General features: G+C 42.3%; 6 protein-coding genes and 2 non-coding genes across 15 annotated transcripts; 5 read left to right on the plus strand and 3 right to left on the minus strand.

Annotated features, from left to right (window-relative positions):
* Positions 1 to 5,893: 5,893 nt before the first annotated feature.
* Positions 5,894 to 7,884, plus strand: LOC120045560 (retinal cone rhodopsin-sensitive cGMP 3',5'-cyclic phosphodiesterase subunit gamma-like). Its single transcript, XM_038990464.1, has 3 exons — positions 5,894 to 6,039; positions 6,207 to 6,247; positions 7,808 to 7,884. The coding sequence occupies exons 1-3, from the start codon at positions 5,894 to 5,896 to the stop codon at positions 7,882 to 7,884; spliced, it is 264 nt and encodes an 87-aa protein (XP_038846392.1).
* A 9,637-nt stretch (positions 7,885 to 17,521) lies between these two features.
* Positions 17,522 to 18,706, plus strand: LOC120045814 (G-protein coupled receptor family C group 5 member D-like). The gene has a single exon (XM_038990749.1). It carries the CDS (start codon positions 17,522 to 17,524, stop codon positions 18,704 to 18,706), a length of 1,185 nt encoding a protein of 394 aa, XP_038846677.1.
* Positions 18,707 to 21,436: 2,730 nt separating this feature from the next.
* Positions 21,437 to 61,193, minus strand: LOC120046405 (RNA binding protein fox-1 homolog 2-like). Of its 6 annotated transcripts, none has more exons than XM_038991611.1 (13): positions 60,386 to 61,185; positions 55,103 to 55,153; positions 42,039 to 42,236; positions 41,733 to 41,906; positions 41,264 to 41,317; positions 40,628 to 40,720; positions 28,122 to 28,209; positions 27,935 to 27,988; positions 27,658 to 27,802; positions 26,740 to 26,785; positions 25,080 to 25,171; positions 24,655 to 24,793; positions 21,437 to 24,531 (listed from the first exon to the last, which is right to left on the minus strand). In XM_038991611.1, the coding sequence occupies exons 1-13, from the start codon at positions 60,629 to 60,631 to the stop codon at positions 24,487 to 24,489; spliced, it is 1,425 nt and encodes a 474-aa protein (XP_038847539.1). In that variant the 5' UTR covers positions 60,632 to 61,185; the 3' UTR covers positions 21,437 to 24,486. The 6 variants fall into 6 exon arrangements, 4 of the variants coding, with proteins under 4 accessions (XP_038847539.1, XP_038847538.1, XP_038847540.1 ...); XM_038991610.1 differs by having other exon boundaries at positions 27,935 to 27,991; positions 60,386 to 61,182; XM_038991612.1 differs by having other exon boundaries at positions 24,718 to 24,793; positions 27,935 to 27,991; positions 60,386 to 61,180.
* Positions 51,317 to 51,396, plus strand: trnal-uag. Its single transcript has one exon. It is a non-coding gene; the product is annotated as a tRNA-Leu (tRNA).
* A 9,881-nt stretch (positions 61,194 to 71,074) lies between the features above and the next one.
* Positions 71,075 to 82,931, plus strand: LOC120046406 (CD9 antigen-like). Its single transcript, XM_038991615.1, has 9 exons — positions 71,075 to 71,198; positions 73,042 to 73,163; positions 76,198 to 76,300; positions 76,514 to 76,611; positions 77,905 to 77,979; positions 78,148 to 78,249; positions 78,429 to 78,518; positions 80,425 to 80,508; positions 80,770 to 82,931. The coding sequence occupies exons 2-9, from the start codon at positions 73,098 to 73,100 to the stop codon at positions 80,935 to 80,937; spliced, it is 786 nt and encodes a 261-aa protein (XP_038847543.1). The 5' UTR covers positions 71,075 to 71,198; positions 73,042 to 73,097; the 3' UTR covers positions 80,938 to 82,931.
* A 7,078-nt stretch (positions 82,932 to 90,009) lies between these two features.
* On the minus strand, positions 90,010 to 90,065 carry LOC120046890. Its single transcript, XR_005476872.1, has one exon. It is a non-coding gene; the product is annotated as a U7 small nuclear RNA (small nuclear RNA).
* A 5,667-nt stretch (positions 90,066 to 95,732) lies between these two features.
* On the plus strand, positions 95,733 to 101,785 carry LOC120045562 (epithelial membrane protein 2-like). Of its 2 annotated transcripts, none has more exons than XM_038990466.1 (5): positions 95,733 to 95,836; positions 98,535 to 98,617; positions 99,146 to 99,248; positions 100,074 to 100,214; positions 100,303 to 101,785. In XM_038990466.1, the coding sequence occupies exons 2-5, from the start codon at positions 98,540 to 98,542 to the stop codon at positions 100,464 to 100,466; spliced, it is 486 nt and encodes a 161-aa protein (XP_038846394.1). In that variant the 5' UTR covers positions 95,733 to 95,836; positions 98,535 to 98,539; the 3' UTR covers positions 100,467 to 101,785. The 2 variants fall into 2 exon arrangements, with proteins under 2 accessions (XP_038846394.1, XP_038846393.1); XM_038990465.1 differs by lacking the exon at positions 95,733 to 95,836 and adding an exon at positions 95,974 to 96,167.
* Positions 101,786 to 112,720: 10,935 nt separating this feature from the next.
* Positions 112,721 to 120,716, minus strand: tcf20 (transcription factor 20). Of its 2 annotated transcripts, none has more exons than XM_038991616.1 (5): positions 115,636 to 120,716; positions 115,361 to 115,454; positions 115,120 to 115,183; positions 114,585 to 114,685; positions 112,721 to 114,199 (listed from the first exon to the last, which is right to left on the minus strand). In XM_038991616.1, exons 1-5 carry the CDS (start codon positions 120,652 to 120,654, stop codon positions 114,183 to 114,185), a joined length of 5,295 nt encoding a protein of 1,764 aa, XP_038847544.1. In that variant the 5' UTR covers positions 120,655 to 120,716; the 3' UTR covers positions 112,721 to 114,182. The 2 variants fall into 2 exon arrangements, with proteins under 2 accessions (XP_038847544.1, XP_038847545.1); XM_038991617.1 differs by having other exon boundaries at positions 115,134 to 115,183; positions 115,636 to 120,705.
* Between the last annotated feature and the right edge of the window lie 23,463 nt (positions 120,717 to 144,179).

Below are 144,179 nucleotides of genomic sequence, written 5' to 3' on the forward strand. Positions count from 1 at the left end.
CGCGTTCTGTCTCCTAGAGATGAATGTACTTTGGTGCGAAAAGTGCAAATCAATCCCAGAACAACAGCAAAGGACCTTGTGAAGATGCTGGAGGAAACGGGTACAAAAGTATCTATATCCACAGTAAAATGAGTCCTATATCGACATAACCTGAACGGCCGCTCAGCAAGGAAGAAGCCACTGCTCCAAAACCCCCAAAAATAAGACAGACTACGGTTTGCAACTGCACATGGGGACAAAGATCATACTTTTTGGACAAATGTCCTCTGGTCTGATGAAACAAAAATAGAACTGTTTGGCCATAATGACCATTGTTATGTTTGGAGGAAAAAGGGGTATGCTTGCAAGCCGAAGAACATCATCCCAACCGTGAAGCACGAGGGTGGCAGCATCATGTTGTGGGGGTGCTTTGCTGCAGGAGGGACTGGTGCACTTCACAAAATAGATAGCATCATGAGGAAGGAAAATTATATGGATATATTGAAGCAACATCTCAAGACATCAGTCAGGAAGTTAAAGCTTGGTCGCAAATGGGTCTTCCAAATGGACAATGACCACAAACATACTTCCAAAGATGTGGCAAATGGCTTAAGGACAACAAAGTCAAGGTATTGGAGTGGCCATCACAAAGCCCTGACCTCAATCCCATAGAAAATTTGTGGGCAGAACTGAAAAAGCGTGTGTGAGCAAGGAGGCCTACAAACCTGACTCAGTTACACCAGCTCTGTCAGGAGGAATGGGCCAAAATTCACCCAACTTATTGTGGGAAGCTTGTGGAAGGCTACCCGAAGTGTTTGACCCAAGTTAAGCAATTTAAAGGCAATGTTACCAAATACTAATTGAGTGTATGTAAACTTCTGACCCACTGGGAATGTGATGAAAGAAATAAAAACTGAAATAAATCAATCTCTCTACTATTATTCTGACATTTCACATTCTTAAAATAAAGTGGTGATCCTAACTGACCTAAGACAGGGAATTTTTACTGGGATTAAATGTCAGGAATTGTGAAAAACTGAGTTTAAATGTATTTGGCTAAGGTGCATGTAAACTTCCGACTGTACACACCAAGACAGTTCATGTAGAATGCATACTGTGTATTTGTCTTTCTATGTACTGCCTATAGTAAAGTCAAACCCCATCCAGGTAAGTCAGTGCTAATTTCTTAACCCCTGTAATCCAATTATCCAAGTATTACTGTTAGCGCACATAAAGAAAAGGCTGGGCCTGTGTTCTTAAAATATTTACATATTGACCTACTAATACTAACACCATGTTTTGACTTTCTGTTGCTTTTAAAGTTAAATGTCAGTGTTGTTTATGGAAAAATGGTTGTCAACAGTTAATTGTCTTTTAACTGTCTGTCAGACGGGTCATCACTAAGAGATCCCTAATCACATCAACTGTACTTAAATAACCTCTTGAGCTATATCTTCCTGACGTAGACTAATGCTATTGCTATTCTAGATGTTTCATCGACATTGATTTCATCTGTGCACAGACAACAAAGTGAAAGACCAAGTGGTGTCTTCACAATGTATCAACAGAAAACGCAATATTCTGTTTATCCAATGTTCTGTATGTAGTTACAGGATATTAGCTGTTTTTGTCACAGGTCAATAATTGAACATAGAATCAAGATCTCTCTAAAGGGGTCAAGAAATGATCTAGTCCTAGCCTCATCAACCCAGGTACTGTCTGAGAGGCTGATCCATATCTATGCTTCTGAGTCATTCAGATAAGGGTTTCTATAACTGGCCTGCCCTCAAAACCAGGGGTCTGGGTCAACATATCCAAGAGTCATTCATAACAAAAAAAGATCCAAATTATATTAAATATCTCTTATGAGACACAGGACCGATAAGGGCATGTTGTCAACTTTGCTACCAATTCACCAATTAATTAAATACTGGTCCCCAGACCTCCATTATCAGGTACGTGATGAAGTACTGTATATGAAATAGCGTCAGCTTCCTTTAAGGGCCCTTGGTCTGCACTGCTTGGTCTGTCCTGTACCAACGGGTCCTAAATCTCTAATCCAGAATGTCCCCATTAACTGTAGGTCCATATTTGGCCACTTCACCATGCCAGACCTCAAGGTCAACGTAATTGCACGTCAGAGCTCTGTGGTTAGACTGTTGCCTCCTGTGACGATGTGGATTTTGCCAACACCGTCACGGTTAATTTACATTGACATTTTAGTCCTTTAGCAGATGCTCTTATCCAAAGCGACTTACAGTTAGTACATTCATCTTATTAAGATAGCTAGTTGAGAACCACATATCACAGTCGTAGTAAGTACATTTCCCCATTAAATGGGCACCTTCCCATCTAATTATTCCCCATGGACATTAACATTTTTACCACATATTCAACAAGGAAAAGTAAAATACAACACTACACCCTCTCCCCATACAGAGGTTTTGATTCATGCTGCACTTTATTACTAATACAAATAGCACTGAAGAAAGGAATGGGGTGAAAAGAGTTTGATGGTGTGTAATGATCACAAGTAGTGCTACACTTAAATTGTACTGTCTAGAGTATAAACTGTAGTGATTTGGGAATTATCTACTGTTACAGTTTGTTGTATTTGCTCTAAAACAAATTTCAGAACTATGTGCTTACAGTTAGCTCTGAAACATTCATAAAAATCACTTATTGTTTGAATGTCCTTGATACAGTAAGATGCTGCGTGGTGATTGGATATATAGCTAAAAGTATTGGACTCACAGTATGTAGTCACATACTAGAAAAGGATGATCTTACGCAATGCAGATTCTCAGTACTTCCTCAATGCTCTGACGTATATACCGAATACTGCAAGACGGACATGACGACTAACTTGGTTTTCAGTTAACTTGGAAAAGATTGTCTAGCCAATTATGAGTAACGGGATTGATACATTATTCATTTTATCCACAAAAAAAATCCATTCTGAAAAATGTTGCTATTTTTTGCTATTGGCTTCAATGTTGGTTTAATAATCAGAAATGTTTTGATGTTATTTCTGATGGTAAATTACAGGTAGGCCTATATACCAGCTGTAACAGGACTGTTAAAGAATGCCACCTGCAAAAATATACTAAATACAGACACACTGATTATCACCAAGTAAAATAACTTTAGTAAATTGACCCCTAACCTACATGACAAGTCAGGAAATGTTCTTTATTTTTCAGGTGTGTTTGTGTGTGCTATTTTTTATTTTACTAGAGCTATCGATGTATCTTAGGTAAAATATCCCACTCAAGCAACAAAATAGTTGTCAGGAGAAGATAGTGGTCTAACCGTACCACCTGATCACAAGGATCAAGGAACATCATGAGTGACAACACAGTCTTTAAAGACCAATCACAGTGACAACGCAGACTCTTTAAAGACCCATCACATGGACCAGGAACGCAACCACATACAGACAATGTCGACTCCTTTGACAAGCTTGACACAGGCGTGCCAAGGCTTAATTGGATAAGTTAGTTAAAAACGACCATATTGACCTGCCTCACTGATGTCCCCACCCCCTCTGATGTCCAGGAATGGAGGTGGGGTGAGGGTGGTGAAGGAGCTGGCTAACCTTTTTGGAGACCATGTGACTGGAAACCAGGAGACTCCAGGATTAAGAATCAGGTATTTAAATGAAGGCCGGTTCCTTGTGTTCATTTTGCTCTTGGACTGACATGCAGCAGTAGCTCTCATTTCGAGACAGAAGCTCCTTGGAACATTTGTGAAATTAGGTGAGGCAGAGACTTTTTATGTATTTATTTATTTTTATTTAACCCTTATTTTCTAGGTAAGTTGACTGAGAACACATTCTCATTTACAGCAACGACCTTGGGAGTAGTTACAGGGAGCCTCCTTATTGCTACTTTTTTTTTTTATTCCTTAGAAATAATACATTACTACTTAATTACTTATTGCTAATATAGATGAATACATTAGTGCTACAGTATAAGTACACATAACTTGTAAAGGAAGTATAAAGTAAAAGTTCTAAGAGTATCAAGCAGGAACATCTAAGATTGTGATTGATTGACTCATGCAAATATAACACCTGTAGCCATGATGCAGAATGTACATGCATTTGTAATTGTAGCTCAACTGCTCAATTGAGAATTCTAGTATGATAGCAATGAGTGTGCATTCAGATTGGGAAGTGAAACAATGGATTATGGACACAGTGCATGGAGGAATCAATTTGTGTGGTAGACAGAAGTCCACATAGCTACAAACGTGTGCATCTTAACTCTAAAATCATTGGCAGCAAGTTCCAATGTCCGTACTAGAATACCATTAAGAAGGCATGCCCAATGCATTGCTTCACACTCAGTGGTATGTTAGTGTTGATATTGGAACATTGAGATTTTTTTTATAATAGCGCAGTGGGAACTAGGTGGGAAAACATTTGTGCCAATCAATTGATAAATGATGTGACAGTAGAAACAGTTGACCTGCAGAAACACTGTAGAAACAGTTGATCTGTTAATTCTGCTCATTAGGGGGCATTTTCAAAACCGCAGTGCAACATCTAAAAAGCTGTAAAACAATGACAGGATTTTCAATGTGCATCCAAAACTTCCAGTGGCAGGCAGATATCTGAGAGAGAGCAGACACCATATTCCTAGAGAGAGAGGCTAAACTCACCTGTTAGAAGCAGAGACGGAAATCACAACAACAGATGCTTTTGCACAGCTTTACAGATCTCTATCCACTCTGGATGGGCATTAGGCAGCAGCATAGGGAGAGCCAGATCTGTAAACTCATGCAGGTGCAGCATCTGTTGAGTTACATACCGTGTCCTGGTAAAGTGAGCTCCATCCACGTCATTATGTTAACAGGATTATGGAGCTCCCAGGTTCGGGGAAAGGGGTACTCAGGAGACAGATTAGGAGGATACTGCTTAAACGGATGAAGAAGAACAGGAACAAGGACAGAGTGTGGCCAGTATAGTGTCTGAGCCACTAAAGAGATTGGCAGGCCAGCCACTGCCGGTCTCAATACCATCATTAATTGACGTCCGTCCCGACATCCTTACTAAGTCATAAGGATCAACCTTTTTTTCACTGACGACATCAAAGGCCAATGTGATCTTAAATCAGATGCACAGTAGTGAAGATATAATTTACAATACTGTTACAATGCTATATGCATGTATATAAATTCTAGTCAATTCAATACTTTAGTCAGGTCAAAATAATTGATAATGTAAAATCAGACATCCAAAAAGAAGAAGATGTACATGCTAAGAAAGGAGAGTGGCCAGTGTCAAGACAATGTACCAACCCAAATGGGAAAGATGTTTTGAAAAACATATTATGGGGACTGAGAAATTAAGGAGGTGATTTTCCCCCTCCCTTTGTGATCTAAGCAATTGCGTGTGACACAGAGGACATTCCTGGGATTTAAGAAGGCAATTCATCAAATTGGGTTTTATATGGAATCAGAGATAATCTGGCTGTTTAGCCAAATCCCCCTAATCTTTTCTGATTACCAGTAAGGTGGCTGGAGGGAGCCTGGCAGAGAGATAGAGATTAGCAGAAAGACAGCAGTAGAGAAGAAGAGGGGGGGTGGACAGACCTGAAGTGAAGTAAAACTAGCCAAGATAGACGTAGAAAATGGGAGTGAGGATAATACATGATAGAGGGAAATTATAGACTTTCTGGCCAACGCTATAACAGCTCACCATCTCTCTTTCTAATGGGATTCATTGGCTTGGGAAGCATGTTTATATTACCAAAGCAAGTGAAATAAACAAAAATTAAATAAACAATCACAAATTAAGAGTAATCATTACACTCACAAAAATGTAAAAACAATACAGACATTTCAAATGTTATATTATGTACAGTCTTGTAACAATCTCTGTCTCTCTCTGTGTCAGACCTCAGCAGAAATGAACACAGCTCCCCCTGCAGGAAGTGCCTTGGCAACGCCCGCTGGAACAGCTGGCCCCACCACCCCCAAGAAGGGACCCCCCAAGTTCAAGCAGAGGCAAACCCGTACATTCAAGAGCAAGGCCCCCAAGCCTGGCCAGAAAGGGTGAGAATCTCTCTGTCATCACAGATACACACAAAAACCACTCACAACCGTTCCACATATTCACACTAACAAGCACTTAGTTTTCTCACATTCTCAAACCTGTATAAATGCAGACAGACAAATTCTAGAATCTGTAAGATACAAACATGTTTCCTTGTCAATTGCAGATTTGGTGATGACATCCCCGGCATGGAGGGTCTTGGCACAGGTAATTTTGATATTCCATCTGCAATCATCAGTAGTCATGTTTGTTCATCTATATATTTGTATTTCTACTTTCAGTATACAGCACCTTCAGAAAGTATCATACCCCTTGAATTATCCCACATTTAGTTATGTTACAGCCTGAATTCAAAATGGATTAAATATTTTTTTTTTCTCACACATCTACACACAATACCCCACAAAGACAAAGAGAAACATCTTTCTAGACATTTTTGCAAATGTAATGAAAATAAGTATACGTGCATAAGTTTTCACTCCCTTGAGTCAATACATGTTCAAATCACCTTTGGCAGCGATAACAGCTGTGAGTTTTTCTTGGTAAGTCTCAGAGTTTTGCACAATCTTTTCCCATTATTATTTAAACATTTTAGCTCTGATCATTCAAGCAGATTTAAGTCAAAACTATAACTGGACACTTAGGAACATACACTGTCTTCTTGGTAAGTAACTCCCGCGTAGATTTGGCCTTGTGTTTTAAGTTATTGTCCTGCTGAAATGTGAATTCATCTCCCAGTGTCTGGTGGAAGCAGGCTGAACCAGGTTTTCCTCTAGGATTTTTCCTGTGGTTAGCTCCATTACGTTTCCTTTTTACCCTGTAAACTCCCCAGTCCTTAAAGATTACAAGCATACCCATAACATGATGCAGCCACCACTGTACTTGAAAATATGGAGAGTGGTACTCAGTAATGTGGTGTATTGGACATAACACTTTGTAATCAGGACAAAAAGTGAACTGCTTTGCCACATTTTTACTTTAGTGCCTTGTTGCAGACAGGATGCATGTTTTGTAATATTATTATTCTGTACAGAGGTCCTTCTTTTCACTCTGTCAATTAGGTTAGTATTGTGGAGTAACTACAATGTTGTTGATCCATCCTCAGTTTTTTCCTATCACAACCATTAAACTCTATAACCGTTTTAAAGTCACAATTGGCCTCATGGTGAAATCCCTGAGCGGTTTCCTTCCTCTCTGGCAACTGAGTTAGGAAGGACGCCTGTTTATTTGTAAAGACTGGGTGTATTGATACACCATCCAAAGTGAAATTAATAACTTCACCATGCTCAAAGGGATACTCAATGTCTGCTTTTATTATTTTATAGGTGCCCTTTGTGATGAGGAATCGGAAAACCTCCCTGGTCTTTGAAGTTGAATCTGAGTTTGAAATTCACTGTTCGACTGAGGGACCATACAGATAATTTTATGTGTGGGGTACAGAGATGAAGTAGTCATTTAAAAATTATGTTAAACACTATTATTGCACACAGAGTGAGTCCATCCAAGAAAATGTATTGACTCAAGACAGTTCAGATTTGAATTCAATTAATTTGTAAAAAAAAATTGAAAAACATAATTCCACTTTGACATTATGCGGTATTGTGTGTTTTAATCCATGTTCAATTCAGGCTGTAACACAACAAAATGTGGAATACCTTCTGAAGGCACTGTATATCGACAACCAAGACAACCAACAAGTGTTCCTTGCCCTTTTTCATCAACTGGACAATCAATACTAATTATTTCTCCCTCTCTCATTCTCTCTAGACATAGCAGTGGTCTGCCCATGGGAGGCCTACGGCGACATGGAGCTCAGTGATCTGGCCAAATATGGAATCATCTAAGACTACTGCCTCCTGCCTTCCCTTAACCTCTCCGCTCTTGACCCTTCCCTCTGTGTTAGTCTGGCGCGCCACCATAAGGCGACTGGCCATCCCCCTAAAGTCGTCTCGTCACTCCACGCTGTTCTTAAGTCTGTTGTGGTCAGGCACTGCGGCCTGAAAGACCACATACGGTGGGGAGACGGAACACTGAACTGTTTATTTGTATTATTATCATATAATAGTATTATACTGTATTTTATACAGGACATAAGAGATACTTGATGTGATACGACAAGACCACCCCCACCCCTCTCTACAATAGCCTACCTCGGCTCCCCATTCCCTCTTTCCTTTTGTAATCCCTCAGATCCCTTTAGTCCCGCAATTCCTCTGGGAACCATCAACCACAGAAATGGACGCAAGCAAAGACTAGCTATGACTAGCTTGTACTTGCTTATAGTCTACTACAGAACTGTAAATATGTCTCTGTTTCCAATGCAACCTCTACCTTCGTTACCCTCCCTTTTTACCCCAATCTCTTTTTTTTTGCATTGTGTTTTTTACTTGTTGTTGATAAGGCGTGCTACTGTGAACACACAGGAAACGAAAGGGATGAGACCAGGGAGGAGGGTGTGTGATGCTTTGTCATAGATCATTATGGTGAAGGCATTCCCTGTTATCCCTGTGGTGCCACACTGCCCCCTTCTTAGTGTACGGTACGCCACCAAACAAAATATAAATACATCGATGTGTTATGCACACAAACACATTTATATGACGGAATGTGTATGTGTGATTGTATGTCCTGATAGATCCATTAAAGTTTTTATTTTCAATACTCATGTTGTCCTTTGCTCTTCTGTCATCTCTGAGAAAATATGAGAAAATACAACCCCTTCCATGATGGGGTGTAAAATGAAAATCTGAGTATGTTATACTTTTCACGAACAACTGACATTCTTTTAATGAACATTCATAAGCATACAATTCAACCATATTTTTTCTACATTGCTCCACCATAGCAGACTGTAGTTTGAAACTTTAACAAATGTACAGTAACAATCAAATGTTTGGACACACCTACTCGTTCAAGGATTTTCTTTTATTTTTACTATGTTCTACATTGTAGAAAAATAGTGAAGACATCAATACGATGAAATAACACATATGGAATCATGTAGTAACTAAAAAAGTGTTAAACAAATCTAAATCTATTTTATATTTGAGATTCTCAAAGTAACCTCCCTTTGCCTTGATGACAGCTTTGCACACTCTTGGCATTCTCTCAACCAACTTCATGAGGTAGTCACCTGGAATGCATTTCAATTAACTGGTGTGCCTAATTTGTGGAATTTCTTTCTTTCTTAATGCGTTTGAGCCAATCAGTTTTGTTGTGACAAGGTAGGGTGGTATACAGAAGATAGCCCTATTTGGTAAAAGACCAAGTCCATATTATGGCAAGAACAGCTCAAATAAGCAAAGAGAAATGACAGTCCATCATTACTTTAAGACATGAAGGTCAGTCAATACGGAAAATGTCAAGAACTTGAAAGTTTCTTCAAGTGCAGTCGCAAAAAACATCAAGCGCTATGGTGAAACTGGCTCTCATGAGGACGGCCACAGGAAAGGAAGACCCAGAGTTACCTCTGCTGCAGAGGATAAATTCATTACAGTTAACTGCACCTCAGATTGCAGCCCAATGTCACGGCCGTCGTAGGGAGGAGACCAAGGCGCAGCGTTGTAAGCGTACATTCTTATTTATTTAAAGAACGAACACTGAACAAAATGAACAAAATAACAAAACGTACCGTGAAGCTAATATGGATAGTGCAGACAGGCAACTAAACATAGATCAGAACCCACAAACACAAAAGGGAAAATGGCTACCTAAATATGATCCCCAATCAGCGACAACGATAAACAGCTGCCTCTGATTGGGAACCATATCAGGCCACCATAAACCTACACATCACCTAGACCTACATACCCTAGACTTACAAAAAAAACTAGACAATACAAAACTAGGATACCCACCCTAGTCACACCCTGACCTAACCAAAATAATAAAGAAAACATACAGTGGGGCAAAAAAGTATTTAGTCAGCCACCAATTGTGCAAGTTCTCCCACTTAAAAAGATGAGAGAGGCCTGTAATTTTCATCATAGGTACACTTCAACTATGACAGACAAAATGAGAAAAAAAAATCCAGAAAATCACATTGTAGGATTCTTAATGAATTTATTTGCAAATTATGGTGGAAAATAAGTATTTGGTCACCTACAAACAAGCAAGATTTCTGGCTCTCACAGACCTGTAACTTCTTCTTTAAGAGGCTCCTCTGTCCTCCACTCGTTACCTGTATTAATGGCACCTGTTTGAACTTGTTATCAGTATAAAAGACACCTGTCCACAACCTCAAACAGTCACACTCCAAACTCCACTATGGCCAAGACCAAAGAGCTGTCAAAGGACACCAGAAACAAAATTGTAGACCTGCACCAGGCTGGGAAGACTGAATCTGCAATAGGTAAGCAGCTTGGTTTGAAGAAATCAACTGTGGGAGCAATTATTAGGAAATGGAAGACATACAAGACCACTGATAATCTCCCTCGATCTGGGGCTCCACGCAAGATCTCACCCCGTGGGGTCAAAATGATCACAAGAACGGTGAGCAAAAATCCCAGAACCACACGGGGGGACCTAGTGAATGACCTGCAGAGAGCTGGGACCAAAGTAACAAAGCCTACCATCAGTAACACACTATGCCGCCAGGGACTCAAATCCTGCAGTGCCAGACGTGTCCCCCTGCTTAAGCCAGTACATGTCCAGGCCCGTCTGAAATTTGCTAGAGAGCATTTGGATGATCCAGAAGAAGATTGGGAGAATGTCATATGGTCAGATGAAACCAAAATAGAACTTTTTGGTAAAAACTCAACTCGTCGTGTTTGGAGGACAAAGAATGCTGAGTTGCATCCAAAGAACACCATACCTACTGTGAAGCATGGGGGTGGAAACATCATGCTTTGGGGCTGTTTTTCTGCAAAGGGACCAGGACGACTGATCCGTGTAAAGGAAAGAATGAATGGGGCCATGTATCGTGAGATTTTGAGTGAAAACCTCCTTCCATCAGCAAGGGCATTGAAGATGAAACGTGGCTGGGTCTTTTAGCATGACAATGATTCCAAACACACCGCCCGGGTAACGAAGGAGTGGCTTCGTAAGAAGCATTTCAAGGTCCTGGAGTGGCCTAGCCAGTCTCCAGATCTCAACCCCATAGAAACTCTTTGGAGGGAGTTGAAAGTCCGTGTTGCCCAGCAACAGCCCCAAAACATCACTGCTCTAGAGGAGATCTGCATGGAGGAATGGGCCAAAATACCAGCAACAGTGTGTGAAAACCTTGTGAAGACTTACAGAAAACGTTTGACCTCTGTCATTGCCAACAAAGGGTATATAACAAAGTATTGAGATAAACTTTTGTTATTGACCAAATACTTATTTTCCACCATAATTTGCAAATAAATTCATTAAAAATCCTACAATGTGATTTTCTGGATTTTTTTTCTCATTTTGTCTGTCATAGTTGAAGTGTACCTATGATGAAAATTACAGGCCTCTCTCATCTTTTTAAGTGGGAGAACTTGCACAATTGGTGGCTGACTAAATACTTTTTTGCCCCACTGTAGATAACTAAGGTCAGGGAGTGACACCCAAATAAATGCTTCACAGAGTTCAAGTAACAGACACATCTCAACTAGAGGTCAACCAACTATGATTTTTCAACGCCGATACCGATACCGATTATTGGAGGACCAAAAAAGGCCGATACCGATTAATCGGACGATTTTTTTAAATGTATTTGTAATAATGACAATTACAACAATACTGAATGAATACTTATTTTAACTTAATATGATACATCAATAAAAATCAATTTAGCCACAAATAAATAATGAAACATGTTCAATTTGGTTTAAATAATGCAAAAACAAAGTGTTGGAGAAGAAAGTAAAAGTGCAATATGTGCCATGTAAGAAAGCTAACGTTTAAGTTCCATGCTCAGAACATGAGAACATATGAAAGCTGGTGGTTCCTTTTAACATGAGACTTCAATATTCCAAGGTAAGAGGTTTTAGGTTGTAGTTAATATAGTATTTATAGGACTATTTCTCTCTATACCATTTGTATTCCATATACCTTTGACTATTGGATGTTCTTATAGGGACTTTGGTATTGCCAGTGTAACAGTATAGCTTCCGTCCCTCTCCTCGCTCCTACGTGGGCTCGAACCAGGAACACATCGACAACAGCCACCCTCGAAGCAGCGTTACCCATGCAGAGCAAGGGGAACAACTACTCCAAGTCTCAGAGCGAGTGACGTTTGAAACGCTATTAGCGCGCACCCCGCTAACTAGCTAGCCATTTCACATCGGTTACACCAGCCTAATCTCGGGAGTTGATAGGCTTGAAGTCATAAACAGCGCAATGCTTGAAGCACAGTGAAGAGCTGCTGGCAAAACACACGAAAGTGGTGTTTGAATGAATGCTTACGAGCCTGCTGGTGCCTACCACCGCTCAGTCAGACTGCTCTATCAAATCATAGACTTAATTATAACATAACACACAGAAATACGAACCGTAGGTCATTAATATGGTCGAATCCGGAAACTATCATCTCGAAAACAAGACGTTTATTCTTTCAGTGAAATACGGAACCGTTCCGTATTTTATCTAACGGGTGGCATCCATAAGTCTAACTATTCCTGTTACATTGCACAACCTTCAATGTTATGTCATAATTACGTAAAAATTCTGGCAAATTAGGCGGCCCAAACTGTTGCATATACACTGACTCTGCGTGCAATGAACGCAAGAGAAGTGACACAATTTCACCCATTTAATATTGCCTGCTAACCTGGATTTCTTTTAGCTAAATATGCAGGTTTAAAAATATATACTTCTGTGTATTGATTTTAAGAAAGGCATTGATGTTTATGGTTAGGTACATGTTGGAGCAACGACAGTCCTTTTTCCGCGAATGCGCACCGCATCGATTATATGCAACGCAGGACACGCTAGATAAACTAGTAATATCATCAACCATGTGTAGTTAACTAGTGATTATGATTGATTGATTGATTGATTGTTTTTCATAAGATAAGTTTAATGCTAGCTAGCAACTTACCTTGGCTTCTTACTGCATTTGTGTAACAGGCAGGCTCCTCGTGGAGTGCAATGAGAGGCAGGTGGTTAGAGCATTGGACTAGTTAAATGTAAGGTTGCAAGATTGAATCGTCGAGATGACAAGGTAAAAATCTGTCGTTCTGCCCCTGAACAAGGCAGTTAAACCCACCGTTCCTAGGCCGTCATTGAAAATAAGAACGTGTTCTTAACTGACTTGCCTAGTTAAATAAAAAATACAACAAAAAAAATCCGCCAAATCGGTGTCCAAAAATACTGATTTCCGATTGTTATGAAAACTTGAAATCAGCCCTAATTAATCGGCCATTCCGATTAATCGGTCAACCTATAATCTCAACATCAACTGTTCAGAGGAGACTGCATGAATCAGGCCTTCATGGTCAAATTGCTGCAAAGAAACCACTACGAAAGGACACCAATAGCAAGAAGAGACTTGCTTGGGCCAAGAAACACGAGCAATGGATATTAGACCTGTGGAAATCTGTCCTTTGGTCTGATGAGTCCAAATTTGAGATTTTTGGTTCTAACCGCCGTGTCTTTGTGAGACGCAGAGTAGATGAACGGATGATTTCCATGTATGTGGTTCCCACCCTGAAGCATGGAGGAGGAGGTGTGGTGGTGCTTTGCTGGTGACACTGTCTGTGATTTATTTAGAATTCAAGGCACACTTAACCAGCATGGCTACCACAGTATTCTGCAGCGAAACGCCATCCCATCTGGTTTGCGCTTAGTGGGACTATCATTTGTTTTTCAACAGGACAATGACCCCAAACACACCTCCAGGCTATGTAAGGGCTATTTGACCAAGGAGAGGGATAGAGTGCTGCATCAGATGACCTGGCCTCCACAATCACACGACCTCAACCCCAATTGAGATGGCTTTGGATGAGTTGGACCGCAGAGTGAAGGAAAAGCAGCCAACAAGTGCTCAGTATATGTGGGAACTCCTTCAAGACTGTTGGAAAAGCATTTCTCATGAAGCTGGTTAAGAGAATGCCAAGAGTGTGCAAAGCTGTCATCAAGGCAAAGAGTGGTTACTTTGAAGAATCTAAAATAGATTTTGATTTGTTTAACACTTTTTTGTTACTACATGATATGTAGTAACATACTACATATGTGTTATTTCATAGTTTTGATGTCTTCACTATTATTCTACAATGTAGAAAATAGTAAAAAAATAAAGAAAAACCCTTGAATGAGTAGGTGTGTCCAAACTTTTGACTGGTACTGTATATATTTCTCACAACCGGTTACTATGTTAGGTTTTTCCCAAACATACTGTACATGTCCTTATCTCAGAAACACATCCAACTGTCACCAGTGTCTTACACAACAATGTCTCATTTCCATGACATACCAACCACAAATATTGAGTAAGAATAATACAGTATGCCACTCTTGGAATATTCCAGACAATATCCTAGGTGTTACAATCCCTTAGCACACGAAAGGATGGCGAAATCAACTCCTTTATTTCACAGTCCCCCAAATATCTTTCTCAAAACGTCTTTGCCATTTGTGTTGCTACAATGTTTTGGTTGATGCCCTGTGGTCATAGGTCAGTCTGTGTCTGTGCTTTAATATTTATTTAGTAACTCTTGATAGTCTGCTGATACTGTATATTCTTCGCCTAGGTCCCTGAAGCTTATGGAAATCCTATACTGTGAACAGACAAACTATCCCGGCCTTTGTGTCTGTCTCTATGAAAGCTTCAGTGTTTATCCCCTCTGCTCCATTTACACACACCTTACAGAACGTCCTTGCCTGTACAGACTTGAACCCAGGAGCTCAGCACGGGCTTGTTCATACAGAGACCCATTGGAAGGCATTCTCCCTCCCTGACATACACCACCTGAGGGGTATCAATGTTGTGAGCTTATGTCTAAGTGGTTACTGTTAGTCTCAGGGACAGTTAGATGAGTCAGTTGTGTTATTCAGCCTCCTCCTTCCTCCTCCTTGGTCATCACTAGTTACTACAGCCACAAAGTAATAAACCATGTCCATTTCTACAAAAATGAGATTTTAAACCTAACCTTAATCATAACCACACTTATGTCTAAACCTAACCTTAAATTAAAAGCAAAAAGCACATTTTTGTTTGAATGAATAACCCATTTTGAGTTTGTGGTTGTAGTAACTAGTGGAAACCCTCCCCCTCACCTCTAACCTCTCTCTGTAACATAGCAACCAGCAGTGTGATTATTTATGATGACCTGGCATTCAGATCTTTGCCTATGGATATCATTTCCAATCATGTGGTCAACTCTCATAGCTAGATGTTCAACTTTAGCATTTCCTTGATACTATATATATAGTGTGTGTGTGTGTGTGTGTGTGTGTGTGTGTGTGTGTGTGTGTGTGTGTGTGTGTGTGTGTGTGTGTGTGTGTGTGTGTGTGTGTGTGTGTGTGTGTGTGTGTGTGTGTGTGTGTGTGTGTGTGTGTGTGTGTGTGTGTGTGTGTGTATCAGTGCCTGTTCCATAGCCTCCAGGGATTCGAGCCCCACCTATACTTTGCTGTTTTGTGAGACAGACTAAGAAAAAGACAGTGAGAGGAGGGGAAGTCAGGGGTGGGTCAGTCCAAACTTCTCTCCTATCGCTTCACCACTAGATGTAAATGTGGGTGAGGTGAAAAAAATCCTGATCTTTCGTTTCCAAAATAATTTCCTCCCTCTCTCATTCCTCTCTTCCTGCTTTCCCTCCCTCCCTCCCTCTTTCACTGCCTGTAAAAGATATGGGAACATCCTTGAGTTAGGAGGCACGTTCATACATAGATGACTGTCTACTGATGCATCAGCTGAGAGTTTATTGCAAATCTCAAGTGGAACTACAAGTAGGAGAGAAATAACCACCAACCACAGAGGTGGATGCACTGCAGCCTCCGGATAAAGGGTAAATCAATCAATGTTACTCGTCTTTGTTAGTTCGAAAGTTGTAGCTTGAATGGAGGTATATCCTACCAATTTTTTTGCCACCTGTTTTGCCACAGGAAGAGTTTGTTGTTTTAAAGTAAAAATGTTGCTCACAAGATTAAAAGTAAGCAGTTGAAGCAGCGATGCCTTCATGTCTCCTGTTGTTGGATGACAATTAATCATTATTGTTTAGACTGTTGTTACTGTCAACCAATTCAACAACCCAATCAATGGAAAAACATTCAAAACAACTGTTTTATTCAATATTTGTTTATGTTATGTAACAAATTACCAGTCACATAAACATGTTCCTGAAATAATCAATGAAGATAGACTTGATAGAGATGTTTTAGTGACTTTTAGAGGTTTTATCTCCTGCCCTCTGTGCAAAACAGAGTTATCCTTAAAGGTTAAATAAAGTGGCCAGGGCCATATTTACCCAGCGATAAGCATATTCAATGTCATATTTGAATCTCTGACACTGAAACAAGGGCTCTGTTATGAACTAGAGGAAGTGACAATCAACTATCAGGAGAGTATATCTCTGGCTTCTTTATCTCACTCCCTCTCACTTCCAATCTCAGTGTGTCAACCCCCCATTTCATTTGTATTTCACTGTCACGCTCACTCCCTATTGCCCTCTTTCCTGGTTTCACACGACTTTATGAGTTAATGTAGTCTATATTTGTCCTCTGTGGGAGAGCAGGGATGGGCAACAGGACGTCCCAATTTATTTATTATAAAATCAGTTGGGGTTTCAACTTACTGCTGCGAGTTAAAATAGTGGAATATACAAGGTGCAATTTGGAAATGTGGTTGTGCATCAGCAGTTATTCTCTTGTCATGTAAAGCACTGATAGTCACTCAATTAGCCCATGTCAGCTAACATTTTTTAGATCCCTAAGTTAGTTTTGCGGCCAGCTATCTAAACTGTCCCGTATAAAAAACAGTATAATGCTATGATATGATTATGTTAGTCAGTCACTCAGATATAATATTAAAAACTGAAAACATTTCTCTCCACCCTATGGAAAAATGTGTAGAATTTCAGGAAATGATCTGTAAAACAATGTGGGTACGCAGACCCGCGAGCAACTGCAGCCCCTCATGATGAGTTCAGATCTTCTGTGGCCCTGACTCCCTCCAAGTTGTACATCCCTGATGTAGAGTATCTAGAACCTGTTCCTAATGAAATCACTCCTAATTCCTCTATTCTTACCGTGTACACAAAGTTATTTCCCTGTCCTGGCATGTCTGTGGTCTGGCTGCTCCCTTCCCTCTGGCTGCTCTCTCTCTCTCTCTCGCATCTTTATTCAAAAGCACCTTAATTGATTTGATTGTCCTAAATACCGCTATGCTCTATAAATAAAGATATTCAGAGTTAAAAATACATGCTCTCATGTATGCTACTTTTTCCAGGTAGCAAAGGCCCATCTGAGCAGGGAGTATACCATCAAAACAGAAAACCAGAGAGGAAGGACAACAACATGCAGACAAAACAAAACACAAGGATGGTCTTTTCATTCCAGATACACAAATCTATTTTTCTCATGCTACTACTCAATGTCCCACTTCCCAGCACATGTCAGACCACACTGAATGCCAGCACCCTCAACCAAACCATCCCTCCCACTGCTGCCACTAGCTCTAATGCTATCCCCAATACCACCACTAACAATCCCACTGTAAAATCCACTATCAACCGAGGCACCAATTCCTTCCTCCAGCGCAACTCTTCCTCAAACTCCACTTCCCAGGATGCAATCCTGGGGTGTGGGGCGGATCTGGACCCCGTGTACTCCTACCTGTGTGACCGTCAGGCGGCATGGGGTATCGTGGTGGAGAGCCTGGCCTCACTGGGTTTTGTGGTCAGTTCAGGACTGCTGGTGGGGCTGCTGTTCTGGACCCTGTGGATGTGTGTGTCGTCCCGCCAGCGCAGGGGCATCGGGGGGAGCGTAGCCTCCATGGCTCTGTTCCTGCTCAGCACGGCGGGGGTCTTTGCCCTGACCTTTGCCTTCGTCATCCGCCTCACCACCCAGACATGCCCCACGCGCCTCTTCCTGTTCGGGGTGCTGTTCTCCCTGGCTTTCTCCTGCCTGCTGGCTCGCTGCCTGGCCCTGCTGGGCTTCTCTGTGGCCCGGGGCTGGGGGGAGGCTGGGGTGGCCCTGGCCCTCTTCACCCTCCAGGTGGTAATCGCTACAGAGTGGCTGATCATCGTGCTGCTGCGGGACGGCCAGCCCTGCCAGTACTCCCAGGGGGAGTTTGTCATGTTGCTCATCTACGTCCTGGTTCTGCTGGCCGCCGGCCTGGTCCTATCCCTATACTGCCTCTGCCGCTCCTGTCTCACCTACAGCTACAGCGGGGGCAGCCACCGACAGAGCCAGGTCCAGGCCACGCTGCTCTGCCTCACCCTGCTGGTGTCTGCTGCCATCTGGGTGGTGTGGATCTCCCTGCTGACCCGGGGTAACATGGAGATAGGTCGGCGGCCGCAGTGGGATGACCCGGTGCTGAGTATAGCCCTAGTGGCCAACGGCTGGGTCCTGCTGCTGGGCCACGGACTAGCCCAAGTGGTTCTCCTCTGCAGGTGGGAGGCCAGCTCCAAGGAGGGCCCCCTAGACTTTGGCGGATGGACCAGTCCCAACGCCAACCTGCCAGGGCTGGGGAGCCCGAAAGAAGGGAGGGAGAACAGAAGCTTTGAGAACGACGGTGAGGAACGGAGAAGTGAGAAACAGTAGCACTGGAATGGAGTAAAGCAGGGAAATATACTGTACTGCATGTCTACGTTTAGTTAATCAGCAACATAACATTAGAAACACAGAAAATTGACTGGTGGTACAGTACTCATAAGTTAGCATGGAAGCTACATTATATATGGACTAGCTCCAATGGATAAAATATGACATATGAGGTTAACTACACAATCTGTCACTTTAAGACTCACTGTATGGAATCTGCAGATAATTGAGTCATTGTATCGTGTTCTCTTCCCCAGGCAGAAAACAAGACCCCGTTTTCCAATCACCATATGAGTCTGGATTCTCAATGACAGTGAGTAGGCCTCAAAATGGCTCTGGGCTTACTGGGTGATTAATAGGAATGAGAATCAGCATGTTGTAATAAAGAATAACTAACAAAAATATATGCTTAATCCAGTATAAGATAATGTATAGAATTGTATTTTACAAGAGACAAAATTCACAAATTCTACAGCACAAGTGTAGAGTCATGTCTTAAGTGTAAAACTAACAGACTCAATAATCGATGCCTTCTGGGAATGCTATTAAGTCCAGAAGTTGTGGGCGGAGCTAGAAAGTTGGCTGTCAGAAGTATTACAATGTAAATGTACTTTTAATCAGTCTTTCTGCATATTTCAAGACATGGCACATGGGGGTATAGTGAGATACCCGGTGGTTTGGATGATTCTCTAACAAAAACTGAAAACCATACGCACATCCAGGTACTTTACATGGACGCCTGATGAAAACTTAAGTGTTGAAATAAATATCACCTGGGAGCATGAGCAGCAGCGTGCAGCGTTGTCCTTTCTGTTTTCCATGGACAATTCTCTTCTCATCTTGAAAAAACGTATACTAAAAACGTGAAAATCAATCAATTCGCCATTATTAACACAATGGAAAAATCAAATGATTTATTATTTCAATATAGAAAGAGCGTGGGCTACGGAGAGAAAGAAAATGGTGCAGATTCAGGCCATGTGGAGGAAAGTAATGGGGGTTGTGTGCTAGTGGATCTGGGCAGGTGTGATGTAGTTGATGTTTGTATGATGTTGTCATTTGAATGTTTATGTCTTGTATTGTTCATAAAAGATAAATAACATCTTACAAAATAATATGACCCTTGCCATTACAAGCAATGTATATGTAATGCTGAACAACTAATTGCCATTATTTACTGCACTAATGTTTTAATGTTTCACTATGTTTGTGTTTCAGGAAATAGATCCTGACAAAGATTACTCCATCCCTCGTCCTCAGACCACCAACATCAGCGAGCCCTATGATGTATACTATGGACACAGCCTGTCTGATTAAGATCACTTTGCTTTTCATGTACATACACCCACAGACAAAGACAACCTAACAGCTTAACATATAAAAAAAACATTACACCCGCAATAGCATCTGCTATATATGTGAATGTGACTAATACAATTTGATTTGATTTATACATGCACTCTCACATGACCCAGAAATGTTTTGGAAGTTCAGCTACAAATGTATATTTCTTGAATAGAACCTGCATTGCAACATGATTTCCATAATTACGTGACTAAGGCTCAATTGATTAATTACATTTTTCTTTACTCAGGCTGGATCCAGATAGAATGAGCTTACTGAATCTGAGCTAATGTGACAAGAGTGTTTTTGCAACATGCTGCTTGAAAACACCAGACAGTGTCTAATAGTCTCAGGCAGGAGGAGGCGTGAATCTGTCTGTATCAGGGTGCCAAACTGCAGGGATGGGCAGGGGCAGTGCCAGGCATGCGTGAAACTGCAGGGATGGGCAGGGGCAGCGCCAGGCATGTATGAAGGAGACAGGACCTGGCAGCGATAAAATAGACCCTTGTCATCATGTCTTAACATCTTACGTAAAGGTGGATGCCATTTCTTTTTACATCCCACTTTATAAATACATGTTTAAATCAATGTTATGCTATGCATATTGTGATGTTTGAAAAAGTGTTATTAAAATGGAATGTTAAAAGGTACATTTGTTAGTCATATCTAACAGCAGAGGGCTGATTCATTCTCACACAAAAAGAAGCATAAGCTAGACTGAGTGGTAGTACTGTTTTAACCACTAGGTGACACTGTACAAGATGTGAATTATTGTTGGTGGGATTCAATTTACCTCAATGTTCATACCATTATTGAGCCACCAAATGTAAACAAATGCATTCCATCATGTAATTTCCCCATGCAAATAGCAGTTTACTGATATGATAGATCTGTAGCGCTCTAGGAATGACATGAGAGCAATATAACTTTCTACTCTGCCTGCCTATAGCCATCAGGGTCATCTCATAGTGGGCGAGTCAGTCGGGTCAATACCTCAATAATTCAGTGGATTCATGTGCTTTATTGTTTCACTGATCAAACTGCCCTCAATGTAATCCTTTCAATTAGTCCTACTTCAATAATCTGGAAGTGCATGTCATCAAATTGGCAATTAGCCTCTTGTGCATTAGAGCAATTAACAGGGATATGAGATTTCCTCCAAGCTCAACCCAGACATTCACATTCATTAACTTTAGACACAATGAGAGATTGGTTAGAGAAAATTGGCTACTTTAGAGTTCAAGTTGGCATAGTTGCCACCAGCTCTACTACTAGTGAACAATAGGTATGACCTGTGTGGCCAAACCATACCCTATGATTACATAAAAATAATCAATGGCAACAAAATCTACCAAACATTTTACCCAAATAAGGAGTTGAGAAAAGAAGAGTATAAAAACCAAACCGTTTATTATGTACATTCAATAACAATGACAGGAAATAGAAGGCAAACATGAAGATGGCTGAAATGAAGAGAAATACACAAGTCACTTGAAGAAAATAAAAACAATATCACTTGGATCAATGAGCTTAGCAATGCACATGTGAAAACAAAAAAGTCACATGCAATTCCAACTCATATGAAATCCCTGTCCAACAACTCCCACTAGGTTGACTTCAGCACAGTGCAGGGGTAAGTCAGACACACAGCTGGGTCTAAGGTGATCTCAGCAGCCGTGAGAGGGCACATGGGAGTCTCCACTGCTGGGTAACAAGTGGAAGGTTATGGAGGGATGGTCAGTTGCTGTGCCATAGAGCAGTCTTGTGCTACAATGCAAGGCATTGGAAACAACATTAGTTCAGTCTGTGCTGAACTGCTGTGCATGGTGGGACAACATCATTGGTTTACTTAACATACTTCAAAATAAAAACTGCAGGGGTTCAACATTCCAAATTAAAATAAGAGATATAACTGGTAATTCAAATGATACCATGACCACAGAAGAACATAGATAACCCAGGCATACATTTAAAACAAGCAGTATTTTACATATCATTATTCCCCCCAACTAGAAACAAACTCAAGGGGACTATGTTGAAGCCCCTCTCTATCCTGTCTTCATATTTCACATAACCTCCTTTCCATAGAAATTGTTTTGATTCATGCAACAAATGAAATGACTTTTGACCCCGTCCTTCTCACAGAAACATGCATACTGATACTTTTAATACTTTTTAAGAGAAGTTCAAAATTCTTATTCTCATGATATCATGGCATAAATACTCAACAGAATAACTAATGCAGCTGTATGCATCCCTCCGGGCCTGATAAAACAGCTAGTAACATGGTAATCATCATGTCAACAGGTGGTTTATGGCTCAGCTCTCTACCTGGGTCCTCCACCCTACAACTGTCCCTGAACTACACACTCACCTGGAAAAAGGAGGCATGTGGGGGCTCTTTAAAATGGTGTGGAATAGAACGCTTTGTTTCACCATCACACTCACTCTAGTCTGACATTTATTCTGTATCAAAATGGCAAATTCCCCTCTCAAGTCTACTGTGGACTCCTAAATGTTATATTTAACCCAACATTTTACACTGACTTATCTGCCTGGGACCACTTCATCCAAACCCCTCGGCACATTCAGCAGCCCCGTTTTAAAAGACCAACTGTGACAGTTCCCAAATGTATTTTGGGGATTTTAAGTCCATTAATCTGTTGCTATAAAATTATGTAAATAAATTCATGTTTGGCCCAATCTTCCCTCTCCACTTCTCAGATGACATTTCCCAGGACACGGTGCTTTTAAAACACCACCATCAGCAAACTGAAAGGGAGCACTTTGAACCCACCATAAAATAGAATAAGAGCTAAAATAACAGCAAGAACAATCATAAAAAGTATAATAAATGTCTACACTTGACCAACAAATGTGCTTTTAGAGAATCTTTGGAACCAAAAGACAAACAATAGCAATAAGATATTCAGAGTATATGGAGATACATAGGTCAAAGACTATTTATATATTTTTGTTGGCCACTTCCTGTACCTTAAAGTAGCATCGAGGCAGTGACTTTAATACATACTGGACTAGAACATTCCCAGACTTAGGAGGGAGGAAGATTGCATTGGGTGAACATTACGGTGTTTCACTTCTCACATGTCTGTATGTGTCAATTTGACAAAAAATATATATTAAAAATGGTGAAAACAAAAGTAACATCAACTTGCAGTGTTTGTAACTCTCATATGTTTCCTACCATCTGGTTTGTTCCCTCAAACCCCTAAGAATTCCATTCTTATCTGTGAATAGCTGGGTCCAGCTTGCATGACTGGTTTCTACAGCATGTTAACTATGCCTAGACACTTTCAATGTTTTTACCCCTTTCAGTCACAATTTTGATGCTACACCTGGAATGTCATATAGTCTAGTAAAGAGAAAATGTATAAGGAGTTGTGTTGAGCAGGCATGAGTTGTACAATATTCTCAAAAGGAAAAATGAAAACAATGTAGGTATATAATAGTAAGGATACAGGTCAAAACACGTGTCATTATAGTTTCAACTACAGTAAGAATCATAATACTTAGACCAGCAATAACAGTATTAATCAACTGGAAAATGGGAAAATTATGATAGTGGATGTAATTTCATTGCATCCACATTATATAATAATTTTAAGCAACGCTTTTTCATAGACAATTATAGAAAAGAAAAACTGAGGTAAAGCAGAACAAAAACAAGTCATTTTGTTTATTTTTCCTTGTCATTTTCACACCATTTATCGTTTTTTGTCTTTTACAGTTGGGTTGGTGGTGTAACGGTAGACTGTTTGGATTTCTCTAATCATTTTCCGTGTGTCGTCGCTCAGCTTTTGTAGTTCAGATTATGGACTTTTTGCTACTTTTGCATTTCTTCATGCCATTCACTTTTTTGTTGAACAGGTTCTAAAAAATAAAATAAAACTTGGATGTGTTCATTGTTTAACTGATGGGAGTCCACCACTGGGCAGGTTTTTGTCAATGTAGTGTTTCATATAAAGGACCTAAGATTTCAGGCTAGTGATGGCCTACTTTTAGGTCGTACTAACACATTGAGCTGTGTACATATGTGTGCATTTTACATTTGAGTATTATTACCACAGACTATTAGGAGCAAAGGTTTGTAGTGATGTAGTGTAAAAAGTTACTGGTGGGCAGCAATTTCTCCATCCATGTCCAATAGTGTTTTTTTATGTAACCATTCTTGTTCTTCCCACAGTTGTCTTCAATTATTGTTGCCAGTCTTGAAATTCACAGGCAGTTTTCATTCGTCCATTACTATGTCACTGAGTGTGACAGTTGAAGCAAGCCGAGTTACAGTTGAGTTTATCTTGAGTGGATGACCTTTTTCCAAAACACATGGGTTAATACTACCACCCGTAGAAAATGGAGGGGAGCTCTTTCCAAATGAAGAGATTCAGAAATGTGGAATTCCATGGTGCGAGTGCTGTTTAGTACGGAGCAAACCTACTGTATCCAGCCCGATATAAACTAGCCTGGAGGAGAGAGAAAGGGAGAGAGATAAAGAGAAATTAGAAATAAGGAAAGGAAGATGTAGCTGTTTTTAAACGACAGACAGCAGTGAAAAAGATGTGCGAGAAGTAAATAACTACATTTACATAAAGTGAAGATAACTCAGTTTCCAGCCTGTTGTTGTAGTGTTGCGGCTGGGGGGCTCTTACCATGGCACCGACTCCATAGGCAGCGGCAGCAGGACCTAGAGCGTGGTAGGGATCTGTAGTGTACACTCGCCCATAACTGTCCCAGAGGAATACCAACACATGTATTTCAGCTGCACATAGTTACAGTGAGAATATAACACACACCTTGCACTGACTCATAAATAGGCTGAGATATTACAAATCACATAAAAGATTTGTAAGATCACGTGTATCATAAATACCCACCAAAAAAACACAACTAAAATAAATTCTACTATGAGTCATAGCCTAGCATGTTATTGTGTAAAAGTCTGGCCACATTATTGCATTTCGAGGCTGCTGTTTTTGGACGCGAGTCCTCAGACGATCCTCCTTATTCTTACCTGTCACTGTAAGCAGCAGCTGCGGCGGCAGCAGTTGCCCCGGTTACAGCAGTAGGCTGAGCAAAGCGATAGGCAGCGGCAGGATAGCCTCCCTGGGAGACAGAGGGACAAATGGAGGTTATTACCATGGTACAGCTGAGGTAGACAGGATCATTACTGAGGCAGAGTTGTGTAAGTGCAGAGTGAGTTAAAGAATCACACAGTACAACAACCAAGTTTAGAACATTTGCGGTTAAATATTGAAGTATTAACAAATGTTTAAAAAAAGTATAATAATTACACTGGAGGTTGTTGACAATCGTCAATAATGCAGCATATCAAAGATTCAGAATTATAGAGAAAGATAAGTAACATTTACACGAACCATCCATATTATCGTTGTGTTCTCTCATATGCATATAAGACAAAGCGAGAGGGGGAAAATAGAGATGCTACACTCAAACACACTCACAGTGTCACCTCCTGGCATTGAGACAGCATGCATGCCCCAATTCAATGCAAATCTATTTGAACACACCACTGCATTTGGACCTAATCATACAGAACACAACCCAGAGCATTCCCCTGGAAACCTGCAGTACAACTAGTGACAGGACAGAGGGAGGGGGGCTGTGAGAGAAGTTAAGGGGGAGAGAGAAAAGGTAGGCCTATGACTGTAGTGCATGCAGACGTGGATCAGCATGCTTCAGTAATTGTAGCTCCAGAGTCGAGACCGGGAAGGGGTTGGGGACAGGCTTTAGTAATAAGAAACCGTGTTCTCCTCGTCTTTCATTTCAGCCCCACAGGGCACTGCTGCTACACAGATAGAGCATCTTCCAGCTCATCTCTGTACCTGTTCCAGCTATGGATGTTACTCAGCATAATGGATGTGGTAACTTCCAATCATAAGAAATGGTGCTGGGAACATTGGTGTTTGCATGAAATAAAGAGGCTCTCTGCCAGTGACTTCAAGACAAATACAACTGCCGCCTTTCATGTTATCACTGCCAGCAGTCTACCTTTCAGAGACCAGGTTCTCTTTGAACAAACTGGCAAAAAACACATTTAGTAGCTTAGTAACAAACCCCTTCCCCACAATCCACCTGTGCAGATGTCAGTGAGTTAGTAGGAAAATGAAAAGCAAGTTACCGTTTCAAAACAAAACAACATCAAAAGATCATAATCACCAGAGGGATAATAAAAATACACACTGTGTTTGGTAATGACCCTACCTGAGGCAATCTGCTACTAATGACAGAGTCCTGAAACACTATTCTATAGAGAGAACAGAAACAGCCATTGTCAACCTGGACACACGAACGCACACTGACAGACACGCACACTGACAGACACGCGCCCTGACACAAGCGCACACAGAGCGGCCTGGCTACCCATGTTGGAACCCCGTGTTACAACACCAGACTACAACACCCTCTGTTACAGTCTGTCTTCTGGGAAAACTCAGACCCACAGGTGTGATCCCAGGCAGCGGTGGAATGGTAAAGTACAGAGTGTAACCATTAGCATAATTCAACATAGTGTGCATGTGCATGAAACAGTCGTTTTTTTCAGTCACATTTGGGCAGCTCTGTGCAGCGCAATTAATTATGCACATGCAGAAACGCACAGAGAGAAAGGAGAGAGAGTCGTGAGGGAGTGTGAGGAGTAGGAATTTACTTACGTATAAGTCTGCAGCTCCATAAAACCCACCATCCTGATACACCACGCTACGAGAGAAAGGCAGACAGAGGAGATGGCAGACAGAAGAGATGGCAGATGAAGAGAGGGGTGAAGAGAGGAGATAGGGAGGGACAAAGGATGGAGAAACAGGAGCAGTGGAGATGGCAGACAGTGGAGATGGCAGACAGTGGAGATGGCAGGGTCGGTGTGTACAGTGAGATGGTCCAAGACCAGTGGCAGGAATGAAAGCCAGTGTGGAAGAAAGTAAACAGGGAGATGATTGAGGGGAAAAGTGAACGCACAAGGAGAGAGATAGAACAGTTATTTCACACACATGCAGCATGCAGAGGAAATACACTACCATTTATTTGTTCCATTACTGCTGAACCAAGTGGTATTATCAACATGACTGTATTATAGGGTACCATCCTCTATCAGCATCCCCCAGGGAGAGGGAACGGAGGCCCATTTACATTGACAAGGTCCTGGACAGGCTGAGAGGACAAGTCAGCCAGTCGTTTGAAGTCAGGCAGTAGTGGATTAAATATGGAAGAGGAATTTCCTGCAACACTAGTTTAAAAAAAATATATCCAGAATATCACAGCAGTTGCATCCCCATTAACCAACTGGCACAGCCCAGCAACATGCAACACAGTACAGTTTCTCTGTGAGTCAATCTAGTGGAATTACTGCAACATAGAAAAATAGGAAGAAAGTGTGTCTGGTCTTTGTGTGCAGTGTGACGCAGAGGATCAAATTATTGTTCTGCTCAGAGAGAGTTTGTGTCTATACTACCAAACTAATGACATTACACTTATTGGTATTTATAGTAAACTACTGAATTTACTGAAGGAACGTATATAAATGTCATGTTAAGTGTGTCCGTTCAGAGGATGGGTTCTGTAGTTGAATCCCTTACCCAGGGTAGGCAGGGAGGGCAGGCTGTGGCATCGCTGCACGCACCGCGCTGTACACTGGCCTTCCCCGGCCCCTAAGGTGGGCACCACGGAACGCTGCTGCTGTGGAGGCTGCCGCTGCCGCAGACGGGTAGGGGAACCCTGGAACTGAGGGAGAGGGAAGGAGTGAGAGGATATGAACGTCCAATGCCTGGGGGCACTATGAATTAGGGATATTTAAATTAAGACAGATTTGGGTGAAATGAAGGGCATGCAATCTAAGAGGAAGACAAGGTTTACCTGCATAGAGCTCTGGTCCGTACATGGCCTGCACCATTGGGCTTAGCTTCCACCCTGCTGAGAAGCAGAGAGAAGGCAGAAACAGGAGGGTTTCATATAGATAGGGGATACACAGGGAGATGGGCAGCTGACTAACAGTTAGTTAGGGATCATAATGAGGCTAATGGAGTGGTTTGCATCTGGTTACCATATGGCAGGGTGCTAAGGGCCTCTCCGTTGGGGTAGGGGCTGACCATCTTCTTATTGGTCATCACCCTGGCCGTTGCATTGTTAACCTGGGGAGTGGGAGGAGGGACAGTGAGCACAACGTTTGGCCTGTTCTATTCAATTGAGGAAACACACACAAACACTCTGACACAAAGGACAATCACACAAGTGTACCAATTTTAGACATTTACACGTGATAGCAATTCATAAAATAAAGCATATCTAACTATGAATGTGTGAATAATACAATGGTAATAACACTCCTGCTGTCTAAGATCATCAGACCATTTGCCAAGAAGATGGTGATTGTGTGTACACATACAGGGAGGCCACAGTTACAGTCTGCTCCCATTCACCATCGCTGGATCATTCACATCAATATGGTGGTGGGTTTGATGCATCACATCGTTAACTCATCCCTGCCAGGCTGCCTCCTCCCTAGCCAGTTATACGACAGCTGACAACATCGGTTATGATGAAGTAGTCTCTGCTCTCCCTTACGGTGTTTGTGTGCGCGTGTGTACATGAGTGGGTGGAGGATTGTTAGGGGGAATCTTAGTCATGCAATTAAAGTGTTCTGCCCAAGAGGAATGTAATCGATGATTCATTGTGGAGACAACTAGCTACACTGAGGGCCAGTGGTTGAGCCCAGCGATGAGAAGAAGAGAGATTTATAGGTAAGAGAAGAAAGGAAGACGGAGAGATAAGGTGAAGGAGAAGAGCTGGGGTACATGGCACTGCAGGATAATAATAATATGTGTTTGCAGTATGCAGGTGTGTGAACAAAGACGGGTATTTCTGTCTAGTGCTGCGCCCGGCTGTTGAATCAAGATGGCTGCTAGCTAGGCTAATCCCCTCACTGAACTTCAAAGGGCCATATTAGGCTCCCTTAATCTTTATCCATCTCCTTTGATGGGGTTTATGAGAATGACTGTTGTGTCGTGCAATTGCACAGTTTGAGTGTGCCGTCGCGCCATGTCAAACTTTGTTGTGAGCTACTAATGACAAAGCCAATTGTAGAGCTTTGAGAGTTCTATGTGACGAAGTTCCACTTAGAAGGCCATTATGGGTTCAGCCACCTTCAACACCCCACTAGTCATACTCTATCACGGCAGCCCTCATTCAAATGGAAATGAGAATTACCTCATTTTCCTTCATTGCAAATGAGATGGTCAGCCTTGAGTGATTCAATTAGCTGACATAATTGTCCCTGTGAGTGAAGACACTAAAATAAAATGAATAAATCAGCCTAATGAATCAGATTAATGCTGATAATCTTTTTATATCACAGCATTCATATCCGGGTCATTTATAAACCCCTATTTTGGGTGTGATAACTGGGCAATGATGCATTTCCTTATGTATAGTTAGTGGTGTGTCAATGATCCATTTCCTTATGTATAGTTAGTGGTGTGTCAATGCCAGGGGAGGTAATGCAATCTGATCAATCTCACAGAGAGGTAGACATGCAAATCAAACAGAGACCAGTGAGAAACACATCTGCATGGGTTAATAATAAACATTCAACCCCATCCATCCCATCCCACCCCTCAATTTAGGACATAAGCCCACAGCAGTACCAATAGAACTGGACCAAAGTAACCCAAATCGACCTCAAATTAAACCAAACTTGTCGGGGTTAACCTAAAAAGAAATCAACAGCAATACATAAAAAGGGGGGGAGAGAAAGAGGAGTGCAAAAAACATTTGTTGGACAAAATTAATAATTTTATAAGACAGAAATTATACGCAGCCAAATATGGGCGCATCACATGACCAAGAGTGAGAATAAAGAACCAAAAAATGTAATTCAGCCAATCAGCAAGCGTCGGATGCAGCATAGAGACCAATCAAAACAATCGCAGCACTCCCATATCAAACACATACAGAGACAGATGGGACAGGTAAGGAGTTCAGGAGAGGGATGCAGGTGAGAAAGAGAGAGAGATAGATACAGAGCCAGTCCACATACAGAAACAGGGAAACACAAAGATGGTGTAAGGAAGAGAGAGACATCGTCTACATAAGCAACAACAAAAATCAACAATTATTTTTCAAAAACTAAAATAACAAATACCAAGGTGCGTCATTCAAAAAAAGCAATTAGATTCTGTGACCATTCTCCCAGAAATCTCACTAAGTTATATGTGGAGGGAGAGAGACAGAGCACCAAAGGATGGAGAGAAGAGAGAGAAAAGCAATCCTCATACCCCAAAAAAGAGAGAAATAAAATAATACAAGACACTGCCAGGCATTATTACTGTGTGTCACAAACTAAGACCAGTACACAAACTAATACACACACACACCATTCAATAAAGGAAAACCAAACCAAAGAGAAGTTAAAAGGACAGCAAAAGACAGACCAAAGGATCACCCAGTTAAACCCAATGTGTTTATATACAGTTGGTTAAACCCCAAATCTTTTCAGAAATTAGGCTACTCTATAAAGGAATTCACAGAACAGAATGTATCTGTGTGCTTTAACTCCTGGTTGTTAATCCCATTACTGCACTCACTACAGAGAGATAAGTTATTGCTGTTATAAACTTTATTGACTGAGTATTCTCAAAGTGCATTCCATAATATTCCCTCCTACTGCTCGCTACTTGAACTTCAAAAACCCTCAAACTTTAAGAGCAACACGATTAACGCCGCTTATCATTGTGAAGAGAAAATATGGACAGATGGATGAGCCATCTTTTCTAAACAATTACCATTTCACCTACTCCTGTAACAGATATACTTACAATGACTGCTGAATGGACATAAATCTTATACCTTTTGTTAATGCATGGGCGTAGACAGAAATTGGTGGGTGGGCCTGCAGAAATTCAGAATGGCCAACAGGACCAATCCAATCTGATTGGGTGGGTCTGGCAGGGCCTGGCTCCCCAGTGGGTGGGCCTGTGTCCACCCCACAAATGCCTGTGCCCCTGTGTTAATCTATCGGTTTCCATGAGTGATTCTCCCTGAAGTTTCAAAATGTGAAATACATAAAGCATACACACTTTAGCGCAGTATACTTTCACATTTAGAACACAGAAAAACACATAGAATTAGGAATTAGAACACTAGAATTGACATTAATATTTTTATGATTGGATAAAGGTCAGCCATTTTGGTCAGGGAGTTGGTCAATTATGGTTTGCCAATGCTGTGATAAGATGTAAAACAGGGCTGGGAAACTGGTGGACGCAGCCCCCCTTTTTGAAGGCCCTCGGATATCATATATATATTTTTTAATTGGGGGGGGGGGGGGGGCGACTCAGTCGGGGTCACAACTTGCTTTTGCGAAGCAGAATACACAAGGTGCAATTTACATTTTTTGTTGTGCATCAACTGTTTTCATCTTATGTGAGTCAAATTAGCCCATGTCAGCTAACATGTTTTAGATTGGTAAATTAGTCTAGCAGTCAGTCATCCAAACATATAGTAATCAAGGTCGAATTAGAGCCCGGGGGCCCCCATTGATTTTGTTAGTCAGTCTCACAGACATTATATTAAAAACTGGAAACATCACTCTCCACCTTATGGCAAAATGTGTAGAATTGCACGTAATTAACTCTAAAACTAAAAAAGAGTGCATGAAATTTGTTCTAAAATTGGAAAATCTTCTCCCGCCCCATTGCAGATAAAAACATTTTTTTGCAGTAAACTAGCTCTAAAAGAGCAACATTTTATCTACACCCATGGTGCCCATCCCTGATATAAAATAATGAATTTGAAGAATTTATCTGCCCTGTATGTTTGTTAGCTAGCAAGCCAGCCAGTTTTAGAGGAATGTTTCCATAGATTTTTTTTAAATAACTGCCAATATGCCAACATTCCATTCGATCAATACAGTCAATCCACAGCCATACATTGGCTGAAATCAGTTGATAGGACTTAGACAAGTTGGAAATACAACAAGTACTGATATTATATCATAAAATAGCACCCAACTTCCCATGAAAACAAACATTTTTAACATGGTTAAACAGGTTGATTAATTATTGTACTATCTAATCAGCATAACTGATGGGACGTGTTTGAAAATGGTAACTGTAATTTCTTTACTACTTTCTGTGTGTCTGAAAGCAGACGAGCCACATTTTGTGCATTAGGATTTAAAACTGCAATATGTCACTTTTTGGGCGACCCGACCACATTCAAATAGAAATGCGAGTTACAGATGTGTCATTCTCAATGAAAGCAAGTCTAAGAAACGGAAGATCTGGTCCATGTGCGCTATTTCTATGCTTCCCGTTCTTAAGCTTAGTTTGAGAGTCTTTACTTTCATTTTTCTACACCAGCTTCAAACCAGAGGTCGACCGATTAATCGGCATGGCCGATCAATTAGGGCCGATTTCAAGTTTTCATAACAATCGGTAATCGGCCTTTTGGACGCCGATTACATTACAATCCACGAGGAGACTGTGTGGCAGGCTGACCACCTGTTACGCGAGTGCAGCGCCAAAAGGACCTTGTGGCTGCAAGGAGCCAAGGTAAGTTGCTAGCTAGCATTAAACTTATCTTATAAAAAAACAAATCAATCTTCACACAATCACTAGTTAACTACACATGGTTGATGATATTACTAGGTTAACTAGCTTAGTTAACCTGCGTTGCAATCAATGTGGTGCTTGTTAATTTATCATCGAATCACAGCCTACTTCAACTTCGCCAAATGGGTGATGATTTAACAAAAGCGCATTCGCGGAAAAAAAGCACAATCGTTTCACAAATGCACCTAACCATAAACATAAATGTCTTTCTTAAAATCAATACACAGAAGTATATTTAGCTAAAAGAAATTCATGTTCGGCAGGCAATATTAACTAGAGAAATTGTGTCACTTCTCTTGCGTTCAGTGCAAGCAGAGTCAGGGTATATGCAACAGTTTGGGCCGCCTGGCTCGTTGCGAACTGTGTGAAGACGGTAATTAATTTGCCAGACTTTTACATAATTATGACATAACATTGAAGGTTGTGCAATGTAACAGCAATATTTAGACTTAGGGTTGCCACCCGTTCAATGAAATACGGAACTGTTCCGTATTTCACTGAAAGAATAAACATTTGTTTTCGAAATGATAGTTGCCGCATTTGACCATATTAACTTCTCTAGGGTAGGGGGCAGCATTCGGAATTTTTGGATTGAAATGCATGCCCAAATTAAACTGCCTGCTTCTTGGGCCCAGAAGATATGATATGCATATAACTGGTAGATTTGGACAGAAAACACTAAAGTTTCCAAAACTGTTAAAATAGTGTGTGAGTATAACAGAACTGATTTGGCAGGTGAAAACCTGAGAAAAATCGATTCAGGAAGTATTTTTTTTGTTGGTTTTGTAGTTTTCTATTCAATGCCATTACAGTATCCATTGACTTAGGACTCAAATTGCAGTTTCTATGCCTTCCACTAGATGTCAACAGTCTTTAGAAATTGTTTCAGGCTTGTATTCTGAAAAATTAGGAAGTAAGAGCAGTCTGAATGAGTAGACCCTAAAGTGTCACAGAGCTTTTTCATGCGCGAGACCGAGAGAGTGCGTTTCTTGTTTACCTTTTAAATTGACGACGTTATTGTCCTGTTGAAATATTATCAATTATTTAGGCTAAAAACAACCTGGGGATTGAATATAAACATCGTTTGACATGTTTCTATGAACTTTACGGATACAATTTAGATTTTTTTGTCATCCTGTTTTGACTGCGTTTGAGCCTGTGGACTACTGAAGAAAACACGAACAAAACTGAGGTTTTTGGATATATAGAGACTTTATCGAACAAAAGGAACATTTATTGAGTAAATGAATGTCTGCTGAGTGCAACCATATGAAGATCATCAAAGGTAAGGGATTAATTTTATCTCTATTTCTGACTTGTGTAACTGTTCTACTTGGCTGGTTACTGTTTGTAATGATTTGTCTAGTGGGCTATGTTCTCAAATAATCGTAAGGTATGCTTTCGCCGTAAAGCATTTTTAAAATCTTGGATTCACAAGAAGTTAATCTTTAAACCTATGTAAAATATGTTTTGTTTTCTGAATTTTTATAATGAGTATTTCTGTATTTGAATTTGGCACCCAGCAGTTTCACTGGCTGTTGAAGAGGTGGGACGCTAACGTCGCACGTACCCAAGAGAGGTTAATGACCAAAAGCTCGTATTTCTGTGTTTATTATAATTAAGTCTATGATTTGATATAGCAGTCTGACTGAGCGGTGGTAGGCAGCAGCAGGCTCGTAAGCATTCATTCAAACAGCACTTTACTGAGTTTTGCCGGCAGCTCTTAGCAATGCTTGAAGCACAGCGCTGTTAATGACTTCAAGCCTATCAACTCCCGAGACTAGGCTGGCAATACTAAAGTTCCTATAAGAACATCCAATAGTCAAAGATATATGAAATACAAATGGTATAGAGAGAAATAGTCAACGTGTCATAATTCCTATAATAACTACAACCTAAAAGTTTTTAACTGGGAATATTGAACCACCAGCTTTCATATGCTCTCATGTACTGGGCAAGGAACTTAAACGTTAGCTTTTTTACATGGCACATATTGCACTTTTACTTTCTTCTCCAACACTTTGTTTTTGCATTATTTAAACCAAATTGAACATGTTTCATTACTTATGAGACTAAATAGATTTTATTTATGTATTATATTAAGTTAAAATAAAAGTGTTCATTCAGTATTGTTGTAATTGTCACTATATATATATATATATATATATATATATATATATATATATATTTCTTTTTTAATAATGTATATATTTTTTTAAATCACAAAATTATAATAAAATCAGTTGATTAATCGGTATTTTTTGGTCCTCCAATCAGTATCGGCGTTGAAAAATCATAAATCGGTTGACCTCTACTTTAAACAGCTGAAAGAAAACTATATTTTTTCCATTATTGAAAATATATTTCACAGCGGTTTAAATGGTACAATGACTCTCTACACTATAGGTCACTTGTTTGTCAAATAAACAGAAATTAGGCTAACTATTAGAATTTTAGCAACCAGGAAATGGCAAACGCGATTTCTGCATATTGCACCTTTACACAGGCCCTTCCATGAATCTGAAACCCACCCAACACTAGAGACAAAGAAAAGTTATAATGACAGATTTATTTTCGCCTTAACTAACACTGACTGAAGCAGCTGAAGGGATGATAACAATTGAACAGGAGCTTCCCAGAGAGCCATGGGTTATTATCATTACTGGTGATAACAATTCATTAGGAAAAATATACATACAATGAAGTATTAATCAAATGGGTTCTGGTAAGCCATGTCATTGCAAAGAGGAGGATGATTAAACTTGGACATTCCGGGGAGGTGTTAATGAGAGGAGGGGAGGGGGGTGGATCCATTATTATTACTAGTTGGACCAGGCTGTCAATGGGCTGTGTGTCTGTGTCTGTCTATGTGTGTGCCTCGTCACTGCTACCTTCCCTGTCAATGCAGGCCCCATCATAACAGGGACTTCTACTCTGGATAGCTGGAAGATCAGAACAATGCTAGGCTACCATACTTCAAATTGATTTGTAATATACAAAACAAAGATGCTGTGGACATAACTAAAGCATGCAACTACTGTACATCTTGCTCCCAGCATCTACTGCCACTGAGCTAATTGACAGATTGGAACTACCAAATTAACGGTTCCTTTAGAAATATTCAAAACAATGTGTGATTTTGCATCTACTGCCTTTTTCAAGGGAGGGGTGGGGGTCAGATCAGCGAATATGTCATTTATACACAACTTACCGTTGCCGAAGAAACAGCGTGAGGACACGCGAGTGGTTACCGTGGAGACTGACAACACACATAGAAGTCATCAGGGAAACAGAAAAAATATAATAACAAATAAATAAACCAACAAACAACCCAATAAATTAAATCCCCCCAATGTGAAATAAAATGGGTATAATAGTTGAAAGCAGTGATACAGTTTTTGAGAGAGAAAAATCATCCAAAATGAGTTTCTGCTCAATGCATGAGCGTCTTTCCATTTCTAGAGAGACACACAGACTGGAGGGGTGCTTCTTTCAACGTATACAAATGATAGTGGTCATAGAAGTAAGGGACACAAAAACCAGGTCGACCACTTTTGTATTAAGAGATTGGCTTAATTGCGTCTGAAAATATGTCTCCCACAGTCAAGAGTGGCAGTAAAAATACTTAAGTGAAATGTAGCATAAAATGATTCTTAGTAAAAGGCGACGTGGGCAGGATTCATATTTTGATCTGCAGAGGGGGGTAATTGTATAAAGAAATGACTTTGGAACATTTAGTTCTGCCATGAATCACAAAAAAATTACATTAGAATAAAAATAAAAAAGATAAAGAGAGAAGGATGGGGTAAGGGACTAAAGACGAAAATATAACATGTGAAAGGACATACAATGAGAGGTATTACACACAAGGTGCACATATACAAGACAAGAGGGTGAGGACTGGGGAGTGTCACACAGGGAAAGACATAACAGTGGAGAAACAAAGGAAGACAAACTTGACTGGCTTGGAGAGAATGGGAGAGTGAAGGAGAGAGAGAGGGAGAGTGAAGGAGAGAGAGAGTGTGAAGGAGAGAGAGAGTGTGAAGGAGAGAGAGAGTGTGAAGGAGAGAGAGAGTGTGAAGGAGAGAGAGAAGGAGAGAGTGAAGGAGAGAGAGAGGGAGAGTGAAGGAGAGAGAGAGTGAAGGAGAGAGAGAGGGAGAGTGAAGGAGAGAGAGAGTGAAGGAGAGAGAGAGTGAAGGAGAGAGAGAGAAGGAGAGAGAGAGAAAGAGAAAGAGAGAGAGAGAGAGAAGGAGAGAGAGAGAGAGAAGGAGAGAGAGAGAGAAGGAGAGAGAGAGAGTGAAGGAGAGAGAGAGAGTGAAGGAGAGAGAGAGAGAGAGAGAGAGAGAGAGAGAGAGAGATGGAGCAGCCTGTGGTCTGGGAGAAAGAGAGAGGAGTGGAAAGGGAACAGTTCATACTCCCTGTCCCCTTTTCTTTTGCCCTCCTCTCACAAACACACACAACCACACCAATCCATTCACAAGTTCACCTCTTTTTCTCTGTCAATCATGCAAAGTATCTGAAACAAGCAACAACCATGACTAAATCCAAAGCTAAGCCCAGTTTATCACAAACAGCCCATTTAGAGCAGTAATCCAGTTCTGGGGAGCAGAGTTATCACAGCCTTCTTTTGATTTGAGCCAATTCACATCTAAAGCTCAAGTAAAAGAGCTCGTGTTGAAAAAGGATCCAAATCAATGCCTTTTCAATTAGGTTGACACCGAGGTGGAATGTCAGGATTAAACATCAAGTCTGATTGGTTTTCTTGAAGAACATGACCCTTTTCTTTAAAAGACTGACAGAACTGTTTCAAATGGAGGCTGTGAGCGGTTTGCCACCTGCAGTAGTGTAGCGTACATCTATCACTGAATGAGAACGGATCAGCCATGCAGGATCAGATGAACAGTCCCAGTAAGTTAGTCCTTATCACACCCAGCTCTCTCTTTAGTCAGAGACTCAGGCTCATGCAGTGGTGACATGGTTGGTCTCTGAGTGAGGAGCTCTCCTCTCTGCGACCCTGTGTCTGATGAGATGCATGCAGACTCAAGAGCACCAGGAGACGAGACGTCGCTCGTTCTCATTACCACCACTACTGGGGTGATAGACTGCACCTTCATATTCTACTGCATCTAATGTCTGTCTAAAACTCTGCGCCACGGAGCAATCACTTCCCATCACACCAACACATCAACAAGAGCGGCATGCTTCACGGTGAGAGACACACCTACACGTTCAATACGCTGTTACTACAGTACTTCAGGGTGGGAAATGTGGTGTGACAGCACGGTGACAAGACTTAAAGGGCTTTGTCCGTCAAATGTCGGGGTATCCCACAGTCAAATGTCTTAAATGTCACTTTCAAAACATCAGTGTGATGAGTTGCTTTGATTGCATATAATTGTTACTGCCTGGAAATTGATTAAGCGTCTATGGCAGGGCTCTCCAACCCTGTTCCTGGAGAGCTACCATCCTGTAGGTTATCTAGCACACTCAATTCTAATAATTACACGGTTGAAAAGCTGAATCAGGTACGTTGCAACTAGGGTTGGAGCGAAAACCTACAGGAGGGTAGCTCTCCAGGAACAGGGTTGGAAAGCCCTGGTCTATGAGGTGTGATGTCAATGTCTTTAGTTAGAGTGCTTTTTGTGGAATACCCTTTGATATGAGGAGGACACACACAGACTGATGGAGATGCATGGTGTGTGTGCAGACTTAGACACACACCGTAGTGTGGAGTGGAGACACAAACAGCAGGAAGACAAGTGAATCGGACCACTTACATGGGTACATTGGACGCGCACGGGAAACTGACTTCTTCAAAGCGCAGAGTTTTATTCCAGACAAAAAGAAGTACACTTCGATGTAATAGAATAGGTCACCACAGAGATCAATACTACACTCTGTGTAGAACCAACAGCCATGCACACTTAGGATTCCAAACTGACTAGCTAGAAGAACAATCGCTACAGATTCCCATGCACGGACAGACTTTAGTCAACAACATGAAATAAATGATTGAATCCAATCAACAACTATTGCCTTTTTTTGTTTTTTGGATAAACAGACCTTCATAAAAGTAGTAAGGCGTTTTCAACTTTGAGAAGATGTCATGCTAAACAACCAAAAGTCCACATCACCATCACCATCACCAAAATCATCTAGTCTTAACAAAATAGCCGATATAAAAAGACATGCAAGAAATCCCAGACTGTCCGCACTAGTGCTGCAGTGACAGCCATGTTACAACACCATAGTATTATCATGCACACATACTTCCAATAAATCCCATGCAAAAGGATAGCAAACAGAATATTCACACTCCTGATTTCAAAAACAATCTGGTAAAATTCTACCATGGTATATCTTTCAGTTTCCTAAGCAAAACAATGTGTTAGGAAACTCTGAAAGACATACCACGGTAGTATTTTAAGCAAAACAATGTGTAATCTAAGCCTAGCCTAGTACGGGGCAATTATAACATCTAAACATTCCCCATGTCAGAACATTGCCTCTAAGCTTAGCCCGTTTTAAATTAGCGTCTTCACATTTGTTAGAATATCAGCCAGTAAAAAAAAACAGAAATTATATTACCAAGGACAAAGCTAGGGTTGCAAACAACTTCTAGGAGAAAGAAGAATCGTCACATAGCATTGCCTCAAAGGAATGCTGGGCTTTTCCTTCGCTGTTGAATGAGTGTATAAATACAGAACAACCTTTATTTGCCCTTAGTCTGTACGGCTGTTCTATCCCATGCACTAGTCAAACCTGATGACAGACACTCCTGTTGACCCCATGCTGATTACAAAGGACTGGCCACAGCTTCAGAGTACAACTACTGTCACACATGCAGCAATGATAAAAGGTGAAGGAGAGAGAGAGAGAAACTTCCTTACAATTAAAGTGATAAAGTTCATGCATGAAACAAGAAGATACTCCAAAGACTACAGAGACAGAGGTTACAGAACCGTCAGGGCCAAACAAACAGGTTGTTGATTTATAGAAGTTTAACTGATGTGGGTTTTCATTGGGCTCCATCAGTATCCATTCAACTTGCTGATTGACTGAAGGTGAAATGTAGGGCTTATAGACCATTGGATGCAGGTGTCATTCAGAACCAGACATGGGAGAGCTGACAGATGAAACCCAAGCGGGTCCAGCCATCACCATCATGCAGGACACAACTACCACAGAAAACCACAGCAATGAGGCAGGCGCCCATGCAGAATCGTGATTGGCTAAGAACCTGGCTTAAAATAGATCTGCTCCAGAGATGGGTAGGATATCACTGGCACGCAAACGGACAATATTTCAAAGAAAAACATGCATCTTCTCAGCTTCTCCCCAACCCTGAAACAGTCACATACGAGCCAAAGCTTCATTAAAAAAATTATTGTGAAAGGAGGGAGCTTAACATGAAATATATGGCGTAGTTATTTTACAGATGGAGAGTAGAGGAAAGCACTGTGCTGCATGCTGGAGGCCAGGAGCCATAAGCTTGTCACTACCACTTTGCAGCACGGGGAAAAAAAGGAACATTCTAGACTAGGAACTAAGATATGATCAACCTGGCTACAATCGGACATGCATCATCATCTCATCACGTTCTGCTAATGTCCCGCGGTTCCAGCAACAGAGAAAGATGATTTAGATTGTATTTTGAAATCAAAGCAGTGGAAGCTATAATAAGAAATGGTGCAAGACAGAACCGAGACCTAAACGATTTAGAAAGCGAAAACTTCCCAGCATGCCTTGAGGTGTCAACCCCCCCCCCCCGCCCCAAATGAACCAGGAAACAAGAAACGCCCCAAAAAAAGGCAGCAAACCATCTGGGGGGTACCAGCAGAGACCACATCAGAGCATGTCAGTGGAAAAGGATGGCAGCTAGTGGAATCAGTGTACAGGCAGAGGAACGATGGTAGGAGGAGGAGATGGGTTAAATTACCTCTATCTTGCGACCTTCCACTAGCGTGCCGTGAAGCCTTTCCCGGGCTTTCTCCGCGTCGGCGCTGGTCTCAAACGTGACAAAGCCAAAGCCCTGGGGTAGACAGACAGAGGGGAAAGAGGAGCACCACAAAGACAGCGTAAGGAGAGGGGTGGAAGAAACATACCAGTTGTTCTATAGAAAATCAAAACCCTTTGATTTAGCTAGTTTTACCCATTTCATTACACATTTACTGAACAGGTACACAGTTATAATCACTGGTTTATACTGTTGTTTGTTCTAGAACTGATATGGTGGTTACTGATTAGTGAAGGGTTGGGTAAACGGAATGTCGAAATTCAACAGAGGGCCGCACAGATTTTCTTGGGACCGATTTGCTTTTCAAAATCAATTTGCAGTTATTAGAAAATATATAGGTCCATTATAATTTTGACTTACATTCAATCTAGTTTCAGACGTTCAATAGTGGCCTGGAGTGTTTTTGTTTACCCATAATACTACCCTGTTGTTTATACTATCAGTGCAGGTCAGTTGGACACAGTGCAGTGTGGAAAATGTAGCATTGAGACACAGTGAACTTTTTCCTCGTAGTGTCCACAGCGGTGGGACTGAGGACATGTTTACCATCTCACTTACCTTTGAGCCCCTCTCATTGAAAATGATCTCAACATCAATAATCTTCCCAAATTGCTGAAAATCAACAAAACACAAGAAATTAGGATACAAACAAAAACTCAACTTGCATTATGTGTAATTAACTGACAATCAGGGGTGAACTACACCTGCAGCTCACTAGGAGGCAGTATTGTACCAAAATAAATTCAATCAAATTGCACCTACCTTCTATTGTCTATTTTTCTATCCCTTTGTTACTATATGCCTTCCTTTCCTCACTCGTTCACCAACTACTGACTACCTCTCTGTGGCTCTCATGGCCCTGTGATAGAGCAAATCAAAGGACATGAGTGTTCCTCCCTTTGTGACTGTCTGGCCCTTTGTTCTTCTCAACACCCACTCTGACACCAACCATCAATTAAACAACAGGAGGGTTAAACTGATTTACTCCTCATCTCAAAGTGCAGAAAGGAGGTTCCCATATTCTTACCCCAAACATCTGCCTGAGGTCAGGGTCTCGGAAGCGGAAGGGGATGTTGGAGACGTGAAGTCGTTTTGGGGTTCCTTTGGCCTCTGCGGAGTCAGCCCCGGATACTCCTCCTGCTAATTCTACTGCCACGCACTGCCCCACTCCATCTACCTGACCTGGAGACACTTCTGTCTGCTGGGGGAGAGGAGAGAGAGGAGAGAGAGAGGGAAAGGGAGAGGCTGATAAATGGAATAAACGTAGTAGTTCTGAGCATTTTCAGGACCAATGCAGAGTGAGCCTAACAACAAAACCAACCATAACACTCACCGGGCTGGGTAAGATGTTGGAAGTGGCGGCTGAGCCATTTGTTCCAGCCCCTGAATCCGAAGGCCCCTGTCCACTAGCACCAAACAAAGCACCGACAAACTCTGTCCCCAGGCCATTCTGCGGAGGGGGTGGTGGAGGGAACGCTGAGAAGGGCGGGGGCACCAGCCCCTCCTGGCCCCCCGTTGAATCTTGAGAACCCTGACAGAGAGGAGAAGACAGGGTTAATACTGGTAGGCATTACTGTACTGTACCGTGCAGATGGAGGGCAGGGAGAGACTAGAACAAGGGTTAAAAACACAGCTTAAATTTCACCCTCCCTCCTACTCTCTCCATATCTCTGACAGCAGAGCGTTTCAGTCAGCCTACCATGAAATATTCACTGCAACCACATCTATTATTGACAGTCACAAAATCTGATACACACACATTGCTACACAAGCCTGCTCACTATCCATGTACACGCATATCCAGAGAATATTTACAACAATGAGTACCTGTTATACCCCGTGAACAGATACTGTCACCCTATTTAGTTACACTTGATATGAATTCATATCATAACCAGTTGAGTTGGGAGACGGCTCCAGGCCAATGCCACAGCACTGTTACTATGCTGTCTTCATAAGCACGGTAATGGATTGTAGCGCCGTCCGGTCACGATTTTAAAAAAGGTGTCAGTTATATGGTGACACTGTGATATAGCACTCCTCAGTCACACACTCAAGGACATCCTGTAATAACTTCAAAAACACCCCAACTGTGCTCAGAAAGAGCAAAGCTTGTAGGGAGGGAGGAATGGGGGTGGGGCGCCATTTTGTTTCAGGCCATGAAACTGCTTCGTGGCCTTCCAGGCGTGATGACAGCATCCAATACCATTAAAACAGGACAGTCAGTCAGTCAGCCAGCCAGCCAGTCAGGCCTGGGCGAGGCGACACCCAGGCTCCAGACAGCCTTTTTAATTACCAGGGAAACTAAGTTGCGGTGCAGTAAAGCAAATGAGGATTCACTAATCCCAGAGACTGCAGACTTCTCATCTTGAAACGACAGTGGAAAGAACCGTCCCGGCTACTGTTAAATCCCCTCTAGTTGATAAGGAGGACTGAGCTCTCGGTTCTGTGCCTCCAAGATAACGAGTGCAACAAAAGTAGGTTTAATTCAGAAAAACTGTTCTACTGCTATATTCCACCAGCCTCTCCTTATGTATTCTGGTCCATATGAATCGCTTGTGAGGCTGACTGCATACTGCATTCATTGCAATGTCATTAACTTAATAATAACAATTGCACATAAGGCCTGCATAAAACGGGGAGGATGATTAAATGAAGGAGGATTCCAAATAGGTTAAATGGACTCCTTCCTCCTGTAAAGACATGTCATCCATAAACACGTAGAAGCCTGGAACCAGGAAGTAAAGGGTGCTTCTCATCATCTGAGTCACAGTGACCAAATCCAAATCTGTGTTGGAGGCTCAGAGGATGGGGGAGGGGTGGAAGTGAAGTGGGTGTTTCTAACAGTACAGTATCTCGATCATGTGAGTACTGGAATGGATATTTAGGCTACTCACTGGTATCCACTGATGGGTGGACAAAGCTAAATAGTAGAGAGAAGGTACTGGCTGAGGGCTGGTAGCACTCAACCCATTGGTCAACTGGACATTCCTGCCACACTCACTGAGAGTAACACTGCCCTAAATGGCAGTATCTCACACACAGAGCAGGAGAGGAGGGAGAGAGAGAGGAGGGAGGGAGAGAGAGGCTATTATAAAAAGGGAGTAATGCTGTATTGCAAAAAGGAAAGAATGAAATCATGTGGAAAAACATTGTATTAAAAACAGAAACTGAATGATCAAATTGTTTACAAATTTCAAGAGACAGGGTGGTGTACAGTCAAATTGTATAATATTTCACAAATATGTATATTTGTATAATAATATCATATAAATCATAACTCACTAGTAAGCCACTAGGTGATGTTTAAAGGCAATGCAGGAATTCATATAAAATAGTCTAAGCATAACAAATCTCATTTGACCACAAGGTTACCCTTTCAAAATAACTTCAGATTTACTGTTCTGCATGAAGGTATAACACAATATTAAATGCACCATCTGAATTACGATAGGCTAAACTCTGCATCCCTCTTTCTCTACACACTCGACAGCGGTAGTACAGAAGTGTTACCTGAGACACCATAGGTTTTTCCATACACCAAGAGGACCGGGGGGAGAGAGAGGGCTTGCAATGTGGGTCAAAATATTCAGCGAACGTTGCGAGAGTGCATGTGTTAAAATGTGTGCAGTGACTGCAGCGTAATGAAATAATTTGAATTAAATTGCACAGTACAGTAGACAGTCAGTGAAGAGTGTTAGTAGACTACAGTAATCTCTTTAACCAGCTAGTTACTCTAATCCCAATCCGTGTATCATGAATGAATAACTGAATGACCACTTAATCTAATCTACTGTGACGCATTGCTTTGCATTAAATATGCCGCCTCTTCCCCCCTCTCTCTCTCCAATGCAGTAGTACGCTCCTCTTCCTTTTTCTGCAGCTGGAGAAATAGATTTGCTTTCCCTCTTCTTTTTCCTCTCCTTCTTTCTCCCTCCTCGCTTGATGAAATCCAGACGAGGGTTTCTACCTCCGCCCCGCCTCCCCCAAGTCAGTCAAAGCCACCGCCGCTATGAAACGTGACCCACGGATCCCAAGAGCCAGTCAAGCATAGCGCTGTAGCCGCCTCCCATCTCCATGTAAGGGCGCCTATAAACTGAAACCCTGTCACTCCTTCAGGGTTGTCAACCAATGAAAATCACGACACATAATATACAGCCTATCCCTCCATGGTACATTAACAGCTAATTGGCTTAAACCCTACAGGCACCACAAGCAAAATAACACATGGCAATTCATTTAAGGGTAACGGAGCATTGGACTCTTAACAAAAGAGTTGGTCAGTTTCTACAGGTCCGGTGGTAGTACAGGCTATTGTATTCACTGACTCTGTCAATATTACATAAATGCATCAAAGAGATCAGAGGTTGTTGTCGGCCATGAAGGATGGGACCATGCAAGGCCAGTTGGAGGTTCAGCCGTACCACACTGATTCTGAAAGCCTGGCTGGACCCGTCTCACAGGACACCTTTAAAAAGACTTCCCTCAGCAGCCTCCCCATTATATACTCCTACAGACGGCCCAACGTGAGCCACGTCCACTACGGCACCAACACCATGGTGGCCATACACGGTCCCAAAACTCTGAAAGATGTCTGGTATGGTGGAGGAACAAACCTCCTCCCTGACACTTAACCTTTGCCAAGTTCACTGACATGACCCTCCTAATGCTTCGGTCTCTCTATGAAACGCTGCTCTATGCAGCTAATTGCAGAGGGAAACAACCCAGCACCCTAAGACCTAGCCTGCTGTAGGGGTACGAATCAGTGTATTTGGGAGGATTATCATCCATGCCCAATTGCTGTTAAAGTTTCCTCACAATATTTGATTGAGTCAGCCACCAACACTAGTGAGGATTGCTTCTCTTTCAGCCCAGAGAAGAAGGCAAGAGAATAAACGTTGCTGCGCCATGTGTCCATTGAACTGAACCAGCTCCGTCAGCCGATAGTGGGGGAAGGGGCTTAAGGAGCCTCTGAGACTCAACACTGCACTGCAGCAGAACTGGCCATTGTTTCTGTCAGTCACAATAGTGCATGTGTGCAAATTAACATACTTGCTGTGCTGTCTATTCAAAACTCAATGCTTTTCTGCACGTCCCTTGAGCCAGCTGGATTGTCAGTACTGCAGGTTTAGATGGGCAGTGAGCAGCAGCAGTAAGCCTGTAGTGGAGACAGATGTCTCAGAGTGCATTAGTGCTGTAATACTGTCTGCCAGTTCTGCAGCAGTTTGGTTGGTGCAAATGTGAAGCAGCAGGTAAGTCTCTTACCCCTGGGGGTGAACACTTGGGTGGGGCTCCGCAAAATACTTTCAATCCCTGCCTTCCCTCTCTAAACCGGGGTGGCTGCAGTAATGGAGGTGAGGCAGCAAAATACACCACAATCATGCCATTTCTCAGAACCCGCCATTCATATGGTTGGTTGCGGTGTTTGCACTTTGCTTGGTTGCTTAATAGCAAAGCTGTAAATTAAATTGATGGGGGAGCAAACAGCATTTATAACCCTAATGCACTCACACGCATACACTTTAAATCTGGGTTATAATGAAGAAATGTCAACTAAAAGAAGGCATTTTCTTAACCTCACTTCTCTCTGATCGCATGGGACAGTGGATGATTGGTGACACCTTTAAAATCCATTCACACTTGAACCCCCCCATTCAATTTGGCTGCCCATGCCGTTTGAGGAGAAAAACAGGTTTAGGTAACAGCTGCTGATGCCTGAGGGAAGAGAAACAGCAGAGAAATGGGAGAGAGGGGAGGGTCGAGCTCCAAGTCACACAGCCCTAGAAATGCATGTGCTGGAGTTAAAAGCACCTGGGTAGATTCCTGCTGCTAACTGTCCAATCAGCACCCAGAGCACAGAACCTCCCAGCACCCCATCCAGACCATCCAGTATTGTGGCGGGAGGAAAGGGGAGGCTGGGTTGTACCAACAGAGAAGGATTGAGGGGAAAGAGTCACAACTGTTTCTTGGCACCTGTCTCTTTCACTCAGAAGGGGGGGGGGGGGGGGGGGGGGTTAACAGCAAAGACAGCTGGGAAGACAACAAAGAATTGCTGTAGCACCCCCTTCTGATTCCAACAGCCCCCCACCGCACCCCCTGGACTAACATGATGTTCTGTACAGTCAGCATGGCCGCAACGTGCGACATATACACAGCTCAACACTGCTAATTTACAGAGACATTTTCCGAAGCCTGGACCTCCTTGAGGGCCCTGAAGCACAGACAGGACCACAGAACATGTTGGGGCACCAGGCTCATTAGAACATGTACACAGTTAACCCCTTTTGCTGCCAGTAACACATCTACATATTTAAATGATAAAAAACAAGTTACATAAGTCGTTACACAATACTAGTCACAAAACACTGAGCGTTCCTCAATGTGTAGGCTATGTGCATGTATTTGTTGTAAAAGAGAAACAACAGTATAACTCCATGTAGTAATCTGAGGCCTTGCCTTATGCAAACTAGCTAGGTAAACATCAGTCGAACCAACTGCATATTTTTCCAAAACATGTAGAAAAGAGCAAAGTATTTTGTTCTTTAGATGTTCCAGGTCTAAACCTGCTATACTGGATAGGAGCGTACAGAAAACTAGCTATGACATGAACTCACCGGCAACACCGCAGGATAGTACAGCCCCATCATTGTCTGCACGGGAAGGAAGAGTCTCTCTATTCCGCTCTGAATGTGGTCTGTTACCATCCGCCGGGAAGCACCTTCTGTCCACGTCTCTCACAGATTCAAATTCTCCCTCGCTCTCCGCCAGTGTTCCCCCTTAGCAACACGCAAGCCTTGTGTCCTTGTCACTCTCCCCCTCTTCTCTGTTTGCCCCTTGTCAGTTCTCTCCTCTGACAATGCGAGTCTCTTCTCTTCTTCCTCTGATGTGTGTCACTTCTCACTCACACTACCTCTCCTGCTCTGCTCGGTCATGGCTTCTGCATGTTCCATCCCCCTTCAAACTTTCCCTCTCTGTGAGCCTGGCTGGGTCCCTCCTATCCATCAGTCTCTCCATCCCCTCCCCTCTCAGGCTAGGTACTGACAGGTTAGGAAGGAAGGAGCTGCTGTTTGGCAGCCCTGAGTAGAAGACGCTCCGTTTCACACTGTAACGCTACCCACTGCATTGCAGGTTTTTTTAATCATTTATTTATTGGATGGCAGCTTGTCAACCCCATGTTAGGCTGGCAGGCAGGCAGCTCCCCCTCACCTCCCCATGTTCATTACCCAGAGAGGAAACAGCTTCAAACTGCTACGGCCCAATTCTACACCTTCACAACATGTATATTTATTAATCTGCATTGCGCCTTTTCATTTCCTACACTACAGTACTGTTGGGATTCGATGGGAGAGAGGAGTGCAGTTCCCCTGCACTTCTTGTTTTTTTTCTCCCCTTTTCTGCCCTGACTGCAAAACGTCTATGCCAGTATGCAGACATCTGCTGAGGTTGGCTACTACAGAGGGGAGAGAGAGATGGAGAGCGGGAGGGAGGGAGAGAGGGACCAAAAGAGGTGATGGGAGGTGGTGGGAAAGGGGTAAGCGAGAGGCTGAGAGAGGCAGTGGATGTGAGCGAGAGATAACGGGATAGAGATAAAAGGATAAAGGGATGGGGAAAGAGCGAGGGATGACGGGATTAGGGTGTAAGTGAGGAGGATGAGAGGATGAATGGGGGATGATCTAAGGATTAACTACACAGACTGAACACACTGATAAACACACCGATGCACAGCCATATTTATTGTGCACCCTGGCAGGCACACAAACACACACATGCTTTCAAACAAAGGGCTATTTCCATCACAATCTCTCTCGCACACATACATTCAAACAATGCCCCTCCCCCACAAACACAGATCATCATAAGGCCATGCATATTTGGATGCACTGATATGGGCATTCTGGGCTGATGCAATAGTCCTAATCAATATTTTCTTGTCCACGATGGATTATATATCGATATGGCAATATTAATCTGAAGGCCAATGCATGCACCCCTACATACCAACAAACAATACATAGCTCTACTAATTAGGTAGATTGAATGTATTAGACTATTAAAAGTAGTAAGCTGGTTCAGCCGGAGAGTTATAATACTTCATGATAAGCTGTAGACCACACTATTTACCAAGACAGATTTCATCTATATTTTTTCTTAGCTGTCTATTTACTACCACAAACTGATGCTGGCACTAAGACTGCACTCAACAAACTGTATAAGGCCATAAGCAAATACTCATCCAGAGGCAGCGCTCCTAGCGGCCGGTGATGTTAATGCAGGAACACTGAAATCAGTCTTCCGCAATTTATACCAGCATTTAACCTGTGCAACTAGAGGAGAACAAAAACTCTATATCACCTTTAATCCACACAGAGACGCATAACAAAGCTCTCCCTCCCCCTCCATTTGGCAAATCTGACCATAACTATATGATTCCAGCTTACAAGCAAAAACTCAAATAGGAAGTAGCAGTGGCACCCTCAATATGGAAGCAGTCCAATGAAACGGATGCTAAGCTACAGGACTGTTTTACAAGTCAAACTGGAATATATTCCGGGACTCATCCGATGGCATTGAGGAGTAAACCACATCAGTCACTGGCTTCATTAATAAATGCATCGATGACGTCGTCCACACAGTGACCGTAGGTACATATCCCAACCAGAAGCAATGGATTATTGGCAACATCCGCACTGGGCTAAAGGCTACAGCTGACGCTTTCAAGGAGCGGGACACTAACCCATAAACAGGCAAAAGCATCAATACAGGACTAAGATCGAATCCTACTACACTGGCTCTGATGCTCGTCGGATGTGGCAGGGCTTGCAAACTATCATGGATTACAAAGGGAAACCCAGCCGCGAGCTGCCCAATGAAGTGAGCCTACCAGACGAGCTAAATGCCTTCTATGCACTGAACCATGTGTGAGAGCACCAGATGATCCGGACAACTGTGTGATCACGCTCTCAGTAGCAGATGTGAGAAAGCCCTTTAAACAGGTTAACATTCACAAGGCTGCAAAGCTAGACGGATTACCAGGACGCATACATGCGCTGCCAAGCTGGCAAGTGTCTTCACTGACATTTACAACCTATCCCTGACCTGGTCTGTAATACCAACTTGTTTCAAGCAGACCTCCATAGTCCCTGTGTCCAAGAACGCCAAGGTAACCTGTCTAAATGACTATCGCCTTGTAGCACTCACATCTGTAGCCATGAAATGGTTTGAAAGGCTGGTCATGGCTCACATCAACACCATGATCCCAGACACCCTGAACCCACTCCAATTCACATACCACCCTGAACCCACTCCAATTCACATACCACCCTGAACACACTCCAATTCACATACCACCCTGAACCCACTCCAATTCACATACCACGCTGACGGGATCCACAGATGACGCAATCTCTATTGCACTACACTGGCCTTTTCCACTTGGACAAAAGACAAATCTACGTGAGAATGCTGTTTATTGACTATAGCTCAGCGTTCAACACCGTAGTACCCTCCAAGCTCATCACTAAGCTAAGGACCCTGGATATCCTGACGGACCACCCCCAGTTGGTAAGGGTAGGCAACACATCCACCACGCTGACCCTTAACACGGGGGCCCTCAGGGGGTGCGTGCTTAGTTCCCTCCTGTATTCCCTATTCACCCGACACCAACACAATCAATAAGTTTCACGACGACACGATGGTGGTAGGCCTGATCACAGACGACGATGAAACAGCCTATAATGAGTGCGATGCCAGGACAACAACCTCTCCCTTAACGTCAGCAAGACAAAGGAGCTGATCGTGGACTACGGGGGGCCGAGCACGCCCCCATTCACATCGACTGGGCTGTAGTTGAGCGGGTCAAAAGCTTTCAGTTCCTTGGTGTCCACATCACTAAGTATCTATCATGGTCCAAACACACCAACACAGTCGTGAAGAAGCACAACAACGCCTCTTCACCCTCATGAGGTGAAAAGATTTTGAATGGGCCCTCAGATCCTAAGAAAAGTTCTACAGCTGCACCACTGAGAGCATCTTGACTGCCTACATCATCGCTTGGTATGGCAACTGCTCTGTCTCTGCCCGCAAGGCGCTACAGAGAGTAGTGCGTACAGCCCAGTGCATCACCGGGTCCAAGCTCCCTGCCATCCAGGACCTCTATACCAGGCAGTGTCAGAGGAAGGCCCTAAAAAAATGTCAAAGACTCCAGCCACCCAAGTCATAGACTGTTCTCACTGCTACAGCACGGCAAGCGGTACCGATGCATCAAGTCTGGAACCAACAGCACCCTGAACAGCTTCTACCCCCGAGCCATAAGACTGCTAAATAGTTAGGTAAATAGTTAACCAAACAGCTACCCGGACTATCTGCATTGACCCTTTTTGCACTAACTTTTTTTACTCATCACATACACTGCTGCTAATGTTTACTATCTGTCGCCTTATTCCTAGTTATATTTACATATCTACCTCAATTACCTCATACCCCTGCACGTCGACTAGGTACTGGCACCCGTTGTATAGAACCAAGTTATCGTTACTCATTATGTATCTATTATTACGTGTTTTACTTTTATTTTATTTCTCAAATGTCTTTCTCTGTATTGTTATTAAACTGGGTAGCATGACCGAGTGGTCTAAGGTGCTGGATTTAGGCTCCAGTCTCTGGAGGTGTGGGTTCGAATCCCACCTCTGTCAACGTTGATGTTATCTTGGGGCGGAGGGTAGCCTAGTAAAAAATCTGTCGTTCTGCCCCTGAACAAGGCAGTTAACCCATTGTAAATAAGAATTTGTTCTTAACTGACTTGCCTAGTTAAATAAAGGTTAAATAAAAAAAAATCTAAGAAATTAAGGGCCCCCTCAGTAAGCATTTCACTGTTAGTCCACACATGTTGTTTATGAAACAAAAATACATACATACAAGTTAAAGGATAAAAACACAATAAAGCCAGGAGGCTTATTTCCATTGTAGTCCTCAGGTATGGATGTGATTTTGCTGCAGTAAATGCACAACACACTACTGCACAACGCTCAACTGACCCCACAGTCAGAAGTTCTCTTCTATATAATCAGAGGCAGATACAGCACTGTGTGGTCACTGTATACTAAAGTCTTCGAAAGCCAAGTTAATAAACAGATCACTGACCATTTCGAATCCCACCGTACCTTCGCCGCTGTGCAATCCGGTTTCCGAGCTGGTCACGGGTGCACCTCAGCCACGCTCAAGGTACTAAACGATATCATAACTGCCATCGATAAAAGACAGTACTTTGCAGCCGTCTTCATCGACCTGGCCAAGGCTTTCGACTCTGTCAATCACTGTATTCTTATCGGCAGACTCAACAGCCTTGGTTTCTCAAATGACTGCCTCGCCTGGTTCACCAACTACTTTGCAGATAGAGTTCAGTGCTTCTACTAGAGGTCGACCGATTATGATTTTTCAACGCCGATTCCGATTATTGGAGGACCCAAAAAAAGCCGATGCCGATTAATCGGACGATTTTTATTTATTTATTTGTAATAATGACAATTACAACAATACTGAATGAACACTTATTTTAACTTAATATAATACATCAATAAAATCAATTTAGCCTCAAATAAATAATGAAACATGTTCAATTTGGTTTAAATAATGCAAAAACAAAGTGTTGGAGAAGAAAGTAAAAGTGCAATATGTGTCATGGAAGAAAGCTAACGTTTAAGTTCCTTGTTCAGAACATGAGAACATATGAAAGCTGGTGGTTCTTTTTAACATGAGTCTTCAATATTCCCAGGTAAGAAGATTTAGGTTGTAGTTATTATAGGAATTATAGGACTATTTCTCTCTATACCATTTGTATTTCATTAACCTTTGACTATTGGATGTGCTTATAGGCACTTTGGTATTGCCAGTGTAACAGTATAGCTTCCGTCCCTCTCCTCGCTCCTACCTGGGCTCGAACCAGGAACACATCGACAACAGCCACCCTCGAAGCAGCTTTACCCATGCAGAGCAAGGGGAACAACCACTCCAAGTCTCAGAGCGAGTGACGTTTGAAGCGCTATTAGCGCGCACCCCGCTAACTAGCTAGCCATTTCACATCGGTTACACCAGCCTAATCTCGGGAGTTGATAGGCTTGAAGTCATAAACAGCGCAAAGCTTGAAGCACAACGAAGAGCTGCTGGCAAAACGCACTAAAGTGCTGTTTGAATGAATGCTTACAAGCCTGCTGCTGCCTACCATCGCTCAGTCAGACTGCTCTATCAAATCATAGACTTAGTTATAACATAATAACACACAGAAATACGAGCCTTAGGTCATTGATATGGTCGAATCTGGAAACTATCATCTCGAAAACAAGACGTTTATTATTTCAGTGAAATATGGAACCGTTCCCTATTTTATCTAACGGGTGGCATCCATAAGTCTAAATATTCCTGTTACATTGCACAACCTTCAATGTTATGTCATAATTACGTAAAATCCTGGCAATTTAGGCGGCCCAAACTGTTGCATATACACTGACTCTGCGTGCAATGAACGCAAGAGAAGTGACACAATTTCGCCTGGTTAATATTGCTTGCTAACCTGGATTTCTTTTAGCTAAATATGCAGGTTTAAAAATATATATGGTTAGGTACACATTGGAGCAACGATACGCACCGCATCGATTATATGCAACGCACGACACGCTAGATAAACTAGTAATATCATCAACCATGTGTAGTTAACTAGTGATTATGATTGATTGATTTTAATAAGATACGTTTAATGCTAGCTAGCAACATACCTTGGCTTACTGCATTCGCGTAAAAGGCAGGCTCCTCGTGGAGTGCAATGTAATCAGGTGGTTAGAGCGTTGGACTAGTTAACTGTAAGGTTGCAAGATTGAATCCCCCGAGCTGACAAGGTAAAAAAATCTGTCATTCTGCCCCTGAACGAGGCAGTTAACCCACTGTTCCTAGGCCGTCATTGAAAATAAGTATTTGTTCTTAAATGACTTGCCTAGTTAAATAAAGGTAAAACATTTTAATTTTTTTATAAACATTGACACAGCCAAACCTACAGGCAGATCAACCAACGCACAACAGCTCATAGGAACTCCAGCTAGAGTGTGGGCTAGTTGTATGTTTGACTAGTCTTGAATCAAATAAGTAAGTTATGATCCAAACAAACACATGGGAACCTAACTATTTTAACAACCTTACCAAATACATGCTATTTCAGACGTTTCTAGCCCAATGGTATTCAAACTTCTTCAGCTGGAACCCAATTCCCTCAGCAAGAATTTCTGGCGTCCCCATTTTTTTCGCAGGGATTTCTCGCCAAATCTAACATGGGTAAAATTATTTTTACATCAACAAATAATCTTCAATTCATTACATTTTCATCTCTTATCAAAATTAAAAGAAAAACAATTACATTTACTCAATAAAATTTTATTTTTTTAAATGATCTTTCCTAAAAACATTTGTATATTGTCCTATACAATAAAATGCACTCTTAATTTTTAAAAAAATATATATTTTGGCAACCCCACTGCAGTTCCCCCGTGACCCGTCTAGCCTATATATTACCTCACCACAGAAAGGTTAACTTCAATATGGTGGCTCACTTGCTTCAGTCCCCATCTTCCGATGCCCTCACTTTCCCTCTCTCCTGCCTCTTCTGCTTTCCATCCACCCCTCCTCCCCCTCTCTCTAGCACAAGCAGCGAGCGAGCTGCATTCCCAAGAAAGGAGATGGCAGGGGTAGAGGAACGCACGTTGGAGGAAAAAACACATAATGGAGATAAAGCTGTGGAGACCCATCATGTTGAGAGGAGAGGAGTGGGAGGGCAGGCAGGCAGACCAACACCCCCCTCCTGTGGCTCTGCCAGAGACCTGCACTCACATCTCAGCCATGACAACAGACAGAAGACACAGCACTGTGCTGCTGCTCCCAGGCAGATAAGAGACTCTCAGAAACAGCCCTGTCTGGCGCACATAAGGAACTCATTACTGGAACCGATATTTAAAACTCCGGCAAAACCCGGACGACGCTGGGCCAATTGTGCACCGCCCTATGGGACTCCCAATCACGGCCAGATGTGACACAGCCTGGATTCGAACCAGGGACTGTAGTGACACCTCTTGCACTGAGATGCAGTGCCTTAGACCGCTGCACCACTCAATATGGAGGGAGAGCACAAGAAATTAGAGAGAGAAGGGGAAAGAGAGCAGGGGAATGTGGATTGTGGAAAAGTGTGCACAGCAGCCAGGCAGATCAAATTGATTCAGAGTGGAAAATGTCGTCACAGTTTCTGTAGGCTATGTTCGTGTTGGGCCTTCTGAAGTACTATAATGTGTTTCATGAAACTCCATGATACATCCATCAATTATACCTAAATTAAAGGAGACTTCAGTAAGATGGTACTCTTACCTGGCTGTGAGGTGGGTATCCAAGGAAACCTGGGGTTAAAGGGTCGTTGTTCTAAAAAAAAGTAAAAAGAGAGAGAGGTAAGGGTTTGGAAAATGTGATGTGATTCAACATGAGTCTAACATTTTGCAGTGAAGTCGCTCTTCGGCTCCAATCTTCACCCCTAACAAAGTAATATGCTCCAGATGAGAAACAGCCTAGCTGTTACTTGTGATGGGGGGAAAATGTATACAGTAAGATATCAGGATATCATTTTTGCCGTCATTTTGATATTATCGCAATATTATGTTTGTATTTTTCCTTCTTAGCTTGTTCTCCATCTTGTTTTCAGCACTTTCATCAAAACTCGTTTTCTCATGACTCGCTCTAGTCCCTCTGCAGCAGACGTATGGTGAGCAATATGTTTGGAATCGCAACACATATAGAATCGTGAGAATCGCAACACATATCATATCGCCACCTAAGTATGGTGAGTTCCCTGGCAGTTCCCCGCCCTATCTGTTACGGTATACCCTACAGACCAATACATTTATGAAAATACGTATGGTGCGGGAAAGAAGCAGGGAACTTAAGGTGGCACATTTCACAAAGGATTATGCAAGTTAACATAATAACCCTTTTGGTTTAGACCCTGAGCGCTGCCTCAACTATGTAGAGCAGCTGGTGAATCATTCTGCAGCCAGGCCAGGTCCTTATTCAGCAGACAAAACAAATTGCACTCTGCAACAACAACAAAGAGCACCCTTCCCCCTTCCATGCCCCAGAATCTAGTGTTGTGGTTAATTGATCTGTAATTACTTCTAATTAGATTATTTCTGTCGCCCCTCCCTCTCCCCCTGGCAGAAGAGCCATTGTTCATTGCAATGTAAGAGAAGGGAAAAGAACGGGGGAGAGGGGGCAGGATATAACAATAGGGGCAAAGTTAAACCAAACGATGATATTGACAAGAGTAAGGAGAGAGGATTCCAGCGATCCCGTCTGACATGCAAGCAGTACACTGTGCAGGGAAAATCGGCAGAGTAACAAGACTCCGGCCTTTTCAATCATGCTCAGGGGAAGGAGGGTGGAACATCCTACACGTGTTAAAAAGGGTGAATATGTTTCCATTGTGCTTGTGCTAAAAGACAAGAGTCAGCAACTCATTTTAAATTCATACAGTATCTCTATTAGCTTCCATTCAGTGAGCAGCCAGTGCTGGTGTAATGTAGTAAAAAGGTGGTCGTGGCCTCTTCATTGTAAACAGACAGAGGTAACCTCCTGCTTCTGCCCCAACCTGCTTCCTGGGGGAATTGGTCCCTCCCTACTATAATTTTTTCAACCAATCATGGGAAAGGCCCGACTCAGGATGCCATGGCGACAGCACGGGAGAGATGCCCTCTCAGAAAGCTAGCTGTGATGGCTGTGCTTACTGCACTAACCCTGGATGGGGCTCCACAGCCACACCACAATGAGACATGGCAGTGGTAGAGCAAAAACAGGGAGGGGAAAGAGGAAGGAAAGGGGAATGAGGTCAATCAAACAAGTAGAGAGGGACAACATTTGACGGGGCACAGAGAGCATTTAAGTAGTGAGCAGCAGAAGTGAGTGACAGACTGATGTGTGATGCTGTCTGGACAGTACAGACTATAGCATACATGACCCATGCCAGAGGAGTGAGATGTATGCTACTCAGTCCAGCAGTGTCCGGTCTCCCTCTCCTACATAAAACAGCCCTCTCTTTGTCTCCCTCTCTCCACTTCCTGTTTCATCTGGAACCAATTTCCCCCTCGTGCCTCGTCCCCTGGGGGAACACACTCCTCAGTACACCGCATTAAAGTGGGAGAGCCGCCGAACGGACAGTGCTGTATTCAGCAACACACGAGGTAAAAACACTGGTAGTCTTCAAAGAATGAACAGTGGAGGACTGATGAAGATGCGACACACTGAACATTTGAAAGGACGCAGGTCTCCAATGCCTCTGGCAATGTATACCCGAGTGTGTAACTCTGACAAGGCACCATCAGTGGAAAAACAATGTAGCACATCACTTGGAAACCAGAACTACCCCACACGATTCAATACATAACAAGGTTGCAGTAGAAAAATGATTTGTTCTAGTAGAAAGGCAGGATGAAGAGGGAGGAGTTTAGGTTAGAACAGGGGGAGGGAGAGAAGAATTTGGTAACATCTGGAATCAATCTGTCTGGAGGAAAGGGGGAGGGAGAAGAATGGGGGATGGAGGGAAAAGAAAGAACAAGAGAGTGAGATGGAAATTAGGAGAGAAAGACAGGGGTGGAAGAATGTGGGGATTAAGAAAGACAAGAAGTAAAAAATACAGTAAAAAGAAGAGACCAAGAAATGGAGACAATGACTCATACCCCAAGAATGTCATGTGACTTATATTTCCTTAAAGGGTGAGGGGAGGGGGGTCTGAACTTGATACTCATTGTTAAAACACACACACTTTCTTTTGCGGGGCATATGGCGCGTTGGTCTGCATATCAGGTCTGCTTTGAGTCTGTAAAGTTTTTCAAGCTTTTATTACGCTCAACAAAACTCATGACACCCTCTTCCATGCAGATACAGACAGTAATTTAACAGGGTACCAACCACTTTGGTTTTAATTACACTCATTTACAGTAGAGGGGTAGTTATGAGGTGTGGCTGCTCTGAGGGCCAGGGCTCCAGACTATACGGATCAGAAATGTACAGACACACCTCATACAGTGACTTTCTCTCTGTATGCTCAACTAAAGGGCGTCGCTCTGCTGGGTTTTTCTCTCCCCCACTTTCTATTTTAGGAAAAGTCAAGAAATTGAGAGTTGGAGCAAATGGGCAGAAAAAGAGAGCAGTGGAGGGAGGAGGGCAAAATGGCATGAGGTCAACAGATGGTAAGGGAGGAGGGGGATGGGAAAGAAGGGATGCAGGGGTCGGACAGAGGGTGATACACTGAGGAGCAGAGGGAACAAAAAGGAGAAAGAAGACAGGATGAATCAACGTTACCGACAGGGAGACATTCGCGGGTGGAGATGGAAGTACATATGACAGTTTGGGGGCAGCGGGGTAGAAGGGGAGGTGACAACAACAACCAGTGTCCAGAGTTAACATGTGAGTGTAAGTGGCAGGCCCTGCACCTGATTAAATGAGTGGCGGACTGTAAAAAAAGGGGGGAAAAGTTTGAGCACTGTTGTGTTGAGAAACATCTTGAAAATAATTTTGTGCTTATCTCAAAGGGTTAAAGGTCAGGGGTGACACCGCCGCATTGAGCTCAAAGTTCAGCGACAACCATTAGTGAGTGTCCACTAGTGTGCTGCACATTATAACTCCTACTTCTTTTTGGGGTTTTAATGACAGCCAATGTTCCCGCTATTACTAGTCAACATTCCCTGGTAGCCTGATAGTATCAAAGAATACTGCACCTTTGGAGCTTATCTGTTCAAAACTGTATAATCTTAATGGTTTGTTTATATCGTAGTTTCCCCTTCAACACTCGCCCACCCTCTCCCCCCTTTACTCTCCTCCCCTTGAAGCGATCAGTCTGGTTAATGCTCTCTCCGAAATGAGCTTTGATCTCGTTAGCGCGACACAAAGCCTCTTTACTGCCAACGATAGGATAAATCTGCTCTCGGGGAGCCGGAGGGAGGCATATACAGCACACTGTACACTATCAGGCTGGACTAGGCTAGGGCACATCAATACTGCATAGTGGGAAACAGAGAGAGAGATTGGACGGTAGAGATAGTGAGCAGGGGTGGGGAGGTTTGTCTCACTGGCAGTGCACACTCAAATTCTATGGACCAGGAGTTAATTAGCAATCTGGAAATATGCCTTGGGGGAGGATGACGGAAACAAAAGAAGAGGATGGAGATGAGAGGACACTCCTCTCTCATTTAATATGTCAGCCATGATTTAGGCTGTTAGCCATCCTGTCCTCTGGGTAGCAATGAACATCAAATAGCTATCCATCAACACACCAAAAATATTTAGTGAACTCATCTTCTCAGCACTGAACATGGTGTCACCTACAGGACTGGATGATGTAATCCAGTCTAATAACATTAAGCACCACCATTGTAATTTCCTAATGTTTACCCTTAGTTATCGTCAAACCTAAGCTGCTTAGAGGATTTTTCTACATCTTTCTCCTTCTCTCGTGTTAAAATGTTCTCTCTCATACTGTAAATACTGCCTTCTATCCTCCTGTTTCCTCCCTCTCTCCTGTGGGCGTATTTCCAGCCTGTTCCACAATGGCAGGAGATCAATATAAGTGATTGGCAGCGAGATCCTGTTGCACCTCTCATTGTCACACCATCTACACGTAACCCTTTGTCATCACCATTCATCCATTATATGGTGTGAGACACATGGCCTGCCCATTTGTCATTGCAATAGGTATGCAGCAGTACCAATTGAAGCATTTCCCAATCCCCAGGATTCAATTATCCACAGCTGACCCAGAACCATGTTTGACTGCTGCCTCAAACAAAAACACTATGTCAGCTATTTTCAATGATGCTTACAGATACTGTATGTGCGTGTAATATCACTGGTTAGCCGAAGAGCAGAGCACTGTTGCTATGCTGTATCAGCAGTCAAGTCATGGAGAGGCCCATAGCTAGAGGCAAGGTATCCTAAAGCCCCTTTCCTTCCTACTCCCTTATTCACGAATAGGGGTCTGTTCTTTGTCTCTCCCATAGTGACCCCTCCCCCAACCCCCTGTCTCTCTCCTTTTTTAGCACCTAGCTCCAATCACAGACCAGGGGGACTGGCACAAATTACTGTTCCCAATGCGGGTTCCCTCCTGTATCGGTGGCTTTGATGTGATGTCCAACGACAAAGACAGACCATAATGGTAAAGGCGGGAATATCAGTGTGTACATATCTGCAGTGCACGTAAATGCATGTAAGGCCTTTATGTATCGTCGGATCTATGCTGTAGCTTAACTGTCATTGTCGAGAAGCTGTGGGCTATCATATTACCTTTGCCTCGGCCATAATCATGGTGCTAGTCTAGCTGCCAAGAGCACAGAACAATGTGCAAGACACGTTTAGTACCTAGATTGTAATTCTACTGCACGTTCGTTACTGCAGTTGATGCGACGAGGCATGCTTTTGATAGGTGGGCCTGCCTGTCAGCAGAATCATGACCCACTGATGTTCTTGAAACAATAGACGTAACGTTAGCGTGCTATTGAAATGAAATCGTTTAATGCAGGGGTAACAATGTTGCACACATTCAATGAAAACAACACATTGAACGGAAACAAACAGCAATTTGGCTTCATTTGTTGATGTTCTACTCCTTACCTGTCCAATGTCACCAACACCCACCGTCCCGTCTATCCTTGGCCGTTTGCACTCTGCTCCTGTTAATTCGGTCAAAACTGCAGCTGTTTGCTCAGGATCCCCTCGTTTCATTCCCCGGACTATTGCTGCTGGACCCCCGGTCGTGTTCGCGTGGGGTCCAGTTGCTGTATCAATGTCCTTTTCCCGGTCCATCATTCCCCGAGAAACGGGTAACATTATGGATGCGACGTCGGTCGACATTAACATCGGACGGCAGATAGCTAGATTTGTAAGTGTAGACTATTTAAAAAAAAAACTTTGACTTCTTCCCTATTCTGGGATAAGGAATGCTATTCCTTGAATGTGCAAATAGCTGATTGTAGCTGGTCTTCTTGGCCAAATGTATTGTACCGCTAGCAGGATTGTTATTGTCTAATCAATATATAACACCATGACCATGTGTGGCTCGTGCACATTTCACACGATTACTAGCGTTAGAAAAATAGTCACAATAGAACATGTAAACCAAGTAAATACAAAAACACTAATTCCTTGCTAATTAGCTAGCTACACATTCCGCTAGCTAGCTAACGATACTTCTATCTTCGCCGAATATAGAAAATGTTAGGAAATTATTTGAATCACTAATCTTCTCCTTGCGAAGCCAATGCGTCCTCCGCTCCCAACCAAATATATTTTTAAGCCCTTCTTTGCTTCCACCTTCTCTTTCTCCTAGCCTTCTTTTTATCACCGTTCTTTTTCTCGCAGTATGTTCAGTGAATTCTAGTGGCGTGTACGGACTGGCGAGGAACACGATTTCCTCTCTATCGTGTACGTCCCGATTGGTGTGGAACGGGCCGCAGAGAGTGCACTGATCTGGTATCAGTTTTTTCTCCATGCGCTAAGATTACGATAGGGGTAAACAATTTAGACGGGTCCTAGATCTGCCCTCTCTATATTCCCCTCCTTTTCCTCTGTCGTATTCCCTCCTGCACCCCCCTTCTCTTTTTTCACCATAACATACACAGTGGCATTTCATTTAGCGTAGCCTACATCAAATGTATTTTTACGACTTTTGTCATTACCGATAGATTACATTTAAATAATTGAATTTCGTAAACATTTATCGTGTAAATTGGTATGTTTATTTTTATGGGATTGTTTGTGTGTAAATATAAGACGGCTTGCCACGATTTATGGCGAGGTATTTGTCTTCTTTTTTCATTTTTTTACGACTTTCACTAGTCAGATGGCGGTGATACAGCTAATGAAGCGGAGGTGGAGGAGTTATAAATAAAGAGGGAATAGATGGGGTAGGCCTAAAATAACACACAACTAACAATTTAACAATGTAGATTACGTATGTGTGAGAAAAGACGCAGGGTAGTGTAGGCCTGGCTGCACACATGTTAAATATGATCTATTATAAACCACTCAAACCTAGGCAACTTCAAAGGCGAATTATTTTACAGGACTGATATGAATGCATTTTTTTTTTATGATAGTGCGACGCCTGGTGGATATCAAACTTAATCAATGGACATGCAAGTGACACGTTTCAAGTTTTTAATGTAACATGCACAAATCCAGGGAAATGCATTTCTTGCAAAACTCTAAACCCAACAAAACTGTAATGAATAACAATGTAATAACAAATAACATAAGGTAGAACAAAAACACACGAGAAATAAGAAAAACATGAGAAAGTAAGTAAGAATAATATATACAGGGTCAGTCAGCTCCAGTACCATATTTACAATGTGCAGGGATACTGGAGTAATAGAGGTAGATCTTTGGGCTACCGAGTGGCGCAGCGGTCTTAGGCATGGCATCTCAGTGCTAGAGGTTTCACTACAGATCCTAGTTCAATTCCAGGCTGTATCACAACCGGCCGTGATTGGGAGTCCCATAGGGCGGCACACAATTGGCCCAGTATCGTTAGGGTTTGGCCCGGGTAAGCTGTCATTGTAAATAAGAATTTGTTATTAACTGACTTGCCTGGTTAATCAAATTAAATCAGAGGAAGCTGCTGAAGGGAGGACAGCTCATAATAATGTCTGGAATGGTGCAAATGGAATGGCATCAAACACATAAAAACCATGTGTTTGATACCATTCCACTTATTGTGCTACAGCCATTACCACAAGCCCGTCCTCCCCAATTAAGGTGACACCAACCTCCTTTGGTAGATATGTATAGGGGTAAGGTGACTAGGCATCAGGATATATGATAAACAGAGAAGCAGCAGTAGACTGTAGAGTCAGTATAAATGTATGTGCATATTATGTGTGTGAGCAAATGATGGCGTGAGTGTCAGTGTGCGTGACTGTATAGGGAGGGACCTGTGAGTGTGTATAGAGACAGTGCAAAAATAAAATTCAAGGGTCAACTCTGATAATCCATGTAGCCATTTTGTTAGCTCTTTAGCAGTCTTATGGCTTGGGGATAGAAGCTGTTCAGGAGCCTCTTGGTGTCAGACTTGATGCACCGGCACCGCTTGCCATGTGGAAGCAGAGAGAACAGTCTGTGGCTTGGGTGGCTGGAGTCTTTAACAATTTTCCGGGCCTTTCCTGATATAGAGGTCCTGGTTGGAAGGGAGCTCAGCTCCAGTGATGTACCGGGCTGTCCGCACCACCCTCTGTAGCGCCATGCAATCGAGCGTGGTGCTATTACCATACCAAGCAGTGATGCAGCCAGTCAAGATGCTCTCAATAGTACAGCTGTAGAACGTTTTGAGGATTTGAGGGCCCATGCCAAACCTTTTCAACCTCCGTAGGGGGAAGAGGCGCTGTCACGCGTTCTTCACGACTGTACGTATGTTTGTGGGCCATTTTAAGTCCTTAGCGATTTGGACACCAAGGAACTTGAACCTCTCCCGCTCCACTATAGCCATGCTGTTGTGGATGGAAAACACCAGTCTTAACGTCAGCAGTGAAGAGGCAACTCCAGGATGCTGGCCTTCAGGGCAGAGTTGTAAAGAAAAAGCCATATCTCAGACTGGCCAAATTAAAAGAAAAGATTAAGATGGGCAAAAGAACACAAACACTGGATAGAGGAACTCTGCCTAGAAGGCCATCATTGCGGAGTTGCCTCTTCACTGTTGACGTTGAGACTGGTGTTTTGCAGGTACTATTTAATGAAGCTGCCAGTTGAGGACTTGTGAGGCATCTGTTTCTCAAACTAGACACTCTAATGTACTTGTCCTCTTGCTCAGTTGTGCACCGGGGCCTCCCACTACTCTTTCTATTCTGGTTAGAGCAAGTTTGCGCTGTTCTGTGAAGGAAGTAGTACACATCGTTGTACGAGATCTTCAGTTTCTTGGCAATTTCTCGCATGGAATAGCCTTTCTCAGAACAAGAATAGACTGACGAGTTTCAGAAGAAAGTTCTTTGTTTCTGGCCATTTTGAACCTGTAATCGAACCCACAAATGCTGATTCTCCAGATACTCAACTAGTCTAAAGAAGGCCAGTTTTATTGCTTCTTTAAATCAGGACAACAGTTTTCAGCTGTGCTAACATAATTTCAAAAGGGTTTTCTAATGAGCAATTAGCCTTTTAAAATGATAAACTTGGATTAGCTAACACAATGTGCCATTGTGACACAGGAGTGATGATTGCTGATAATGGGTCTCTGTATGCCTATGGAGATATTCTATAAAAAATCTGCCGTTTCCAGCTACAATAGTCATTTACAACATTAACAATGTCTACACTGTATTTCTGATCAATTTGATGTTATTTTAATGGACATAAAATGTGCTTTTCTTTTAAAAACAAGGACATTTCTAAGTGACCCCAAACTTTTGAATGGTAGTGTACATTATCCCCCAATTTTAGGGGACCAAATGTATTGGAACAAACTCACTTATGTGTATAAAAGTAGTAAAAAGTTAAGTATTTGGCCCCATATTCCTAGCACGCAATGACTACATTAAGCTTGTGACTGTAAAAACTTGTTGGATGCATTTGCTGTTTGTTTTGGTTGTGTTTCAGATTATTTTGTGCCCAATAGCAATGAATGGTAAATAATGTATTGTGTCATGTTGGAGTCACTTTTATTGTAAATAAGAATAGAATATGTTTCTAAACACTTCTACATTAATGTGGACGTTACCATGATTACGGATAATCCTGAATGAATCGTGAATGATGAGTGAGAAAGTTAGACGCACAAATATATCCCCGACATGCAAACCTCTCACCATTACATTAACAAAGGAGGTTAGTGATTTTTTTGGGGGGGGGGTATGATATTTATACCTCTGTAACTTTTTCACTCATCATTATTCAGGATTCATTCAGGATTATCCACAATCATGGTAGCAGCCACATTAATGTAGAAGTGTTAATTGCAATGTAAAGGAGAGGAAGCATGTGATATAACAGGCCAATACTTTCTGCAGCAGTTTCAGTAATCAATAAAGTGCATACAATTTCAATTGCTATTTGCAGCTATTTTCACTCACATGTATGTTTTATTTTTTTTAATTTAACCTTTATTTAACTAGGCAAGTCAGTTATTTTAGTGGGGATTTAAGGGACATCAAAATCGCTGTATCAATTGCTGTGTCTGTGGTAACACTCACATTTTTATTGAAAGCAAGAACATCACAGCATAAAAAACATCAAAGATGAATTTAACTTACAAGGTGAACAAGCAACAACCAATTCAATTCTATTTCTACTTCACCTTTGAGATTGCTCCTCCACAATCCCTTCAGCATCACTACTTCAGAAAACATTATTGCAGCCGCTTTGAGATGGGTGTCCATCAGTGCTATCACAGCCCTCTCCTCAGCAGCCACTGAACCTGCTATGAACTTCCAGGGGTCATTCCATTGTCTGCTTTGGCCCAAGGAGGGCAGGCCAGCCATAATTCTGACCTGTAATATCATGGAATTTCTTGGGGCCATGGACTTTATTGATCATGGAACAGAGCCAAACCAGTTGGATCTGGTTCCTAGGGAAACGATTGTCCACATAACAGGTAACACACCAAAGGTGAAGCAAAATCCTTTTGCGTCCCGATGATACACCGATCAAATGCAATATACTAGTTGTTCATGTTCAGTATACCTGTGTGAGTGTGTCAGTGGAGGCTGCTGAGGGGAGGACGGCTCATAATAATGTCTGGAACGGAGTGAATGGAATGGCACCCCAGGCATTACCACGAGCCCGACTCCCCAATTGAGGTCCCACCAACCGCCACCAACCTCCTGTGATGTGTGTGATGGCTGTGCTAAGGGTAGGTCTGACCTCAGAAATAAATTCCCCTACCATTGGTGAACCAGAGCCAGTCCCAGTCATAAGCGGCCCGAGACATAAGCAGTTGCTTAGGGCCCCCGGCCGCTAGGGGGCCCCAGACCAAACCAAATTGTTGTGTTTGTGTTTTGTTTTTTTGGAACTCAGTGGGGGGGGGGGGGTTGACTAGGTGGTATACAGCTATGACCGGAAGTTACTTTTTCGTAGCAGATTAGGAGAATTAGGTTGAAACTTCTTATGGCTGGGGGCAGTATTGAGTAGCTTGGATGAATAAGGTGCCCAGAGTAAACTGCCTGCTACTCAGTCCCAGAAGCTAAGATATGCATATTATTAGTAGATTTGGATAGAAAACACTCTGAAGTTTCTAAAACTGTTTGAATGATGTCTGTGAGTATAGCAGAACTCATATGGAAAGCAAAAACCTGAGAAGAAATCCAACCAGCAAGTGGGTTGGTAGGTTTGCCTATCCAATATATAGTGTCTATGGGGTCATATTGCACTTCCTAAGGCTTCCACTAGATGTCAACAGTCTTTAGAACCTTGTTTGATGCTTCTACTGGGAAGGAGGGTGGAATAAGAGCTGATTGAGTCAGGGGTCTGGCAGAGTGCCACGAGCTCACTCAGGCGCGCCCCCGTGAGAGGTAGCTGCGTTCCTTCTCCTTTCTAAAGACAAAGGAATTCTCCGGTTGAAACATTATTGAAGATTTTTGTTAAAAACACCTTAAAGATTGATTCCAGACATCGTTTGACATGTTTCTACGAACTGTAATGGAATTTTTTGACTTTTCGTCTGGCCTGCGCGTCATCAATTTGGATTTTGGAACTAAACGCGCAAACAAAAAGGAGTTATTTGGACATAAATAATGGACGTTATCGAACAAAACAAACATTTATTGTGGAACTGGGATTCCTGGGAGTGCATTGTGATGAAGATCATCAAAGGTAAGTGAATATTTATAATGCTATTTCTGACTTCTGTTGACTCCACAACATGGCGGGTACCTGTATGGCTTGTTTTGGTCTCTGAGCACTGTACTCAGATTATTGCATGGTGTGCTTTTTCCGTAAAGCCTTTTTGAAATCGGACACTGTGGTGGGATTAATAACAAGTTTATCTTTAAAATGGTGTAAAATACTTGTATGTTTGAGGAATTTTAATTATGAGATTTCTGTTTGAATTTGGCGCCCTGCACTTTCACTGGCTGTTGTCAAGTCGATCCCGTTAACGGGATCACAGCCGTAAGACATTTTAAGGGTTATAGTTAGCTAAAATGCTCTCCTAACATGCTACAAAAAGTAACTTCCAGTTGTAGCTGTACTCCATCTAAATCACAACCCAGTCGGGGTCTCAACCGATTATTGAGAGTTAGAATAACAGAATAGACAAGGTGCAATTACGAAATTTGGTTAAGCATCAGCGTTACGTCAGTCACTCAATTTAGCCCATGTCAGCTAAAATAGATTTCTTTGGTAAGAAAACATGGTCAAATTACCGACCACGGGGTCCCCATCACTCTCACTCAGATGTCATATTAAAAACTGTAAACATTTCTCTCCACCCTATGGCAGAAAGTGTAGAATTGCAGGAAATTAGCTGGATGTGGGTACGCAGATCTGTGAGCCACTGCGGCCCGTGATGATGATTTCAGATTTTTTGTTGCCCCCACCCCCATCAAATCAGTCCAAATCAGATGTTATCACAGGTGCAGCGAAATGCTTGTGTTTCTAGCTCCAACAGTGCAGGAATAATAACTAGCAATACAAAACAATACACACATGATCCAAAAGTAAAAATAAATAAATTGAGAAATATCAGAATGAGCAATGTCAGAGTCCGGAATATATTAAGGGGCTGAAAAGTTATGCAACAACTATATTTTAGTTAATTAATTTGTTTTCATCTTATTTTTTTTGTTGCATTTTTCTTCCACTTTGACATTCCAAAGTATTTTGAGTAGATGAATACATTTGCAAGGCACTAATATATATATACAGTATATATTACCAGTCAAAAATAGGGCAGCGCACAATTGGCCCAGTGTCGTCCGGGTTTGGCCGGGGTAGGCAGTCATCGGAAATAAGAATTTGTTCTTAACGGACTTGCCTAGTTCAATAAAGGGTAAATAAAGAAAGAATACTTTTAAAATAAAATAATTCAAAAGGTTTTTATTTATTTTTTCTATTTTCTACATTGTAGAATAATAATGAAGACATAATGTGAAATAACACATATGGAATCATGTAGTAACCAAAAAAGTGTTAAACAAATCATAATATATTTAAGATTCTTCAAAGTAGCCACCCTTTGCCTTGATGACAGCTTTGCACACTCTTGGCATTCTCTCAACCAGCTTCATGAGGAAGTCTCCTGGAATGCATTTCAATTAACAGGTGTGCATTGTTAAAAGTTAAATAGTGGAATTTCTTTCCTTCTTAATGTGTTTGAGCCAATCAGTTGTGTTGTGACAAGGTAGAGGTGGTATACAGAAGATAGCCCCTATTTGGTAAAAGACCAAGTCCATATTATGGCAAGAACAGCTCAAATAAACAAAGAGAAATGACAGTCCATCAAACTTTAAAACATGAAGGTCAGTCAATATAGAAAATTTCAAGAACTTTGAAAGTTTCTTCAATTGCAGTCGCAAAAACTATCAAGCGCTTTGATGAAACTGGCTTTTATGAGAACAGCCACAGGAAAGGAAGACCAGAGTTCTCTGTTGCAGAGATGAGTTCATTAGAGTTATTAGCCTCAGAAATTGCAGTCCAAATAAATGCTTCACAGAGTTCAAGTAACAGACACATCTCAACATCAACTGTTCAGAGGCTGCGTGAATCAGGCCTTCATGGTCGAATTGCTGCAAAGTAACCACTACTAAAGGACACCAATAAGAAGAAGCTTGCTTGGGCCAAGAAACACGAGCAATGTACATTAGACCGGTGGAAATCTTTCCTTTGGTCTGATGAGTCCAAATTTGAGATGTTTGGTTCCAACTGCCGTGTCTTTGTGAGACGCAGAGTAGGTGAACGGATGATCTCCACGTGTGATTCCCACCGTGAAGCATGGAGAAGGAGCTGTGATGGTGTGGGGGTGCTTTGCTGGTGACACTGTGATTTATTTAGAATTCAAGGCACACTTAACCAGCATGGCTACCACAGCATTATGCCGCAATACGCCATCCCATCTGGTTTGTGCTTAGTGGGACTATCATTTGTTTTTCAACAGGACAATGACCCAACACACCTCAAGGCTGTGTAAGGGCTATTTGACCAAGAAGGAGAGTGATGGAGTGCTGCATCAGATGACCTGGCCTCCACAATCACCCGACCTCAACCCAACTGAGATGGTTTGGGATGAATTGGACCGCAGAGTTAAGGAAAAGCAGCCAACAAGTGCTCAGCATATGTGCGAACTCCTTCAAGACTGTTGGAGTAGTAACAGTATGTAAACATTATTCCTCAAAGTTGACCATCCCTGATCTACATCAGTCTGTCCTATCTGGTGAAATTCTTCTGTCTCCCCTGGTGTCTTGTGTGAACTTAAGTGTGTATACTTCCCCCCCCCCCCTCCCCTCTTTCTCTCTCTCTCGACTATGCCTCAGGACTACCTGGCCTGATGACTCCTGGCTGTCCCCAGTCCACCTAGTTGTGCTGCTGATCCAGTTTCTGCTGTTTTGCCTGTGGCTATGGAACTCTGATCTGTTCACCAGACGTGCTACCTTGTCATGCTGCTGCTCCAGTTTCAACTGTTCTGCCTGCGGCTATGGAACCCTAACCCTTTCACTGGACATGCTACCTTGTCCCGGACCTGCTGTTTTCAACCCTCTCTCTCACCCTCCCTCTTGCTCTACTGCACCTGCTTTCTCAACCTCTGAATGCTCGGCTATGAAAAGCCAACTGACATTTATTTCTGAGGTGCTGGCCTGTTACACCCTCTACAACCACTGTGATTAATATTTGACCCTGCTGGTCATCTATGAACATTTGTAAATCTGGAAGAACGACCTGACCTTAATGGCCATGTACTCTTATAATCTCCATCTGGCACAGCCAGAAGACTGGCCGCCCCTCAGAGCCTGGTTCCTCTTTAGGTTTCTTCCTAGGTTCCTACTTTTCTAGGGAGGTTTTCCTAGCCACAGTGCTTCTACATCTGCATTGCTTGCTGTTTGGGGTTTAGGCTGGGTTTCTGTATTAGTGATGGGTCGTTCGCGAACGAGTCGGCTCTATGAGACGGCTCTTGTAGGTGAACGTTGTGAGCCGGGTCGAATATCAGAAGAGCCGAATCTATTTATTAAATTATTTTAAAATGAAGATAGGAATAATCCAAATATTTAAATGAATAGAATTAATTAATTCAAAGAACAAAAAAAATAATAATATAGGCCTAAATTCTCAAGCGCACACACATTCGTTCTGAAAGATCTGCAGATCCTCTGAGAACAAGGCCTCTGTCTACCCACAGCTTACTAAAGTCATGACAGGTAGACTGCACAGTGGCCACATCCGTTCCCTCTAAGAGGGTCTTCTCGAAAACGAGACAAATAATTACTGAGAAGAAACCACATCAGCCCCTCGAAAGTGAGGCAGCTTGCATTTCTGAATGCAAATCTCTCATAAAAGCAAAATATGGTCAGCATTGCTGTGTGCTGCTGGTTATAACATGGCAATAAAGAAGAGAGAGAAAAGAGGGACCAGTTTAATGTTTTAAGTGGGATGCTGCAGTTTTGCACATTGTTATTTATTTTTCTTTGACATGGTGCAATATTATTTTGTTCAGATTGTATTCGTTTTGAATTGTTAGATTTATATGCACTTTGTTTATATACATTAAAAAGTTATACTTTAAAATGCAAATGTTTAATAGCATTTTCATAACAAACCAATGCATTTTTAAATACATTGTGGTTAAGGTAGAGTATGATTTCATTTAATAATTTAATTAGAATTGTTTTAACACCAATCAGTCAAACTATCGCAAACTGTTCGACTTGAAAAAAAATACAAAACATATTTTTTTTAATAGCCGTTTGGGAGCCAAAAGAGCCGGCTCTTTGTGGTGAGCTAAGCCGAACGGCTCACTGAAAAGAGACAGAATGCCCATCACTATTCTGTATAAGCACTTTGCGACATCTGCTGACGTAAAAATGGCTTTATAAATACATTTGATTTGATCATTTGATCATGAAAGGCCTATATGATATACTGTATGTGGCTATAACTGTACAGTACACTTATCTGCTTACTAATGTTCACTCATTATTACCTGCACAACACACCTGCTTGTCGCATAACGAAAGTGTTTTCTCAGAACTGGCCAAAGATAAGTTTCATTTCACCATCATTGCCACTCCTAAATCCTCTATTATCCCGTTTTCTGAGTTATACTGCCCCCCCACCCTTCACTCAACAACCTAATCCAATCAAATGATTCATTCGGATTGAGGGGTTGGACTTAAACCAGACGAAATCCCACAACACATTGTTTTCTTCACACACGTCTGAAATTTAAGAACGGGTTGGTGTTGCAGTTACATTCTGCAGTGTGAAGAGACTGATCTGCACGTAAATAATCCAGGTAGGTGTATTTGTTAAAGCATGCTTTACATTTCCCTCACTGTAGTTCGAGGTAGAAGATCAAACACGAGCTGTTACAAAATGTTCGTAATGAAGTATTTACCTTGCAATGATTCAACCCTGTCTATGACTGTATAGTTAACTAAATACTTCCACCAACCCTCGTATGGGGTCAATTTCACGCCCTATGTATTGAATTCAAAATCAAAATAAATCGGGAACATGAAAAATAAACCTGAGAATATAAACATTATATTTGAGGACAGGTGAAATAATGGATGTTGAAATAAAAACAACAACAATTGAAAGCAAAATGTATAGAATTGTAAACAAAAATAAGACATCAAAAGCAAAACCCTAAAACTTGTAAGCAAATAATTTAAAAGCGAGAGTAAAACTTTGACAAATGATTAACAAAAATATTTGAAAACGAATGCAAAAATCATTTTAGGTTAAACTTTCCCAGCAACCAATCCTATTGAATACATTTTTTTCTACGCTCTTGCCTGCATGTACTACCTTTTGGTTACGCTACTCGTATCTTTGCTTTCACAGCCATGCTTTTCGATTGCGAGTTTTTGCATTATTTTTCCGTGAAGGGCGGGGTTTAGGAGAAGGCGTAGACAATGAGGTAGACTGACGGTTCGTTTTAACCCAATCAATGAACATGATAGACAGGCTTTTATATTGCCTACTTAGGTAGACGGTCTGACGTAACTTCGTTTTAGCTAACGTACTTCAATTGTCACGGGTCAATAATTGTCACGGGTCAATAATGTACGGATATTGGAAGCATGTCTATTAATGACAAACTATCTAACTACTTAGGTAAACATATGAATTATCTGTTGCACAACGTTTGCGCAGGTGTTGGTAACTGCGCCGAACGTTGTGCAACAGGTAACACGGAACCCAAACCGGCTGCGCTCGTGCGCCATCGTACATACATTTATTTTGCCCCCCCACACCAAACGCGATCACGACACGCAGGTTAAAATATCAAAACAAACTCTGAACCAATGACATTCATTTGGGGACAGGTCGAAAAGCATTAAACATGTATGGCAATTTAGCTAGTTAGCTTGCACTTGCTAGCTAACGTTAATTTGTCCTATTTAGCTAGCTTGCTGTTGCTAGCTAATTTGTCCTGGGATATAAACATTGAGTTGTTATTTTACCTGAAATGCACAAGGACCTCTACTCCGACAATTAATCCACACAAAACGGCCAACCGAATCGTTTCTAGTCATCTCTCCTCCTTCCAGGCTTTTTCATCGTTTAACTTATATGGTGATCGCATCTAAACTTTCATTGTATTACCAGACTACCGGCAAAACAGTTCGTCTTTCAATCACCACAGTGGGTATAACCAATGAGGAGATGGCACGTGGGTACCTGCTTCTATAAACCAATGAAGAGATGGGAGAGGCAGGACTTTCAGCGTGATCTGCGTCAGAAATAGGAATAACTTCTATTTTAGCCCTTGGCGTCGCAATAATTGAATAACATGGATTTCAAAATGTATTTTGCTACGCTCGCGCACGTGTCCGGTCGGGTAAGCATGTTAATTCATATGTTTACCTAAGTAGTTAGATGGTTTGTCATTAAATGTATTAGACATGGTTCTAATATCCGTACATTGACCCGTGACTGACAATTGACCCATCCTCAAATGTTTAAATTCAACTTTATTTTTCATGTTCACGATTTATTTTATTTTGAATTCAATACATATGGCGTGAAATCGACCCCATACCCTCAACAGTCTATTACCCATCACCGCACTTTTTTCACACACATTGTAAACATCTAAATGTTTACAATATCTTCCATTCTTTTCCCAGGACACCAGACTGTATTTCTGACTTTCTGAGTGTAGCGTGTAAGCAAACTTTTGATCATGGCACTGGACGGATGTGGCCAGCTGTGCAAGTGTATCCTCATCCTTTTCAACATCCTTTTTGCCGTAAGTATCCGTAATCTAAATAAACTGTAGTCCTAGTGGTAACAAATTGGTATCTGGTGTGTATGAGAAAGAGAATGGTGCTGGTGTAAAATGTGAATAGTTCAAAGGGCATTGTATATTTATCTTTGATCAACCTAGGCAGCATTTGCCATTTACTGATTTGGAAATAAGCTTTACTTAAAGTCAAATAGCTAAATCTCATATTTAAATTTGGTCCAGACCCTTGCTACCAGCTCTGTATGGGTAAGAGATTCACTGCTGTTATTAAAAAGCTGCATGTATTGTCTGTCTGAATAAACCCCTTTCCCATCAAAGTATCAGCTCATGTCTATTGCTCACAGTTGTCCACTTCAAATCAAATTGGATTTGTCACGTGCCGAATATAACTGGTGTAGACTTTACTGTGGAATGCTTGCTTATGAGTCCTTCCCAGCGATGCAGATTTTTAAAAGAACAATACAAATAAAATAGTAACACAAGCAATAAAATAAAATACAGGAGAATAGAGCTACAGACAGGGAGTACCAAATCAATGTGCAGCTATATACAGGGAGTACCACATCAATGTGCAGAGGTACGAGGTATTTGAGGTAGATATGTACATGAAGGCAGGGTAAAGTGACTAGGCTTCAGGATAGATAATGATAAAAGGTAAAATAAAGTAACAGCAGCAAATTGTGTGTAATGTGGATGTAGGTCTGTGTTTCGGTATGCGTGTGTGTTCATGCGTATGTAGTGTACGCACACATCAGTTCTCCTTCATTAATGGAAATGAACAAGACATTTTGTTTCAACATGTTGGCGTTCATCCACACAACCGCTTAGGTGACCTTTCTGATCGGGCTTTTATATCCAATCAATGTAATAAGAATACAAAAGAAGCAACAAAACAACATTTACCTTGCTGCTGAAAAGCAGGCCTAAATCATTGAAATATGAGCCGACAGTTGCAAAACCACAGACTTACTGCATCATTGGGGTGTGGTTAGTCCACTAACTGATAATCGAAGCAGGGGAATTCCCATATTAATGAATCAAAAGTAAGACACGAAATCAAAAACAAACTTAAATAGCAGAGTAGAATCACAAGTGTGCTGTTTAATTCGTTGAACTAGTTTAATCCTGCCCACTGTCTGAGGAAGCTATTCTTTTCAGTATTTATTCTGTGCTTTGAAAGGAATGCCTCTTGAAACATTTTCTTAATGTCTTGTTTATCTAGCGTTCCCAAACTAGACTATTTATTTATAGTCCTTTTTTTCTAAACAGTGCTGCACCTCACATTACATGATGACATTAGTCATCATGTTACCAATCATCATTTTCGGATGAAAACCTTCTCCAAAACAAACTTTTCAGGAAATGAAAGAAAACGTCCATATTTTCCCATTAAAAAAGATACAATTATGAAACTTCAGAAGCTATTTTGAATACATTTCTTGGTCCTAGAGTCATGAAATGTTCACAGTACATTGAGGGGAGTTACTGCTTCCAATATACAGTACAAGTCGAAAGTTTGGACACACGTACTCATTCAAGGGTTTTTATTTTTACTATTTTCTAAACTCAGCAAAAAAAGAAACGACCTCACTGTCAACTGTGTTTTATTTTCAGCAAACTTAACATGTGTAAATATTTGTATGAACATAACAAGATTCAACCACTGAGACAAACTGAACAAGTTCCACAGACATGTGACAAATGGAATAATGTGTCAAAATGAAAAGTAACAATCAGTATCTGGTGTGGCCACCAGCTGCATTAAGTACCGCAGTGCATCTCCTCATGGACTGCACCAGATTTGCCAGTTCTTGCTGTGAGATGTTACCCCACTCTTCCACCAAGGCACCTGCAAGTTCCCAGGCGTGCTCAATGGGATTGTGATCCGGGCTCTTCGCTGGCCATGGCAGAACACTGACATTCCTGTCTTGCAGGAAATCACGCACAGAACGAGCAGTATGGCTGGTGGCATTGTCATGCTGGAGGGTCATGTCAGGATGAGCCTGCAGAAAGGGTACCACATGAGGGAGGAGGATGTCTTCCCTGTAACGCACAGCGTTGAGATGGCCTGCAATAACAAGCTCAGTCCGATGATGCTGTGACACACCGCCACAGACCATGACAGACCCTCCACCTCCAAATCAATCCCGCTCCAGAGTACAGGCCTCGGTGTAACGCTCATTCCTTCGACGATAAATGAGAATCTGACCATCACCTCTGGTGAGACAAAACCGCAACTCATCAGAGAAGAACACTTTTTGCCAGTCCTGTCTAGGGTCCAGCACCGGTGGGTTTGTGCCCATAGACGATGTTGTTGCCAGTGATGTCTGGTGAGGACCTGCCATACAACAGGCCTACAAGCCCTCAGTCCAGCCTCTGTCTATTGCGGACAGTCTGAGCACTGATGGAGGGATTGTGCGTTCCTGGTGTAACTCGGGCAGTTGTTGCCATCCTGTACCTGTCCCGCACGTGTGATGTTCGGAGGTACCGATCCTGTGCAGGTGTTACACGTGGTCTGCCACTGCAAGGACGAGTCTTAGGTGTCTCACAGTACGGACATTGCAATTTATTGCCCTGGCCACATCTGCAGTCCTCATGCCTCCTTGCAGCATGCCTAAGGCGCATTCACGCTTTTGGTGCCTTCAGTAGAAAGGCCTCTTTAGTGTCCTAAGTTTTCATAACTGTGACCTTAATTGCCTACTGTCTGTAAGCTGTTAGTGTCTTAACGACCGTTCCACAGGTGCATGTTCATTAAACAAGCATGGGAAACAGTGTTTATTAAACCCTTTACAATTAAGATCTGTGAAGTTACTTGGATTTTTACGAATTATCTTTGAAAGACAGGGTCCTGAAAAAGGGACTTTCTTTTTTTGCTGAGTTTATATAGATAACGGGCTTCGTTGACAAAATCCAGAAGTATCCCTTCACTACTAGAACATATTTTACACTATATTTGTAACATCTTGTGTGAGACTGATCTTGAGGTGTGGTTGCACAACCGGTTTCATGCACAGTTTGTGGTTTCTTCTTCTGACAGCTGGTGGGTTTTGCAATGTTGGGGTTGGGCTTGTGGCTGAGGTTCAGCTCTGAGACCAGAGGATTTTTCAACGTAGACCTCAACACACAACAGTTTGTCATCGGTGAGCTCACAACACTGCTCTCTATAAATCTCATCCCCAAATGTTTAGGAAAGCTTTTTGCAGCTGTAAGCCATGGATAGACAGACTATACAACTTTGTTTATTGATGACTTATAAACCACTTAAATCATTTATAAAGTAAACCTTTTTAAGTGTTACTGAAAAATAATTAGCATTGACAAATGGGCATCTCTTTCTCCCTCTCGTACTGTAGGTGTGTCAGTGTTGATTGCTTTAGGAGCAGTGATATTGCTCGTGGCTGTTTTCGGAGACTATGGAGCATGCAATGAGAATAGGACTGCATTGGGAGTGGTAAGCTACAACGAAAATAAAAACATCAATTTTCCATTAGTTACACTACACTGAAGTGGGGGTACAAAGTATTTGACAGCCCTGATTTAGAGGCTTGAGTGGGCAGAGGTAAGTAACCTGAGCTAATAACATACATTAGTTTCACTTCCTAATAAGAGTTCCTCACTAGAAAGTATCTCAACTTGTTCAGCCCAATATTTCACCCAAAGCCCATACCCACAAAGCACCAGTGGAAATCTAATATGTGACATGGAGTGTTTGGATTGTTGAGTGAACCTGCTGCTTTTTCCCGCCACAGAATTCTTAGGTTCTCCTTGCCGCACCTCTGCCCTCTCAAGGGCCTAGCAAGCACTTGTCATCAATCCCTCAACTGATCCGCTACCTCAAGAGCCATGGTGCACTTTGCAACCATAGAGGAGCACTGGGAATCTTGCCTCTGTCTGAGAAGGCCAGAGACTTTTAAGCTCCCATTTAACAAGAGCTTGAGATAGGAAATACTTGCTTCCTGTATGAAGCTTTGCTGCAGGACATGCCTTAGGCATACATTTTTGTGTATGACCAACTCAGTGGGTGACCCGTTTCCTGGTTCACCACCATTCCATGGGTATTGCGACAGGTTTCCAGTTCTTAGGGATAGTGAGTTCAAGGAAGAGGTCAAAGGGTCTAACAAAGTTCCTAGATTTGGAAAACACTTTCACAGCATGAAATAACCCCTACGAAACACACTACAGTCCTAGATGTCAGAGAGAAACAGATGATGCAATTATGATTGCTTCATATCTCAGATTGACAAAGCAATGCACTTACTAATTTACAGCTATGATGAGCTGAAACTTGTTTTTGGCTACAGGTTCAAGGTAGAAATCAGACAGTGAATTATTTCTTGCTCATTTGTTGCCATTTTGAGGCAGCGATTGCTTTCTCTGTGTGGTTTATTATTGGATGAATGACTGAGTGTGTCATACAGTATGATCGCTCTCACATTAAAATCAGCACTCATGTTGAGGAATGTTAGCGCTTCTATGCTTGAGTAGCTTGTGAAGATAGCCAGTGATTTACTTTAGAGGCACATAGTAACCTTCAGTTTCTCAGAAAGGTCATGGTCTTTTCTCATTGTTGCAACTTCAAATTCAACTTGATTTATTGTGCATACATTTAACGTCAACACAAATAAGAAATAAGTCAATTTAAAGGACAGTTTATACATATCCAGTGATACATATAACCACAGTGTGGTAATTCATACTGTATGTGTTCTGCTGTTTACCTGATTTGTTTACCTGCCCCTCCCAGTTTTCCTGCCTGCTGGCTATCCTGGCTCTATTAGAGATTGGAGCCGGTGTGTTCGCCTACATGAGAAGCGATGAGGTGAGAGAGAGAAGGGAAAGAGGGAGTGAGAGAATTATGAATGATAAACAACTTCAAGCCAAGGCTTCCCTTTCATGCAGATCACCAAACCCTGTGCTATTTCATTAAGTGGTAGTAGTACACGATGTAACTCTACCTCATGTGTTGTCTTCTATTTTTGCTGTGCAGGTGGGAGAGCAGCTGGCAAAATTCTATATGACTGTGTACGCTCAGTATGTGGACAAAGGAGACCCTGGCTTGGCTGTTACCCTGTCCATGTTCCACAATGTGGTAAATATCAAACCTATTCCCAAACTATTAATAGCATCACAGCTTTAGTTAGGCACGTTTCACTCCATCAGAGCTAATTCAATCCACAGCTCTTTAACAATTGTACAACTATTGTAACAATTATGTACACATTCTGAATGGCACTTGCCTTCTCTCTCTCTCTCTCTCTCTCTCTCTAGTTGCACTGCTGTGGAATCATTGGTGCCTTGGACCTCTTGGTCAAAAAAACATGTCCGGATACCGGCTTTTTGGAGACCTTCACTCTCCCTGTGAGTGTGTTCATTATAGGCCAAATCCTATTAACTTAAAAAACATGTGCAACTTGAACTTCAATGTATTTCATGCATTGTTGTCCATCCAATGGATATTTGCGAGTAAATATAAGTTACAGGTGCAGAAGCTGCCCTGTGCCCATTTTCTCAAAGGCGCAGCATTTTTCGCTTATCCGTTCACAGCGTGCCTCTCCAGGTTGCTGTTGGAGAGACGCATTGCTGCGGCGCTCCACCAACGTTCCATCAAATCTAGCATAAATCATGTAGCAAATACAAGATATGGTAGAAAGAGTGTGGCCTTTTTCTGTAGCCTACAGGCTGGAGATAATCTATAACAATGTAACGAGATGGACACTTTTACAACATGCAGATTTCTCCGATCAAAGAACCAAACCTAAAATGGCACCCAATCAAACGTGCTTACACGTTAACAACATATCCTAAAAACAGGACAGGTCAAAGTAAAATGGACAATCAGGCTAGTCACAACTGCTGTCCAGGAGTTGCACCTTCTGGGTTAAATTGTCATGATCAGTGGCTTCAAGTTTGTATCTGTAAATTTGTTGACGAGCTGATCATAGCGAAAAATGTAATACTTCTGCATTTCCTGCTGTGTAAACACATTGCAAATAGGCTCAGGATAACTCCTGATAATGTTGGATAGCTGATATTCAGAGTTTTTAACCGCCAAATTGATTAGTCACAGCCAATGCAACGTTTAACAAACGGTGGGCCTACCACATGGATGGACATTCATAAAATTCCATTGTGGGCTGACACAGTTGGCTACACCCCAGTAAGCACGGACCGACACCTTTTGGACATCATCCGGCATTCATTTCCACGTCCACAGATGTTGGTTTTTGGTCCAATCATAGACGTCTATGATTGGTTCAGATTTGGTGCGACCTTGATTAATGTCCACGGACACTGATTTTTGATCCAGTCCGAACCAAATTAGATTTCGTCTGGTGTGGACCGGCCTAGATTTGGTCCAAACATAGACGTCTATAAACAACATCTTTTCAACTTTCATTCAGAACCGAAAATAAAACTGATTTCAAAGTCCGGAAATTATGTATTTTTCAATGTGCCATAAAATACAGAACCTAAATTGAACATGATTTCTGGGAAAATACGTATTTTAGGCAGATTTTCAACGTCATTTTGCTTACTGGGACCATTTTGTTTCATTTCGCCAGGACCGGCCCTTTACCGGTGCATAGTCGTTTCTCTTTTTTTTTTACCCCTTTTTTCTCCCCAATTTCGTGGTATCCAATTGGTAGTAGTTAGTCTTGTCTCATTGCTGCAACTCCCGTACGGACTCGGGAGAGGCGAAGGGGGACAGGTTAGGGTCAGTCCTCCGAAACACAACCCAACTGCTTCTTGACACAACGCACATCCAACCCGGAAGCCAGCGCGTTGTGTCAGAGGAAACCCCATACACCTGGCGACCTGGTCAGCGTGCACAGTGCCCGGCCCACCACAGGAGTCGCTAGTGCGCGATGAGACAAGGCTATCCCTGCCAGCCAAACCCTCCCTAACCCGGATGACGCTGGGCCAATTGTGCGTCGCCCCATGGGCCTCCCGGTCGCGGCCGGCTGCGACAGAGCCTGGGCTCAAACCCAGAATCTCTGGTGGCACAGCTAGCACTGCGATGCAGTGCCTTAGACCACTGCGCCACCCGGGAGGCCCAATTCAGTCGTTTCTCATATTGACTGTATAACTGACTATAATAAAAACATATGTAAAATAATCTGTCGACTGTGACAAATTACATTTGTTACTTTATTTATTCTACTACGGAGGCATCGAGGAGCCTGGCCTAGATTTCCATATCTCTCCTCTGTACTGAGCCCAAGGCCCTAACCTGTCCCCCTCTGGTGTCTCTGTCCCCCTGCAGGCCTGCCCCACAGTGATCGTCAACCTCTTTGAGTCCAAAGCGCCTCTGGTGATGGGCCTCTTCCTTGGGACTGCTGCTATGCTGGTAGGCAATACTACACACAGTTCAGTGGACAAATTTGTTAACCAGGGTAGACGTTGGTGCAGGGTTAGAAATGCACTGGTTAGAAGAGAGAGCCACAGACGGGTGTTAAACATTGTTCCCGTGCTGAATGTGATGAAACTGATTGTCAGAGGAGAGTTGAAGCAAACCAACCCTCTGCTTCTCCTTAGTTATAAACACATACCTTTGTCTGTTTCTCCCATCCTATATCATCCCTTCCTTTCCCTCTCTCCATCCTTTCAGATCTTGGCCCTGGTGTGCAGCTCCCTCCTCAGCAAAGAGATCCAGCGCTCCCAGTCCTCTCCTCCCCCCTACATCCTCCTCTCCTCTACTGTCCTCTCCCCCCCTAACCAGGACCCTGTGGTCTTTACCCCGCTCCCCGTCATCATACCTGTGGCTGATGCACTGTAACTCCTTACCCCTCCATCTTTATTTACACCAGTGATCTATCATTCTTTCCTTGCACACTCACAGATCCTTTCTCTTTCCACTACTCAGTAAGGTCAATGTCTAGTCTCACTGCAAGCTATCCAACTTCTCCCATTAAATGTCTGGAATTAGTGTTTCTCGTCTTCAATTCACACTCTCTTGGTAGATTTGCTTGTCTCAGAAACAATATTTTAGGTGGGGATTTGCACTCATGAATCTCACCCTGTTACAGCATGTGGTCTAATCCTGAAGGTGAGGGGGGATGATCGCTCCACCCTGCTCTCTTTATCTGATCCCATTCTGCTTAACCCTTTCCTCCCTGCATCCCCACCTTCTCCTGTTGCTCCTAGATCATGGCCCTAGTGTGCTGCAGCATCCTCATGAAACAGATCAAGATGAGTCACCTCTCTGCCCCCTATACCACAGCCAGGCCGTGTACTGAGGGGACAGGACCACCACCATATTCAAACACAGTTTTCTCCAGTTGGAGACCAAACCAGATAGTTGTCATTCAGTGATCATCACCCCATCCTTTCACGTGATACTTCTGGAGAGGTGCCCAATAAAAACGGATGTCCTAATTAGCTTTCATTCATTTGCGTAGCTGGACAGGGCTCTAGATCATCTTGACATGCCATTAGCAGCGTTCAGAATGAGACCACACCATCCATTTAGATGACATATGAACAGGGCAGACAAGACACTGTTGCTCTGTAGCAGTTGTTTGTTCTGCCCCTCTTCCCACTGTAGTCCTTAATCTTCATTTTCTTTAAACTTTTTAATCACTTATCAAATGTTAGTGAATAGCTGCTCTTGCTGACATGAATGCTGCTTCCATGAATGGGACCATTTTATTAATATATTCAATGCTGTGTATGACTGAGGGCACTACTGTAATCAGAGAAGTGAAGCTGCTCATGCTTAAAAAAATTCACTGTCCAACATGTTGACCTTTCCCTGTAATCACATCAATTTAGAATCATGTTTGTGTTGCAATACATATCAATGTACTGCTGACAGAATTAGCATCTTAAAATGAGTGATCTTAGAAAATGTATTTCTTAAGGTTATAATTTTTACAAGGATTTAACTGCGAACTGGATTGATCTGTAGTTGGTTCTCCATGCCAAATTGAGTACATTTATTAACAATGTAGTTAATTAACATCTTAATCAGTCTTTACAATACTAATCCCCCAACTCCAGCTCCACTTGTACGCTCTGAGATGATATGAAACACCTTTGATTTCTTCATTCCATGTTTGGATGTTGACGTTGGATGATATCATATACAAAGTTGAGTCAGGGATCCTTAAATATGGCTCTGGAATGTTCAAATTTGCTTGACTTATTCTATTACTTTGATGTCAACTGATTTTTATAAGCAAACTAATGTATGCAACTAGGATACATTTCCTTGTAATTTTGAGTCACTCAAACCTTATTGCTCTTGGGAATCATCTCCCTGAATGCCCTGTCAAGCAGCAGTTGTAATGGAGGCGGAGTGTGATAGAATAAACACTTCATATGGAGTGCCTTGATACACTAGCCAAAGTGTTGCCCAGTAAACGCAGGCCGTGTCAGGCAGGAGTAGGCCAAATGGTGTACCTAACCAGGTCAAGTGTCTTGTAGCGAGTCTTATTTTATAGGTCTTCATGAGAATTTCAATGAGAGAACTGCTTATGTTCTGTTGCAAGCTAATACTACTGACTGTGTAACGTATTTTCTATTTTTTAAATTTAACTAGGCAAGTCAGTTAATTAAGAACAAATTCTTATTTACAATGACGGCCTACCCCAGCCAAACCCTAACGACGCTGGGCCAATTGTGCGCCGCCCTATGGGACTCCCAATCACGGCCGGTTGTGATGGAATCGAACAAGGGTCTGTAGTGACACCTCTTGCACTGAGATTCTGTGCCACTCATGGCACCAAATGTGGAGCTTTTTGTTAAAATAAATAGTTTTTCCCCCTCTTGTCTGATGTCATTGTGCTTACTGCATGACTGAATAAGTGCTGAAGAAGAACAAATCGTGAGTAAACGTGTATTTGTTCAGTTGTCCAGCTATGTTCCTACAAATGAGTAACAGTTAATGTAACTAAGACCGCAAATACATGTGAGTGTCACATTGAATACTGTAAGAAACAAGTACATTTGAGCACTACAGTATTAATACAGTACATTATAATAACTTCAAGAAATGGATGGTTTATACTCCCACCTTGTGCTCACAATTGTCCAAACCATTATAGGAGTGTTAATTCAACCACTGAAGCAGCCCTCAATACAGTCCCCGTCTGCTGGGGAGCACATGAAGTAGAGCTGTTGTGGATGAGGACAGGAGAACACATTCAAATGCACTGACCACAGAGTACTGTATCAAACTCAGTCTATAATATGACCCCATTGGCTGAAACTGACCTGGTCCTCCAGGTGGGAGGGACTTCCTGTGGGTAAAGACTGGAAGGTGGTGATTGTGAGCCTCCGGGTGTGACGGGGTTGGGCAGGTGGTGGGGGAGGAGCCTGGGAGTCACCACGGCTGGGACAGCTGAAAAACGAGACAAAACAACGTGGAGGTTTTCTTCAGACAAAATAACTGCCTGTTCACTATATGGACAGTTATTTAGTGGAGCTGAGCAGCAGGTTCTGTGGAAAAACCTACAGAATATGGATATTTCATGCATCTTTGCAGTGCTTTCTCTGTGCTGTTGCATGTAAACAAACAGGAACTATAGTGGAACAACCTACCCATCATAGATGAGCAGCCAGCGGGCCTGTGGTGTGTCTGGGTAGGCCAGACAGTAGTGCACCAGGAGCACCAGGCCAGGGTCCATGTCTGGGGGGCTCAGCAGACCCACCTCCAGGTGCAGAGGTCGCCCCTGAAGTAGACTGAGTGGTCGATGTTTCTCTGAGTAGAAGCTGCTGTAGTGCTCATCTACAGGCAGAAGTAAACATGGGGAGGGTAAGTGGTTAGTTGGCAGATACAGTATGATAAAAACCACTCCTCAGAGTCCTACATAGCTCTGCTGCTACTCCTGAAGGTTTCATTACTTATACAGTCCTACCTGTAGCGATTCGTAGCTGGACAGCCAATGAGCCCTGAGTGGGGACAGGGGTGGTGTTCCTCACCTTCCCTGGAAAACCAGGAGAAGACCTGCACTCCACCATCAACCTACACAGAGGACAAGCTCATGTTACACTATCCCATATGTACTAAAGGATTGCAAGTTCATCATCATGGTTTGAAAGCATTAGCATTCAAATGGTAACTTCTGGGAAAAATAATGAAATACATTTGCTAGTGATTTGAACCATTTGTTCTTGTAGTAAAATGGCTTTACCGGACAGGTGAGTCTTCAGACGTGGTGTTGTGTTTATGTTGTTGAACTCCAACAAGTGGACCATGGCCTGACCATCCTCCTAACCAAACAGACATGAGCAACAGGTCAAAAGAAAGAACATCAAACTATAACATACAAAATAATCATACACAAGTAATATGTTGAACAGTTTTATAAGGATGTGGAGTAGCAGTACAGTAACGTACGTATCTGTGCACTCCACAGCCATCCATGGGTACACTGTACAGGTCAGAGGTCATCCTCTGGGGGGGTGCAGGACACGTGGCTGTCCACAGGCAGAGGGGGAAGGGTGGCCGTGGGGTCCACCAGAGAGCCAGGGACCGCAAAGACAAATTGACTCCCTGATGTACACTCTGAGGGTTGACACACACACAGCCTGAGGACCTAAGACACAAATCAGCGCATTGTGTAAACTAATGAGTAGCAAAGCAGTTCGAAAACGGACATTCCCGAAATACCAAGCATGTGCACATGGTCTTGGACACGCTGGAAGACCACTTCCACTCCTCCTACTTAGATCTTCCTCTGGGACGTGTTTTGATGTCGGCAAAACACCAAACTGCCAACTGTTATGGATTCTCCATAGCAACACCAAGACCCGTAGCTTGAGATCGAGAGACTAACCATTCACAAGGTAAGAGCAGCAACCTAAGGAGCCGTCACAGTCATGGTCGGACAAGCCACATGGTGTGTGTGTGTATCGGCCTTTAAACCAGGGTCTGTATGGAGGAAACGGGACTGGTGTGACAAACCAGGTTTTTGAACTTCTACATAAGAAAGTGGATATTTGATACTGAAGTGAAACCAATTACACTGTTGTCTCCAGGATCACCTAGTAGAGGTGAGGTGCCCTCTTGTGGTTCTTTATAGTGCATGCACTGATATGAGACAACCACCACCTTTCAATAGTGGTGCAGTTCACACATACAGTAGAAATATTCAAGATGAAGACTTACCTTTCATCACTGTGTCTGGCAGATCTCCAGGGGCCCTGGGTTGGGACGATGAAGGGAAGGAATGGTTGAAGGTTGTGGATGAATGATGTGATGGTGTGAGGGGTTATGAATGGGGTTGGTGGTAGGATGGGGTGCATGGGTTGGACTCGCCACAGGAGTGTGGGCAAATCTTCCTCTTCTATAACGGTCAGAATCTAGGGGAGCTTGAGCCCCTGATGTCTTTTCGGCATGTGTACTGGGATCATAGCTTTGGTCCTGGTCGTAGATGAACATTCCAGGATGGTAGTAGAAGTAGTAGTAGTAAGGGTCAAAGGGAAAAGGTGGGATTTCAGGAGTTGTAGATTCTGGGGTTTGAGGACTGTTAGTGACAGGAGAAGGCCGAGGTTGGGTAGTAATCTGGATAGGCATTTTGGCCTGGGCGTAGTCATATGGGAGGGCTGGTTGGTGAGAAGTCTCCATAGTGTGAGGAGCAGAGGTCTGAGATGGAGGAGTCAGAGCTCCTTTCGATGGGGCAGAAGATATATGATCAACAGGTTGGGTAATCTGTATGGATCATAAGGCATTGAGTAGTAATAGTATGGGTGATTGTAGTAGTGTGGATAAACTGGATGGCCAGATGCTGGAGTAGAGGTTGAAGAGGATGCAGGCGGAGTAGTGGGGAGGACATTAACAGGGTTTTGTTCTTGTTGAGGGTTGCTGATGGGTGATTTGAGATGAGGGTAGTACAACAGGGGGAAGTTTGGAAAGAGAAGAGGTTGGGTTGCAGCACGGGCAACAGAGGTAGAAATAGTAGACAGGCTCTGAGCTGTGTGTGAATTGGAGGGTTGTTGTTGTGGAGGCCTTTCCACTTTGATCAGGAGACGACGCAGGGGGAGAAGGGACAACTGGAGGTTGTTCGTCCATGGGTCTAGAGGGATTGTTGGTCTGGAGACCAATTCTATGTTTCTGGATCAGTGGAGGCTTGTAAGTGACAATTAAGAGTGTATTGGTAGAATGGGATCTCTGTTAAGGTGGGAGATGAGTTAGGGGAAGTGATATGTTTCAAAGGTTGAAGATGAATAAAAGGGTCATCAGGGTGATGGGATCTCTTGACTTCACCTCTGGGTGTTTGTGGGGTGTAGTAGTGAGGATAGGGTGGAGGGTGAGGCACATGAGAAACAGGAGTTCTACGGTGTGTTTGTGAACTGCTAACAGGGAGAGTAGAGGAGTGAGAGGCAGGGCTATCAGGCTGAGGGAGTTGGGTGGGTTATAGGGAGGCACTTTGGGGTGGTTGAGGTAGTAGTGTGGAAACACCGGGAAGATCGGGTTAGGGGTGTGAGGGGCAGGTGGTTCAACCTGAGGACCATTGGTGGAAGTACCCATCTTGGCACCTGGACTGGGCCCTTCAGGTGTTCCTAATGTTTTGTTCACTCAGTGTAAAACACAACATAATTAAGAAAATAAATTGGTTTAGCAAATTTCATGTAGAAGCAAAAAGGACAGTCAAGTAGCCCTGAGTCATCATTTCCATCCCATGTCATAGCGCAATAGGAGTGCCACGGCTCACCTTTGATGTGATCCCACAGGCAGTGAAGGGTGCAGATATGAACAGCTCTCCATGTTGCCTGTCCATACTGTAGCCACACTGCAGGGCCAACGAAAGCAGTGGTGACCATTTTCTTCTAACTGCAGGGGGAAACCAACACAGCGCACATACAGACCTGACAGTATCCCCATAGACTCATGATAGCATGATAGCAGTAGAAATATAGTTACAGAAACATTGGATTCAGTCAAAATTATGCCTCTAAATCTGTCTGTTCAGCAGCCATAGTGTGCAGGCTGTGTACAATTGTGATAAATGATGCTATATAACTCCACACTTACCCTGGACTTGGAGCCCCTCTTTGGCTCCATGAACTTGCAGTCTGACAGTCATTCCCTGAGACGAGCAGCAGAGGGAGGAGGGGGCCAGGGCCTGAGCCTGGGACACTGGGCAGGACATCTTCACGGGGGTCCCTCTCCAGTTCAGAGGCAACACATAACTACCATCCTGTCAGCAGCACCGCAGGCCACAGGAAATAAGTGAATAATGGTGTGTGAAGAACAATAGAAAAACTTTTATGTTGACAGAATGACAGTCACAGAACAGTTTTGACCTGCCAGTCTGACAAGTTCGGAGAATGGATTGTGACTATGGACATCGAGTTACTTTTAAAGGGGAGAGGGGTGAGTGCTACTTTACCTCTTCTTGCCTGACGTGACAGGCATTATAAGGTAACACAAACATCCGGTCTCGCCATGTCGACTCGACAGAGTAGCCATATTCAGAGGGTAGTTGGGCCAAGGGAACAGCAGAGGCATTCGCTAAAGGCAAGAGGACAAATTAATAGAATAGCCTAGTTGTGCATCATTCACTCACACACCTTGTGGTCAGACTTAGGCTCCTTTAGTCCATTATTGGGCTAACTTTACTCCTTATAGTCCAAGGAGCTTACATGTTCTGTTTAAAGGCGAATTGGCTCTGGAAGCCAAAATAGTAAAATATTCCATCTAAAACGTGAAGCAATTCTCAATTGCAGTATGTTTCTAGAAACATAAATCCCTCTACTTTCATATCACATCAAAATCATTTCACAAATGAAATTACTGTACTGTTAACACAGTTGCAGCCAATAGTCTTTTTTTAGTGACGACTCAAGTTTGTGGCGTCCGTTTTCCATTTACACAAAGGTGTTCAGAGACGCAGATAGCTAATTAGCACAATAGGCCACTGTCTTCCGTATTATTCTGTACGTAAATCCGTGACACCCCATGTAGTATGATATGCTACGTTTCGTATGGTATGTATTCATTTCTAGAAAAAAATGGCTAACTTCAGCTAGGCTAGGGATTAAGGTTAAAGTTAAGTAACCTTCTGTTTTATGTAACCATACCAAACTAAATTGAGTGTCCCAGATTTACACTTACGTCTAGGCTGGGGAACCCTAACTCTAAAAAAGGTGTGTATCAATTTAACTTTTTGTTTTTATAAAAGGATGTCTTGCTGATATGAAAGATAAGGAAGGTCCTTATGCTTACAAAACCCTACCCCAAGCGATGTGAGTTAATGTTCAGACCGAGCGTCAGGGCTCTTTAAAAAACTCAGCTGTATAGAAGACGCCTTCATCCAATGACTAATGTGTAACGGAACTAAGAGTCATGATCAACGGGATAAGTCACTGTCCGATTTACCCGTCTACTATCAGATGTAGGGCTCTTCTCCCTCTGACAGTGAGGGTCATAGTCTCATCTCCACATTCTACCTCTGGCTCCATTCTCATCGAGCTCTCTGCTTTTGCTATCTCACCTCGAACTCGGAGCTTTCCTGCACGCACTCCTAAAACAGACATAACATTAGCCTATTATGCATATTTTGAGAAAATAAATACGTGGCTAGTCAAACTAAACGGGATAGGTTGAATGGTAGAATAGCCTACATGACAAACAGAGCCCACTTATAGCTTAAATGGAGTTACTGAATCTGAGTGGTAACGTTTCTGAATCTGAGTGGTTCTCATCGTTTCCTGTGATGGAAAACTTTCCACGATGTAAATTCTGAAATTTTCCTTGATTGCAATCGCTATTACTGTATGATTTAAATGGCAAATCTTCCGAATGCTTCTCCTCGTGTTGTTTGGCATGGTACTTGCCGTTCTTATCATTGAATACCACCATTCGTTTTCTACCCGAAAGTCGTGATCTGTTCAATTCTTCAAAGTCCTGAGATAATTTATATTTTCGCGCGTTTTCGTATGATTCACCAATTTCACCTGGCTTGGTCTCGTGGAGCTGTCTTCGCGCTGGCATTTCTACGCGGATTCTTGACTGGTTTGTTTTACGGACGTTGGTTTTTGTCGTCGGGATGTCATGAGTCAGTTTATCATTACGGGAGACACTGTCGCTTGAAAGAAGATTTTGTGTGGATTCTGTGAACTCAACAGGTGTGTACATTTATATTTTACCTGTCGAATCGTGAGCCTGACACCGAGTGATTGTTAGAATGTAAAGTAGGAGCATACCGTAACCTTTTTGTTTAAAATACATTGCCAATATGATTTTCTCAACGTGCATCAACGCACCGGGACGAGGCCAAAGGGAAATGTGTATTTTGAATGCTGCGCATGCACCACATGTGTTCACGTATTCAAGTAGTCTTAATTGGCAATTCATCTCAACAATGGCATGCCGATTCCAATTATGCTTGTCATTTATACAGGGATATATAATTACAGGCTTGCTATATAATTTACCATAATAAAAGTCAAGTTGAAACTTAATCACAATACGTTAGAGATGACAAGCTCTCTTCTCTCCACAAGAGGGTGGTATTGTCTTACAAGTCAAAGCACACATTGAATTCTCCAATCCCCCAAGGAGCCTCCTACCATTCCACCCTTACCCTGGTATGGCCAAGTAACATAATTCAGTTCCTATAACTTTGCTTTGTTATTATGGTAGGAAAATAAACCATAATCTGCTGTAGCATAAGAACATCAGCAATTGCTGAGAGGTGAACCTGGCCCTCATCAAGTTTCACCTTTGAATGTATGGGTTAGGGAACCTGCTTTTTTACCAACCCACATGACGTAATACTATAGTATACTATGGTTTAAATACTACAGTATTACTATATTTATACACTATAGTATTCACCGTAGTGTTTTAGCAGAGTAGTGTATTATTTACTGTATTGTTTTTGTATCTTTGATATAAAAGTGGGGTCTTTCTCCTTGAGGAAACCTGCTGGACAAATACTAAAAGAGCAAATGTTCCATAACCTGTATGTAGGTAGGACTGGAGCCTGAACAGATAGTTCAGCTCTTCTGTAACCCGTAGGGAACACAACATATGATCTATACTTGGGATATGGGGGAGGGGAATGGTTGGGGTATATGCAAATTAAAAACTAGTGTTTTTGCAGATGCTGTAGTGCTTTGGGGGGGAATAATACTGTAGTATTTACTATAATATCCGACAGTATACTACACAATTATATAGTAAGCACTACACAATCGAAGGATACTACAGTATGTAGTATAGTATTATACAGTATACTACAAAATTCGAAAGTAAGCACTACATGATCGAGGGAACCTACAGTGTGTAGTGTAGTATACAAAACAATTATATAGTAAGTACTACATATGATCAAGGGATACTACAGTGTGGAGTATATTATTCTACAGTATACTACAACATTCTATAGTAAGCACTACACGATTGAGGGATACTACAGTGTGGAAAATAGTGTTCTATAGAACTGTATAGTAAGTACTATAGTAAACTGTAGTATTTTTGGTGTGGGAACTGCCCTGAAATGAACTTGGAATAATCTAGCAAATTTGTACATCATAGGGATTTTATTTAGTGTTTCCTTTGTAATATCATCACTATAACCATTGCTATTATTGTCATAGTGACACAGTGCCACCACATGACAACATCAATGTTGATCATTATCAACCAAATATTACAGTGGCATGAATTGTACGGACAGCAGTAGGCCTAAGAGTGACAGTGAAAAACAAAAACAAATTCCACTGTACTTTCCTCTTTTATCAGGCATCTGCATACTAACTACTGTAATATTCAAGAAGGACCCGTAAGTAACAGAGGGATTTCATTGAAACTGAGCATAATGTACACTGTCTAACCGAACCACACTATTCAATAGGCTACATGAAGAGAGTGTACAGGGGAGGAGAGCGGGTTGATGGGCGCGGCAGAGTGATGACTCATTGTGAGTTGCCTAGCTACCAACAGTCAGGAGTTGTTTTCTTTTCAACGTTTCAAAGCAAAAAATATGTATGTCTGGATTTCATTGAGAGAAAAGAGGGAGAGGGGGTGGTAAACGAGGGCTGAGCAGGAAAAGGAGGGACAAAACAGTCAGAGAATGAGGAGGAGGAGGGTAGATCATGTGCAAACTAAGTGAAATGTAGCAATGTGAGATCTAAAAAAAGAGCCACAGGGTGGAAGTGACAGAGAGGGAGTGGATCTAGAATAAAACCCTGACCAGTCACCATGGAAACGGGTGGCTCCACTAAATATCAGGATTTCTTTTGTATTGAATGTAAACAGTTGTTGGAACAACCAAAACAACTAGTGGCTACATTTCTTATCGGTTTTCTGTTACTACATTGGGCTACATGTCCCTTAAAGCTATCCCTGACAGTTGACTTTTTCTTCTTAAAAAAAACAACAGACTGCTTTAAGACCTGTTGGAATTCCCCTTGCAGGGACCCACGTGAAGAAAATACTATAGTATTCTATGGTATAAATACTATAATATTCACTGTAGTGTTTTTGCGGACTTTACTGTAGTATTCACTGTAGTGTTTTTGGAGTATTTACTGTAGTACACTAGTATTTATTATTATTATTAAATATATTTTTTGTACCTTTATTTAACAAGATAAGCCAGTTAAGAACAAATTTTTATTTACAATGATGGCCTACTGGGGAATAGTGGCCTTGTTCAGGTGGCAGTGCCTTGTTCAGGGGCAGAACGACAGATTTTTACCTTGTCAGCTCAGGGATTCAATCCAGTTAACTATAGTATAAATACTGTAGTAAAAGAAAATGGTAGTATAAACTATGGTTATTTATGTAGTGCTTTTGCGGATTGTAGTATACAGTAGTATTTACTGTAGTATTTTTGCGGCCTGTAGTATGTATTGTAGTGTTTTTGCAGACTGTAGTATACTGTAGTATTTACTGTAGTGTTTTTGCAGACATTACTGTAGTATTTAGCTTACTATAGTGTTTTTGTTTTATTATCTTAGACGTGGAGGCTTTTTCCTTCAGGAAACCTACTGGAGAAATACTAAAAGATCACATTTTCCATAACCTTTAGATAGTAGGACTGGGGTCTGAACGGATAGCTCAGAGCTTCTACTCTTTTCTATAACCTGTAGGTAACACAATACTGTATGTGGTCTATACTTGGCATGTAGGTTTCTCACTTATTTCTTGCGGGCATTACTGTAATATTTACTACAGTGTTTTTTGGGGGGGATAATATTGAGTATTTACTATAGTATTCTACAGTACACTTCAACATTATATAGTAAGTACTACACATTATTGAGGGATACTACAGTTATAGTATAGTGTTCTACAGTATAATACAGTTTACTATCATTCTATAGTAAGTACTGTACTATTCTATAGGAAACTGTAGTATATTTTAATCGTGGGGAGCATTGAGAAACCCCAGACGAATCTAAAGGAACCACAGACTGCCATAGTTTTGCCGTTACAGGCCTCAACTGATCACTGTCCCTATGATCCCCAGGGAAATCAGAGTGTTATGCAAAAGTAGATATAATCTCATGAAACCAAAATGATAATGACAGAGCAATTCAAATGTCATTCTAATTCTGGTCACGTATAGGGTAACACAAATCACAGGATGTCCATGTACTCTGCATAATGATATCATTTAGTTTCGAGGCTTACATAAAATCACATTGATGTATATGTCCTAGGACCTAGTCCAACTCTACCTGTTTCTGGCTGACCTATGATGACACCTGGCTGACCTGAATGTTGCTCCACCTTAATTAGGCTCATACGTCTCTTACTTTGGCTGGCTCTCCAGTGGCTTACCAGGTTCACCACATAATCACAGACCCCTACTACTTTACACTTTCCTCTTGAATTTTTCAGCCAGAATTGTGTCCCTGGGATCTCTAATGGAGGGAGTGACCAGATTTAGCAGCCCTCACTACACTAATATGGGTGGTAGCTGCACCTGGGCTGTTTCAAGGGGCTTGATCTTGCTTGTGAATTACTTGTGCATTACAGAGAATAATGTATGTGGAAGGAGCATGCCACAACATGGAGATCATGGGAGTAGCATCCTTCAACTGGCAGCAATGTTCCCTCTAAGCTGTGAGCACGTGTGCAGCTCCTTGGGACTGCCATGCAGAAGAAATATCAGCGTGCAGAGAAGCACGAGATTAAACTTCACTCAACTTTCTAGAGTTTCCCCCCTTAGTTAACACTATAACACTATACATTAGCTGCTACTGTAGGCTGAAAGACAGAACAGCTATTACCATGTTAAAATGTTATGTGATGCATTTTCTCCATTGATTTTGATGGTAGGCCACTCTGGTAGGCCTACATTATGATCAGATAGCCACAGTAGCCTATTTGACCACTGTTAGAACTAACTTAAAGCGGGTACATCCTCAGTGTTCACAGTAAACGCTGAGAACAAATTCTGAAAACAGAATTTTCAAGTTTGCGTTCAACAGACCCAAAATTTGCTCAGTGATGAAAAAAAATGAGGGAACATTGACTGGCAGGCATAGAATTAGACAGTCCATTTGCTCCAGGTGCTATTCCCTGTAGGATAGGGAGCTCCTTTCACCTTCCACTGTGTGTGTTTGTGTGGCTATGACATTAATCTGAGGGCCAGAAGGGTGTGATCGTGTGTGTGTGTTACAACGGCACTATGACGTCAGTGTGTACCTTACCTGTATAGGAAACCAGTCAAGCGACAAGTGGGAGTGAAGGGATGAGTGAGGGATGAGTATCCCAATAGCCTCATCCCAGTTAGCCAACAGTGGGTAGGGAGAGAGTTTCAACACACTGTTTTTGATACAGGCTATTATCTGTTCTGACTCATTAAACAGTTTTCTTTAAAATTACCCAGCAAATCCCCTACATAGCCTAGCTGTCTTTCTAAATGTAAACCTAGCAATCAGACATCCAGGACAGTCATGTTGCTGTAGACAGACTCAAACAGGCAGAGACCGGGGAGAATAACACAGTTAACCACAGCAGATAATTTTACCATTGTAAAGCGACGTGCTTATGGTCACGCTTACTCCCCTTGGCATGTGGACACTGGAACTGTTTCACACGGCCGTGTGGAAATACTCTGTCAGTGAGCGGCCCTGGGAGCTCCTCAGCGTTGAGTCACAAGCGGCATGGTCTTTCTCAACGCTCCCAGAAGTAACCCACGCATTCTAACTTCTCATCCCACACAAGGCAAGGCGAGCCACAGCCACGCTGTAGACCCACCTTGGATCTGCCTTGAATATGAAGGAGCGAACACGTTCTTAATAGTGTACATACAACACTTCAAACAATATCACAACTGTTCCAGTCTGCCTTTATGTCACGTGTCAAACTCATTCCACAGAGGGCCGAGTGGCTGCAGGTTTTCACTCCACCTGATTGATTAATTAAGGTCACTGATTAGTAAGGAACTCCCCTCACCTGGTTGTCTAGGTCTTAATTGAAAAGATCAAAACAAACCGGCAGACACCTGGCCCTCCATGGAATGAGTTTGACACCCCTGCTTTATGGGCTCTGGTTTTTCCCGTTTTGATTAAGGAAGGGAAACGAAGGGCTGATTGTTGATGAAACGATCCCATTGGTCCTCTCAAAAGCTACACAGGCATGTTATTTGTTAATTTCACTGGGGCCCTGCCCAGCTCGGGACCAGCTTCCATAGGCAGACAGAGGCAGCAGGGATATATAGTAGGCCACACTGTACCCAAGCTAGCTTACCTCACCTGTCAGGTAGGTGGGGTCGATACACCCTGGGAAGAGGCAGGCTAGACAACATTTCTGTATTCCCATGCCTTTTTCTATATTTGAGGCTCAGTATTTGAGTTGCCTGTCCCCCTAGGGGCTAGGGTGTATCCTATTGGCTTTGTGACAGTCACAGCCTTAGTGTTTGGTGTGGGGAGTCTGCATTCCTTGACTTTGACCCAAGTGAGGAATGCTGTTTGTGGAACCGTATCCACCAATAACCCAGTATGTGACGTGCCCGGTGGATAATACTTTGAGGTCTGAGAGTCACTTGGCCAAACATGTCTGAAACCCTATCATTACCCTGTGACATCACCTGAGGCTGCTGAAGCACTCTGTATGTAGCACATTACCTCAGCAGAGGTCATCAGAAGTAGGTTTCTTTCACCCTACTTATATTGTCAGACTATTGTCCTAGATCACAGGTGTCAAACTCATTCCACGGGGGGCCGAGTGTCTGCGGGTTTTCGCTCCTCCCTTGTACTTGATTGATGAATTAACATCACTAATTAGTTAGGAACTCCCCACACCTGGTTGTCTAGGGCTTTATTGAAAGGAAAAACCAAAAACCTGCAGACACTAGGCCCTCCGTGGAATGAGTTTGACACCCCTGTCCTAGATAGTGCACTATATCTATCAATCAAGTGTGAATATAAGTTGTACTTGTGGGAAACCGGTTTCTCTCACTCGTTCTCATGGAAACACACAATCTCTCTCTTTCTCTCTCTCAGGCTATGACTTGCACTTGTTATCTCCTCCTCTCCCTCCCTCCCAACCAACTACATTCCTTCATCCTGACTATCCTCCCGGAGAGAGAGCTTTGGAGGGGGAATGGAGAGAGTGGGTGGGGATCAGGCAGAAACACTACACCCACCACGTCAGTGTGTGGAGATACAACAGCAACAATGTGGTCGCTCTGGCTACTACTGAGTCTCCATGGCAGCAGGGATTTGAATTCATGACAATATTTGGGGAGTTCCCCAAACATCAGTGGGTGAGTCAGTGTGCTTCCTCTGAGTACTCATGTATATAATGGCCTAAATAGACAGTGACAAAGACATAGCTAGAACATGAAAAACAAATACTCCACCACAAAGTTGTTGAAATAGTGGCTTTTGGGTAATTGCATGCATGTGAGACAGAGAGAGGGAGAAAAAAGGAGTGAGAGATTTTGGTGGGGTGTGGACTCGGAAAAGAGGGAGGGAAGTGGGTGGAGGTGTGGTTGTGAGTGTTTGTGCGTTCCTTGGCGGCGAGGGCTGAGTCGGACATTTGGAACGTAGAGAGCAGAAGGAATTGGGCTTCAACAGAAAGGCTACCATCAAAAAGTAAGTTGAATATTTGTGTTCTCTTTCAGAACTCTCAACTCTTTGACATGCTCTTCGTGTGTTTTTTAAATGATAATAGCCTATATAATAGCCTACATAATAGCCTATATGCCTGCCTTCTATTTTATTACTCTCAAGACTAATAAAATTGCACACAGTCAGTAGGGGTGTGAATTAATTAGAATTGTAGCTAGCACGTCTTTTTTAATGCAAATGATACTGGTAGTTTATTCCTTTGCCAGGTAAGTTCAGTGTGGGCGTGTTCAGGTAATTGATCAGGTAGCTGGTTCTGAAACAAACATTACAAGGTGAAAATCCAAATGCACTGCAATTCTGAAACTTTAAGTATACATTTAGTTAAAGTTCATAATGTACACGCTTTAGCCCATGAAACCTATCCTGTAATTTCTGGTAGGTAACTGAGTGCATGATGGAACTATGCTCCATCCTAGAAGGCAGGGAGTTTGTCATGAATTCAGTGTTTACTCTCTGTGACTCTGGCAAACTACTGAGGTTGGATAGGGTGTACTTTTTATTTCCTTCACATAACAGAACAGGGCTAAACTTCCCTCAGCGGCTGTCAGCTCAGACAGTCAGAGGTTTAATTGTCTAAGACTAGCTCGAGTTCCCTCTTTATTTGTCTCTTCAGCACTTAGATGAGAAGCTCTCATATGAGAAATTACACAGACCATCTTTTGTGTACTCAAATATTTACACACAGTTGAGCTAACTAAGAAGTACTTGTTCCCAATTACAGTCATTTTGAAGTGTACATGAGCGGGAAACAACTTGGGGTGGGTCAGTGTTGATGTAGATCACATGTCTGGACCCAACCCAGACCAGCCCTTTATCCCAGAGAGGTTCTCTGCATTCCAGACTGGCTCTCGCCTCACTCTCTCCACACCCACCAGATCCCAAGCCGCTCTATTGCCAGTAGTAGGGGTGGGAAGGAACTCTAAAGTGTATCCGTGAGTTGTTCTCACAATAAGATTGTATTTAGGAAGAACAAGCAATCTTGCCTTCTCTCTACTGACAATGGCCATTCAAACAGTCATTCAGCTTTTTTTGTATTGTTTATGATCTTTACTGAATGAATAAATCAAATAATGGCCATTGTAATTGGTGAATTGAGATTGTTTATCAATATTTTGAGTTGAGCTGCCTAGCTAATCTGAATTGGTTAAGGCAGGGGTTCTCAAAGTGGGGTCTTTCAAACCCACTAGCAATGGCTTGCAGTGGGTTCGCAGCCAGATCTCAAAATATATATAAAAAAAAATGTGTATATATATATATATATATATATATATATAACCAACTTTTAACAAAATATATATATTTATATTTAAAACATAAATTGTATTATATGAATATTACTAACAACAACAGATGTAAAAATATAACAAAATGTCCAAGGGATCTGTGGAGTAAGTTTAGGGGTTGTAATACAACACAAGGCAATATTATTCATCTACAATATGTTCTTAACTCCGGGCAACATGGGCCTGGGAAGCTCACATGGATATTGGTATCCACAATACTTTTACATAAATGCAGTGTAATTTAATCTTTAAAACTGAAAAGTTCTCTCTCTGCCACATCTAACTTGAGTTGTGTTCTGATTATGGGGGGGGGGGTACGGTACATGATGAATTTACTATCACAAAAGGGTTCCCCGGCCCCATGAAGTTGAGAACCCCTGGGTTAAGGTGTGTGTATGTGTTTATTTGGGGGAGGTGGGGCAGGCAGGGGAGTAGGTATTTTGTGCAGTTATTTTAAGGAGTGGCGGTTTGTTGCAAGCTGCAAACAAGTTACAACTCATCTCCTGCTGACATTTCCCTCTTTATCCCTCTGATTTTCTCGCTCTCTGTTTCCCAGGCCTATCACTACCTGGCTTGACCAATCACTATGTCCTATCTCAAATCTCTTCCTCTGAATCCTTTAGATTCATTTTGTATCACGCCTCCCTCCATTTCTGTTAGTGTGTGTGGCTATAACCCATCAGGAGTTATAAAGCCACACCCCGAGGGGGTGCAGACTCATAGACCTTCCATCATTAATGACTGCCTGTTTCAAAGTGCTGAAGCCAAGCTTCACAGTGCAGCCTTTGTCAACATCCATATCTAATAATATTTAATAATACAAATACATGAGATTTAAAGCAACTTTCAAGAAACCAAAGGACACTGTACAGCAAGAATACAAAACAATAGAGTATCTGATTCCTGTCACTCATGTTAAGCCCTGTGACAGTGTCTGTGTCCCCCAGTCTCCCTTTGTTTGATATGGTATAGAACGAGGAAGTGTTCGACCAACTTTTAACAAAATATATATATTTTCTCCCTCTCCCTTGTTCTGTCTTTCTCTCAGTCATCATGTTGGTTCTTCTAGCCGGAATCTTCCTCCTTCACCTCACCAGCATCATCCTCCTCCTAGTGGCAACTATCGACAATGTAAGTAATCCCCCACTTAGCTCTCTTCATGTTGACATAGCCCTGTGGAGCTACACATGAGTGCACATCTCTTTCACTATGTCTGTGGGGTGTTGAATCAAAAGATGAAAGCATGCTATGTTAGCCCTCATTGGCTCAGGCCTTTGGTGCTGTTCTGTCAGTGTTCCACTTTGGTATTCTGGACTACATTTCTGAGCTCACTCTCACCCCTGAAAGAAGATAGGTGACAAACAGGTTGGCCAGTGTTTCATCACTCTGAGTGTGTGTGTGTGTGTACCTGTGCTTTATCGTCAACAATGTGGCTGCATATACATGCTCTTGTTCGTGTGTGGGATTCCAGTGAGTGTTAAAAGGACTGTTGTAGTGAGAGGAGCATACCTGGCTGCTGTGGTATGCTGCTACGTTCTACCGATGTACATTCAACCCATTGACTGTTATCCCTGTGCCTGGACATCCAAATGCATCTTACAACACAACACATGAACCTGTGGATGTCCATTGACTATCTCTCCTCTCTGTCCTGTCCAGGCCTGGTGGATGACAAAAACCGTGTCCACTGATGTGTGGGCCAGGTGGATACTGACCAATGGAACCTGGAGCTCCAACGATCTCCCCGGCCACTACCATCAAGGTAAGCCTGGGCCATACTGAACCGCTGGGCTAAAATGTAAGGAAACATTCTCTGTGGAAAAAAAACAGCACTGCAGGGAATTAGCATTGCTCCTGGATATACAGTATATGTAAATATCATCCTACATGTGAATTAAATGTTTTCTTTATGTCTCATGTCACCCCAAGATATACATTTTTGCAGCACAGAAACAGGAACAGTGTAGTTTCTCCAGGATGTGGGTTTACTGAGCTGGAGGTTTGGTTGAATTCAGGGTAGAGCTCCATAACAACTGTCAGACTAAGCCTGTCATCTAACCTGTCTCTGTGTGTCTGTTCGTGTGAAGCATGATTGATCAGTAAGCACTCTATTGCCCAACGAGGGAGAACAATGCCATTTTCTCATAGAGGAAACTGAACAGAGGGTGTGGCAGGATCGGAGACAGGGTTGGGGCTGGTGGGGAGGTTCAGATTTGCTTAAGTACGTACACTGAAAGTGCATTACAAATACATTGAGTCTGTGTGTAGACCTTTAGTGAATGTGTGGTCAAAAGTATGTATGTATGTAGCAATGTTGTATCTCTCATAAAGTGTTTTATTTGATTGCTGAGAAACCCTTTTACAACCTATGAAATGAACTCGTCTTAAATCCTCTCATAAATATTCCTTAGCACACAATTTTCCAGATTAAAATACTTTCATTGTGTCTCAAAAACAGAACTGCCCCTTTCACCTCTGCATTCCAGAGTGTGACACAACACTGTTTCGTTAATATGGTGTTAATTTCTGGGTGTGTCTGTTCTGTAAATAGTCCTTACTCAGTGTCTGTCTCTGTCTCCCTCTACAGAATACCTCCAGGCAGTACAGGCTAGCTCCATTCTGGCCTGCATATTCTCTTCCCTTGGCCTGTTTGTGTTTGTGGGACAACTCTTCACTCTGTCCAAGGGACAGAGATTCACCTTCTCTGGCATCTTCCAGCTCCTAGCCTGTAAGTATTGCCCTAAACACTTTCAATCTTCAACCTGTTAAACAACTAGTTCTGTCTTTGCTTGACGTTTGTCCCTCCCTCCCTCCAGGCCTGTGCATCATGATCGCTGCCTCCATCTACACAGACATCTTTCACAATAATGAATCGGATGGTTGGTATGGCCACTCCTTCATTCTGGCCTGGATCTCCTTTGCGTTCACCTTCATCTCCAGTATAATCTACTTTGTCCTGCGAAAGAAGACCGCAAACTAGAAGCAGAAGACTAGCCCAAACCCAAGGGACAGGCTCAATATCTTAAGATCTGATCGTTTTTTGTACAATTAGGTATGGATATGAGTGTGGGATACAAAAGGGGAGAGTTGTTATCCACATATTTTCTGGCTTGAATTTTGATTCATGTATCTCTTTTGGTTCCCACTGAAGTGTCTAAACATATGGATTTACATTGTAATAACTTACCTGTCCTGCCCACATAGCTATAACTTACCTGTCCTGCCCACATAGCTATAACTTACCTGTCCTGCCCACATAGCTATAACTTACCTGTCCTGCCCACATAGCTATAACTTACCTGTCCTGCCCACATAGCTATAACTTACCTGTCCTGCCCACATAGCTATAACTTACCTGTCCTGCCCACATAGCTATAACTTACCTGTCCTGCCCACATAGCAATAACTTACCTGTCCTGCCCACATAGCTATAACTTACCTGTCCTGCCCACATAGCTATAACTTACCTGTCCTGCCCACATAGCTATAACTTACCTGTCCTGCCCACATAGCTATAACTTACCTGTCCTGCCCATATAGCTATAACTTACCTGTCCTGCTCGCATATTACCAAGTCCATGTTTTCAATATAACGTGGGACAACATTTTCAAAGTTAATGAAACTTTTATAGCCCTCATTATATTTGTTGAAGGTATAGGGGAGTCAGAGTATAGACCGACAGTATCTCATTATTTCAGAATCATAGTCCTGAACTATTCTTGCTTACATTTGATTTATTTCTCAATTAGGCTCATAATAAAACAATGCCAAAACTCTCAAAACCAAATAGAAGAATGAATTGACTAGAGTGCCGCAAACAGAATCCAATTTCGGAAACTGTCAACGATCATTACCCCGTTTGACTTACAGCCCTACTATAGTGTGCTGAATAAGACAAAGAATATCATGTATTTGCCAATGTCCATACATGGAACATTAGTACTAACCTCACTGCTAACTGGACCCCTCCCCTTTTTAGTTATGTAATTATTTTTGCCAATTATTTTATGCTTTGTACCATTAGTCTTATAGTGTAGATTAACTTCCATTTGTCTGAATCAACCTATCCCCCAGACACACCCATGGACTGACAGACAAACCAACAGACGGATAGATCTTGAGTGCCTTGAAATCTGACAGAGCATATTTGCTCGCTGCACATTGAGATATATGTGTAAATATGAACATGTTTGGTTCCACATTATGCTTTGTATGTCTAATGCAATTTTATTTTTGTTACTATTTCTTATCAGTATGATAATGATAATAATTTGTAATTAAACCTGATTTAAATGAAATTTCTCCTGTCATTGCTAAACAATTCAATATGAATCATAATCGGTGAAGGAGGACAGATTGCAGGAAGATGAATGATACCTAGTCACTGGTAGAGGGACACCACAGTGAAACTGACAGAAGGCATACTAGTCTGTGAATGAAATCACTCTGCACATTTTCACCAAGTTTTATTGACAGCATGCATACAAGTAGACAGAGAGCTTCAGACTACTTCACACTGATTTGCTCTGTCAAAATCCAAATGCATGTTGGCTCATAGGTAAGTATCACACACATACAGTCAAAGTGGGCTGTACTCCTCATCTGAGTACTCCCTCCCCTCTTCCTCCATCTCTCTGCCCCTGTCCTCTGAGTAGTACTGGGGTGTGTAACTGTGGACGGAGAGGGGCAGAGAGATGGAGGGAGAGGGGAGGGAGTGGCGGTGATAGGGGGACAGGGGAGCAGGGTGGGACGGGGGAGGTGGGAAGTATTCAGGGTGGGGGAGTGTGTAGCAGTGGGGGAGGGAGAGGGAGTGGGTGAGTGGACGGGGTGATGAAGTTGGGGGTGGTGAAGGGGAGTCATAGTAGGGTGACAGGGGTGAGAGTTCTGGAGATGGTGGGGACATGCAGGGGTGAGGGGGCGGAGGGCAGTAGTAGGGGGCCGGGGGTAGCAGGGGCTCTATGTCAGGGAATCGAGGGGGGTACAGGCGGGCTTTGCGCCTCCGCTCCATTACAGTCTTCTTGGTGTAGTTGTTGAGGGTGGAGACTCCTGACAACATGCAGCAGGTAAAGGCCAGCCATGCCACACTAAGACAGAAAAATGGTGTGTTAATCTGAACCCATGTGTGCAAGCCTACTGTTGCAAACATATTCCATACCCTTATCTTACTAAAACACAATTGCTACAAGGCATATGTGATATTGCAATAATCTATTTGAGATGTACAGAGGTCTTTAACAGGAGCCCAGGCCTCATGAGAGTCCTTGAGATATCTCTCTTATTTAAAGGGGAAAATGTAAACACTTAAGCCCACTTGCTCTTGGAGACCAAAGAATCAGGAGAACACACTGAAGATCAGAGAATAAGTAGTGGTACTGTAGTAAACAGTGTGTGTGTGCGTGCAGACTCACTAAAAGCCCCAGGAGTAGCCATAGCTGTGTGGTTTGAAGTCCTCTGGACCCATAGAGGCAGTAGTCTGAAACACCTGCATGAACATCATGTGAGCCACCATTCCCAGTAACCCTAAGAGAATAAAACAGAGATTCAATGGCAGACATTGAAAGCTTTTATGTGGATTCCATCAGAGAGACATTTTTATTTCTCATACAAGCACTGATTTCGCTAATAGCTTTATTAAAGAAAGTTTTACTTGCAATGACTGTGATGTGTGGTTGTCTTATCTACCTTAGTTGGGACACACTGATTGTAAGTTGCTCTGCATAAGAGCTTCTGCTATATCAGGGTTTCCCAAACTCGGTTCTGGGGCCATCCCCCGGATGCACGTTTTGGTTTTTGCCCTAGCACTACACTGCTGATTCAAATAATCAAAGCTTGATGACTAGTTGGTTATTTGAATCAGCTGTAGTGACAACGACTCAGAACCGAGTTTGGGAAACCCTGTGCTAATTGATAAAAAAAGATAGAATCTAAATTAAAATGTGTACCTCCTAATATAGTGAAGACTGCAGAGTAGGCATTGAGGAGCTGTCCCCAGATCTGTGAGGGCCAAAAGGCATCCAGACACAACTGTAGAGACAGCAGCACACAGCTGATACACAGCAGCCCAACATATACGAGCTCCATTGACACCGACAACCACAACATTCCTGCAGGGAGAGAGAGGACGATTACAGTACAACTATGTCATGATTGTGCAATGTGTACCAACATACAATCTTGACACTGCAGAATAATTTACCTTTTTCACCTCCTGGAGTTAAAGAAAGAAAACTGCGACACTTTTCCTCTAAAAAAGAAAAGACATATAGCTATTTCATTAATAAAATCATGATCCTCTATCAGACAAGGTACATTTCTGTGTGGGACAGATTACGTACATAGTATCAGGAATATATCCATCCTATATCCATCAGGAGTATCCTATATCCATCCTGCCCTGCCTATCTAAGGTCTTCGAAAGCCAAGTCAACAAACAGATCACTGACCATCTCGAATCCCACCGTACCTTCTCCGCTGTGCAATCCGGTTTCCGAGCCGGTCACGGGTGCACCTCAGCCACGCTCAAGGTACTAAACGATGTCATAACCGCCATCGATAAAAGACATTACTGTGCAGCCGTCTTCATCGACCTGGCCAAGGCTTTCGACTCTGTCAATCACCATATTCTTATCGGCAGACTCAGTAGCCTCGGTTTTTCTAATGACTGCCTTGCCTGGTTCACCAACTACTTTGCAGACAGAGTTCAGTGTGTCAAATCGGAGGGCATGTTGTCCGGTCCTCTGGCAGTCTCTATGGGGGTACCACAGGGTTCAATTCTCGGGCCGACTCTTTTCTCTGTATATATCAATGATGTTGCTCTTGCTGCGGGCGATTCCCTGATCCACCTCTATGCAGACGACACCATTCTGTATACTTCCGGCCCTTCCTTGGACACTGTGCTATCTAACCTCCAAACGAGCTTCAATGCCATACAACACTCCCTCCGTGGCCTCCAACTGCTCTTAAACGCTAGTAAAACCAAATGCATGCTTTTCAACCGTTCGCTGCCTGCACCCGCACGCCCGACTAGCATCACCACCCTGGACGGTTCCGACCTAGAATATGTGGACATCTATAAGTACCTAGGTGTCTGGCTAGACTGCAAACTCTCCTTCCAGACTCATATCAAACATCTCCAATCCAAAATCAAATCTAGAGTCGGCTTTCTATTCCGCAACAAAGCCTCCTTCACTCACGCCGCCAAACTTACCCTAGTAAAACTGACTATCCTACCGATCCTCGACTTCGGCGATGTCATCTACAAAATAGCTTCCAATACTCTACTCAGCAAACTGGATGCAGTTTATCACAGTGCCATCCGTTTTGTTACTAAAGCACCTTATACGACCCACCACTGCGACCTGTATGCCCTAGTCGGCTGGCCCTCGCTACATGTTCGTCGTCAGACCCACTGGCTCCAGGTCATCTACAAGGCTATGCTAGGTAAAGTGCCACCTTATCTCAGTTCACTGGTCACGATGGCTACACCCACCCGTAGCACGCGCTCCAGCAGGTGTATCTCACTGATCATCCCTAAAGCCAAAACCTCATTTGGACGCCTTTCCTTCCAGTTCTCTGCTGCCTGCGACTGGAACGAATTGCAAAAATCTCTGAAGTTGGAGACTTTTATCTCCCTCAACAACTTTAAAAATCTGCTATCAGAGCAGCTAACCGATCGCTGCAGCTGTACATAGTCCATCTGTAAACTACCCACCCAATTTACCTACCTCACCCCCCATACTGCTTTTATTTATTTACTTTTCTGCTCTTTTGCACACCAGTATCTCTGCTAAATTGTAATTACTCGATTTATTGCCTACCTCATGCCTTTTGCACACATTGTATATAGAGTGTATATAGATTCTCTTTTTTTCTACCATGTTTTGACTTGTTTATTGTTTACTCCATGTGTAACTCTGTGTTGTTGTCTGTTCACACTGCTATGCTTTATCTTGGCCAGGTCGCAGTTGCAAATGAGAACTTGTTCTCAACTAGCCTACCTGGTTAAATAAAGGTGAAATAAATAAAAAAAAAAAAAAAAATAGTGGTCCTTGAGAAAACCTTTCTACCCAATGGGCACACCACGTCCTTTCAACTTGGATAAAAGGGTAATATTTGGTTTAGACAACCTATATTCACCGACTCAAAAAGACAGCCAAAAGTTTTTCCAATGTGTTATCACTGTGCTTTCAACCATCTAAAAGCACAACCAAATGTCTGATTTTTGGTTTATTTGTACTACAGATTGTGTTATCACTGTGTTTCATCTAACAGCAGAACCAAATGACCTGGATTGCAGTTAAATTACATTAAAAGGTAGGTTTAACAGAGAAAATGAAATGTAACCATACTTTATAAGTCATATATCATCACTAATACTTTTTAGGCCTGTATAGCATCTGCAAAGTCATCAACAGCTTTTGTTTCAATTCAACCAAAAGATAGACAACACATACAGTAGAGGCCTAGGGTTTCAAGCTTTGGTTGATTTGAAATGTAATCTTCAAGTTAATCATTAACATGTTGGATTCACGTCTCCATCTAAACCAAAACTTTAAGTTAAAGAACAGGACTAAATAAGTGCATTTAAAGTTTGATTGAATTAGATTTAGTCCTATTCTTTCATTTAGATATTTGGTTAAGATGGAGACTTGAATCCAACATATAAATGATTAATTTGGAGACAAATTAGCTCTATCAAGTCTTCTCCAGCCCCAGCTTTAGGGTGTTGAGTCCAGTCAAGGCGGGGGGTTGAATAATATAAACCTTTCTCTCTATCTGATCATAATCCATAATTGAGTCATGCTGTTAGAATCTAAATCCCCCTGAACAGAGCACCGATAATAATCCTCTTTATAGAGTGCAAGAGCTCTCTCTCACACACACACACACACACACACACACACACACACACACACACACACACACACACACACACACACACACACACACACACACACACACACACACACACACACACACACACACACACACACACACACACGTGTACCTGGACTCTCATTGCGTTTAATCTCACCAGTGATTATTTTCATTTTGATCCTCGCTTCCCATTGTTACATTACTGTGTGACTGCAACTCCCCCACTTTGAACCCACTATATTCAACTCTTGTGAACAATCCTAGAGGTATTAAAGTTCCAACCATCAATTTTCACCCCCCAAAGTCTCACCCCAGGCGTCAGTGTAGATGTTCTCCTCACAGCTCATCCACATGCCTGCATGGAAGGCAGGGAAGACGAAGCGGTCATCCCCCGTCTCCCAGGAGAACTGGATGGAGGTGGAGTTATGCGAGACCCCGGGCACAGGTATGCATTTGGTCAGTTTATTGGCAGAGCAGAGGGGCTTGGGGACCTTCTGACTGCCCTCACACCAGTAGGACGACAAGAGGGCCATGGCCCCCAGGACCAGAGACACTAGCGTCTGGAAGAAGGTGAGCTTGGGGGACCGCATCCTGGACAGAAACGACATGATGAAGGGAGAGAGAGGGAACCTGGGGTGGGAGGAGGTGTTAGAGAGGGGGAGAAGAGAGGAAGAAAGAGAGAAGTTGTATTTTCAACAGCAGGTCAAACACTCCCTCAGTCTATACTATATAATGACAAAGGGAGACGGGGCCACTTCAGACACAGAGACTCTGTCAGAGCGCTTAACATGACAGGAATCAGATATGGACGTTGACAAAGGCTGCAATGTGAGGCTCGACTCCAGATCTCTTTTAAACAGTGTTAAGATAGTTGAGAGAGTTGAGAGAGAGCATACGGAAAATATAAAGTATTCAGAGGAATTGACAACCCAACTGAAAGAAAACAATCTAATCCCCCAATGTCTTTCCTTGCTTGGACACCCCTCACCCCACTTTATTTTGACCTCCACACATAATTGGAAGAGGAAGTGTAAACTCTAACATAGCCTATTAGCTACAAAGGTAACTCCAAACACATGTTCAATAAGAGCAGCTGTTTAGCTGGTTAAACAAAGGTTAGCCATGTGTTGGGAAACACTTATGTCGGAGTCAAGAAAGCTTACCAGCAGCCAGCAGCACTTTCCGTACTGGTAGCTTATTCGTAGGTGCTTTTTCAAAGCCTGTGAGAGACTCCAGTAAGTGTAATACCAAATACAGTATAAACTCTGTTTACAGTGCATTCGGAAAGTATTCAGACCCCTTGACTTTTCCCACATGTTACATTACAGCCTTATTCTAAAATGCAGGTAGCCTAGTGGTTAGAGCGTTGGGCCAATAACCAAAAGGTTGCTGGATCAAAAAAAATATATATATTAAAAAAATATATATTTTCACCTTTATTTAACCAGGTAGGCCAGTTGAGAACAAGTTCTCATTTACAACGGCGACCTGGCCAAGATAAAGAAAAGCAGTGCGACACAAACAACACAGAGTTACACATGGGATAAACAAACGTACAGTCAGTAACACACTAGAAAAAATCTATGTATAGTGTGTGCAAATGAGGTAAGATTAGGCAATAAATAGGCCGTAGTGGCGAAGTAATTACAATTTAGAAATTAAACACTGGAGTGATAGATGTGCAGAAGATGAATGTGCAAGTAGAGATACTGGGGTGCAAAGGAGCAAAACATTTTATAAAATAAATAACAATATGGGGATGAGGTCGTTGAATCCCCAAGCTGACAAGGTAAAAATCTGTCGTTCTGCCACTGAACAAGGCAGTTCACCCACTGTTCTCCGGTAGGCCGTTATTGTAAATAAGAATTTGTTTTCAACTGACTTTCCTAGTTAAATAAAGGCAAAAACCCCCATTTAAATACCCCAAAATGACAAAGCGAAAACAGGTTCGCAAATTTATAAAACATAAAAAACAGAAATACCTTATTTACATAAGTATTCAGACCCTTTGCTATGAGACTTGAAATTGAGCTCAGGTGCATCCTGTTCCAATTGATCATCCTTGAGATGTTTCTACAACTTGATTGGAATCCACCTGTGGTAAATTCAATTGATTGGACATGATTTGGAAAGGCACACACCTGTCTACAGTATATAAGGTCCCACAGTTGACAGTGCATGTAGAGAAAGAAACAAGCCATGAGGTCGAAGGAATTGTTCGTAGAGCTCCAAGACAGGATTGTGTTGAGGCACAGATCTGGGGAAGGGTACCAAAAGATGTCTGCAGCATTGAAGGTCCCCAAGAACAAAGTGGCCTCCAACGTTCTTAAATGGAAGAAAGTTTTGAACCACCAAGACTCTTACTAGAGCTGGCCGCCCGGCCAAAATGAGCAATCGGGGGAGAAGGGCCTTGGTCAGGGAGGTGACCAAGAACCCGATGGTCACTCAGAGAGCTCCAGAGTTCCTCTGTGGAGATGGGAGAACCTTCCAGAAGGACAACCATCTCTGCAGCCCTCCACCAATCAGGCCTTTATGGTAGTGGCCAGACGGAAGCCACTCCTCAGTAAAAGGCACATGACAGCGTCCCTGGAGTTTGCCAAAAGGCAACTAAAGGACTCTCAGACCCTGAGAAGCAACATTCTCTGGTCTGATGAAACCAAGATTGAACTCTTTGGCCTGAATGCCAAGCGTCACGTCTGGAGGAAACCTGGCACCATCCCTTCGGTAAAGTATGGTGGTGGCATGTCCTTGAGTGGCCCAACCAGAGCCCGGACTTGAACCCGATCGAATATCTCTGGAGAGACTTGAATATAGCTGTGCCAAGACGCACCCCATCCAACCTGACAGCTTGAGAGGATCTGCAGAGAAGAATGGGAGAAACTCCCCATATACAGGTGTGCCAAGCTTGTAGCGTCATACCCAAGAAGATTTGAGGCTGTAATCGCTGCCAAAGGTGCTTCAACAAAGTACTGAGTAAAGGGTCTGAATACTTACAAAAATGTATATTGTGCAAGAGGGCAGGTATAGTTTGAGACGGATTACATCCCTAATTATATAACTGAATGACAAAGAATGGGAGAATACAAATCGAAACGATAGGAAGACCAGCAGGACTAGAAAATGTCAGCAATTACAGGAGAAAATAGCTTATCTGTTAATCCTATAGAACAAATAATGTCTCAAATGTTCATAAGCATTGACATCAGACAGTAAGGATCATTTGAAAGAGAAAATGGACCCACCTTCTTCAACCTGTCTTATTTCCTCTTTACCTTCAGTTCTTCATGTAGTGAGTGTGGATTGTGGTAGTATTTAATGGACTCCTATTCCTCTACCCATCTCCTCTCTCTCTTCTCTTCCTCTCCATCAGATAGCATGTCAGTGATTCAGGGTGTTGACCCTCACACTAACCTATGTGGAGTGTGTGGCTGTCACTCTTCGTGATACCGCTTGGTCAGTAAGTCAGTGTGCTCAACCAAGCCTTAAGCTCCCCTCTTCTTTAATCTATTGATACAACTCTAAATCCACAGTGGACAACTCCATTCAATCTGTTCTCATTTTCATCCATTTCATCTACTCTTATACCCCTCCTGTCTTCCCGCTTTCTCTCGAACTGGCCACACTCTCCTAATACCACCAGTTTGAATATAGTGTACCAGATATAGTGTACTAGCACAACAGCAACTTTCAAAGTAAAATGTATGACTTCACATCACTTGAACATTAATTACACCGTATGATGTATTTCATCCCACAAATAAGAAACTCCTGGACAAATTATATTCCCACACAGACATGTTCCTGGTAGTTAGTCTCTGAGAGACTTTCCATAGAACTTTACCAGAATGGTAAATCTCCCATCTGTTTTTCCTCAGAACATCCTGAATAAATAGCATCTTTTTACTATTTTATTTCTTGTAAGGTCTTGATTCAATCCGTAGCGCTGAAGATCTGCGCTGTAGCGCAATTGAAATGTAAAGGCCCAGCGCAGTCAAAATTCTGTTTTGCCTGTGTCTTATATCATATTGTACAACAGCAGTAAAAGCGTGGGAAAAAATATGATCCGTGTTATTTACTTATAGTTTCTGGTTGAAAATACACTGAACAAAAAATATAAACACAACATGCAACAATTTCAAAGATTTTACATAGTCACAGTTCATATAAATAAATCAGTCAATTTAAATAAATTCTAATCTATGGCTTTCACATGACTGGGGCGAGGATCAGAAAAACAGTCAGTAACTGGTTTGACCACCATTTGCCTCATGCAACGCGACACATTTCCTTCAAATAGAGTTGATCAGGCTGTTGATCGTGACCTGTGGAATGTTGTCTCACTCCTCTTCAATGGCTGGGGGAAGTTGCTGGATATTGGCGGGAACTGGAACACGCTGTCGTACACGTCGATCCAGAGCATCCCAAACATGCTCAATGGGTGACATGTCTGGTGAGTATGTAGGCCATCGAAGAACTGGGACATTTTCAGCTTCCAGGAATTGTATACAGATCCTTGTGACATGAGGTCGTGCATTATAATGCTGAAACATGAGGTGACAGCGGGGGATGAATGGCACGACAATGGGCCTCAGGATCTCGTCACGGTATCTCTGTGCATTCAAATTGCCATCGATAAAATGGAATTGTGTTCGTTGTCCGTAGCTTATGCCTTCCCATACCATAACCCCACTGCCACCATGGATCACTCTGTTCACAACGTTGACATCAGCAAACCGCTCGCCCACACGCCATACACACCGTCTGCCCGGTAGTTTAAACCGGGATTCATTTGTGAAGAGCACACTTTTCCAGCGTGCCAATGGCCATTGAAGGTGAGCATTTGCCCACTGAAGTCAGGTACGATGCAGAACTGCAGTCAAGACCCTGGTGAGGACGACGAACATGCAGATGAGCTTCCCTGAGACGGTTTCTGACAATTTGTGCATAAATTATTTTCATCAGATGGCTGGTCTCAGACGATCCCACAGGTGAAGCCAGATGTGGAGGTCCTGGGCTGGCGTGGTTACACGTGGTCTGTGGTTGTGAGGCTGGTTGGACGTACTGACAAATTCTCTAAAAAGTCATTGGAGGCGTCTTATGGTAGAGAAATTAAGACAAAATTGTATGGCAACAGCTCTGGTGGACATTCCTGCAGTCAGCATTCCAATTGCACGCTCCCTTAAGACATTTCCGGCAATGTGTTGTATGATAAAACTGCACATTTTAGAGTGGCCTTTTGTCCCCAGCACAAGGCAAAGGAGAAATGCTAACAGGGACGTATTTAAAATCTATATACTGTATATTTATTTAACTAGGCAATTCCGTTAAGAACAAATTCTTATTTACAATGACTGCCTACCCCGGCCAAACCCTAACCAAGACAACGCTGGGCCAATTGTGCGCCGCCCTATGGGACTCCCAATCATGGCCATTTGTGATACAGACTGAAATCGAACCAGGGTCTTTAGTGACGCCTCAAGCACTGAGATGCAGTGCCTTAGACTGCTGCACCACTCGGGAGCCCCGTAAACATGTTGTGCCTTAGACTGCTGCACCACTCGGGAGCCCCGTAAACATGTTGTGCCTTAGACTGCTGCACCACTCGGGAGCCCCGTAAACATGTTGTGCCAAACATTTTAGAGAAATAAGCTTTTTGTGTTTATGTAAAATTTCTGGCTGCATTGGGCCTTTAAAAAGGTAATTTCCATTTGAGCTGACATTTGCAGTGTTCACCGTGAATGCATTTAAATTTCGCAACGGATTGAATCGAGCCCTTGGGGTTTTCAGGAAAGTGGTGAGCTGGCTCCTACCACAAGAAGGAGCTCTTCATCGACATTAAGGAAAAAACTGAATTACACAACACCATGATGAAACATACAGTACAGTACTCAAAACACCATGATGATGTCAAAACACATACTAGCATCCCTACTGAACTTCAAGGAGACATGCATAACTCAAAATGGTGTTAGTGCTAAGACAATATGGCGACCATGCCAAAATGTAGCTACAGTGCACAATTCTCAGCACATTTCTGACATTTGGTTTCTGAATGACATTTGTGACTGAACGCATCACTCACACTTGGGTCTGATATGTGGGGCGAGATTTAATCCTCACTTGAATATACAGTGAACCTGAGGCTCACTGTCAGCGGTACACAATTTAAGACACAGCAGGAGTGAGAAGAGTGTGTGTGTGTGAGAGAAAGGGACTGAGAAGAAAAGGAGTGACAGAATGAAAGGAGAGACTATTTGGCTGAGAGAACCCAGAAAGAATCTTCCTCTCCAATAAAAACTAATTAAGTTTGAATTTAAAAACTGAATGGCTTAAAAGGACAACAGTACAATGTGAAATATTCAAAAGGATAGCATTCTTTGAAGCATTTAGTAAGTGTATTCATAGTTCATATACATATTGACAGGTTTCTAATACAGCATGTTTTCAATATCATACTTGTTTTCTTTCAGTTCAACATTTTTTTTTTTTTTTACAAGTACAATAATAAAAAATGAGACAACACCAGGTACGACTCACTTGTTTAGTTTATGGCAACACTTCTTTTGAATGCATTTAGCATCTCTTGATCCATATCTTAAGTGTCATTGAGAAATGAACCTATTAAAGTACTCGGGATATACTGACTCCTCGTTCCACAGTAAAGGTGGGTACTCCCAGTCCCAGTCATTCCAAAAACCCTCTAGATTCCAAAAGGTTTTGGTAATGCTCGTTAGAATTTTGTCAGCCAAATGTGACTTTCTTTTCACATAAAACCCCACCCATATACTGAACAAGGTCCACCACAACGTCAACACTTGGTTTACCTGTCAAGTGACGTCTTCTCCCAATCAACATGGTCAAAGATGGCAGGCATGCATTAGTCAATATTGTGATCTCCTCCTGTCAGGGTTCAATTGTTCTCTCAGCACATTATGAATATTTTGTTTGAAAAATAAGATCATGTCCATTCGATTTTCATGACTACTATCTGTACCGTAAAAACCCCAAGGATGAAAAATAAGAACACTTTTCAAAGGACCAAAAATGGACACTCAAATCCACATTTTCACACACATTCACTCTTATACATTCGCACTTTGAAAGGCAACAAATGTCCATTTTCCAAGGCAACAATGTCTTTGCGGCCTTGACTCGGCCTTGACATTCCAAATGATGTCATTCTGGCACCTCCCTCTCCAGGAATGATAAAATATCCGATGTTTGATAAATGTTAACAAAATATAAATGGAGATAAATCTATTTCAGTAAATACTGATGCAGATACAAAATAATGATAACTAAAATAATGATTATGAAGGTTATGATAAAATACTACATGAAGTAGATACATTGCCTCTCCTTTCCTTCCAACTATAATGTCAACTTTTCACCCCAACGCTCTCTTATAGTCCTCTGGGTGGGTTGTTCCCAATACTCTGATTCATAACATTTGGACAAAAAAACATGATAGATAAAATGACTAGAGCCATGATGGAAAGAAGAGTTTGAGAGTATTTCCAGAAATGCAAAGTTTGCCTAGAGAGGCTGTTTGTTTCTTTTAAGAGGAAGTTCCTTTCTGTTCTGTCACTCGCAATGTCTCGTTCTGTCCCACCTTGGTCTTCCTTTTTAGTCTTCCTCAACGTTGCTTTGATCTGTTTTTCTTTTTAAAGTAAGGACTTTTTCTTTTTCTTAAATGATTTAAAGTTCATTCCTGTTCAGAGATTTTACAATCCTCTTTTTTCTCTCCGTCATCATAGTCCATCCGTCAAAAGATGCACGTCCCATCCTGTTTAGGGCTGTTTGTTTCACTGACAATCCTCATCGTCCAAGCATACCTAGGAAAGGATACAAAAAGCAAGTGTGTATTGACACCAGGGATTACACAACCCTGTGTGTGGTTGAAACAGTGGGCATCTCCAAATCTATGTTTAGCAGAATACTTAAAAAAAAACTTTTTGTTACCTTGAAGCTTATGATATAAACAAAAATAATAAGCAGCCCTGGGCTAATAAATATTGGGCTTCATTTTTGACAGACACTTTTTTTGGTTTAACAATTTGCTAATTTGAGGATAATTTGGGGGGATATGAACACACACAAATAGAACAGGGTGCTCAGTCTCATACCAAACAAATATTAGTCTTTTCAAATCCTTCAGAGTTGTAACATTCATTTTGGTGCCCTCTCGCACGGTTGCACCGCTGCCTTTTAAAAACTTACCGATCCTATACTCCTGCGTCTCTTCCTCCTCAGTGTCTCTCTCAGCCTCTCTCAGACTGCTCAGGGTACACAGATTTAGCTGGCTGGCTGCTCTGGGGAAACTGCAGAATATAAGAGTGGGAGGTGCAAAGGAGAGAAGGTAATTCAAGTGGTAATTAGTTTCTTAATAACTATAGTGGCATCATTTAGTTTCTTAATAACTATAGTGGCATCATTTAGTTTCTTAATAACTATAGTGGCATCATTTAGTTTCTTAATAACTATAGTGGCATAATTTAGTTTCTTAATAACTATAGTGGCAGAATTGAGTTTCTTAATAACTAAAGTGGCATAATTTAGTTTCTTAATAACTATAGTGGCAGAATTTAGTTTCTTAATAACTAAAGTGGCAGAATTTAGTTTCTTAATAACTATAGTGGCAGAATTTAGTTTCTTAATAACTATAGTGGCAGATGAGATAAAGGACTTTAAAATATATTAACACAATGAAGAGTCACAAATATTTGGTTTCCCTAGGAATTATATAATAACCAACCTCTCCCTTTTTACCTTGTGCTTCGGACATCGTAGTGAACAGTTATCTTCATTCAGAGAGCAGTCTGAGGAGAGGTGAAGGAAAAGTGATACAAATTACATAACCATCAACTCAGAAAATTATAACACTCCAAATAATTGGGTACTATTGTTATAGTTACAGTAGGCAGTGGGAGGTAAGGTTTAGGGCACAGCATATGAGTAATGAGATATAACATAAGGAAATGTTTTGCTGCTCTTACCTGCATCCATGGCACACGGGTAGTGATATCTCAGTGTGCAGCCTTTGCTGTAACAGCCGAGGGTTGAGCCAACCATTTCACAATATGAGCAAACCTGAACACAGACAGACATAACATAGAGAATAACAGAAGAAAGTGCAAAAATCGATTAAAAACTTCAAACTGTGGACTTCTGAGAACTGCTTTAGGTATATTGAGCTGAAAATACCTATATATAGTAACCAATATCATTACATTGTAAACTGTATAGACATCAACAAAAAAAGATTACTCACTGTGTCTCTGGCACCATCTAGTGCCTCCTGTAGGCCATACAGTCTTCCATTGACCAGGTAAACCCCACTGGTCCAGACCATGCATGCCTCATGCACCCACAGCTCCTCTGGGTCCATAGGCATCTGAGGAAGTTGGGCCAGCTGTGCCAAAGGTCCAAGGGAGTCTAAGGTTGGGGGAGGGGGCTGGAATGGCAATGAGGCTTTGCTGTTGGATGGCACCATTCTTGGGGCATTCTCACTGGATTTCTGTCTCCTTTTAAATCTCGGGTGCGACGTCAGCTTTCTGTGTTGCGGCCTTTGTTGAGTGTCTTCTGTCTGCTGTTGCTGGCATGGTTGGTTTTGCTGACTGTAAGTGGGCTCATTCTGAAGTTCAGGTTGTTTCCTTAGCTCAGTAACTGGTTTTAACTCTGGAGGCATGTCCCAATTAAGAACTGTTGTCTTGTTGGTGGTGGTTTTAGCAAGTTTGCTGGCCAGATAAAGCATCTCCCCTCCACCTGCTGGAGAGGCAGTGCCAACAGCAGTGGCAGGGGAAGTTGTATTTGTCTCTTGACTGAACATGCAATCACTATAAGTTGAGGACTTGATAGTTGGCACATCTTGCAGTTCAGGGCCCTGGGTGGTCAACACATTTGAAATGGTGTCTAGATTTTGCACATTTCTACTCATCCCAGTAGTTACAAGACTCTGTCGAATCTGGGGTTGATTCTTGGGAAGCCTCGTAGCATATTCAGGAGGGTAGTAAGGTCCATAGAGATCCCCAAGGTTTTTGTAATTGGCCCATTTCTGGCACAGGCAGCAGAGAAGACGGCCAGAATGAATGGATTCAGTAATCACAGGGCCTGGTAGAAGGTACTCAGATGAAGGTAGAACCTTTCCTGCCTGGAGGGCAGAGTCTACATCCTCCAGTTCCCTCTTCTCTTTGACCCTCTCAATTTCTCCGTCTCTTCTAGGCAGTTGAGACAAAAGAGCTGAGGTCAAAAGAGCTTCAATACCACTACTGCTTGCTTTCCCTCCAACCGCTCCACGCTCTCCCTTCATCTTTTCCTCTTCACCATTCACAATTGTGCACACGGCTCCTATCTCAGCTACTTTCCTCTCCACATGTATGTATGGAGCAAAGGCACACTTGCTATTATCAGGAAAAACTCTGCTGTTATCAAAATGTTCCCCTGCTCTTGTAGCCGCTTCCAGGTCATCTTTGGCCGCCGCTGCTGCTGCTACTCCTCTTCTCCTCCTTCTCTGCCTGCCTCTTGATCCCACTACCTCACTCTCGTCTTTCACCCCCCCTTGTTTCTGGCAGACTGATTTCACCTCCGTCTCTGGCAGAGTGTCCTCACTTTCAGCATCCACTTTTACTGCTTGGGTCAAGACTGGTGGAATCTCAGGAGGAGTCATTTTCTGATCAGTTGGAGGAGTGACTGATGGGGCAGAGGCTGTAGTGCTAGGGCTTGGGGCTACCTGTGGGCTAACAGTTGCAGGAGATTGAATGGGTGGGCCAGACAGAGCACTTGGGCTCGCATTCTGTGACTGGGTGGCTTGAGCACGTTTTTGCTTATTCACACTTCCAACAGGCCTTCCCTTCTTCTTGCCTGATGGGAAATAGCCTTTGGGTACAGAATTGTCTGACTGTTTGGAATCTTGTGGTGATCCTGTCATTGCCAAAGATGACCTTGGAGAAGTTTGATGAGGCTGTCTTAGTAAGTGCCCTTGAGCCTGACTGTGGTGTGGTGGGGTGGTTCCATAATAGTCACTGCTACTGTAATCATCAAATCCAATCCCAGTTTCTTCAAGTTTTTGTCTCAGAAGGTTAGCAGCAGATTGTTCACCTCTTCGAGTCTCAAGTTGCTGGTAAGTATTAGTGAAATGTTGAATATCTGACAAGGCAGATGAAGAAGGTGGGGGGGAGCCCTGTACTGGACAAGGTAGTGGTGGAGGTGGGGGTAAGGGCCCTAACAAGGTGAAGTCAGCGGGTATCTCTTTATCTCTATCACCAGTACTAGATGCTACAGTCCCTAACCCAAAGTCAAAGTCTGGCTGCAAAGGTCTTGTAACAGTTCCTGTGGTGCCACGTTTAAGAACTTGTGATGTCTGGTGAGGATCACAGGGGTATGCGGTGGGAGGTAACGGTCCAGTCTCATCAACTCCTCTGTAGGGCATAATGTCACTTAATGAGAGACTTTCATCGAGATAAGGTAAACATTCCTCTTCGTCCTGTGTGTCAGTAAACTGTGACATTTCAGTGTTAGAAAATCCAGCAAAATCATTTGAGTCAACATCGGTATGGCCACTGTTAGTAGATTTCTTCACATTTGGTGTAATTTTCTGAACAATAGCCTCCAGTTTTAAACCTCTCCCTTTTCTTGGAGGCATACTCTTTTTACCCTGAACAGGTGAGGAGGATTGTGAATAAGTGCTTTGTCCAGGTGTGGGACAAGGAGTATTAGGCGAACCAAGTGTAGTTATATCTGAACTGGATGAGTCATCGTCATTTTGGAGGCTGGATTCAGAGTAGGTCAAAGGTGAGTGATATGAACTAGGGGCAGTCCTTTGCTGTGATACATCCTGATGCTGCCTCTTGGCTGGGATAGGGGAAATGAAAGATCGAACTCTCCTCCTCAACATTAATGGATTAGTGTCCCCAGAACCCCCAGTTTTATTTGGTCGATGGCTCTGTGGCATCACGGAATTGACATTCCCACCAATACTGTGACCAACTGTTTTCATGGAATTAGGTGTAGTTAATGGATGGAGTGATTTAAAGATTTCTTCTGTAACCACTTGGGAAACAGGTGATTCAAGAATGTTGGAGACTGGTGGAGCTGTTGGAACCAATTGGGGGGCAACAGACCCAAGAGGAGCAGCAGGAGGTGGCTGTTGACTTCTCTGGTAAGGGTCCCCCTCCAACATCCCTACACTCTCTCTACCAGAGTTTGTTGACTCCCACATTTTCATGTCATAGTAAGTGTTCTGATGAGGAACTTGCTGTTTAGCGAACGGTTGGCGATTGTGCAAAATGTCAGTTGGAGACTGCATCCTTTGTCTCTGCTCTGAATGACTGAGTTTATGTCTACCTGGAGAAGTACTGGACTGCATCATATCCTTGGTGGGTCTATTAATGGTAGCTGCCCAATCAAGTCTGTCATCCATGTCATGAGCATGGAGGTGAGTATACATTTGTAATTTGTTTGCGGATTGTGGGTTTTGTAATTGAACTTGGGGTGAGTGGTAGGGATTGTGAAAATGGGGGTTACGTGGCATCATATTGCCCTCTCTTGTATCACCAAACCTGGAACCAGGAAAGCCACTGGCATGCCCTGTAGATAAATCTACACCATGTGGGTATGACTGACGTCTTGATGGTGGAGACAGAGGGTTGGTGGTAGAGGGATAGTGAGAGGTTTGCTGCAGATGTCGAGAAGGCATGGTGGTGGTCAAATCAATCTTACCTCTTCTAAGAGGCTCTGCATTCATAACCACAGATGGGTGGAAAGCCTTGTTATGATGCTCAACATCAGTTTCCTTGGTTGTAAGACCACTATGATGGACAGCCTCTGCAGTCTCCTTTAATGCTACCTTCATTCCAACCTCTTTTTTATCTCCTATCTCCTTACTGTTCCCTAGATCATTTGTTGATGGCAGTTGGATCACAGAGGCACCAATTTGACTTTTTTCCCGCTCTCTTTCACGTTCCCCATCCCTTTCTGGTGTACTGCGGCGATTGGGACAAACATCACATATGACAGAGCGGCGCTCTTTAGATGGAGGTAAAAGGGAAGACGTCAACATTTGAGACTCAATTTGACCTATGGTTCCAACACTGCCCGCTAGCGGCTCTGTTTCCTGCAATAGGAGTTCCTGTACAGCTGATGATGAGCTGGGCAGACCTGAAGGGGGTTTCCTGTGAGGTAACGAGTAGTCGGCTAAATTGATGTGTTTTGGTGGAGGTCCAGACAAAAACTCTGTAGACTGTGGCATATGGGTGGGGTGACGCTGCGGTGTTGCCATTTTATTTTTCTCTGAAGAAGCACTGTGAGATCCCTTAGTATCTACTCCTTCAGACCTCAAAGAGGGTTGAGGTGATTCTGGTACAAAATCAGATCCAGGCCCCTGGCGCTGATTTAGTTGAAGAGGCTTTCCAGGGCTGGTCATTCGGGAGGGGTGGGAAGTGACCTCTCCAACTCCAGTTTGGGTTCTCATACTTTCAGCCATGCCATAAGGATGCCTGGTTTGGTACTGTTGCCGAGTCATATTTTGAGCCTGGAGATGGGCAGTTAGTGCCTGTTCAGATCGCCCATAGCGCCGGTCTAAGTGATAACCCTGTAGAACCTCCTGCAAGAGGCTTGGAAATTGATGCTGCAGTTGAGAATTATCATCATGTCCTCTTGCTCCTGATCCTTCTCTTCTCCTCACTGATCCCTCAACTGTAGTACCCGTGACATCCTTGGTGTGTTCAGGGCCATAACTGGGCTTTGGCTGATGGAAGCCTTGATACCTTGAATTTGATCCCGTTACACTCCCTGGACTAGGTCTCCCTCTATTCTTCAAACCCATGGCAGCACCATGTGGTGACTCTTGGTAACCATATTTTTGAGGACCTGAGGGGGGATGATTTTGAGGGACAGACCGCCCAAAGTTAGATTTCTGGGGAACTTCATGATGAGAGGAATATACACTCAAATCCATTCCTTCCTCCCCATTATGACGACTAGACTCTCTAAAGAAGCTGTCTGAATGTTTCTCCTCTATGCAGTTGTCTTGTGCATGTGTAGCCTTTTCTGGATTATTTACCTCACAACGAGTTGACACAATAACACCCACTCCACCAGCATTTGGCTGTTCCTCAATATTTTGATCTTGATTGGAGTTGTCCAAATCTCGTGTCTTACATCGTTTTCCGTCCTTCTCATCCCCCTTTTTGTTACGGAAGGAAGATCGATCCAATTTATTTTCTTTGTCCTGCCCATCTTGTCGCATGTGTCCCTCTCGGGTCTGCTCTCCATGGGTGCCTTTATCAATCATACCTCCACTTTCATCTTTAATTCCTTCATATTTAATTTCCCTTGTTTTCCTAAGCCCATTTTTAGTATTAACATCAGTGGCACCAGGCTCAGAAACACAGTTTGGGTGGAACTGAGGAGCAGGAGAGGGAACGGGGCATGAGGGAGTAGAGGAAACAGGAGGGCGAGAATGTACGCTTGGACCAGGCTCAGCAGATTGAGGAGCAGAGGAGGGAGATGACAATGAAGGTGTCCGGGTTTCAGTTGTCTTTCTTTCAGAAACATCTGATGGATTCAGAGATTGTTTTGTAGAAGATTCCATGAACATCATCTTCCCTTGTGAACCCTGATGACTCTTTCCAGTATGGGATTGGTTTTTACTGGAACCCATGGACATTTGACTGTGAGATGGAGGATAGTAGCCAGTTGGTTCCGATCCACTGCTTGCACCACTCATCTGCCGCATTCTAGATTTTTCCCCCTCAGAAATCTGCTCATCTCGTTCCTCTTTGGCCCTTGATGATACTCTTTCGGACACCAGAAAGGAATCTTCATCACCTCCAGCCTCAGAGCTAGCACCTTCACCACCACCTATCCCACTGCCTGAGGCAGCACTGACACTTCGACTCCTTGGTTGAGTAGAGGGAATGGCTTGTAATGCCTGCAGCATTTGACTTTGTCCATCTTTCCCCCTTCTATGTGACATTAATGTGTCAGTGAGAAGCATATGTTGCACTGTATTGGGTAAATTCGCTACCTGTGATGTCAACGCATTTAGACTGTTCAAGCCAGGATCTTGCATGAGTTTGTCAAGAGGAGAAGATGAATAGACAGACGAGGATGACCCTTCTTCATGTGATCCTTTTCCTGTACCTGCAGCCATTCTGCTTCGGTTTGAGACTGAGTGACCACCTCCAGCGCTTGTATTCAGACCAGTAGCTTTGTTACTGCCACTGCTGCCACAACTACTGATGCTGCTGTTGGAGTTGGGTGTGGGACTCAACTGAGGCATAGTCTGCAATAACCGACCACGGCAACTACGAGGATTTGGGGGAGGAGGATGTGATGGAACATGTGGGGGACATAAAGGGTTTCCATGACCTTCTGAGACACCCATCAACGGGGAAGGTGAGGAGCTACAACTGGGAGACTGCACTGCAGAGGCAGCTGGAGAGGGGTTAGATATAGGGCTGAAGTTTTGGTTAATCTGGCCCTGTTGGGGTTGAGAGTGCATTGGCGATTTGGCTATTTCTTGACACGGTTGTTGAGGCATTCCGGGATTGGTGGATTGGTGTTTAGAGTATACAGAACCTGGTGGAGGGGCATGATGCTGCATTTTAAGAGAGTTGTCGTAACCTATTCCTAAATTGTGCTGAGAATTGCGGTCCTGGAGCGTGGCTTGTTTGTGGAGTGGATGAGTTTGTGGGGAGTATGAGGGGTAACTTGAAGAGTGGTAACTCTGTGTAACATTCTCCAGTGATCCAACATTGTTTGTTGTAGCTGAACTTGAAATTGAGTTTGAATTAGAGTTCATATTAGGAGAGTTGTTGACTTTAGGTTCAAATCCACCACCACTGCTGGCCCCATCATGATATCTCTGTGGTGGGGAGCTGTACATTCCTGATGACCCTGTGGATGCACTACCCTGTGGGGAGTAGTGTGAGAACTGTGGAGGCATTCTGTGTCCAGAGATGGGATAAGTCCTATGCTGCTGTCCATGTTGCAGAGCTTGATGGGTGGGGTAATTCTGTCCATGTTGGCGGTGCTGCATCTGAGGCCCTGATGCTGGCTGCATTGCAGGGTTCTGACCCATTTTGTACTGATGGGAGGGGGAAAACGCTCCAGCACCACTGCTACTACCACCTGAGCCGGCCGTCGAACCATAGTCCAAAGGATAGGGAGACATCATCCCGGAGGACAATCCGGAGCTAGTTCCAGCTTGTCTGTACTGCTGAGGTATATGTCCATCCATATTTGAGTACCCAAAACCTGCCCCATATGCCATACCTCCTCTTCTATGTCTGTCCTTTCCACCCATTGCAAAATAATAATCCATTGTTTCCTTTTGGTAAGGGTTGCTACTACTGCCACTGTGAATATTACCGTGTGATGATTCCCCAGCTCTGTTTCTTGCATCATAAGCAAGCATATGGCCAGCCTGACTAGGGTGGTGGTGCCCTCGATGGAGTAGGTGTCGACTGTGACTTTGAGGGTTTGGAGGTGTTTGCTGTTGCATCCCAGTGTAGTCGTCTGTCAACCTTGGGGATATCTGGGGATCTGTTGACTGTGGTGGGTAAGAGGAGCCACCTCCACCCCTACTAGTAAATCCAGGAGGAAGAGCTGGAGGTGCTGGACTGTTGGGGAAATTCTGCATGTTTTGATGGATTTTTACAAATTGTTTGAGGGAACGTTTTTTGTTCTGTAATGGCAGTTACTGTGTCAGTTGACTTCGTAGGCTTGCAGTTAAATGATGGTGGAGAGTCCAACAAAGTCCAGCAGAGTTGAAGCAAGTGACTTTATCACAAATGTTTTATCACACTTGTAGCAGCAATTGAAGATTAAGCAAATACTGAGGCTTGAGCAGAAAATGACCAGTAATTTTCAATTAGATGCAACTAAAGAACTTCTGAAATCTGCTGATAATGTAGAGTAACTCCATTATAGTTGTAATAGTTGGAGAGGTGAGTTCAAATTACAACCAAATATCAGGTTTTTTGTACTAAATGTAGTAGCGATTTCAATGTTAAAAGTTTTGTTGTACTAAATGTAGTAGCGATTTCAATGTTAACAGGATATGATACAGATGTTGCAGTTTGGCACTAAATGTGAAAATATCAAGAGAGACAACAGCACTTGAAATAATAGGCCTCAAAGTCCTTTCCACTGTATAAGAGCACAGGCAAACAGAATTAAGATAATTGCAGTGGGATTCAATGGTGTCCCATGTGCAAAAACTTTTCACGAGTAACTGAGTCACTGCCTTTTAGACTGCTGGACTGCCATTGCAGAAATGATTCAGTTCTGGCAGGAACTATGTGAAACAATAATGCTTCGCTCATGTAGGTTTGCATGTATGTGGCTAGTACCTGTGTAGAAACACCTTAGAAATGCTAGCCAATACTTTCATCCAATAAATGTCTCAAACCAAAAGGGAAAAAAATCCACTGACATTTGTGTTCTTGTTGAGATTAATACTTTTTGAAATTCTCATTTTTTCTCATTCCCTTAGATTTTTTGACGTATGTAGTTGGATTGTAGAAAGGTCTTTGGACCCCAGTTTCCCCAACTTTAGTTCTTCTTCACCAGTGTTTACCTTGGAGCTCTTCTATATCTCCAACATGTTTCTGTCTTACCTTATTTTCTTTTTCTTTCAATCATTATTCAAATTGACCGTCTCCCATACCAATGTCCAAAAGTAAGGTTTCCATTTAATCAGCTTCTTCTTGTTTTTCTTTTGCAGTTTCTCTCCAGTATTTCCATCCATGTGAGTCCATCTCTCTTCAGTTGTTTACAGGAGCTCTGTGGAAATCTGAAAGAACAGAAAAAGAAACAAAAATAACTGTCTGTGTGCCACAACGACCACATAGCCTATACTGTACATAGGATATTACATCCAAAAATTCTGTGGGGGTTTTTGCTGACAAAGTAAGTACAGTGGGTTTGTTGTTAACCATTGCATAACCCATTACTCTTTCTCACTGTGTTCCTTAACATATACCACATGGTCTATTTTAGTATTGTACTAACTGTAGGTCTTACTGTAGAAATAGTCACATATAATCTGCAATACACTGAATCAGGTGTCAACGTGTCCAACTTTATAACATCATACTGTAATTACACTATAGGCCCACCTGCCCATGTAACTACTATGTAAATAAATACACAGGTATTAGGGCACTTGTTGTAAAGTGGTAACAAACTAAAAAGTGCAAAACCACAACTATATGATTTTGAGGGGAAACATTTGTCCAGACGTCAACAATATACCGTTTTTGTATTGTGTGTGTCAACTGCCACTGCTGTGTTTGTTCAATTCCTGATAACGCATGTAACTCAAACATCCATCCAAAACCAAAGGCACTAGAGTAGAAGGTAAATCCATATGAGTTCCATCACTTTCTGACCGCATCCTTCTTCATTTAAACAAAACTTTCCATATATGTTTGCCCATGGAATAAGTGGTCATAAAGTGACCTTTTGGACCTGAATGCCAAAACATTCAGGAGATAGAGGTGATCAAAGTTGACCCATTTTGCATACCCCACCACACCAAAAGACATTAGGTTAGGGACGACACCAGTTTGTTAGTATCGCAGCAAGGGGAAAAAAACACAAAGTGGATTTAACTTCTTTAGGAAACCAGCCCTAATGTTGGAAACAAACATCATTATGCTGTCATCCAGAGTCACATGTATTTATTTTCCAAGCTATAGCACACAATATTTTACATACAACAGGTTTTTAAAGGACCGAAGAGTTTTGCAATATTGCGATACTGGTATCGTCCCGGCCCTATGAGACACCCATGTCTTTATCACTGGAAATGATAAACGGTTGAGTTTGATATCATTTTAAAAGATTACAAACACGGTTGTCAAACTATTTTATAATTTCTTGGAGAAAGAAAAACTAAATAAATTATTATTTGTTGTTGCTTAGAGCCTACTTTACATCATCTGAAGTTTGTGTGTTGTGCCCGCCATCGGTTGAGACACAACATGCTATTGAATACAGAGTGGGTGTCATTTAAATCATAGAAATGTAATTCATAGAATGACTTATCCCTTCAGACCACTGCAATTTAACTGGTACACCATTGAAATTGAAATTAAATTTGTACTTTTAATTACTACCACAAAGATGGCCGCTGGTCCACCCACCGTCAAATGTCAACTTAACTGGTGCATGTCTATTCTATTATCTATATTTCTATGATTTCAATAGGTTTCCTATGGAGGTTTGACAGTGTTATTTAAACCAACTTATATTCCCATTCAAGTCAACATTCTCTAATGTGTGGATCTCCAACCATGTTTGTGGTACCATTTGAAAGTCTAAATTTCATTTTTTTTTTATACATTTATCAGCCAAAACATGACACCCACCCTGTATTCAAGAACATGTTGTGTCTCAACAGATGGTGGGCACAACACCAAAACCTCAGATGATAATTAGATAAATCAATCAATTATAAAACAGTTTGACAACTCTGTTTGTAAGCTTTTAAATATCAATCTCAAACATTTATCTTTTCCAGTGAATGCAAAATAGGTCAACTTTGACACATTTAATTACATTTTATTTAACTTTATTTACCTTTGACCACATTTATCTCTTGAATGTTTTGGCATTCAGGTCTAAAAAGTCACTTTCTGAGCACTTCTACAATTGGCAAATATGTATGAAAGGTTTCGTTCAAATCAAAAGGGGTGCTTACAAAAAGTGATTGAATTCAAATGTATTTACCCAGAGGCCTAGCAGCATGAAGTGAAAACAATGGCACAATAATGTCAAGATCACAATGAATCCATGTAGGCCTACATGGATTGTACAAAGCTGTTGTAAGCCAGCCATGTGGTTTCTTTTCACGTCACTAAATTAATAAAACAGGTAGGTATAGCTCAACGTAAATGTATTTAACAGCTTTCTAAGGTATTAAATCAACAGGGATTCTAATTATGCGGTGACGCCACTTTGATGGGGTCATCATTTATGAGGGGCCAATGTGACACGTCTATTGTCTGTTTTAATTACACTGTAAAGTGCTTAATTGACCAATTGCTTGCAGCCAACTTCTGCAGTCTTTTGTAAAAGTGTAATTTGTATAGCCACGGCCTTGAACCTTAGTCACTGTAATAGCCATCTACCACTCGGTACTCTACCCTGCAACTTAGAGACTGCTGCCCTATGTACAGTCATTGAACACTGGTCACTTTAATAATGTTAACATACTGTTTTACCCACTTTATATGTACAGTGCCTTCAGAAAGTATTCACACCCTTAGACTTTTTCCACATTTTGTTGTGTTACAGACTGAATTTCAAATTGATTAAATTGAGATTGTGTGTCATTGGCCTACACACAACACCCCATAATGTCAAAGTGGAATTATGTTTTTAGAGATTTTTACAAATTAATTCAAAATGAAAAGCTGCAATGTCTTGAGTCAATAACTATTCAACCCCTTGATACTTGTTATGGCAAGCCTAATTAAGTTCTGCAGTAAACGTTTGGTTAACAAGTCACATTATGAGTTGCATGGACTCACTATGTGCAATAATAGTGTTTAACATTCTTTTTTTATGACTACCGTATCTCTGTACCCCACACATACAATTATCTGTAAGGTCCCTCAGTCTAGCAGCAAATTTCAAATACAGATTTAACCACAAAGACTGGGAGGTTTTCTAATGCCTCGCAAAGAATACAAATATTCCAAAACATGCATCCTACTTGCAGTAAGGCACTAAAGTAAAACCGCCAAAAAATGTGGCAAAGAAATTAACTTCCCGAATACAAAATGTTATGTTCGGGGCAAATCTAAAAACAACACATCACTGAGTACCACTCTTCATATTTTCAAGCATGGTGGTTGGCTGCATCATGTTGTGGGTATGCTTGTCATTGGCAAGGACTAGGGAGTTTGAGGGTATAAAAATAAACAGAATAGAGATACGCACAGGTAAAATCCTAGAAGAAAACCTGGTTCAGTCTGCTTTCCAACAGACACTGGGAGACAAATTCACCTTTCAGCAGGACAATAACCTAAAACACAAGGCCAAATATACACTGGAGTTGCTTACCAAGACAACATTGAATGTTCCTGAGTGGCCAAGTCCCAGTTTTGACTTAAATCGGCTTGAAAATCTATGGCAAGACTTGTAAATGGCTGTCTAGCAATGATCAACAACCAACTTGACAGAACTTGAAGAATTTCTTAAAGAATAATGTGCAAATATTGTACAATCCAGGTGTGCAAAGCTCTTAGAGACGTACGTAGAAAGAGTCACAGCTGTAATCGCTGCCAAAGGTGGTTCTAACATGTATCGATTCAGTTGTGTGAATACTTATGTAAATAATGTATTTAATTTTCAATACATTTGAAAAAATTCTAAAAACATGTTTTCACTTTGTCATCATAGGTTCGTGTGTGTAGATGGCTGTAACAACTAAATGTGGAATTAATCAAGGGGTATGAATACTTTCTGAAGGATCTGTACATACTGTATTCTAGTCATGGCTCATCCTATATAACTACTGCTGTACACACCTTTTCTATTCATATACTGTCTTTACACACCATTATATATAAACAGTTGAAGTCGGAAGTATACAAACACTTAGGTTGGAGTCTTTAAAACTCGTTTTTCAACCACTCCACAAATTTCTTGTTAACAAACTATAGTTTTGGCAAGTCAGTTAGGACATCTACTTTGTGCATGACACAAGTCATTTTTCCAACAATTGTTTACAGACAGATTATTTCACTTATAATTCACTGTATCACAATTCCAGTGGGTCAGAAGTTTACATACACTAAATTGACTGTGCCTTTAAACTGCTTGGAAAATTCCAGAAAATTATGTCATGGCTTTAGAAGCTTCTGATAGGCTATTGACATCATTTGAGTCAATTGGAGGTGTACCTGTGGATGCATTTCAAGGCCTACCTTCAAACTCAGTGACTCTTTGCTTGACATCATGGAAAAATCAAAAGAAATCAGCCAAGACCTCAGGAAAAAAAATTGTAGACCTCCACAAGTCTGGTTCATCCTTGGGAGCAATTTCCAAATGCCTGAAGGTACCACGTTCATCTGTACAAACAATAGTATGCAAGTATAAACACCATGGGACCACGCAGCCGTCATACAGCTCAGGAAGGAGACGCATTCTGTCTCCTAGAGATGAATGTACTTTGGTGCAAAAAGTGCAAATCAATCCCAGAACAACAGCAAAGGACCTTGTGAAGATGCTGGTGGAAACAGGTACAAAAGTATCTATATTGACAGTAAAACAAGTCCTATATCGACATAACCTGAAAGGCCGCTCAGCATGGAAGAAGCCACTGCTCCAAAACCACCGTAAAAAAGGCAAAATATGGTTTGCAACTGCACAAGGGGACAAAGATCATACTTTTTGGAGAAATGTCCTCTGGTCTGATGAAACAAAAATAGAACTGTTTGTCCATAATGACCATTATGTTTTTGGTGGAAAAAGGGGGATGCTTGCAGGCCGAAGAACACCATCCCAACCGTGAAGCACGGGGGTGGCAGCATCATGTTGTGGGGGTGCTTTGCAGCAGGAGGGACTGGTGCACTTCACAAAATAGATGGCCTCATGAGGAAGGAAAATGATGTGGATATATTGAAGCAACATCTCAAGACATCAGTCATGAAGTTAAAGTTTGGTTGCAAATGAGTATTTCAAATGGACAATGAACCCAAGCATATTTCCAAAGTTGTGTCAAAATGGCTTAAGGACAACAAAGTCAAGGTATTGGAGAGGCCATCACAAAGCCCTGACCTCAATCCTATAGAAAATGTGTGGGCAGAACTGAAAAAGCGTGTGCGAGCAAGGAGACCTACAAACCTGAATCAGTTACACCAGCTCTGTCAGGAGGAATGGGCCAGAATTCGCCCAACTTATTGTGGGAAGCTTGTGGAAGGCTACCTAAAACGTTTGACCCAAGTTAAACAATTTAAAGGCAATGCTACCAGATACTAATTGAGTGTATGTAAACTTCTGACCCACTGGGAATGTGATGAAAGGTATAACAGCTGAAATAAATAATTCTCTCTACTATTAGTCTGACATTTCACATTCTTAAAATAAAGTGGTGATCCTAACTGACCAAAGACAGGGAATTTTTACTAGAATTAAATGTCAGGAATTGTGAAAAACTGAGTTTAAATGTATTTGGCTAAGGTGTATGTAAAGTTCCAACTTCAACTGTGTGTATATACACTGCTCAAAAAAATAACGGGAACACTAAAATAACACATCCTAGATCTGCATGAATGAAATATTCTTATTAAATACTTTTTTCTTTACATAGTTGAATGTGCTGACAACAAAATCACACAAAAATGATCAATGGAAATCAAATTGATCAACCCATGGAGGTCTGGATTTGGAGTCACACTCAAAATTAAAGTGGAAAACCACACTACAGGCTGATCCAATTTTGATGTAATGTCCTTAAAACAAGTCAAAATGAGGCTCAGTAGTGTGTGTGTGGCCTCCACGTGCCTGTATGACCTCCCTACAACGCCTGGGCATGCTCCTGATGAGGTGGGGGATGGTCTCCTGAGGGATCTCCTCCCAGACCTGGACTAAAGCATCCGCCAACTCCTGGACAGTCTGTGGTGCAACGTGGCGTTGGTGGATGGAGCGAGACATGATGTCCCAGATGTGCTCAATTGGATTCAGGTCTGGGGAACGGGCGGGCCAGTCCATAGCATCAATGCCTTCCTCTTGCAGGAACTGCTGACACACTCCAGCCACATGAGGTCTAGCATTGTCTTGCATTAGGAGGAACCCAGGGCCAACCGCACCAGCATATGGTCTCACAAGGGGTCTGAGGATCTCATCTCGGTACCTAATGGCAGTCAGGCTACCTCTGGCGAGCACATGGAGGGCTGTGTGGCCCCCCAAAGAAATGCCACCCCACACCATGACTGACCCACCGCCAAACCGGTCATGCTGGAGGATGTTGCAGGCAGCAGAACGTTCTCCACTGCGTCTCCAGACTCTGTCACGTCTGTCACATGTGCTCAGTGTGAACCTGCTTTCATCTGTGAAGAGCACAGGGCGCCAGTGGCGAATTTGCCAATCTTGGTGTTCTCTGGCAAATGCCAAACGTCCTGCACGGTGTTGGGCTGTAAGCACAACCCCCACCTGTGGACGTCGGGCCCTCATACCACCCTCATGGAGTCTGTTTCTGACCGTTTGAGCAGACATGCACATTTGTGGCCTGCTGGAGGTCATTTTGCAGGGCTCTGGCAGTGCTCCACCTGCTCCTCCTTGCACAAAGGCGGAGGTAGCGGTCCTGCTGCTGGGTTGTTGCCCTCCTACGGCCTCTTCCACGTCTCCTGATGTACTGGCCTCTCTCCTGGTAGTGCCTCCATGCTCTGGACACTACGCTGACAGACACAGCAAACCTTCTTGCCACAGCTCGCATTGATGTGCCATCCTGGATGAGCTGCACTACCTGAGCCACTTGTGTGGGTTGTAGACTCCGTCTCATGCTACCACTAGAGTGAAAGCACCGCCAGCATTCAAAAGTGACCAAAACATCAGCCAGGAAGCATAGGAACTGAGAAGTGGTCTGTGGTCACCACCTGCAGAACCACTCCTTTATTGGGGTGTCTTGCTAATTGCCTATAATTTCCACCTTTTGTCTATTCCATTTGCACAACAGCATGTGAAATTTATTGTCAATCAGTGTTGCTTCCTAAGTGGACAGTTTGATTTCACAGAAGTGTGATTGACTTGGAGTTACATTGTGTTGTTTAAGTGTTCCCTTTATTTTTTTGAGCAGTGTATATATATATACACAATGTTGTGAAAAAGTATTTGCCCCCTTCCTGATTTTTTTTGCACATTTGTCACACTTAAACGTTTCAGATCATCAAAACAAATTTTAATATTACACAAATATAACCCAAGTAAACACAAAATGCAGTTTTTAAGTGATCATTTTATTTATTAAGGGAAAAAAGCTATCCGAACCTTCATGGCCCTATGTGAATAAGTAATTGCCCCCCCTTGTTAAATCATGAATTTACTGTGGTTAATCACATTATTTGGAAAGCTGAGTTCAATTTCACTAGCCACACCCAGGCCTGATTACTGCCAGACCTGTTGAATCAAGAAATCACTTAAATAGAACCTGTCTGACAAAGTGAAGTAGGCCAAAAGATCATGGCGCGATCCAAAGAAATTCAGGAACAGATGCGAAACAAAGTAATTGACATCTATCAGTCTGGAAAGAGTTACAAAGACATTTCTAAAGCTTTGGTACTCCAGCGAACCACGGTGAGAGCCATTATCCACAAATGGTGAAAATTTGGAACACTGGTGATCTTTTCCAGGAGTGCCCGGCCTACCAAAATTACCCCAAGAGCGCAGCGACGACTCATCCAAGAGGTCACAAAAGAACCTACAACAACATCTAAAGAACTGCAGGCCTCACTTGCCTCAGTTAATGTCAGTGTTCATGACTCAACCATAAGAAAGAGTCTGGGCAAAAATGGCATCCATGGCAGAGGTCCAAGGCGAAAACCACTGCTGACCAAAAAGAACATAAAGGCTTGTCTCACTTTTGGCAAAAAAACATCTTGATCCCCAAGACTTTTGGGAAAATATTCTGTGGACTGACGAGACAAAAGTTGAACTTTTTGGAAGGCGTGTGTCCCTTTACATCTGGTGTAAAAGTAACACAGCATTTCAGAAAAAGAACATCATACAAACAGTCAAATATGGTGGTGGTAGTGTGATGGTCTGGGGCTGCTTTGCTGCTTCAGGACCTGGACAACTTGCTGTGATTGATGGAACTATGAATTCTGCTCTCTACCAAAAAAATCCTGAAGGAGAATGTCCAGCCATCAGTTTGTGACCTCAAGCTGAAGCGCACTTGGGTTCTGCAGCAAGACAATGATCCAAAACACACCAGCAAGTCCACCTCTGAATGGCTTAAAAAAAAAAGGGAGGTGAGTGGCCTAGTCAAAGTCGGACCTTGAATCCTATTGAGATGCTGTGGCGTGACCTTAAAGGCGGTTCATGCTCGAAAACCCTCCAATGTGGCTGAATTAAAACAATTCTGAAAAGAAGAGTGGGCCAAAATTCCTCCACAGCGTTGTGAAAGACTCATTGCCAGTTATCGCAAACGCTTGCGATTGCAAACGATTGCAGTTGTTGCTGCTGAGTGTGGCACAACCAGTTATTAGGTTTAGTGGGCAATTACTTATTCACATAGGGCCATGAAGGTTCGGATAGCTTTTTTCCCTTAATAAATAAAATCATCACTTAACTGCATTTTGTGTTTACTTGGGTTATCTTTATGTAATATTTAAATTTGTTTGATGATCTGAAACATTTAAGTGTGACAAATGTGCAAAGAAATAAGAAATCAGGAAGGGGACAAATACTTTTTCACAGCACTGTATATGCTGGAAACGGCAGATTTTTAATGGAATATCTACATAGGCGTACAGAGACCCATTATGAGCAACCATCACTCCTGTGTTCCAGTGGCAAGTTGTGTGTTAGCTAATCAAAGTTTATCATTTTAAAAGGCTAATTGATCATTAGAAAACCCTTTGCAATTATGTTAGCACAGCTGAAAACTGTGGTTCTGATTAAAGAAGCAATAAAACTTGCCTTCTTTAGACTAGTTGAGTATCTGGAGCCTCGGCATTTGTGGGATCGATTACAGGCTCAAAATGGCCAGAAACAAAGAACTTTCTTCTGAAACTCGTCGGTCTATTCTTGTTCTGAGAAATGAAGGCTATTCCATGCGAGAAATTGCCAAGAAACTGAAGATCTCGTACAACGCTTTGTACTACTCCCTTCACAGAACAGCGCAAACTTGCTCTAACCAGAATAGAAAGAGGATTGGGAGGCCCCGGTGCACAACTGAGCAAGAGGACAAGTACATTAGTGTCTAGTTTGAGAAACAGATGCCTCACAAGTCCTCAACTGGCTGCTTCATTATATAGTACCCGCAAAACACCAGTCTCAACATCAACAGTGAAGAGGCGACTCCAGGATGCTGGCCTTCTAGGCAGAGTTGCAAAGAAAAAGCCATATTTCAGACTGGCCAATAAAAAGAAAAGATTAAGATGGGCAAAATAGCAGACACTGGACAAAGGAACTCTGGCTACAAGACACCCCCCTTTTGTTCAGGGACACATTATTCCATTTCTGTTAGTCACATGTCTGTGGAACTTATTCAGTTTATGTCTCAGTTGTTGAATCTTGTTATGTTCATACAAATATTTACACATGTTAAGTTTGCTGAAAATAAACGCAGTTGACAGTGAGAGGACGTTTCTTTTTTTGCTGAGTTTATGTACAGTACAAGTCAAAGGTTTGGACACACCTACTCATTCAAGGGTTTTTCTTTATTTTTTCTATTTTCTAAATTGTAGAAGAACATTGAAGACATCAAAACTATGAAATAACACATATGGAATCATATAGTAAACAAAAAAGTGTTAAGCAAGTCCAAATCTTTTTTATATGAGATTCGTCAAAGTAGCCACCCTTTGCCTTGATGACGGCCTTGCACACGCTTGGCATTCTCTCAACCAGCTACATGAGGTAGTCACCTGGAAGGCATTTCAATTAACAGGTGTGCCTTGTTAAAAGTTTGGAATTTCTTTCCTTCTTAATTCGTTTGAGCCAATCAATTGTGTTGTAACAAGGTAGGGGTGGTATACAGAAGACAGCCCCATTTGGTAAAAGTCCATATTATGGCAAGAACAGCTCAAATAAGCAAAGAGAAACGACAATCCATCATTACTTTAACTTCTTTGGGGTAGGGGGCAGTATTTTCACGCCCGGATGAAAAGCGTGCCCAGAGTAAACTGCCTGCTACTCAGGCCCAGATGCTAGGACATGCATATTATTAGTATATTTGGATAGAAAACACTCTGAAGTTTCTAAAACTGTTTGAATGATGTCTGTGAGTATGACATAACTCATATGGCAGGCAAAAACCTGAGAAGAAATCCAACCAGGAAGTGGGAAATCTGAGGTTTAGTTTTCAACTCTTTGCTTATCCAATATACAGTGGAAATGGGGTCATGTTGCACTTCCTAAGGCTTCCACTAGATGTCAACAGTCTTTATAACCTTGTTTGATGCTTCTACTGTGAGGTGGGGGCGAATGAGAGGGGATTGAGTAAGGTCTGCCATGAGCAGACCATGCGCTGACCATGCACGTTCATGTGAGAGTTAGCTTGAGTTCCATCGCATTTCTGAAGACAAAGGAATTCTCCGGTTGGAACATTATTGAAGATTTATGTTAAAAACATCCTAAAGATTGATTCTATACTTCGTTTGACATGTTTCTACGGACTGTAATATGACTTTTCGTCTGAACTTTTGCCTGGACCTGCCCGTGCGTCGTGAGTTTAGATTGTGTACTGAACGTGCAAAACAACGAGGAGGAATTTGGACATAAATGATGGACATTATCGAACAAAACAAACATTTATTGTGGAACTGGGATTCCTGGGAGTGCATTCTGATGAAGATCATCAAAGGTAAGTGAATATTTATAATGCTATTTCTGACTTGTTGACTCCAACATGGCGGATATCTCTTTGGGTTGATTTGTCGTCTGAGCGCCGTACTCAGATTATTGCATGGTTTGCTTTTTCCGTAAAGTTTTTTTTTAATCTGACACAGCGGTTGCATTAAGGAGAAGTGGATCTAAAATTCCATGTATAACACTTGTATTTTCATCACCATTTATGGTGACTATTTCTGTAAATTGATGTGGCTCTCTGCAAAATCACCGGATGTTTTGGAACTATTGAACATAACGCGCCAATGTAAACTCAGATTTTTGTATATAAATATGAACTTTACCGAACAACACATACATGTATTGTGTAACATGAAGTCCTATGAGTGTCATCTGAAGAAGATCATCAAAGGTTAGTGATTAATTTGATCTATATTTCTGCTTTTTGTGACTCCTCTCTTTGGCTGGAAAAATGGCTGTGTTTTTCTGTGACTTGGCTCTGACCTAACATAATCGTTTGGTTTGCTTTCGTCGTAAAGCCTTTTTGAAATCGGACACTGTGGCTGGATTTACAACAACTGTATCTTTAAAATGGTGTAAAATACATGTATGTTTGAGGAATTTTAATTATGGGATTTCTGTTGTTTTGAATTTGGCACCCTGCAGTTTCACTGGCTGTTGACGAGGTGAGACGCTACCGTCCCACATACCCTAGAGAGGTTAAGACATGAAGGTCAGTCAATACGTAACATTTCAAGAACTTTGAAAGATCCTTCAAGTGCAGTCGCAAAAACCATCAAGCGCTATGATGAAACTGGCTCTCATGAGGACCGCCAAAGGAAAGGAAGACCCAGAGTTACCTCTGCTGCAGAGGACAATTTCATTAGAGTTACCAGCCTCAGAAATTGCAGCCCAAATAAATGCTTCACAGAGTTCAAGTAACCATCCCATCTGGTTTGTGCTTAGTGGGACTATTATTTGTTTTCCAACAGGACAATGACCCAACACCTCTCCAGGCTGTGTAAGGGCTATTTGACCAAGAAGGAGAGTGATGGAGTGCCGCATCAGATGACCTGGCCTCCACAATCACTCGACCTCAACCCAATTGAGATGGTTTGGGATAAGTTGAGACCAGAGTGAAGGAAAAGCAGCCAACAAGTGCTCAGCATATGTGTTAACTCCTACAACACGGTTGGGAAAGCATTCCAGGGGAAGCTGGTTGAGAGAATGCCAAGAGTATGCAAAGCTGTCATCAAGGCAAAGGTTGGTTACTTTGAAGAATCTAAAATATATTTTGGTTACTACATGATTCCATGTGTAATTTCATTATTATTCTACAATGTAGAAAATAGTACAAATAAAGAAAAACCCTTGAATGAGTAGGTGTCCAAACTTTTGACTGGTACTGTATATGTATTTATATTCCATTCTCTGACATTGCTCCTTCTGATATTTCTTTATTTGTGTTTTTCTGGATTTTGTGTGCATTTTTATTGAATTTTTTACTGCTGGATTTCTCTGCACCTGCAAATCTGTTAATATGACCAATCATCTTTTATTTGAATGATAATTGGCAGGTTTCAATCGTGACAGTTAAACAAATGATATCGTTACACATTTTGTCAGTTTCGTTTCCCAAGTCAGTTTACTACTACATCCAGTAGCCTAATAGGTTTGGGGTTGAATACTTTTGGACCAATATTACTCCGTTTTACTGACTATAATTAAAATGTTAATGGTGGTGACGTGATAATAAATTCATTATGGTATAAAATGTTGTCATTAATTGAATGCTAGCTACAACATGACAGTTTATGAAGAAACAGCCAATTCGATTAGAGACAAATTACGCTTTTATTGACAACACAGTGCTGTCACACCAGGTGTTAAACGTAACCACTGGCCTCACGCACTGTAAACAAGTTGTCTGTAGAGTTATAGGCCAGGACAGAAGTAGGTTGATGAACCACGTCCTCTACTAAACCAATGCCATGGCACATAGCTATATATTATGATGTAGCTAGCAAAAACGGTGGATAGTGAATAACATTAGTGAATAATATAAATGTTTAATATCAGCTAGCCATTTGAGCACACCCTGTATTTAATTTAGTTAGCTACGTTAGTTGCAGACCAAACTATGCGCGAGCAGCTTCTAGAATCTAGATAGTAGTTTCATGTTGACGTTAGTTGTAGCTAATATTAGCTAGCTAGCACGTTTAACGTTAGCTTCATGCATCACAATTAGTGGGTGCTGCTGGACTAGCTAGGCTGTGCTATAGAAACCCATTTGCGTCATTGCAAATTGTGTTTGAGTTATTTTACTGCAATTTAGCTACGTTAACTATCCTGTTCAAATAGATGTGCACAACGAACACAATTAGCTAGCTAACTAGCAATGCTAGCTACCTGGTCTGTCCAATAATCATAATAGGACGGGGAGGCAAGCAGCTTACAAAAAGAGGGTGATTAGGTGCAGATGTTAGAAATACAGCAGTGGTAGGTGGGTAAGCATATATAACACTGAATAAAGCGGATGCTGCTGAAGACAATCTTCCCCCCAACATGTAATTTTCCCTTACTAAACGCAGAGAAAAACAAAACAGAGACACTCTTTCAATGCATACGTTACCTGGGAACGCTTAAGGCCCCTCGAAGAGTAAAAGGTTGTTTTGTGACACTCCCGCTGCTCTGGCAGGAAACCCCGGTCTTGAGTCGACTGCTCCGCCGCTTTTCCCTCACCCTCTGTCGTCTTGACAACCCCGACCAGCGGCGGCGAGTCGGGGGCCCCGTCACAATTAAATCCCGGGCCTTTCCTCCAATTTTCCCTTTCTTTTGTCCTCACCTCCACAAATTATGAGAGCACAATCGGGGTGCCTGTAGGTCCCGTAACCAGTGAGGTCCATACACCCCCTCCCCTCTTGTTCCCTCTCCTTTCCCTCTTTCACACACTGTTTAGGTGAAGCCACCTAGCTCGAGCTCAAATTAAACGCATTGCCAGTGTCACCGCACTAACTATACAACTAATAACTATAAATCTCAAGTGCCTATTTCCATGATACGTACATCGTATAAAAGCATGCATCTATCCGTAGACCTATTCGTTTTCCTGTTACTGTTTTTTTTGCTACTGAAAGACCGCCTTGAAAATGCATACACTCATATTCCTGCACCCCCTCCCTCCTCTCTTCTCATCACATCCCTCCATCTCCCCTGCTTTCCCAATCTTTTCTACTTAATGATTTTTGTATTTATATATATATATATACTGAGCGCAAAAGATGACTGTTTTAAATCACTGCATTTTGCCATCTTTGCTCTGGGATTGATTCTTTCAATCAGTCTCTTTGTTCTTATTTCATCCAAGTGCATGATTACTGAATTCATTACAAAGGAACCCATAAAGAGACGTGACAGTGGTTGAACGGTGTTAAGAAAATGGGTTTAATAAAGATACAGACAGCATACTGGTTGATGTGGTTATTTGCCTGGTCTTTAAAATCTCTGATGTTTAGGGATAACGCCTGACATTCAGTAACTGCAGCCTACCTTAGCTACAGCACACTGACACCCAACACATAACATAGAGCCCTTCTCAACTGACTCCTGACTTATGAAATGTCTCATTAAATTACCCTACTGCAAGGAATACCATGCACTGAAATTAAAGAAATGAAAGCCCAGGCTATCGAATAGCCTACCTGATTAGATTTATCACATTGTGATTAGGAAACCATGTTATCATGTACAATAACAGAGGTTCTAAACAATATCGTTTCCCTATTTAATTTGTGTTGTCGCTGAGTGCTTATCTCCTCTCAAGCACAGGCAGTGAATGCAGTGCAGACACACTCACTCTCTCCTAGTCATAATGGCTTGGCCTATGGCCCCCATCCACGCTGCTGCACTTTTAATGTACTGCAGTGTACACACACTCATTCACCGATCTTTTATTTTCTGTCTCTATTTCTAAACAACACCGTTCAATTATTTTGTTCCCATGCAGATACCCGTCTATTTCTATCATGGTTACCATAGCAACTGCATCACAGAATCCTAACTGTGGAAAATGTGTCTATGCCGGTTACACATGTGCACATGCACACACTTACTAGTAAATGTAGGCCTATACATACCTACATACACAGTATGAACATGCATACACTCACAAATACAGTAGCAGTAGTCCTGACATGCATAGAAGCAGCGTAGTACTCAAACATGTTCTATGCTTAGTCACACTGAAAGAATTTAGAGGTGAAAAGAGCGGCATCAACAAGGACAGATATCCATCCAATATACATACAGGAAACATAGGCTCTGATATAAGTGAATGTCAGATAATTTATCACAGGCAATGTTACTGTTGTGTCCCTGTTCGACTGTGCTGTCTTTGTCCATTCTCTGTAACATTGCTGACTCTAAAACAAATGATTATCAATCCATTGCTGATATATATATACATATACTGTATATTTATTTATTTTATATAGCACTTTTCCTTATAAAGATAATCTCAAAGACGCTTAAAAACAAAAAAGTACATGTCTTCAACAGTCAGAGGCTGGCACGTCCAGGTAACATCCAACTTCGGTGGGCTGCACATAGGTCAAGTCTACAGTACACCCGTCTCCAAGTCAGTCTCCCTTAGAACTCTCCTCCACGATGCTGTTCTCAGCTCCTCTGATACCCTGAAGCAGGCTTGAGTAGGGGGAAATCAGTGGTCACATCCAGCAAGGTGGGGTGGGGGGTGGGGGGGCAGAGGCTCACTACACATGAATTATTGGGATAGTCCACCTTGGAGTGAGAGATCCACTCAAAACTACATGCCTCTGTATGATGTCCAAGCTTGTGCCATCTTCAGTAATAAAAAAGAAAGAAGGCTAAACATTGTCATAAGACCGGCAAGTCAGTTAGTTTTGTCAAGATAACCCAGAGGCTAGCAAGCTAGCTATCTAGCCTTTGGGTTATCTTGACAAAACTAACTGAATTGCCGGTCTTATGACAATGTTGAATCGATAAGTTAACAAAATAAAAAGTTGATAAAAACACATAAAATCAATAAAATATTTACAAATATACAGGAGTTCTCTGCCTAGGCCATGGCAAAAATGTTAATATATTGTTGTCAATAAAGTATTCCATTATCTATAAAGAAATATATTATTTTTATAGGGACGTTATACCAGGCGAGGTCATAAAATAATTATAATTTAAATTTAGAATCTACAGTTTGAATGCATGTTTTAATGATCTACCTCTTCAGTGAATTAACCCTCACCTGATATGTCATATACCTTAGGGAGCACAAAGCTGACAATGTTGCTTGGAGAAGGAACTCAAAATCAACCTTAAAGGGGCAATCTGCAAATGAAACAATAACAAAATTAAATCCCCAACATTTTATCTGTAAAAAGCTGAGGGATGGGGCTGGAGAAATTGAACCACTCTCAAATTCATAGACAGAGCTATGGATGCAAGGACTGACCATCCATTATATCAATATTATAGTTTTAACCATGTTTTGAGGCTATACAGTGTTTATTTATAATTAAATTGTTTACAAACATTGGATTAAAACAAGTTTATATTGCGGGTTTTGATGGGGCACGACAGTTGAATTAAGGTCGTGAGGCATTTTTAAATTATGTTCGTCGAGAATCAATGGGTACATATCATTGATTTATAAGTAAAAACAATGTATGTAGCAACTGCAGATTGCCCCTCTCAACAGAACACTGATCTAAACATAGTCTGTAGATTTAGCTAATCGTCAGATTATCAAAGTGAGGAGGGTCAACAATATGCATAATCTCAAGAAAAACGACGATAGCCCTTTAATACATTAAGTTGCAGCTGTACCTGTGTAGGAACACTTGAATTGCTCCAGTAACAGCAAAGACTCAAGACCTGAGGTGGTTTTGTCAAAAAGGTCTAATAGATGAAAAGCAAGTGTTCAGGATGTCAATCAAATCACTGAATGAGCAATTAACAACCCAGTTGGAGCACAGTTCTAAACCCTGAACTCACGCAGGGAGGAACACTGGCTAAGTACCTGTACTGGATGTCTTTCTTTATACTGTAGCCTACACATTTCAATAGACCTCTTTTAACCATCACATTTCCCAATGTATTCAAATGTATACTATTACTAGAATCACATCATCAACTATAAAGCGCTACTTACTTTTGATCAGAAAACCAGAAAACTCAAATCCAACCAAAGAGTGAAAGGTCCAGGCACTCAGGCAAATGTTAAAGTTACAAAAGGCCTTAATATACTGGGCATATAGCATATAAAAATAGCTATGTGTTTCAGCATAGAGTCTTCATTAAGGTACCACACAGGTATTTATTTATACCTGCAGGGCTCCCGAAACTTTTCACCAATGACTTCTGCTTTTTGTACTTTCTCTGTAAGGATATTGTAGTCTGGTCAAAGGTTGTCACTGTCCAGTAGAATGATCTCTCTTTATAGAAATGCTGTAGGCAGGTGGGTGTAGTTCACAGCAGTGGAGGCTGCTGAGGGGAGGACGGCTCATAATAATGGAACGGAGCAAATGGAATGGTACCAAACACATGGAAACCATGGAAACCATGTGTTTGATGTTGTTGATACCTTTCCACTTATTCCGCTCCGGCCATTACCACGTGCCCATCCTCCCCAATTAAGTCTCCAGATGTTTATCTTCACAAATGAAGTAGTTTAAAGGAAGGCATCAGAAGAGACATGTAAGACACCACCTTACATCTTGTCTGATGACATCCAATTGATATGGCAACCAACTACCAGTGCACCGCATGCATGGCATGCAATGTGCAATTTCTATGATGACCACATGGAGTCAGAGTTATACCATAAAAATACAACATGCTAATCAACAAACATTAGAGCGTCACAGCGGCATGCAAAATATGAGCAATTTGCAAGTGTTAACCCTTTTTAATATTAATCCAACAAGGCCTTTGAAGTGTGTGCTTGTATGCCATGCATCTACAGTTCTACATATATCTACAGTTTACTGGTGTTTGCTCTTTACTGGTGTAATGTCTGTGTCCTACAATATTACAATTGGTGCAATTATAATAGACATTGAATCAATAGAACGGGTTGATCTGATACCTTTCTATGGAAAACAAGTCTAGCACAGCATCTTGAGTAGCTTTGGCTGCATTCATCCCTCCATCTTTCCTCTCCTCCTGTCCTTGACAAAAGAGAGGAGGCACTTTACAGTAATGGAGACAGCAAACAAGAGCGAGTCCGTTGGCAGTCTAAAAATACATCCTAGACAGTCTAATTTCACTGCAAATATCTATCATTTAATAGAGAATTCTTAGCATCTTAAATGCTTTACGCTAAGGAGATGTCCTTTATCAGAGCAGAATAACAGAGATAACTGCATTATGACTAATAGAGAGAGTGACTATGTGTATCCAGCAGGGTGCATCCTCTCCTAAAGGCCCACACAACATCCTCATGGCAGGTTCCCTCTCTCGCTGAGGCCGACTGCCACACTCTCCACATTTCCTAGCAACCGTAGAACACTGCCTCAATCACTACGGTTCCTGGGAGGAAAGGATGGGGGGGGGGGGGGCAAGCAAGGCAGGCAGGCAGGCATCGGCATCCCAGCAAGGCCTCCATACTTAGAGGAAGGAATGGCCTTCTCCAGCAGCAGTGAAAGGCTGGGTGCTGGTTAATGTGTTTGGGTGAGGGTTTACACAGGCCAGGGAACAGGGGCTAAGGGGACCAGAGAAGTCTGATGGACATACTGAGATCATATTTCAAAATCAGTGATATTACAGAATGAGAAGTGAGGAGAGTGATTACCCCAATTATGCTGGTTTGTCTTATGGCTACTCTTTGGTTACCCTCTCTAGATCCCCCACCCAGCGGCCATTACATTTGATGGTGCCATCATCTCGGTGCTGTCCCTGTGACTCATGGTGGGCCTCTGTGCTTTATTACTTATCTCTTCCAGGGAGTCTGAGGTGTCCTTTCTCATGATGTATGGTTTCTACCTTCGATCCCCTGCTGTGACGTCACCGTGACCTTACATCCCTCCTGTGGTTGTCAGGGAAGTGTCGCTAAGCCACAAGGTTGACAGCGTTTGGTTCCATACCATCCGGCTTGTATTACCTTGGTGGGTGCAGAGGCTATGTACAACGAGAGGAAGGTGAGACTATATGCAAATGTTAATTACTTTCAATTCCTGGCCCTTGCTGGAGTATTGTATAAAACCAAACAAAGGATTATGTACCCCCTCTTGCTGTTATTTCAACTACAACTAATTAGTGTTTTATGAAAGAATCTCATAATGATGTAATGCAGGTTTCTCTTCATGAAGGTTAAGTCATGTTAATCATGTAGATTGAAATGTTGTCAACGGTTCTTAGAAAGGACATGCTCTGTAATGATTACACATCTACCAGGGCTAGGAGGTCAATCCGTATCAATTCTATTCAATTTAATCATCAAGGTAAAGAGATTCTCCGGTACTTTCGTATACTTTGTATACTTTTGTATACCAGTAATTCTGAAAGTAGCACACGAGCCAAAAGTGGTCCTCGAAAATTGCGTACTACGTCACATACTGTATGTGCAGATATGTGCACCACGTCATTGCTCTCTCGCTAGCGCAAATTGCTTGGGGGTTGGCCCACGTGGGAGAAAATGTAGGGAAAAGGGTGCCAGTAAACAGGAAACAGTAAACAGTCGGTTTTCAGTAAACAGTTGCTTTCAAGCTAGGGATTTCGTGGCTAATTGAGGTAAGACAGTATTTCTGCTCTTAGATTATGCATGTATGAACTACACATTGACACATCCAGCCCAAAGCGGGAGGTTTAAAAAATACTTACCAGTCGCCAATGTTCCAGAGCATGTCTTTAATTGAAACACTCGTGATTTATTTGATTAGTTAAGATACATTAGTCATTATAGTGTGCTTCCTGAACCTGACATAGAGCATGTACCGTTTAACCCCTTATGGCACACGATGGCACTCTGTCATCTCCACCATCAAAACTTTTACGCTCAACAATGGAAATGCTGGCTCTTGTTGCCGCGGCAACCATTTCATTCCCCTCTCCTCCTTAACCCTTTCTCCCTAGCGCTTCCTTTCACATTCTGTCCTTCCCCCTCCCAGTGTTCTATCACTTGTAAATGTCCTTTCACTCCATCTGTTACTCGCTCTCCACATCCCATCCCGCTCTCTCCCTCTTTCTCACGCGATACTAAATCTTCAACCCTATTTACTCATGTTATTATAACCATAAACTGGTATGACATCCACG

Source organism: Salvelinus namaycush, chromosome 4, assembly GCF_016432855.1.
Source record: "Salvelinus namaycush isolate Seneca chromosome 4, SaNama_1.0, whole genome shotgun sequence".
NCBI lineage: Eukaryota > Metazoa > Chordata > Actinopteri > Salmoniformes > Salmonidae > Salvelinus > Salvelinus namaycush.

What these genes read in the sequence shown, in the direction of transcription:
- tcf20 (XM_038991616.1), bottom strand. Translation starts at nt 120,654, where the DNA reads ATGATTGATAAAGGCACCCATGGAGAGCAGACCCGAGAGGGACACATG. An exon ending in CCCGTGTGCCATGGATGCAG is followed by an intron (nt 115,184 to 115,360) that starts GTAAGAGCAGCA and finishes ACCTCTCCTCAG; the next exon opens with ACTGCTCTCTGAATGAAGAT. An exon ending in CACAAGGTAAAAAGGGAGAG is followed by an intron (nt 114,686 to 115,119) that starts GTTGGTTATTAT and finishes TATATTCTGCAG; the next exon opens with TTTCCCCAGAGCAGCCAGCC.
- LOC120045562 (XM_038990466.1), top strand. Translation starts at nt 98,540, where the DNA reads ATGTTGGTTCTTCTAGCCGGAATCTTCCTCCTTCACCTCACCAGCATC. An exon ending in TAGTGGCAACTATCGACAAT is followed by an intron (nt 98,618 to 99,145) that starts GTAAGTAATCCC and finishes TGTCCTGTCCAG; the next exon opens with GCCTGGTGGATGACAAAAAC. An exon ending in CCCCGGCCACTACCATCAAG is followed by an intron (nt 99,249 to 100,073) that starts GTAAGCCTGGGC and finishes CTCCCTCTACAG; the next exon opens with AATACCTCCAGGCAGTACAG.
- LOC120045814 (XM_038990749.1), top strand. Translation starts at nt 17,522, where the DNA reads ATGCTACTACTCAATGTCCCACTTCCCAGCACATGTCAGACCACACTG.
- LOC120046405 (XM_038991610.1), bottom strand. Translation starts at nt 60,631, where the DNA reads ATGTTAATGTCGACCGACGTCGCATCCATAATGTTACCCGTTTCTCGG. An exon ending in GATACCCACCTCACAGCCAG is followed by an intron (nt 42,237 to 55,102) that starts GTAAGAGTACCA and finishes CCTCTCTGTCAG; the next exon opens with GGTTCTCAAGATTCAACGGG. An exon ending in CCAACATCTTACCCAGCCCG is followed by an intron (nt 41,907 to 42,038) that starts GTGAGTGTTATG and finishes CCTCTCCCCCAG; the next exon opens with CAGACAGAAGTGTCTCCAGG.
- LOC120045560 (XM_038990464.1), top strand. Translation starts at nt 5,894, where the DNA reads ATGAACACAGCTCCCCCTGCAGGAAGTGCCTTGGCAACGCCCGCTGGA. An exon ending in CCCAAGCCTGGCCAGAAAGG is followed by an intron (nt 6,040 to 6,206) that starts GTGAGAATCTCT and finishes TGTCAATTGCAG; the next exon opens with ATTTGGTGATGACATCCCCG. An exon ending in CATGGAGGGTCTTGGCACAG is followed by an intron (nt 6,248 to 7,807) that starts GTAATTTTGATA and finishes CATTCTCTCTAG; the next exon opens with ACATAGCAGTGGTCTGCCCA.
- LOC120046406 (XM_038991615.1), top strand. Translation starts at nt 73,098, where the DNA reads ATGGCACTGGACGGATGTGGCCAGCTGTGCAAGTGTATCCTCATCCTT. An exon ending in CCTACATGAGAAGCGATGAG is followed by an intron (nt 77,980 to 78,147) that starts GTGAGAGAGAGA and finishes TTTGCTGTGCAG; the next exon opens with GTGGGAGAGCAGCTGGCAAA. An exon ending in TGGAGACCTTCACTCTCCCT is followed by an intron (nt 78,519 to 80,424) that starts GTGAGTGTGTTC and finishes GTCCCCCTGCAG; the next exon opens with GCCTGCCCCACAGTGATCGT.